The sequence below is a fragment of the Neolamprologus brichardi genome, chromosome 10 (genome assembly GCF_056152115.1).
Source record: "Neolamprologus brichardi isolate AB-2024 chromosome 10, ASM5615211v1, whole genome shotgun sequence".
In the NCBI taxonomy this organism is placed as follows: domain Eukaryota; kingdom Metazoa; phylum Chordata; class Actinopteri; order Cichliformes; family Cichlidae; genus Neolamprologus; species Neolamprologus brichardi.
The window spans coordinates 23118907-23263085 of NC_142113.1; the positions used below are offsets into that span (position 1 = coordinate 23118907).

Sequence of the window (144179 nt, forward strand, 5' to 3'; positions counted from 1 at the left end):
TCTTCTCTGTCTCCTTGAAATGCCAGAACTAACTGACAGAGAAGCAGGAGTGAAATGTCAGTTCTGTCCTCCCAGGAGTTTGAAGAATGTGATACATGTTTTTATTTAAGCAGCCATGTTTATCAAAGGGTTTTCACTGAGTCAACACCAGCCTTTCTTTCATGTTTGAGATGCAGATAGGCTAGCTGGAATTTCTGCTGCTTCATTCTCATTTTCTGTTTGCCCAGTCGACTGTCTTTGCTATTTCTCTCACTTCCCTGTGTTTTTTTTTTTCACTTGTTCCCTCCCTCACTCGCTCAGTCTTGAGCACTACCACTTCAGCTCTAATTATTCTCTCCTTTTCTGTTCCCTTGTCTTTTATTAGTCTCCCTAATTCCCTCTCTTCTTTTTCAAATTCCAAGCCATATGCTCCATCAGTGTAATCCTCTGCCCAGATATTTGATTATCAAAGCTGTCTGGCTGCAAAAGGCTCAACTCTTTACCGGCTGCTATTGAATCCATTCCTCTGCTCTCAGTAAATTGTAAATTCAGAGAGAGCAACCAGCTGACCACAATACATCAGTAGAGAAAAATACACTTGGACGTACATACAGAGATATAGGCCTTCATTTTTGAAATTAATTTTGACTGGTTGCTTCCATGAAAGAACCACACATTTATCTCTGTGACTCATTTAAACAGATGTTTGAGTTGTACATCTGTTAACTCAATTACTAATTACTAATTATTTATTATGAATTCATCACAGCAAGGTCTATTCTGAGGGCTTTTACTAGTTTTTGTAAGTGCAGTAACCACATTTCGGGCATTCCCAGTTACTGAAGACAGAACACTTTCTTTCTTTGGCTAGAATACAATGTGTGTAACCTCAATTAAACCCTTTTTTTCTCATCTCTGGCGTTCCCATCCTCTATTCTGCACAAAGCAATGCCTAAAATAGCCTACATTCACGTGTTTATCCATCCATCATTCATCCATGTACGTCTTTTTCACTCTCCCAGAGGGAGAGGAAGAAATTCATCATTGATTAACTTCCATTGCCTCGTGGAGGCAAATTATGCAATGAAAGATGCCAGTCTCACGGTATGAATATAATAATTTTTCTTTCTCCTTCTTTTTTTCTTTTTTCTTCGTTGTTGTTGTCTCATTAAGCTTGACACAACAGTCAAGCACCTGCTGACTGCACCACATATACTAATGAGTTTATTGGAGGGGTGTAATTGGAGCCATGCTAGGAGTCAGAGTTCAGTGCAACTATGCATAACCATAGTGCCAGCGGTTGTTCCCACTACTGTGAAATTAGCAAAACAGTATAAACTTCATTTCTTGGAGACAATAAAAAAAACTTTAAAACAACATATTTAAAATATTATAAGCATTTCATTGTTATATCACCTGTTGTATATTTAGATTAGCCATAACAGCTGGTGCTTTTCCCAAGTTACTGTTTACTGTCTAATACATAAAACAAGTTTTTAACTGAAATTTCTCAAGTAGATTTAATGTTTACTGAAGCCAAGCTCGTAATAATATAATATAACTGGAAAGTTATTTGTTCAAGCATCATTTTCAGCTGCTTAAGTGTGTGCGTGCGTGCGTGTGTGTGTGTGTGTCCCAATCTTTAGCTTTCAGTGTAGCAGTAGAAAGTAAGTAAACTTGAGCTTTTTGAGCCAGTAAAAGGGTATGCTTTCTAGCAGCCAATGTCAATATTGACAGTTGGGGGATGTCCTGTGGCTCAGGCGTGTAGCTTCCACAGCAGGCTGGTTTTCCAACAGTCCCTTCTTTGTGTTCCTTCCCACTGAGCTGGGAGCCACTCTTCAGCTTCTGCACATGACTGGTAAGTCTAGTTCAATTTTCTATCTCTAAAAAGTCTCAGTATTATTCCATCATTTCCGTGTGTTCCTTTGAGATTTGAGACAGATTTCCTAGTATTATATTTTTTAAAAAACAAAACCCAAGCTATATTTTTAACTTTTTTATTGAAGGATTTAACCAGATAGTTGATATTAATACAAAGTTTACATTTATCATACACTTGTTTGATTAGATTATAAACATTTTCTGTTGTTCATTCATCATTCTACAGATTTTTTTTTATTTCTGACCTGATGATGGGAAGACTGTTTAGGATCTGTGTCATATCTGCGCTGTTATTATGCTGTACGTAAGTCACTTTAATATAAAATTGCCACCTGCAAAATACACACTATTCTAGCGTGCGTCATAGTGTATGGAATATGTCTGGGATATATTAGTAATTGTATTAAGTAGCTCATACAGACATGGACACGTGCATTCCCACAAAATACTTGAATCCACATGCTAAAAGTATGCATTAGAGTACATAGGGCACAAATTTTCATTCAGCAGTGTAATAAGATTCCTATTATGGAAGCAATAAATGGTGCATAAACATCTGCTTGGCCCTGCAAATTACCATGAACTGAGCCCTATTAGGAGACTGTAAACTCCTGTAAACATGAACCTTGGGGGGTTCGAGCCTATTGCCAGAGAGACTATGAGTTGGCGCAAGTGGATGACACATTTAAAGCATGACTGAGTGCTTAATGCAACATTACAGCATTGCATCTAACTAAAAAGCTTAAGGCACAGTAACTCTGGGGGATTCTGAGCGACATGAAAATGAGACAGCCATCTTTCTACTGAGATGAAAATGATTCATGCGCCACAGTGGACAAAACCCTGCAGCTCCATGAGAGGTATCCAGTCAAGTGGAGTTAATGGAAATGTGCTTGCCAATCAGTGCTGTCTGTCTTTGCATGTGTTCATCTCTTCAGGTTAACTGTTAGTACCTTAACTGTTAACAGCTTAACACTGCAGCTGCTTTAAAATGTAGTAGAAGCCTGGCAATACATAAACAAACATTTTGTAAAACTGCAGCAAACCTTTAATGCTATCTAATTTTGCTGAGGCAAAAGGCACACTTGCACATGTCAAAAAAATTTGGTCTTTTCTAATTTAGTTCACATGCTGAGGAAAATTGCTTTTCCATGCCACAGCCAACCATTCTGCCCACTCATTAAGGCCTTCTAGTGATAAGCAGCTTCTTTCAATCACTGAGCCCAATGTGTGTTCTTGTGCCAGGGCGGTGTGATTGAAATATTTTATGTGCTTCTGAGGTTAATGAAGATCAAAGACTCATGCCTGGGCAGGATAATTAGTATGCTGTCAGAATTAAACATACTATGAATAACTGAACTATGACTCTGTCTGTCTATATAGACAAGCAATACCATTCAACCCTCAAAAAAAGTCGTCCTACAGTGTGTTAAGACTTACTTGGTGACTTAACTAATCAAGAAAATGCAAGAAAAGTTTTTCCCTTAATACCTAAAAACTGCAATTTTGAAGGTGATCCTTTAAAAATAGTGTTTTTGTGGGGGCATTTTGAAGCAAGCATCTATGTGAAGTATGACAGAATGTAACTGGTATCCCTAATATCTAAATCTAGTTGTAATATAAATAAACAGTCCAGTGAAAAAGTATTTACTCCCCTTCATGATTTCTTCTTTTTTTGCCATAGTTGTCACTCTTATGTGTTTCATATCATCAAGCAAATTTTAATATTAGACAAAGGTACAAAATAGTGGACTGGACCGAACAGGTTTGAGCTGTGAAGTGATGTGAAACACATTGTGCATTTTGATGTTGTGAGGTAAACTAAGACGAGCAGACAGAGGGTTAATAAATCTCTCGATTTCAAAAGGACTGCTATAACTTGCAGACAGTTCTTGGATTTTGACCTTAAGGGAACATGTTTTGTAGACAACCCGAATTTCTGATCTGGGCAGTAGTCAGATGGGACTACAGGTGGGACCGAGGGTGACTGGGAGTCTGAAGAAGTGGAGAAGGTGGGGAGCTGGAGGACTTATTTCCCGCTAAGCATTCCCTAATAGAGACGTTCCCAAGCCAAGGAACTAATGATGCAAATAAGTGGAAGGATGGTTTTATTCTCTGAGGTGGAATCAGAGGTGGAGAATTAATGGGACATTGTGTCAGGCTTTAAATTATGGGAGCCAGGTCTGCAAGTGATGGTTAGGCTGAATCTGGTAAAAAGCAAAAGTTTAGATGTTTGGTGGTCTGAAGGTAATGGGGGTTCTCATGGTCAGTAAATACAACAAAGAGATGCTCAGCTTGCTCCATCCAGTGTCTCCGTTCTTTGAGGACTAACTTGATGGCCAGCAGTTCATGGGCGCCAACAATGCACTGAGTGAATTTTGCCATTTTTCTGTTGAAATAAGACAACTCCTACCTCAGAATCTGAAGCGTCCACTTCCACAATGAACTGCTGAGATGGGTCTGGTTGAATAAGAACAAGGCCAAGGCAAAGAGTTTCACTGGAAGGCAACCTTTGGAGAAGTCAGTAATAGACAAGGAGGTTTTCCTTAGGTCATGGATAGAGTGGCAAAATTCAAAAAGCATTAGAGCTCTTCTCTCCATTAACATACAGCTTCTCCAGAAGGCATTGGAGGAGCTGGTGGACTTACAGTGTTCTAAGATGGACTTTAAAAATCAAATTGTCATCCAGGTAAACAAGAATAAAACAAATAAAATCACATTTCAGAAAGTCACAGAGAATTTCATTGACAAGCATTTGGAAAACAGTAGGACCATTGGCATTACCAGGTATAAGAAGTGTCACAGGTGAGTACTGAAGGCTGTTTTCCTTAATGCACAACAGATGTTATGCATTATGGAGATCCAACTTGGGAAAAAAAATTGTAGCCCACTGCAGGAGTTCAAAGGCAGATAAAAGGAGCAGTAATGGTACTTATTTTGTGCAAATCTCTGAAATCAATGCAAGGATGGAGAGTTTTCTCTTTCTTCTCGACAAAGAGGAAGCATGCGCCAAAAGGAGAAAAAGACGGATGAATACTTCTATCTACAAGAGAGTCCATGATGTACTTTTCCATTGCTTCACATTCAGAGAGTCAACTAGTGGGCAGTGAGGCTTCTGGAAGTAAATCTGTAAAACAATAAAACGGATAGTGAGGAGGGAGAAAGAAAGCTAGATCTGCAAATGGATGTAGCAAAAATGCAAAAAAAAAAAAAAAAAAAGTAGAAATCAGGAAGGGAGCGTATACTTTTTCACAGACTGTAAGTGGTATTAACTGAACAGAAAGAAAATCTGCTGCTTCATATTCCAAATACTGCATAACTCATTCCAAATATCAGTCTCAGAAAAGTTTGATTTAATCCTTCAACCTGGAAATTTTCGAGCCATTCTCTTTTTTAATCCTTTCTCCATTACACTCTTAACTCTAACTCTCATTACATTTCATCTCTCCCAAGATGTGGTGTTAAGTGGCGCTTTAGAACATGGAGAGAGAAAAAGGGAACAAATTCAAAGCCCTGACAAGAACAGCAGCAGACTCAAGGTGAAGGGAAATTTCACAAGTGCTAATGACAGGAGGCCAAAGGCTGTGACTCCAGGAAAGAAAGTCAAATCAGGAAGCAAGAGAGTGTTCATGGGACCTAGAAGTGACATCAGCTGCACTAGATTGGGAGGCATCTGCCAGCCAGTCCGTTACATCTGCCAAGACCGATACCTCAAAGACAAGTGTTCAGGGTCCAAGACGCGCCAGTGCTGCATGCCAGGTATGATAGAAATATGCATCTGCCCATATCGAAATGTTACAATAACACAAACCTCCTGCAAACTTCTTCAGATGGTCACAAACACACAGCTCATTCTTTTTTTTCTGCCAAGAAGGAATTAAAATGGATTTGCACAGTTTTTTTCAAGTCTTACTCATGAAAACGTTATTGTGGGAGTGAGGCTGTATGTGTGGGTAACACAAAACTGATGGAGAAGACATCAGTAAATGACATTTGAATAGTGCCTTTCTGCTGTAATTGGCCTTATTTCCACATGAATAGAGCATGAGTCACAGTCAGTGGATGTTAAAACATATTTTTAAAAATATCGTCTTTATGCTTGGCCTTTTAGCGTGCAGTGCTGCAGCTTTTAATATGGTGCCTATTTTGGAAGGAGAAGTATTATCTAACTTATTTCGTTTTCCCTGTCTCTGTAGTCCAAGCCTGGAGTATGCTTTGTGCCGGTCACCACAACAGAGTGAGGGCCTGTGATGCGTACGGCTGTGGAGCTTTTAACTCCCAAAGGTGACTAATCCTGATCAGATCTTTATCTCAGAGCCCTCAGAGGATTACTCATACTGCAACATGCAGACGCTGATACTGTCCCATGTCTAGTTTTGTATAGTATCCAAGCCTGATCCCTACAATGACAAAGCACATTTTTACCAAACCACTTGGAATTAATGATGAGTGAAGCTTTGTCTGGGTAGAAGGCTGACTTTCTGTAGACAAAGATGTCCAAATAACTAGTCAGACATTTTTGTTCTGGCCAGATTAAGATGACTAATTGAATCTAGCCATTTCTGATGGCAAACTAATGCCAGTCTCCACTGTCACATGTCTTTTTACAGAGGTAATGGCCTTTATAAAGCAGTGGACCTTGTATGTGATGACTATTCGATCATCAACACACCATTTTCAGGCTCTCTGGCCGGTCCAGTGAGTCGGAAAGACCCAGCTGGTTATCAGTTTGATGGAGTCAAACTTCTCAGTGATGGTAAGAGGGACAAGATGCTAGCTGCTAGCATCTTGTGCTAGCAGCTAGCACAATACCTGAAAGTTAGCAAAGCAAGGAAAATTACAGTGTTTTTAAAACTGTAGATGTGAGTCTCAATCAAAATAAACAGGACAAAGACTTTGCGGGTCTTTACCGATTCCTGTACCAGATAAAGACCGATTTCAGTAGATATTTAGCACATCATTAGGACGAATCAGTGACTGCATGAATAGCTGTACCCAAACATACGTCAAATCATCCAGTACTTGTCTAAATATTTCAGTTGGAACCAAAGTGACAGACCAGTCAAATGGCCTACCAGAATATCATTCAAAGACCCATGTTGTTAGTATGGCCATAATGGCCATAAGTATGCAAGTCTGTTTCAATTTTTAAAAAATTCAATTTAGAAGTCCCTTGAGATATTTTTATAACTGAAAATAAGCATAAACCAGGTTTAATTAAATCCTTGTAACCTTGTAGTGTTGCCTGTGAATTCCTTTAATCTACTGTATAGTTCCATGGCTAGGGCAAAGGCGAGGTTATGCTATTATGGTAGAGGCATTGCATGAGAATGAAAAGGAATGATTTAAAGGGATTAGTTAAGGTGCTGAAACGCGAGCGGAGACTGCATTGACCTCCTGGTAGCCCCTAAGATCGGGGTCTATGTGAAACCCCACTAAAGGCTGTTCATGAGTAATGACCCCCCATAAGGGCCATCATTAGAGAAAAAAAGGGAATGCATCTGTGTATGTGACTAAAATACATGTATTCCTTTGCGGTGTATACCTATTTGTATGTGTATATGTGCTCATGCGTGGTAATGTGTTTTGAGACCATCCTGAGCTGATAAGGTGCTGGAATGATGAGTAAACATCATTAGTCCTCATTCTGCCTCTCGCCTTATAATTGAACTGTATTATCAGAAGAACACATGTACTGTCAGCTCCTTTCATCTCCGGGTAAAGCACAGACATGATTAGACATCACAGAGACACATTACCTCACCGTGATGCCCACATTAATGCTGAGACACTGATCATTAAGTGCTTTTAAGATTTAATGATGTTGGTGACTTTGCTGTAGAACTACTTTTAGGTTGTTTGTTTCTAGGTTGGCAGCCGGCTTGTTTAGGTGGATGGTAAAGGCGAGAGCTAAGGTTTTTTTTAGGGTCTTGAGCCTGCATTTGTAACATTTGTAAATTCTGTAAGAGGATTTTAGCTGCACAAGTGAACTATTCATATGCCAACGATAAAGTGAATGCTAAACCCACCTTACCACAGCTATATCCTTCAGCCAAACTAGGGAAATAAGCTAACAGGGTAAAACCACAAGTTGAAAGTCTTGGAGTTTCAGGCACAAGCTTATTACCAAGCCAACCTTCTTCCATCTTGGGAATATTGCCAAAATCCACCCTTTGCTCAGTCCGAAAAACTTGTTCATGCACTCATCTCTTTTAGTTTGGATTACTACAATGCACTTTTTTTCTGGTCTTCAACTTAATCAGAATCATGTTGCAAGCTTAGTAACTAAAATGCATAACAGAGGGCACTAGTTTTATTAGAGCTACACTGGCTTCCCAATTCTACAGACTTGATTTAAAAATGCTCTGACTTTTAAAAAATCAAAAAGCCAGACTCACACTCTTATCCCCCACACCCATCTGTCAGATATCCAATACTCCTCATAGAGAAAAACTGGAAATACAGCCATTTTGCTCTCAATTTCTGGATCAGACTGCTGGAAAACACTAAGGAAGCAAACTCTACAAATAACTAGAGTTAACAAGCTCAAAATGAGGCAGTCACATTCTGACAGATACAGAGCATTTTCCTCATCAGTTTCACATGTGATTGATAGCAAGTTATAAAACAGTAAACTCAAACTCTTTGGTGTGTAGTCAATAAGCACTTTATTCAGCTGAGTTAGCTTAAGTCATTGATTTGTCTGAGCATTTTTTAAGGATGATATTAAGGGATTAATGCCCACAAAATAATTCATTTATATTTGTTTTGGTCCCATTTAGTACACTGCGTGAAGATCTTCAACATCCGTCCTTATCGTTACTCCGGCCCGGTAACTCAAGGAGAGGCCTTGGGCTATTTACTGCCACCGCAAGAACAGTTCCCTGGCATCACATCACACCTGGAGCTGCAAATGTGTGATGGTACTGATCCTTCACCCTTCATATAAACCTTTATTTCCATGTGTTATACAACTGAGGCACCGTGCGTCCTTGTCTTTTTTACGTGGTGCATGCCCCTGCATATAAAATCCCTAATGCTAATAAGAATTTATATAGACTTATTTGCTTTCCGATTTCTTACTCTATTATAGCCATAAAAAAATGTTGGTCTCTATTTTTACAATAACTTAACAAAGATGCATTGTATTGTTTTTCTTACAATAACACTTATTTAAAACACATTTCTACAAACTTGTGTTGACCAGCGTTACTATACTTGATAACTGTCTCCATTTCTCAGTTTTTACAACCATTTAATTTTTTTGTAATACTTTATATCGACTACAAACAAAAGGATGTTTTCTAAAAAGTCACGAGTCATATGTTTAACATTTTCCTTCTCCTTTTCTGTGAAAAATGTCCCATCACTCATAACCGCGACTTTATTTTTCAACAATGGAATAAATATAAAGTTTCATTTCTTCTTTTGTCTGAAGTGCTTTCTATTTCAAACCTAAAAATGAGACTGTCAAATATTTTCCCCATCTTAAAAATAGCAAGTTTATTCAACACAAACTTTATTCAATTTTTTTTAATTACCAATATCTTCCATCATATTCATCTGATATCTACAGATGGGGAGATTTTCCACATGTACAGTACTAATGTAATGAGTATGACACACCAAAAGATGGAGCTATTTTAAAACAAACCTGACACTGGACCTCAGCAGTCATCCTGGTCACATATCAGCAAAGAAATGTTGAACGTAACTGCAAGTATTCTGAGTTTGTACAAATCTAAATACTAAACAATAAACCATAGAGTGATAGTGTTGTGTTACCAGGATGGAAAAATAAATATTAACACATTTCCAGTTTACCAATCACATCATCTTATGACTAATAATCACATCGAGACACAGGATATCACATCATGTTTTAAAGTCTGATGTGTGCGTGTTAAGGCATTTCCCACTAACATATGACTCATTCAAGCATTTAAGGGTTTCTACCTTTGCATTAACAACTTGTTGGTGATTTCCAAAGAGCAGTTAAAACATGGCCTCCCCATGTTTTACAGGGGGCTCTAGATACTCACTGTTGTGCCCCTCTATTTACCTTCTCTGTACCTGCTGACAAGGATTTCATACAAAAGTGTTCAGTTTAGGTTCATAAGACCTGCTACCACTGGTTTTCAGACTAATTCTTGTGTTATTTGGCATCCCTCAGCCTTTTCTCCCCTTCCACTGAGATCATTTCTTGCGAGACCTCTGCAGACAGTAGATGTATCAAGTGAGGGCCAGATGGATTTCCCACGACCTGTGTCAGGTCTTTTATGGATTTCTTTCTTTTTTCTTTATTTCCTGTTTCCTAAATACATAACTTTCAGACACTCATGTCTAGATATTTCTAGGCCTAACACTTCAATTTTGTGTTATCTTTGGAAATTTTCGGAGATTTAACAAAAGAAATGGAAGAAAATTATGTTTTGCTAGTAACTAAGTGTCTTAAAAATACAATTTAAAACTGTTTTTTGGGGTTTTTTTTTTTTTGGTTTTTTTTTGCTAAGTTTAGTGTTATATATAGACAGCACTGGTTCATCCCAAGAGTGCCTATCTCTTTGATGATTGGCTCAAGACTTTTGCACAGCACTGTATATCTGAACGATGTCCTCTGTAGTTTGTAGTTAGCATATGAGTAGAAAAGTAAGCTCAGACTCAAGCCAACTGATTCAGACATCTGCAGCTCAGCTGTATGCACAGTGAGACAACATACACTCTTAACTGTCATTTAAATTGCATCATGGTTATTATATTACTAATGGAGAGCGGTTCATCGCAAAGAAGGCGAACATTCAAAGTTGCGACAGAAAATTGAAATAAATAGAATTACAATTTAGTGAGAAATGGGCAAAGTTCGCTCTCCTTAAGTGCTCTTGAGCACGCTGTTTTTGAGTGCTGTCATATTGATTAAAGACTAACATCTAGCTCTAAGTGTGCAGACTGAAGCCCGAGTGTTCCTGCAGACTGTGGTTTTGCTCTGAAGCTGGAGGGTTGGTCCACGAAGCGTCCCAGTTGCTCAAATGGGAGTAGGCGAGCTGGGATAGGCTGGGAGTTTGGTCGGGGCAGTCAGCGGGTCGGGACAAGGCATGAGAAAGGGGGGGAAAGGAAGAACCGATTATTAACTTCTGGCTTACGAGAGTCTGAATGTTGGACAGGAAATTTTGACGTGAGCAGCTTGACGGGGAGAAAAAAAGGCGTTTGTTCAGATCGATCCCAGCCATTCGGATGACAAAGAAGCGTCGCAGTGTAAACTTTTTCAACCGGGTGTGAACGCTCGAAAAAAAAAAACCCGACAGGGATATCTGCTTTTTTTTTTTTCAACGGATCCGTAAAAAGAAGGGGACATCATGCCACGGCGCACCGTGCAAGAAGTAACTGTTCAAGATGTCCAGAAGCGGAGGAATCCGAACAAACACTACGTAAGCCTTTTGTGTAATTACCACAGCCGTGTGATTTGCTGCGTGAAATGTGCAACAGATCGCGGATATTCCGCAGTCTCCCCCTTTGTCCTGTCGGGAAAAGTAAAAAAAAAACAAAGAGAGTGTCAAATTACAGCTGACCAAATCAGCCGAAACGGTCAAGCAGACTTTATTAGAATATGATTTCTGAAAACTTCAGGTCATGCTCAGACTATTTAAATCTGTTGGGATCTTTATTCTTAAGACTAGTAACGACCGACATCAAGATTTACGCTGTTATATTTCAGCAACCTGTGCAGTGACCCAAAGTCAAAAGCTCTTGTGTTGTTATCGTTTTTCAGATTGTTTTTGACCTAATAAAATGCTCATTTAAAAAAACGTGAGGATATCATTAAGAAGCATTCGAGTGGACCGACTCACGTGACCTATGACCCCTTTTCTCAGTGTGCATTTTTTTTAAGTGACTCCCAGAACCACATGCATGTGACCGTAGCCATTGCAGCACCTTACCACTGAAGACTGCAATGGTGGAAGAGCCCAAGAAACATAATAATATACAGTCAGCCCAGTCCCCTAACTATCCACACTGGTTAGTTGCCACTGGTAACCAGGAAGTAGGCTATGACTAACATTTATGACAGGGTTTAAAGGCTGAACCCCATGTAGCATTTATTGGTTTTAAGACTGTGTCAGATATTGTCATTTTTTTTATTATTATTTTTAAAAAAATATTTTTATTTTTTGTATAGAGAGTTGTGTGTTTCTTTTCCGGTCAACAGTTGGCGAAAGGGAGGGAAAGAAGACGAAGAACTTGGGAATAATTTTCTTTTCTTAATAACCAGACCTTGTGTGGGAGACGAGAATGTCATCAGGACAAAGCCTCTTTTTTTTCATAAACAGTAGAGCTTTTATTAGTGACTAGCGAGAGCTAAATGTGGGTGTATTTTCCTGCAATCCTGCACTTAGTATAAAGTCACACATATGACATCACTTAGTGTAGTTAGCCAGAGAAAGAGAGAGACTCGCAGCCAAGGCCTTAGCAGGTGTTTGTGTTAGTTCCGTGTACATGTTGTGTCACTGTGTGTGTGTGTGTGTACTTGTATGCATCCATATGGGTGTGCAAATTTAAACCGGGGGCTAAAGGACCAGCAGACCTTGTACCGCTGTGAGTGTTAGTGGTCAAGGGCGCAGAGTTCTTGTGGTCCTGTGTCTTCTCCATCTGTTCGTTCAGTCTCTGGTGTACTGTTATTTTATGCCTTTTCTCTCTTACACAGATCTCAAGGTTCCGGGAAATTTAAAGTCTCAGGTCTGAACATGTAGCTTGAATAGCAAAAAGCTGTGTAAGGCTTGTCTGCTCACCAGAGTTCAGTATATCCTATAGAATTTCTAACACAAAGCTCTAATTCTTAAGAGATATCTGCAAATATCTAATGGCAGAAGTTTTTCTTTGAACTTGGAACTTTAATTAGGAGGGTTAGTTATGTTTTTTGTATCAGCTCCTGTTTCCTATGAGTTGCTGCAAATTAGTTTGGATAACAAACATTTCTTAATTAGTTTTATCTGCAGCAAGGACACAACAGGATATCTTTGCACTGATTAGTTTTTCTTCTCATTGATGAGGAATTTCATTCTAGTAGTTGGTCAGACAGAACCTGAACTAGTCTTTTTGGGGAATCTTTTTTTTGTTTAATGAAGATGGCCTTGCTGCTTGTCTGTACAGCTCCCGTAGTTGATCAGTCCGTCGTAATATCGGATTCGAGTCCACCGAAAAAAAGAGAATGAGGCCTGAAAGGGTCTGGGATTGGGGCCAGCAGCATTTAGCCAAACACAGCAAGCCACAAGGGTGTTTCCGATCACCTCCCTGCCTCTCCCCTTTCATTCTTTAAAGAACCAAATCCAAATCTGCTGCTGTCCCCTAACTCTTGACATTATTTAAAGTGCATTATGATTTACTGTTTTAGATATATGTCTGATTGAAGTTGCAGCTGCACCTACACAGTTGTTCTCCTTTTTCTAACCTAGTGCTGCCCATGTTAGAAAGGTAGCACAAACTTTGTGGGTTTATTATTATTATTAATATTAGTATTTCACTCTTCTGCATGTAGACAGGACAATTATGTTTTCTACAGCAGGAAGTGATGTAACTCCACTAGGAAGTGAAATCATCTGATATCCTTGTTCTTTTCATGTGAACGGATGATGACATTGGGGGCTTTTCATTAGCGTGACTCCTGACTTCCCGCACTCAAGTCTGTCTTAGCTCCTCCCAGCTATGGCATGTGGTAGATGTGATGGAGGAAAGGAGAAGTTGGTGGTTTCGGGGTGTTTTAAGTGGAGCAATTTGCTCATAATGGATGGAAGTGTGGCATTTAAATGTCACGCCACAAGACGGAAGACTTCTGTGTAGGACGCACCTGTGTTTCCTTGTGCAAGGTTTCTCTGAAAGCCTCCTCTTTCTTTATCTCCTTGAGGTGCATTTAAGGGACCGGAGAGCAATTCTTGGGTCACTGGAGGCAGTGGGATGTGGGGAAGCATATGTTACAGTAATGAAAACCACTCAGTGACAGCTGCGTGATGCTGCCAGAGAAATGGGATGTCTGCTATATGCAGCCCTCTCTAGGATTCATAACACTCCCAAATAATGGTAGTGACTGAAGAGTGATGCCCCAAGGGCTTTAGTTTATCACAATAATAGCTGTGCATTAGTTTCAATGTTATTTTCCTTTATTTTGCTTTGCCAGGTTTACATCATCAAAGTGTCCTGGAGCGATGGCAGTACAGAAACCATTTACAGACGCTACAGCAAGTTCTTTGACCTGCAGGTGAGTGAGCCACTAACTGTGTGCGTGTGTGTCTTCATTTTTGAGTTTCTTTTAATAGTCTTAAATGTGTTCTTTCACTTTTGTCTTTTTGGGGGACTTTTTTTTTTTTTGTTTTGTGCTAGCGGACAAGTGCACAGGGCAGGAAAGGCATGGAAGCACTGTCTCAGTCATACAAGACTAGTACTCGTAGCCAGCCTCTCCCTGCTCCACCCTTATAACCCTGGTAATTATATTGTGCGAGACGAGTCGAAAAATTCCAGTGAAGTTAATAGAGGACAGTGATGAATGCGACTGTGGCACTGATGACCACAGAAATGTCTGAATCATTCTCAGACGTCATGGTGATGGTGCACGCTGCACAATGAGGGAGTCTTATTAGTATCCTAGTTTCCTTTTGTCTTCTTGAAGGTAATGGATCTGAGGGAGGTGGTGGTGGTGGTGGGGGGGTGGCCCTGGCTGCATCAGAGACCAGAACATGGACTCCAGGAAATTCAGAAAGGCAATTACTTTTAATGAGCATGTAGTCAATTTCGGAAAGGCGTACTGTCGGCCCTAATTGGATTAAATTCCTTTTAATTGATTAAGATGGTCAATGCATGGGTAATGAAGTACAGAACTATAGTGCCTCACTGAGTTTTGAGGCTGCGTTTGTAGCATTTAACATACGAATGTGAAGTATTCATGTCATTCATTTGACTTGACCCCTAGTAAAGCTGCTAATAGAACCATTATCCATTAATTTTGTCTAATCCATACCACCTTTCTGTTGTTGACACAGTATAAAAGCATGGATAAATATGAGCATAATATTACAGATAAAGTCTCAAGGCTGCTCTTTAAACATCATTTGTATTGTATAAATGACTGTATATATGTTAGTCGCATTACAGTTGTGTAATTGGTCAACTACTACACACAACAGGCAACACTTTATTTATAACTCAGACTGTATCAGATCAGTGTTTTAGAATAAGAGCGTATAAGATGTGTTATTCAGCAGGGCGTGCCATGCCATTCCGCTGTTCCCTGGTGTGATGATGGATTCCTGAGTTACTTCAGTGGTCAAGGGGATGTAGGTAAATCCTAGTAGAGACATAACAGATAATGGCTCATCTCTTGTATCTCTGTATGGTTTGGTACTAATATATAAAAGCCACATTAAGTCACCATGCAGCATTTATTCCAAGTTTTCTTTGACCAAGTTTAAACTGTACATTTTGTTTACAGCTGCATCAGGTTACATGACCTGCTGTCATGCTCCAGGTTATTGGGCTGACATTTTTTTTTTATACAAATAAAATTTAAAATAAAAAGAAAAATGAGCTGCAGAATATTTCAATTTCTCTACCATATGTTATAATTGCATTACTCTGTAATTACACCCCCAAAACACTAGTTGGTGGTGGTATTATTGGGATGCTATGTGGAGTATCTCGGTGTAATTCTCAGTGACTAAGCTAACCTTGTTGAAGTCGAATAGCTGAAATTACCACAACACAAAAAGAGAGCAGATTTGGAACAAGCTGAGTTTATACATGGTGGCAGTGCTATGAAAACAGCAGATGGTTGCCCCAGCAGATTACTCACTGCTGTGCAAGTGTCAGCATTAGCAACATTAGGAAGCCAATCAGTCCCAGCCCATCACATATTAACATGTATTGTGTTTTAAGGAAGAAAGGTCTCTGTGGGTATTAGTATGCTTTATATTGATTTCCATGATCACACGGTGTCGGTGTATTTGTATCAACTAAAGCAATCACACTAGCTGTTGTCTGCATTGCAGTGTCATGTTGCATATCTGGAGAGGTGCATGTCAAGCTGTAGGACATGTTAATTAGATTTCCTTGAAATTGAATATATCCAGTGACCAGTTGTGGCTAATCAGTTGGCTTATTCCGATCACTAGCACACTGATACATCCCCCATGTGTCTGATATATTTTTATATTATGTTATCATTTTTCTGTAATCTGTCTAACAGGTTCCTTCATAACGTCTTTCATTATGTGGCTTTGGCTTGTCTTGTAATGCAGATAATAATATATCTCTGGTCACTCCACAGCCTTAGTGTTATGCAGGAAGTGCTAGTCACCACATCCTGTCAACATAACTGCCCTAAGCAGCTGATTCTCTTTCTGCAAACACAGCAGCATGTGCTTTTTGTGTGGCTGGCACAGACTTTGTTGATTTTGCTTCACTAAGGGCTGAAACAAGATATAAAAGCAGTTTTCTCTATTATAAATATAAGTCTTTTGATGCATGCGCAAAATCAACAATATCAAGGCTGTTATTTACATATTGAAAATAAAGAACTAATCTTAGGATTAACCATGCAGCAGTAACAAAATAGCAAGTGTTTCTTGTTCCTGGCATTCTATCTTTGATCTGACAGATCAATTGCTCAGTTCTCTAAGGAAGAGAATAGCTGAGCAAGAGCCAGATGTTCTTGTCACCGAGGATATTTCTGCTACTGTTTTTTTTTTTTTTGCACCATCTAGAAATGGAGAATGTTTCTGTTTAATTAACAGCTTTTTTAAATAGATTTTTAACCGTGTTCTCATCAGACAGATTCGTCATACTCACAGTTTAAAAACATCAGCTGGGCTGTGACTTAAGCTATATTTACATTGAAAATTGTTACTCAGAGAAAATTAGAAGCCACAGAAAGCCTTTTTTTTTCACATACAGTAAACATCCTCTGTCTGGGTAACAAACACTGAGCATGTGCAAACAGTTACTCACTGAACAGACAGAGGTGTGCCTCCGACAGGAGAGAAAGGCCTTGCACTTGTGCTGTTTTTGAGATTTTTTTCCTCAGAAAAACAAGAGGGTAAAGTAGTTATCTTAGTAGTTGGCAGTTGTTCCAGAAGTGAGAGGAAGGCCAATAAATTATATTTATTCTATTTAAAATCATGAATTGACTAAATTCAGCCAATTGTAAGAAGCTTAACATTCAACCATGAAACTTAATGCTTGTGTTCAGGAATGCAAGTAAACAACTTATAATGCAGCTTAATCAAAAATAACAATGTGCTTTACGATCGTTTCTCCGCTTTTTGTAAAACATTACATTTGAAAATGTACAGATAATAACGGTTATTATGTTTTAGCATTAAACAAAACATTAAGCAAAACATCACTTAGAGTGTACTGTCTTGATCTTTGTCAGTTAGTGTGTCTGTGTGTGTCTTTGTGGAAAATATCATCCTGGATACACAATACAGTTTAGGGGCTTTTTTGTCTGTCTGTGGATACGTTTTTGTCAACATGATAGTGTCACAGCCATATAAGACACAATCTTGAAACATGACACATCTGCAGCTGAGCTCATGATCAGAGGGGGTGGGGGCACTGGGCCTGGTGTGAGCCCATCCCATGGTGGCTTCTAGTTTTTCTCTTTTTTTTCAGTGCATTCATCCTAGGAGCTTTTCAGTTTGCTTCCATGTCACAAAGAACAGTTTCCATTCTGCACACGTGTCCATCGAGCTCTACGGGCTTCCTGCATTCCCGCTCCCCTTGGATAGTGGATATATTTCTACTTTAAAGCTTAAGGGGGGGAAAAAAAGAAAACATTATTTGCTTATTCAGAGTTGCACAGCTGTCACATATTTTCCATCTGCAGTAATAAACTCAGCTTCTTGAAACGGGGGTTGGGGGGGCAGATTATTTGACTTTGTAATACGAGGTTGCCTCTTGCAGCAACAATGTAATAATTTTTGTGTACTGTAACTTTTAATGTCCTCAACAGTTCATTTGAAAGAAGTAAACTGATGACCTGAGAGAATGAGATGGCTAAAACAAAAGAAGAAAAGTTTCATAAAAATGCTGAACTGAGTGTATCAGGATTATCTTGGGTAGATGAAAATAGACTGTTTTCATGTGTATATAGTCTATATAATCTTCCGGGTTCAGCTAAATGAATGCTAACAAAGCTAGCATTGATGTTATCATATTTGTTAGCTTCATTATGTTCTTGTGCAGATTCATCATTCTTGAGAATGGGAGAGGTTTCTTTAGCAGCATGGCACAGATCTCCAGAAAGTGAAGCTTTGAAATGGGAGCTCTACTCTGAACTTTCACCCCTGGCTTCTTGTCCATGTTGTTGTCTGTGAAATCACTATCTTTGTTCAGGATTACTCATTTTTGAAAAATGGCCTATTGTTAACTGCTGAAGAGATGGCGAGCACACTTATTTTTCCCATGTCCCATGTTTTCACTTTATACATTCGAGAAACTGAGGGATCAGAAACAAACAGAGCCTCTGAAAATTGGTATTGCTGTAATTTTGAATGTTTATAAGGAATTATCTGAAATTTGTTATAATATTTTTTTAAAATGAGACACATCATGGTGAACATTACATTGATACTGCACATACCTTCTATTTTGCCCATTGCCATCTTGATGTTTTTGACAAGCAAGACGAGGATCTGAATGTGAAGCTGCATGTTCCTTGAGTCAGTCACAAGTGATAGGAAGCAGAAGTTACAATCATCCTTTATATTGCTTATGGCTGAGAGTGCTAACAGTAGCCAGAGCAGGTCGCTGGGTAAACTAAGCCATCACACATAGTTACCGCATAGTCATTACCCCAAGCATCTTTTTCTGCATTAGAGAACAAGTGTTTATCCGTTAGGATTCTTCATTCTTCATTTGCCAAGTTACTGTGTTAGCATGCTTTCCTCTAATTACTTAGTATTAATTAGTCAGTGTTAGTGCTAATTACTATAGCATAATACCGTGGTTAACTTAAATACTTAAAAAAACACGAACAGGTTAAAGAACTCCACAAATGTGGATGGTAACAGTATGTTGCCATGAGAACAGTTTCCCCACAAAGGGTTAAAAATGGTTTCAGGCTTAATTATGCAGTGAACTGAGTCAGAGAATGTCAGGACTATTGAGACAAGCAAAGAGAGCAACAATTGTTCATGGACCTTTTTCATGCTCAACAGTCTGGAGCTTCTTAGGTCTTCTTTATTTGGTTTTTGATTAAATACTGGTGAAGTGGTTTAAAGGGACATAGACTAGACAAATTACAGTCCCTTGAAACATTATGTGACTGTAAATCTGCAAGCAAATGCTGGATGAAATAACGGTGTTTAAAAGATTGCAGGATCATAATAGCCTGGGAATGTAGCATGTAGACAATGTAGAGTTCTGTTCAACTGAGACCTCAGAGCACTTGTGATGCTTGCAGCTGTTACTGGTGTGTTAGTTTACTATTAATATTATTGTTATTCTTAACAGGGAGTCTGATTTAATAGCTTAAGAGGAAGCCTGTTGCACAGTGGTCTGGATCTTGCAAGATATATTAGCATGATTGTCTGATCTGAGGGGTTTGGGTGCAGAATAAGGCATTAAGACTTTGGAGCTACAAAGTGGGGCCATTTCATGTAATGATTTACAAGTAATCAATGAAATCTTAAATGTGTCTGTGTTGTGAATGGGACGGCAGTGTAATTCTGCTAGGACTGGAGTAATGCGTTCTCTGTCTTGCTGGCTGTATTTAACTGAAATCAGTTAAATACATCAGTTAGGCACATATGCAGTGAGTGGCAATAATCAGCAAACAGGAGAAAATGGTGCGGGGTTATGGATAGGATGTTCGAGTATGTCATTGAAGAGTATTGGTCTGACCTTGGAAATATTTCTAATCTGTACCAAAAGGAACGTAAGATATGTTGTTTGAAGTCAAAGTGTAGACCAAGAGAGTCAAACTGTATTCAGTGTTTCCATTAAAGAGTTTCTTTACAGAATGTTTGCAGGATTTTTCCTTAAATTGTGGAGAATCATAATATTTTCTCAACACTTTTTATCAGGTGAAGAAGCACGTAGATTTGGTTGGGGGTATTTTAGATTTTGAAATGAACTTTTTTAAGTAAATAAATGAATACATTCATTGTATTCCAAGTGCAGTGGAACAGGCACAGAAATAAAGTGCTTAATGTAGAACTTTGGACTTGCATATGTCTATCTATACAATACTAACGCATGACTGAGATAAACTCCCTAGCACATAACTGAAAAAACCACATTTTAGAAAGTTAAAACCATATGCAGCTTTCCTCTCCTCTGCCTTAGCCTGTCATCCTCACCCCTGTCGAGGATGGATATTTGATGTTGAGTGCATGATGTAAATGGTATGTTGAAGAGATGACTTTACTCGCTCCATATGCCTTTTCTTGTTTGACTGCCTCTGATTACAGAGGAGATACAAGTCTTAGAGTAGACACAGGGACTGGGGTGTGTCTGCACTCGCAGTCAGACACATGGGAACAATTACAGTGTGTGGGGTACTGGCTCCTCTGTTTCTCTGTCTCCTTCCCTCACTCTGTCTCTTTTGTCTATGTCAGGCCGTCTTTTTGTTTATACAGTCCTACTCAAGGTGGTACTGATTCACCGACTAAGCATCTGACTATTTGTCTTGTGATGCATTTCAAGAAAGTACGGAACTCCAGTAACTTGCTTGACTCGTGTTTTCTTACTATTCCTGCTTTTGTAGATGAAAGGGATCATTTTTCAGTTCCTTTTATTCGTTTTCATCATATAAAATACAGATTTAGCTTTACTGAGTATATTAGTTAAATTGCTGTAGCACCGTATTTTGCTTTGTAATTAAGCTTGTATTTTATGAACCAGTTTTTGGATTGACCTTCTTGTGATTTCAAGTTTTAAATTAAGGAGAAAAAAAGCTATAAGAATAGGCTGAGTTTCAGTAAGGTAAATATACGACTGTTAAACTTCTTCGCTGCCACTGCTTTCTAGCCTTTTAAAAATCATGGCAAAGGAAATGTTCCACTATGTCAGCGGTGGTGCTCCTTAGCTACAGCTACAGCAACATGTGAAGTAGAGGGGGGAAAACCATACCATCTGCTCAGTACATTTATAATTATTGGCAGATCAGCATTTATTGGCCAAATTCCTTGTTAGAACTGCTGATTTGTTAAGAAAAAATCATCAGTTTCTCTTAACCACCCTCAGCTGTCCTGTGTATGTATCCTGTGTGTGTGAGAATGTAAAAACCTTACATGCTAATAAGTTTGATTAATCATCGCGTTTCAGATGGAATTGCTGGACAAATTCCCAGTGGAGGGAGGCCAGAAAGACCCTAAGCGCCGGATCATTCCATTCCTGCCAGGTAAGAGTTGAACACACAGTCCCTCAATGACCAATCACAGAAAAAAAAAGAAGTGGCACATAACTGGGCATTATTAGGAATAAATGGAGAATACATAATTTTTACAGACCATCCCAATTAAACTTACCTGATTTAAATTAGTCTAATCTTCCCTTCAAGGCTGTCTTCTGAAGGCCTTGTGATCCACTTCTAGTGCTATTTTTAGAGTCCTTCCTGGAAATCCCATCATGACCACTTATTTTGGGTGCTCTGTGACTTCATCATGGACCTCAAATGTGTGCAGACAGCAAAAATTTACTTCCATTCAGCAGTTTTCAGTTGAAAAGCCCACGTTTCCCAAACCACAGTGTATCAGGAAACCAGGGTCATGCTCGTCATTTTGTTTGACATTTCACTGGTTGTGCAGCGTGAATTTGTCCCTTTGTCGAGCTCTACTTCAATGTCCCGAGGCGTCCCGAGGGGAGAACATTTAGTCCATTAGTTTTCCATTTTTGTCCTGACGAGTCTGGTCACGCAAACCTGTGTCAGTTCCTACCGGCCCTACTCAACCAGATTTGCTTCCCTGTCACTTTCTCCATAAAATCAAAACCACATTTAAGGATCGCTGTCTTGACATACTGACGGAGATTCAGCATGCAACAAAGAGGTAAAAGTGCAAAGGCACAGAATGTGATGTCCATAAAGTGATTGAGGGATAAAGCGGCCAGAATTAAATCAACAAAGTTCTGATTTTTAAGGGCTGATTCACACAGAGCGATTTAACCACAGCTCATGTGCTTATAATACGGAAAGGTTTTTGAACTCCTGTGTCGTGTCCTTGCTGCAGTGTCATGTCCTTGTATTATGTGTGCTCCCTTTGATCCTTCAACCAAACACACTGGGCAGCAGTGACTTACTGATGATGACCTTTAAATGAACTGGAGGAAAGCCGAGTTAATCTTTTACACGTGCGCTTAGAAACCAACTAGAACAACCTGAAGGAAAGGTGTTGGGCATAAGCATATTATTTCTGCCACTAAGCAAGAATATTTTAATTCATGTACTTTTTAAGCATTGGACTGAACCACATTATCTCAGCAAATGGCCTAAAGACACATTATACCATCTATGTGAATCAGTGCTGGAGCCTTTTAGAGAAACAGACTATTTGCCAGTGTTTCATGTGTTTTTAACAAAAATCTGAATGTTATACTCCATGGTATTCATTATGATAATCCCAACTGAACTCCATCATTCTCCTGGCTGAATCATCATTGTGTGTGTGTGTGTGTGTGAGAGAGAGAGAGAACTGGCTAAAATAACTTCTTCTCTTTAGTTTTCACTATTTTTCTTTCTCAAATACAAATGGCAACAAAGTTTGTTTTGAAAAGGGGGCTTTGGGTGTACTTGACCAACTTTTGAGATCCTGCTGAAAGTAATCCTTTATGAAAGGAAGAAAATCCTTAATGTCAACCCCACCCACATCTCCCCCACCAGGCTTGGGATGTGTGGGGGTTAGGGTTTTTTTTTTTTTTTTTAAATGCCCATGCAAGTCTGGAACTCATTGAGAGAATGCTCATACAAAAACACACACGCATTCACCCCGTTTGATGAAATGTAAGTAGGAAAGGGAGGAGGGAGATTTATTTTTTTTTTTTAAAGATTGCTTTTCATACCATCCTTTTTTACATCTAAGCACCCCATACTCCATACTGATACATTAAACATCTACATTGAACTCTGAGCGTGTGCTTCCTGTTTTTATTGTCTGAATAAATTTAGTGCCACTGAGGATGGCACTAAAGTGCTGCTTCTGTGGTGCTGCTAAGGCACCACAAGTAAAGGTCTGATTGGACTCATGGACATTTGCATGGGACGTCCTCTAGGAATGCTGCTGTGAAGCTGTTTGCATGTTATGTGAAGGTTTTTATCCTGAGTGGCTGAATACATGGAGATTTAAATGAAGGACCATTACTAGCATCAGATCAGACCTCTGTCTGAGAGGGATCCCAAGCAAACAGTCTTCTGAACTGCACAGTATTCATTGACAGCCAAGGGGAAATAAACCCTAAAACATTCACTTACAAAGCAAAAGTCTGGAAAAAGGACGAGGGGCCAATCTCACAAGGTACGGAAGTGGTTTTCCCTTTCTGGTTTGGTTTGTTCAAGGCCCCAAGTTGTTTTTACTTCTTGGTATCTCTGCATCAGCAAAGTGGTTTGTCAGTAAGAGTACACACTGTAGAACTGCTTTCTTCTCTTTGACAAGCATTGACAGCATTTTTACTCTGAGGTCCGATTTTGGCCTTTGGAAGGAATATGTTAGAAGTCCAATAAATACATAACTTTTATGTATTTTTCATTTACGAAGTCAACTCTTTATCTTTAGATAGATGGTGCCATCATGGTTTTGTAGATTGGTTCATAAATGACATAAAGATAAAATGATACATTTGATGTGTTAATCCCACCATTCAGAGTCAGGTTGGCTTTTAAAAAGTTAAGATAAATTGTGGGTCTGCTAATTCAAGCTACTGAATATGGACATAGTTTTTCACAGAACTGCATAGAGTCCTTTCAAAAACATTATTTTCTCTGTTTTGTATTCTCTGTGCACTCTATTGCCTGAGGAACTATCTGCCTGACATGGCAGGAGGTGCTGCATGCGGCACAGGTCACATACAATTCAAAACCGACCCTACTTTTACTAAGTCCCGACTGAATATATGCATGTGTCAAGTAAAATCCGAATACGGTCTCGAGTACGCAGTTTTGTCACAAGATCCCAAGTCCTTTTGTGTTAAAAGTATAAGCAGCTCAAAATCTCCCCAAAAAGGCTAACTAGGTTGGTGAATGTAGTTATTAAGATGTGAGGGATTCTGAGAACAGCTTTCTTTGGGTGAGGTAACAATAACCTCTCTATGTATGGCCATCTTAGCCTGCCTTTTTTCTCCATCTAGTTCGCTCAGTTTTCCCAGGAAACAAAAGCTGTTTGATACTTTTGGTCACTACTGACTCTGAGATTTGCCAAAATGTCCACCGTGCCTCAGCCATGGCTCCAGGGTAGCAGCATTCCACCCTGCCCAAATAAGCCCTTTTCATCGGCTGCATCCATGAGCTGCCGTGCATACAAAGTGGGCAGTGTTGAGTCAGTGCTTCTCTCCTGACCCCAGAGAGCTTTGGAAAACCTTCAAGAACACTTTCTGCTTGAGGAGTGATGAGGGAAGGAGAGGAAGAAAGAGACAGAAATAGAGAAGGAGAAGTGTGTCTGAGGGTTGACTTTCAAATCTCTTTAGTTTTTCAGTGCTGTCCCAACAGCATCCCCTCGACTGCTCTGGCAAGAGCTCGCCAATGCCATAGAGATTCGGAATGTCTTCTCTAATTCTTCTTCTAGTTAATCTCATTTGTAACAGTCTCCCTTATGTAGTATGATCTTGTTGTCCTTTGCAGTGTGGTAAGATATTAAAGTCTACTGTTAATCAGACCACGCTCGTTGACACTAGATTTCACATCTTTATTTATTGTTGCGATGCATTTATCTGCAGTATGGGAAACAGTAGTAGCATAATAGTTAACAGCCTTGGTAAAAAAAACATTATGGATGCATTGCTTATTGTGCACATTTTTAAACTCCGTCCAAACACTGAACCTGTGGGATTCACCGAGAGAGATGAACACACCATTTTTAATGACTGTTGTTTTTGGCAGTAGACTAAAACTTACAACTGACCGTTGGCATTACAGCAAAAAAATTGCCAAAGTTACTAAAATTGGGTGGACAAGCTTGTGTTTATTTTGGACTTTCTCTAATCCACACAGGGTCAGAAAGAAATCTATAGGCTCAAATATATACATACATTCACTTAAATCTTTTTAAAAAGTGGTACTATTCTACAATGTCTTTTAACTTGACTAGACCAACTAATTGTTAGTGATCTTGACTGACTATAGCTTGTAGCTTGTCTATGCCAACATAAAAGGGATTTGTTTGGCAGCACTCATTGGATTGACCAATGCTCACTACAATGGGGAAAGTCCAAGGAACTCTGTGAAGATCTAAGAAGAAGTTGGGAAGTTCTAAACTGCGGATTCCAAGATCATCAGTCAAATCATTCAAACAATTATACATAAATACAAGGTATTTGGATATACAGTATTACCACTTTGCCAGGGTTGGGAAGGAGACCCAGGCTGTCTCTCTGATGAGAGGAAATTGGTTGGGATGTTTCAGAACAACTGAGGAACCACCAAGACTTCATCTTTTTAATGGTAAATGGCCTGTATTTGTATACGCTTTACTAGTCCCTAAGGACCCCAAAGCGCTTTACACATCCAGTCATCCACCCATTCACACACACATTCACACACCGGTGATGGCAGCTACATTGTAGCCACAGACGCCCTGGTGCGCACTGACAGAGGCGAGGCTGCCGGACACTGGCGCCACTGGGCCCTCTGACCACCACCAGTAGGCAACAGGTGAAGTGTCTTGCCCAAGGACACATCTGGTAATCATACCAAATCACAACAACAGTCGCCTAAAGACGCTTTAAATTGTAAGGTAAAGTTAAGGTAAAGAGCCTACAATCATCCAGAGAAAACCCCAACAATCAGACGAACCCCCCTTTACTTATTATTCCCTGATGGTTAAATTAATATCCACACAAATCAATTTTCCTTTTAACTGACATCATCCGCAGGTTGTTGTTTTTTTTTTTTTGTTTTTTTTTTATATTATAGTAAGCTTCACTGTCTTACTTTTGAGCTTCCTTTTATTGTGTTATTTATACAATATCCTGGGGGGGAGGGGGTTTCCCATTTGTTTTGTCTACCACCTGAGTCAGCTTGTAGGTTGTAGTGAGAGCAGGGATGGCTGGGTAGGGTGTGGAGGTTGTTTCTTTGAACGTTGGGTGTTGGTAGTTTTCTGTAAAATGTGCAAGATCTACTTTTTTTTGGTGTGAAGTCACCACAAATATCTACTCCAGTCAGCAGTATACACTTGTACAACCTTTTATACTTCTGTCTCACCTTGGCCCTTCCTTTCATGATTACTTCTTTTCTTGAATGCTTCAGATTCACAGAACAAAGAGAAAAGTATTAGCATAAACAGTTTTAAGCTGCGTGGGTTAAAGAAGCAGCCACTTTTTTTGTAACAATAGTGAAATGGAGCTTTTATATATGGATGGATGGATGATGTGTCAGCAAGTCTGTTTCAAAAGCAAACACCAGGACTCCTTGATGGCGGTAATATTGTAATCTGTCACCTGCATTTAGGATCTCATTACATACACAACCTTTTGCCCTGCTATGCTGTATTTTTTAATTAATATGTCTCAGTGTGTCTATTGCCAAATGAGAACAAAGAAAGTTTTTCACATGCCTTTGAATAGAAAAGAGGGCTTTTTGTAGCCATTTCTTGTTATTGTTATGGTGAACTAGCTTGCCCGTGCCTGTGGTAATGTGTGCCTAGCGATAAGAATAAGGGAGCAGTGTTTAAACTGTCAAACGGGCACTCTTTGCCTGTCCTAAATCATTTATTAACTTGGAAAGGCCAGCTATTCACCCACCTCCTTAGCCTCCTCATTGTGCTGTCACTGTTATTGATGATGCAACTGTGTTGTGTCTGCATGCTAATTCACTAACTACATTTTGGAAAAAGCCACCGTTTTCACTGTCCTTCAGTCTACCTGCAAGTTTTTCTTTTAAGTCACTACTTAAAGAAATCAATCAAGGTTTTGTTTGGGTGGGGTTTTTTTGTTTGTTTTTGTTTGTTTCGTTTTTTCAATATAGCTTTTGTGTATTTTATGAAAACTTGCTGTGCAAAAGATTCGAATTATTTATTTTTCCTAAGGTATATGAACATGTTAACTTGACATATGTAAAGGTAGGTTGCAGTATTTAAGTTCCTAAATCTGATTTTCCTTGTTTGTTCCAGGAAAGATTCTGTTTAGGAGGAGCCACATCAGGGATGTGGCAATGAAAAGGCTAAGACCTATTAATGAATACTGCAGGGTGAGTATTTGTTATGCAATTCTCGACTTATTGCTAAGCATCAACATATATATGTTATAAAATGCATTTGTCATACTGTGCATGTCATTTGTTTTTTTCCCCCCGTTTTTTTTTCATCACATTCAGGCCCACTTTTAGTCGTCCAAACACATGCTTATATTAAGTAAAGTCAAGCTTGTAGTCGAACTACAGCATTTGCATAACAGAAAGATTTATACGTTCACTTTGTTGCAGCTTTATGAATAATGCTGCTGCCCTTGCGATCTAAATTGGCACTGTGCGGTGTGTGGCATGCTAAACATCCCGGAGCAAGTCTTTGTGACCGCAGGCATCCACTCTGCCGATGTGTTCTAAAAGGTCCCCAGGTGCTCTGTTGTAGACTTTGACCTTCCTGCAAAAAGAAACACGCCAAAGGAGAATTTTTCTCAAGGGATAGATGTGTATAAGGGGGGGGAAAAGTTTCTATGTAGCTAAATGAGAAGAGAATGTCGTTACACCACACAAAATGTAGGCCTTATGACCCCCTAGAGCAAGACAATTGATGAATGTTGCCAGGGTGCAAGCATGCTGTAATGTGTGTGTGTGTGTGTGGTGTCTGTTTTGTCATTTTGAAATACCGCAGCTCATTCCATAAGTGAAAAAAAAGGATGATGCAAAACTTGTGCCTTGTCAAGCCCATTACATTGCTTTTTGCCAGAGAGATTATTATTCACTTAACCTCAAGAAAAGGAAAATCATGCAACTCTACATTCTCAAACTCCACTGCAGATGAGGTTAAACCGTATAACTGCCAACAGCTAGCAAGTAATTGCTTCATTTCAACAACAACGCAACCACCACAGCCTATATAAAATAATCATGATTGATGCTCATCTTTTTAGCCTCTGAAGTAAAGTCGAATAGCAGTTTAAAGATTTTCATCTTTCTCAGTGAGGTGCTTTTTTATGGATACATATCTACAAGGCAGATATCTTCTGGAGTTGTGGTGGTTGCCACAGGCAAAGCATTTTCCCGTTGCTGAGCTAGCTCCAGTCAGCATATCCACACAACCACGGGCTATGTTTTTGTTCAATTTTACAGGCGTGACTTGGGGCTTTAAAACATGCACGAACATTTCCTTATGTCTCTCTCTACGAAGGAAACTTTGCTTCTGACTTAGCCTGTACTCGCGCTTTTACGATTTTCAGCTGCCTTATATTTTAATTGCTTTACTTCTCTTACTCAATCAAGACCCTTGTGAAACCATTACTGAAAAAAAATTGCTTCCTAAGGTGGAACTGACTGGTCACTTCTTCACCGGTAAAAACAGCAATTCTTCAAGCCTGAGAGTAAAGCTTTTATGTATGATGAACAATGCATAGGACCGAAGGGGCTCTGTGTCATCTGGGGTTAAAGGAATGTGCAGCTGGTAGGCAACATCTTTAACCACTTATGTGAAAAATAAAGGTAGGGGAGGAAAGGGTAGAGTTGCTGGTTCATGTCTGAGGGTGTGGGTGTTTTATGGGAACGGCTGAAACAATTTCAGTGGAATTGCCACAGTCAAATTTGAAGTTGTGCAAATGTATGAAAAGCCTTAAAATATACCTGCTTAGCATTATTGGTTTAAGGATGCCTGCCTTTAAAATGTTTCAGCTTTGTTAAAGTTATGTTTAAAGACAGAATGGAAGCAGAGTGAGACTTAATGTGGTCCAGGAGTGGCTGTGGCTCAGGAGGTAGAGAAGGGCATCTAACTGGAAGGTTGATGGTCCAATCCCCAGCTGCTCCAGTCTGCATGCCCAAAGGGTCCTTGGGTAATTGCTCTTGATGTGTTCATCAGAGTGTGAATGTTAGCAACACTGACTTGCACTGAAAAGCACTAAATAAGAGTCAGTCCCTTTACCATATTGCTTTTAAATTCAAGCAATATGGTATCTGTGTTCCACACATTTGTTTGTGATTTAAAACATCCATCAGTCCTTTGGCAGTATTATACATGTCAGAGCTAAGCACTGCCAGCGAAGAAGTTATCGCAGTAGCGGCAAAAACAAGTCAAAACTTTACTGGAAGATCAAAAGTGGCATTTCATCCACCCCCACATGTAGTCAGATTGACAAGGTACAACTTTGTTGTTCTTACAGAAGAGCTGAGTCATCTCTTCTGTTGTGCAGCTGAGGCTTTGTACTGACTCATTTCAAATTTCCCTGGTTGTGAAACCTTGTTTTTCATATTGGGAAGCAAAGTTGGATGAAAGGTTGGATTAAAAAACAGAAAAAATGAGATCACTGGGAAGGTCAGATAGCTGATAAAAAACAATCACATAAAAAGACTCTGTAGAGATTTATTTAGACCTTGCTATACGTGTGGAACAGTACAAAAATCACTTATGCAGATAACATGAGCATCAAGATTTTTTTAATATATGGCCAAGATGCCCTTTATTCTAATTAAACATTCCCTATATGTATGTACATGTGAGAGGATACTATACACTGACCCACACTGCCACAGTGTATTGTACCTTGTGAGAGGTTGGTCTTGCATTTCCATTATATATTTTTCCTTGGAGAATACACACAAACACACACAGACACACACACACACACACACACACGCGCGTGCAATTACCTTAATGCTGCCTTCTATAAAGAACACCCATAAAGTCCATTTGCCATAATGTACCCTGAGCCTCCCTCTTGTCTCCTCCCTGGGGAGAATTGTAATGAGCGGTCAAGCCACATGCTCACACGTGGATGGAAATAAATCCAAGGATTGCATCCTCTGCAGCAGGCAGAGATTTTGCACTCTGACCTCAGTTACGGCTCAACATCCTGGGCTGCATGACTAAACGTTGTGTGGGTCCTCTGAAAGTCTTAACAACACAAGATTCTTTTGAAGCCTAATAGTTTTGAAGCCTAATATTTCCCATGAATCAGCAAACAGGAATGAGGACACAAATGCACATTTGCATTCTGTATGGCTTTACAGCTAAAATAATTGTACGAATTTGTCCACAGTAGTAGAAGAAGAAATAGTAGTAGTAGTAGTAGTAGTGTCTCATCTTTTCTTTAACACAAGCTGCTGGACCCATAGTCCTACATATGACAAGGAAAGCATAGTGCATGGGACAAGGACACTCTGGTTACGTCTTTGGCTTCCATTCCACATCCGTCAGTCCTGACGTTACATCAGCATGTGTCAGAGAGTCCAGGAGCTAGGCTGTGCTTCCTGGAAGGACAAAGCTGAAACACTTAGGAGTATTAAAATTAGAGGTAGAGACCAGAAGAGGAATCTTGATGGGTAGCTCTGAGCTGATCTTGCCAGCAAATGGAGGAGTTGCATATTTTCTTCATAGCTAAGAGGGATCGTCTCCACAAGGTCATTGATGGGAGTTGTTTTTTCTTCTGGTTTGCCACATCAAGCTGGTGAGGTGATTATTCGTTCTCCTGCTCCCCTTTAGAGGGTTGATTGAGAGCAAGTGGAAAACAGCCAGATAAAAAAATTAATAGCTGTGCATGAGTAATGACTAATAAAGAAAACTGAATGTGGATGTTTGTGCACGCAGGCCCTCATTCAGCTGCCAGTCTACATCTCCCAGTGCGAGGAGGTCAGAGTGTTTTTTGAGACCAGACCTGAAGACCTCAACCCACCCAAGGAGTGAGTAGCACACATGTACCCAAACACACCCTCACGTATCTCCTTAACTATTAAAAACCCTTCCTCTTGTATACAATGGTAAATCATTGTTCCACTGGCTCATGTTATGCCATGTCCTGCGAGATCTGCTGGTAATGAACATTCATTATACCCTCTAATGAATATGATTTCATACACCCGCTCAGCCTTCTGTTGGGGTTTTCTAGCAGAAACACACTTAATAGGTCCTGTTTTTAAAGCTGAGCTTGCATTTTTGCTGGAGCGGAGTGCAGACACCAGCCTCTACACAGCTGAGTCCACATGGTTTCTCGATAATCTCACTCTCAACACATTAGCGCAATATCCAGCACTAAAAGTAACGCAAACGTGTCGTTATTAAGCTTACATTTAGGGCTGTAGGGGTTATGGATGGCTGCCTTCAGCGAAACCGTAGACCCTAGAGATGTTTTATTTAATTAATTAATTTTGCTAACAGCTGCAGAAAGGCAGCGTAGTCATGTCGTCTTCGTCGAAACATCTTGACGTGTGTTGTCAGCTGTCAGGAAATCCAATAGATAAGGCCTGTGACTATATTTATGTATAAACCTATCACATCCTGATGTTTTATAAATGCCATAATGCCATTCAGGAGTAGCATGCACTGAGTGAGCAGCTGGGGGTTCACGCCCAAGGACAATTAACAGGACAAGAAGCTGTTATGAAGATTGAATGTGAAATGAGCTCCTGCAACAGCCTGCCATATTGTCATATATAATGTGGACAGATTTAATCTTCCTTTGAAGTCTGCTGTGTGCTGCCGTCAAGTACTTTACTGGGGCCAGGTCTTAGGAAGACTGCTTGATTATATTTACTTCACTCTTTTGACAAGATGAGCCACTTTCAGTATAAAATGTGATGGACGTTAGCTAAATAACTGGAATTTAAAACAGCCCTAACTTGTGTGTACTTATTCTTACTTTAAATAGTAAATTCAAGTCAATTTGTGGGGGGAAAAGATCTCTTCCAAAACTGGAATTATTACAAGGATTTGGGTGTTATTTTCCACTCTGTATGAAGAGTTTGCATTTGTGTTCTCTGATATTGGAAAACCTGGTGGTATCAAGATAGCAGACCATGGCAACTGTAAGCTGATGCCAAACAAAAAGTGTGTCTAAAAGTTTCCGAAGCCTGTCGGTGGAATATGAATCTATATTTATAAGTTATGACACCCAGTCTGCAATCTTGTTTGTTCTCACACATCCTCTGTGTTTTTTTCCCTTTTCTTACCTCGGGGAAGGTTGCCAAGGACCCATACTTCCCTACTCCTCATACAAAGCCCCAAGCATGTATCAGTAGAGATGGGGGAGAGACAGAGAGATGTGATTCCTTGAGGCAGATGAATATAGGAAGGACCTTGGTTTGTCTTTATTGAAATTGGATTACTGCTTTCTGCTAGTGCAGCCTGTTGCTTGGCTGACTGACAACAAGGCTGCTGTACAGCAACTGTAGGAGAAGATTTATCATGGCCTATAAATCTACTGCAACGAGTAAGACATGTTATACTTTCTTCTTAAGAGCAGTAGAGAGGAGAGGAAAGGAGAGGACAGGAGAACTCAATTGTAAAGAGGAAGTAGATGGTCAGTGAGTAAAAAGGAAGAAAGAAGTAAAAAAGAGGAAGTGTTGCAAGAAGAAGGCAAGGAAAAGGAAAGAAAATGCAAGGAAGATTATTATAGAAAAAAAGGACGTCATATAACCTAATCCAGAGAGAAGATTAGGCACAGGGAGGGATGGAGTGATTTTCTGTGAGCAGTTATTTACTGTAAAGTTTAGTTTGAGGTTTCAAAACGTCTTCACCTTTATTCTCTGTATGAAAACAAAGTATACACATGCAGTGTACGCGCAGATTCATCTGTTGTAGTCCATTTAGTCGGTCGCCCTGAGTATTTCTTTTCATAATACCCTAATTGGCAAGCTTGGAGGTAAACATTCACAGAGATGAGGTCTCTGCAATTAACAGTTCTATCAATCCAATAATCCTTTATGTGGCTGAGAGCATTGATGTTGATGCAGAGAAATGGACACAGAGTCGCTGCCAAGGAAAACAATCAAGGGAGATAAAGCAGTAGGTTGAGCAGACGTGGAAGATGTGAGATGGAAAAAAGGAAGGCACTGGTAGGCTATAAAGTAAGGGTGCGACGTTTAGATAATGAGGGACAAACAGAGCAAATGCTGAGCATTAGCCACCAGTGACATTTTGAGGCATCTGGCCATTGAATCAGTTCCTGACTCTTGCTGTGGAGTGATGGTCTATTTATCTGGATAATGTCTAAACCAGACACAGCAGATGCTGTATTGAATTTAACATCAGCCCGGGTTTTCGGGATCAGCTATCTCAAAGCTTTTTATTCACATTAGCCTGCGTTGCAGACATGGATCTGTTTTCTCCTGCGTGACAGTTTGTAGATCTGATGGGCAAAGATCATTTCTTTTTCCTTTTTTTTAATTCCTCCAGCAGTACACATGTTAAATGATAGTGAGATTAAATATAAATGAATAATTGGGGATGCTGTTCTATTGCTGTTGATGTTTGTTTTTAAGTTATTTAAGTGGGACCTTCATGAGTTTGTGAATTATGTTAAATATTATTGGTATGCTGGTTCCATTCCATTTTGGTATGTATGGTGTGGTCATGTAATGTTTTCTTTTCTTTAACAGGGAACCCATTGGGAAGAAGAAATCAGGTGAGATAGCTTTGATTGTGTATTTGAAATGAAAGGTAGGTTAGTTAATCATGAGAATCTTGGCTTTTCTCTGATAAACTATGTATTGAAAGGAATAAAAGCAAGTCTTCAGTAATTACCTCCGTGTCTGTGTCATATGATAGGACGTTATCTCCATCTAGTGGTCACAGGTTGAACAAACCAAAACGATGACTTTATTAGAAGACATTCCTTCTATACTGATGTTACAGTACTGGTGAACCAAGAAACAAACATTGTCCTTCTCTGTTCCTCTTTATATACACTCTGTATCCCCTCAGTTCATCTTTTATTCTTAATTTTGCATCCATGTTATCTTTTTCAGTTTTCTTCTCCATTCATTTTCCTTTCCCTCAGGGTTTGTGGAGAGAGCAACTACTTTCCTAAAGCGAGGTAGTAAACACACTGTCATGCTTGGTCGTGCTGTGTGTGTAACCCCAGTGGGTCGTTAGTGGCCTGTCCCCCCTCTCCTTCCCTGGCCTGGGCAGGTGGGATGTGGCTCTGTTGAGGCTTGGGGCTTGCATTGGTTCTGTTAATGATAAATTGTTGGTGATTGATTTTTGGAACTGGTGTGGGTCATATCTCAGCTCTATTTATATATGTTGTGTTGGGACAGGGTAGTAAAGTTATGCTCTACTATGAATGTAGTAAGCTTGGTTATGCTAACAGCAATACATTGAATCAGGGAGTTAGAAATAGAAAGTTGTTTTTTTTAATCACTAGATTTAAAGATGCATTGAAATGTAAAGGATTGAAGAAGTTGATATTATAAAGGAATCCTTTAAAATTTATACCAGTATGTTTCAGGATGCCATTGTCATTAATTAGGAAATTACAATTAATACATTTGTCATTTACATTTTAAAATATGTCTCTGTTTCAAATATATCAAATATTATTTTTAAGGCGAGCTAATTACGCTAACCGACTTAAGCTGGTTTAGCTAGTGGCGCCATAGTGTAGTGATTTACAAATTTGCCAGAGATCTTTGGTTTGATCCTGGGAGGGAAAAAAAAGGTTTGAGGTTTTGTTTGGAAAGGCATCTGGAGTAAAAAATGTGGAGCTCAAACACACAGTGACTAAGGGAATAGTTGAAAATAGCTTTTGTTAAAAATAACAAGTGTTCCTCCAGTTCTGCTTTAGAGAAATTTGCATTACTAATATTCAAATCTTTAACTGGCATAATGGAGAAATTGCAGATTAAGCAGTACTAAATTTGGCTTTAATCAGGTTATTTTCTTAGCTAGCTGCTGCTCACTGAAGGAGGCTAATGTTAACGTATTTTTAAGCTGCCCGATCAAGAAAATCTATTTTGTAATTTGTAATTACTATACATACTTAATGTTATTATTATTTTGTTATTTTAAATCTGAACTTATTGTGTGCCATAAACGCATTACTTTAGAATGTGTTTGATAGCACCTTCAGTGATTAGCATGCTGCGATTGATGCTAATGTCCCTTCATTGTGCATTTTATCAGTCAGTCAAGTTTTAGTGTGTGTATTTTTACACAACAAACGTCAATAGAAAAAGCAGAGTTGTACCTTTTTTTTAAATTTATACATTTTTTAACAGTGATTATATTGTGAGCCCTCGTTTGTTACTTTATTTTTTTAGTGATGTAGTGCTAACATTGGTGGTGGGTCTTAATGATGCTGGTTTGTTCCTATAGACATGTCACAGTCATGGTGATAAATAAATTAACCATCTACGCTTTTCAATCCATCCCCTTCACTCCCATTGTCCAGATCTTCCTTTATTTCTCTCTCAGCTCGTTGTTTCCCCTCACGCTCCTTTCCAATCACGTACACTGCCTCCTCCGTCTGGACTCTGAGGGAATCTCAGTAATGTACATAAGCCCCCTCTAACAAAAAAACTTTTTACTTAATAGCTTTTGCACAAATTGCGACCTTGGAATTATTCTTGGCATTTCATCAAAAGGCAGTTTTTTTTCCTCCCACTTAGCCTAAAATTTAATTCTGGCTGTTTTGTAAAGGCCTGCTTAAATTGGGTTTTAGTGAAGTTATTCAAAGCCCATATAAAGTCTGACATTTTAAAAGGTCATATTACATTTGGTCAATGAAATGCAAAATCTTTAAAGGTCAATACCTTAAACCCACACTGATGCAATCTTATAATTCCAAGTTCATGGACAGTGCTTTGATATCATGCACATATGAACAGAGCTCTTCAGCGAAGAACAAAAGATATTGAGTGGAGGCTTTTCTCGCATTATTGAGATTTCATTCGTGACTTCCCCAAGAAAGATCAAAAGAGATGTGCTAAACTTTTGTTATGATTTTTTTTTATTCTTCCCTTAATAGGAGACTCCTCCTCAGCAGACCCTCTTGTACTTGACCAGTATGTGGCAGTAACAGACTATGAGAAGCAGGAGAGCTCTGAGATAAGCCTGCATGTGGGGCAGGTGGTGGAGGTCATTGAGAAAAATGAGTCTGGCAAGTTTCATACAGAATTAGAACATATATTCTGTACATTTCTCTGATGTTTTCATTGTGGCAGATCGCTGCTTTCACTGTTCAGCAAACCTGTTACGTTAAGTGTTGATATGCAATTACTTGAAACATTATGGGGGTTTGTGGGATTGTTGCTACTGCTGGACTTGGTCTGTTGCCAGCTATTAAGGTTGAGTTAAATAGGTTTGCTAAAAATACTCAAGAGAAATAGCAGTTGATATATTAATAAAAAAAAATAAAAAAATATTTTAAAAACCTCAGAATATGCCAGTAATGTCATCTTGTTTTGTAAATCATAGCTATTTATTAACTTTTTAAATTAATTAATCAAATTACTAAAACAAATAGTCATTCAAATATCGGAATATCCATCGGTCCCCAACCTTTTTTGCGCCACGGACCGGTTTATGTCCGACAATATTTTTACGGACCGGCTTTTAAGGTATCACGGATAAATACAACAAAATAAAACCAGTACTGGTACCAAAAAAAAGAAGATTTATTCATAACATACAGGAAAAGACCCAGAGAAGCCAAGTTAGAGATAAAAACATTTAAAAAATAACGATAAAAACCCCGAAAACCATAAATTTCACACCTGAGCCTCAACTCTCGCGGCCGGGTACCAAACAACACCTGGGGGTTGGGGACCGCTGCCCAAGAAGATTAATAGTAATGCATAATAAAAGAATAATTGTAATACATCACATAAACTATAGGTTATGCATACTTTAAAAAAAAAAAGTGGTGCTTTTGCAACAATCCCAGCAACAAGTCAAATATCAGTCGTGCATTTTACTGATGCATATAATCCCTTAACTGAATAAGCATTGCATGAGGTGCAGTATCTTGTATATCAGTTTTGTTTTGTTTTTCCTGCCTATTTAGGGTGGTGGTTTGTGAGTTCAGAAGATGCTCAGGGCTGGGTCCCTGCCACCTGCCTTGAGGCCCAGGATGACCCTGATGACTTCAGTCTTCCAGGAGAAGAAGGTACATCAAGCTTTACATTTGGGTGCTACTGTTAAGAAATTCAAATTCAAATTTTTATTTGTCACATACACAGTCCGATATGCAGTGAAATGCTTAGACAACTGCTCGTGACCTGAAGAAAAAAGAAAAGGCTATGAATAAGATAGGAAATAAATATGAAAATAAAAAAGGGTAAATTTAACCAGGAAGGAATAAAATAAAATATAAAAATTAAGTTAAGAATGAGATAACTGTACAACACAAATTAGAATGAAGGGTAAATTTAACTGGGAAAGAATAAGATAAAATATATAAATTAAAGTTGAAAATAAAATAACTGTACAACAAAATACACAGTATAGAAATATATAAGAATGTATGAAGAAATATAAATATATATATATATATATATACACACACAATAACAGCAGCTGTACAAGTATTAACTGGAAATGAGGAATATAATGTCCAGTGTTGTGCAATCCACATTATATAGTGTCTTGTGCAGTGCAAATATGCTTAAAGTGGTTTAAGTGATGAAGTGAAAACAATGTCCAGAATGTCCAGTGTGTGTGTAAGAACTATATGTGTGGGTCAGTACTGTGTGGTGGTGTGATTGAGAGACCGTATCGCCTGCGGAAAGAAGCTCCTCCTCAGTCTCTCTGTGTTGGTCTTCAGGGAGCGGAATCGCTCAATCGCTCAAGATTCAATGTAACCACAAGGAAAGGTTTAGGGTGCAGTGCAGAAGTGCAGGATACACCACGTCAGAGGCACATCTTTTGTTACACAACGTTTAACTCCTGTAACTCACTCAGTACTCTGTTGATGGTTAAAAGTCAGTCTGACAAAATAGGTTTGCTTATTGAGTTGAAGACTGTTGCTGCTAAGACTCTGACTGTGTGTGTTTTGCATTCTAGAGAATTGGCAAAAGAAAATTCAAAAGGATCAGTAGAAAAAAAATTACAATTTCATTGCCAAAGCCCTGGTAAGGATATGCTAAAGAAAGGAATATTGTACAGTAAATGACAGGATCTCAAAATAGGGTGCTCTGCCAATATGCAAATTATAGATCTTAAAAGCCTGAGATGTATGTGGCTGGCTGCCCTATCAAAGTCTGGAGAGTTTGTTTGATTCAAACATTCACAGATTTTATTCCGTAAGAGAACAATACAAAATCAACAAACTGCATTATCAGCATTCAATTTAAAATGCCACATTAATAAGAAAGAATTTAAAACACCCCAGAGATCCCTATTAACCATTAGATGAAGGAACTATTTGTCAGTTCAAGTAAATAAAAATACCAATTATTTCCCCGTAGATCCATCAATAACGAAAGTGTTTTAGGATGAAAATATCCTCCAGATTGCATTTGTAATGTTCACTTCCTATTTTGCCCCAATTACTGTGCTGGGATGTCAGTGCCACGGAGATTCTGGTCACTGCCAAGGCATATGGGTCGTCGCAGAACTTTAGGGGATCTATTCAGCACAGGCTTTGGGCAAGGTGGAGCGCACGCCTTTCTTTTCCCCCTATAATGAATATATGCGTGTACACACACACATATAAAACTGTGTGCATGTTTGTCCGTGTGTGTGCATGAAGAAATGTTGCATGAGTGACCTCAGCATGTAAATAAATCCTCGCATGCAAAGTGAACTGCATATTTGTATATAAATGTATTTGTTATAAATAATATATATGATAAAAAAATATATATTTATTTATATATCAAATAAACAACTAGAACAATTTAACCAGCATTAATAAACACGTGATTGTTCACTGTGTGTAGTATGTAATAGTAGTAGAAATGATGTTGACAATAGACAAGGCTTTGTTTGATGTTGTAACAAGTTTGTCCTGTGTGTGCGTTTTTGTGTCTTACATTTTCACTCCACAAGATGTTGCTCAAGCCTTGCCTCACTAGATAAGTTATAACAGGTAAAACTAATGTGTGCCTATGGCAACCACAGTATCTCATCTGAAATCTCAATATTAAATTGCTGAGCAGTTTCTGTTAATCAGAAAGAAGTTCCTGTGGTTTTTGCCCTAACAAGAATCTTTGCCAACTTTGTGGGGGGAAAAAAAGGATGATAGTCTTTGTCTGGTGTTTTTTGAAGTTTTAATCAGAAGCAAAGTTCCTCATTTCCTTATGTGTTCAGTCTTAAAAAGAGAAGGTTTAATTTAAAGTCTGTTGAGGAAAAAGTTGGTCTCAAAAGGCAGCTCAACATCCAACCACCCAGTGCTTGCTTCTGCGTAAATATGTGAAGCTAGAGCTTGTTGTGCCAGTCGTTAGCAGTGGCAAAACAAGCTCCACTTTCAGCTTTGTTGGCAGTGTGTCACTGGCAACACACTTTTACTTGGAGATCACACCCATTAACCTATGTCGACTGCCAGTACTGCCATTAGAGGCGAGTGGGAATAACAAAGATGGCATTCACCCCTATTAAATCCTTTTGAACGCTTTATTTTATTTTGGACTGGTTGCATTATTACTTGAATTAATTTTTTAAAAAGGCTGTAACTTTTACTGTCATCTTTGATTCAGTTTCACATTGAGAAAATTAAAAAAAAAACAAAAAAAAAAAAACAGATAGTAAATCCAGGTAAAGGAAATCCCAGACAGTTGACTCTTTTTCAGTCACTTGGTTAAGTGACAAAATGTTTCTCCCACTGAAAACGCTACGTCCAGATGACCAGAATCAGCTCTCTGGGGATAAATACTTTAGGCCATTGTAATTGAAGTGTGTCATTATGTGCTATACGTACCCAGCCTACATTATGCGTTTATTTGTGGCACCCTAACTGTGAACTGATAACGTGTTCTGATACACGTAACAATATTTCCTTTTTCCACGTTCAGAAGAGAAGTATTCAGTGATTTACCCGTACTCGGCCAGAGACCAGGATGAGATCGACCTGGAGAAAGGCATGATTGTTGAGGTTATTCAGAAGAACTTGGAAGGCTGGTGGAAGATCAGGTAACAACAGCTACATTTTTGTTATACAGTGCAAAATGTTCAAATACTTCTTAGTACATTGTTGATAATGGTGGTAATAGGAATGAAAATGCTAATGCATGTTACTGTACAGACTGCAGGAAGGTCCACTCAGAATTTTTTGTTTTCCTCCAGCTTTATGTTCATTATATATCAGCCACTAACTGTCCATCTCTCCTCCATTTAGGTACCAAGGCCGCGAGGGCTGGGCCCCAGCGTCCTACCTGAAGAAGGCTGACGCGCAGAAGCAGTCAGCAGGCGCTCCTCCTCATGCCAGTACAAATGACCTAGATGGGCTTTCTAAACAAATCCAGCAAAACAACGCCGCTAGAGAAAACCGAGAGAATAGCCAGAAGGAAAACAGGCTCTCGGTTTTCTCTGATAACAACAAAAGCAGTAAGTGAATTTAGCAAAACAGTGCCTCTGAGATTTAGTTTTAAAATATTAAAGCAACCAAAGCATGCAAAAGCTTTGCAAAGATAAGCTTGCACACAAGTGACTAAAACCCTTTTTCTGGCAAAGCAACGATGTGCCAAATAATACAGTTTTACCTAATGACAGTCAAAATATTTATTGTGCCAGTGGAGAAAACCTGAATGGAGACGTGTAACAATTTCCCAGAACACATATTGCTAGTTTTCAGTTGGGCTGCGAGCTACTAGAGTGATTTTGTTTTGTTTTTTGCAGAAGTGGGATCAAGACACAGACCTCCTCCACGCAGAGATCTCACCATTGTAAGAATATACCCAGTGGTGATTCTGAAGATAGCTTTCAGTGGCATAATAAATAAATAAGGTTTTCACCAGTGCAACCTTTATGTGTGCCTCTCACATCCCACAGCCACGTGGTACAAACTTACCCAAGCCACCCGTCCCTCCCCAAGTTGAGGAAGAGTTCTACACCATAGCAGACTTTCAGACCACCATCCCTGATGGTATCAGCTTCCAAGCTGGAGTCAAAGTTGAGGTGGGTTAGACACGGCCCTAAAGTTTTGCTCCTCTGAATTAAGAAAAATGTTTTTTCACTAACATTTGGTTTAAACTACATTGATACATTCTAGGTGATTGAAAAGAATGCAAGTGGTTGGTGGTACATCCAGATCGATGACAAAGAAGGCTGGGCACCTGCCACTTTTATTGACAAGTACAAGAAGACCAGCAATGCCTTGCGACCCAATTTCCTCGCCCCGTTGCCCAATGAGATGGAGAAGCTGAGGCTGGAGGATGGTGGTTGTTCGAATGTTTCAGGTACAGATGACAACTGGTCCAAGCCCTTACCAGATGAGCCAAATGCAGCCTCTGAGTCCTCTACACGCCCGAAGCTCAGAGATTGGAAGTCCAATGCCAGCAAGGGGCCCTCTTTCTCTGGGCCTTTGCCCCCAGCCCCAACTGCACCTCCCGCTGAGGAGAAACCTGCTCTGCCGCCTCGAAGAGAGTCTATTAATAAGAGCTTTGAATTGGAGGTAGCAGAGAAATCGAGGCCAGATAACTCCAAACCTTTGCCTCCAAAACCCCCAGCTCCTGGGGTCATCATGCCACTGGTTACACCTAAACCTCCCCCCTTCAAATCAGACAAACCCCCAGAGGCCAAGAAAGATGAAAAGAGCAAAGCTCTTTACCTTCGAAATGAGATGGGTCTTGAATGTGGCCACAAGATCTCTGCCAAAGAGGTGAAGAAGTTTAATCTGAAACCTGTACCTAAACAGCCACCAAAACCCAAGCCAGAATCACAGGAGGAGAAAACCGAGGCACCGGGCCCAGCTGTGTTTATGAAGGCAAAGCCAGTGGTCCGACCTAAACCCGTTACAGCTGCCAAGCCAGATCCCCCAGGGGAGAACAAGGTAGACATCACCAACTTGAGAAGCAAGTTGAGACCATCTAAGCCAGCAGATGCTAGCTCAACAGAGGTGAACCATCAGAATGACGCCTCGCCAGCAATAAATAGTTCCCACACAAGTTCACCCCCTAGCTCTCCTCCAGTGAGCATCCCACCTCTGAATAACGGTAAGTATTCTAATGAGCCAAAACTTCCACCAAAACACATCAATGGTCATGGTCAGGAGAGCTCATCGCCTCTTGCAAAACCAGCAGTGCCTCCCCACAAGGAACCCCCTCAGAGACCGCCGGCCACGGTTCCAAAAAGACCACCCCCTCCAAAGAAAACTGATCCATCAAGTCCAACTGAACTTAAATCTCCACCAACTCTTAAAGAAACCCAGGACGTTCCCAAGGCTGGACCACCACAGCTCAGCAGACCACCTCCCCCAAAACCCAAAGGGTTTCAGGCACCAGCAAGCAAAGAGAAGGAAGAGCCCAAGGTGAATAAAGTCCCAATTCCTCCAAAGCCCCAGCTGAAGCCTGGGCCACCCAAGGATAGGCTTCCACCTTTACTCAAGGAGCCCAGCAAGGATGAGCTGTATCTTGCTGTGGCAGACTTTGAAGGGGATGAGCAAACATCCAGCTTCAAGGTGGGCACAGTGTTTGAGGTTCTGGAAAAAAACAGCAGTGGCTGGTGGTTCTGTAAAAACGTAGGAGAAGAAGTCGAGAGCTGGATCCCCTCGAATTACCTGAGCAAGAAACCTTAGGAAGTAAATGTGCTCGCACACATCGCCATATGAACATATAAATAACTTAATGATCTAAATGAACAAGATCTCACTAATTTCTTGCTACTTAGCCTGTTTTTTTTTTTTTTTTAATTTATAGGTACATTTTTTATTGACACATTTTGTTTTGTTTCATTTTTATACAAATATTTTACCTACCAACTGAACCAGCAATAACACATGACCTTGTTGGGTTTTGTAATGTTTACTTTTTTTATTTTATGTCAACTATATATGAAATCTTAGGTTAAAAAAAAAGTATCTTGCTTTTGCTGCCGTATGTTAGTCACCGTGTCAGTCTCGCCATTTCTCGGGCTAGAAACTAGAAGAAGCAGTAAATGTATCTACACCCTTGCCTTTTAATATATGGTGCCTCAATATTATATGCGAAGTGCTTCAGCGCTTATTAAACGGTATGCAATGGTAGACGTAGTCCTTGTTGGAGTCTTGGAGTCATTTTACTATAAAATCAAGAATCGCATTATACATCGCAAGAGTACAGAGTAGCCGTTTAAATTAACTCACTGGGGGAGTTCATTGACTACATCTGAACTTTCAAGCGCTAATAGTTGGTTATTTCTTTGCCCAGTGCTGTTTGTTACCTTGGAGATATATTAGCGTTTCCGTGTTGTATTGCTTTTATTCTGACTGCATAATTAATGTTGCAACGAATTGTAACAGATGTGCACTTTCAGTCATTTCAGCTGAAGTTTAAGGTTTGCACACACTGAAAGAAAGGGGAGAATGCCACGGTGCATTTAGTTTTCTAAGCCATTTTCAGACTGCTTTCTTTTTTTATGTTGTTGTTATCCTCACTGTAGCAAAGAGGCTATATTATCCAAACTGAGAAGGCAAGAAGGGTCTATATATCAAAGTATTTTAACATAACTGTTCTCAGAGCCATCAGTGGGATTTGCAAAATGTGAACGGCAGAGCACATCTGCCTATTTGACATAGCAGTTGAATACCTACAGTCATTTGTGCAATGATTTACAGTATTGTAAATGTACAATCTGTTCGTAACCGAAGTGTGGTGCTCAGATAACAAAGTATGACCGTTGTATAAGAATAATGTTTTACATTGACGCTTGACTGGTCTCAAGCATGGTCGGTGAAACAAATTATTTTTTATTGTACAGAAATGAGTCATATCTTAACTATTGTCACTTTTTTTTTGATGTTCAATCTATTTTATCCCCCTCTGTGCTGATCAAAGGGTTAGAAGAAGAAAGTTTCAAGAAGGTATTTGGTTGTTGATTTGGTTGATGATAGGATTTGCTCACGTATTGGGTAATTAAGAAAAAGGTTTGGGGAAACAACTGGCTGGTAATCTAACAATTGGTCCATATCTCAAGTGTTTACAAAGTACCAATTGTCTGACACTAAAAAAATAAAATCTGTTCATAGTTATGGAGATAATTAGACAAGGCTGCAAGCTGTATAACACTAATTCTGTTCTGCTTGTAGTTGCTATAATGTTATACCATCTTCCAATCATACCAAAGTATGTTACCAACTTAAAAAAAAAATCCTAAAGTGAAATTGTGGGAAAGGACAGAGAAGTACAGTAGTACAGTACAATGCAAGGCAAGTGTATAGGTGGATGGGGTTATTTCAGTATTGTAAACAGTTTACTTTTTTGCTATGTGTTTTCATTACAGTGTATCTGCTTTTGCTTTAAGTCAATAAAAGTTTTGTGATTTTTCACTTCAGATGCCCCACTGCTTCCACTCAGTGTTTAGAGTTTGATTTATTTGGGTTGTAGCTCCTTCAAAACTGCTTAAATTCTTCGTTGCACAAATTCAATGAGGTATTGGAAACATTTCTCAGAGATTTTGATCCGTGTCGACATGGTAACATCAGTGATACTTCAGATTTGTCAGCTACACATCTGTGATGTGAATCTGCCATCTCAAAATGCCATCTACTGATATGAGATCTGGTGATTGTCGAGGGATTTTCCTGTTCAAGAAACCCTCACCACTATGTGTCAGACAGTATGGATCCATGATTTTTGTGGCGTTTACACCAAGTTTTGCAGCATAATTGGGACTCCTTATAGCAGACAATATTCCTTCAATCTTCTAAATCTGTGTGAATTGTTGCCTCAGTTTTCTGTTCTCAGCTGGTGTGCTCTTCTGCTGTAACCTATTTGTTTCAAGGTTACATGTCTGAGCTACTGTTGCTCTCCTATCAGCTCAAAGGAGTCTGGCCATTCTCTCACCTCTGGCATCAGCTGGGCATTTTCTCCCAGAGTACTGCTGCTCACTGGACATTGTCCTCTGTCCACTCTGTAAACGCTAGAGATGGTTGCATGGGAGATTATATGCTACCATGTGATTGGCTAATTAAACATTTGGATTTACTAGCAATTGAACATTTGTATCCAATGAAGTGCGTGGTGAGTGTAACAAACTGCAATGTTCTCGCTTCAGTTCCTCCAGCTTTAGCACTGCTACAATGAATGACTGAATTTGCTATACTATCTAACATAAGTTACATAAAAACATCCTGTATATAGTCACACTCCTGCGTACCCACGATACTTGGTTCTTTTTAATAACCTTTCCTTGTATGTGTGTTTATATATAGAGGAGTTGACACTGGATTTTTAATCCCATAAATATTTTTTAACCAACTGTTTTTAAAAAAAAAAAAAAAAAAAAAAAAAAGATTATATCAGCTGACAGTCTTGATGCGTTTTCCAGTAGAACAGGTGGTATCATGTTACAAAGAATCTCCACAACAATCCAGCAATTATAAAATCTGCATTTATTTACAACAGTGGTTCCTTCTGAAAATTTTTATTCATACAGTCCCTCCACACAAATAATGTTATGTAAACTAAGGCAGAGAGTTAGAGATACAGAGCCAGTAAACAGTTAGAAAAGAATTGTAAATGTAAATACTTCTGATATAAGAGAGATTAAGCTGTACCTGATTGTGGACCTGATTCAGTGTAAATCTGCAGGCCAACTGCAGTTAGCTGATGCAAACTGCTCCAATAAAACCGCTCCTCACTCAAGAAATCATGATTTTCAGCTGCAAACTTGCTTTAAGTAGAAGATTAAACAGCTAGAGGCATCTTACAACAGACTGAATTGTTGCACTCCCTTAAAATGATATGAAGAACTATTGTGTAAAAACCTAAATTATTGCTATTGAATACCTAAAAATTATAAAATGGTTAAATCACTCTTAACCAAAGGCTTTTATTCACCTCCCAAAAAAAGTTAACATATATATTTTTGGGTTTAAGCTCTTCATGTTATTCTCGCTCTCAGTGCAAAGGAAGGCAAAGTTTAAGAAAAATAAACCTCTGTAAGCTTAGCAAAAACATATAATATTGCACATTGGTTAGCATTTACTGCATGTTGCATAACAATTCAAATTTAACTCCCCTCTATAACATCCTGGAGAGAGGGGAAAAAAAGAAAAGAAAAAAAAAGCAAACAGCTCTGGCTTTGTCAGTTCCCATCCAGTGTGACTGATTTCTACAGTAATGATACAACAGAAAAAATAACTGAGCAATACTGAAAAAAACCAAAAACAAACTTGTGTTCCCTTATTAGTTAACAACTAAATCTTAAAAGAAACCATAAAATTCAAATATACATTGCATTCAGCCTTATCCCTCATTTAAAAAAAAGATACAAAATCATCACATCCTTCATACCATGATTAAAAGACAAAGTAAATCAAAACTAAATAGGGGTAAGCTGTATAATGTTCTTTGAGTAAAAATAAATAAAGGCAAACTTTGGCAGCAAAGGCAAAGTAAGGCACAGAGAACATGAAATTAAGGAAAAAAAAAAAGAAAAAAAAAGAGAGATTCAGTAAATCAATACATTTCTAGAGGAGTTTTTGGTCTTATTTGAAAGATAACCTTGAAAAATTAAGGTAAGCAAGTACTCACTTACTAGGTCGTTAATATTTATAGCATTCCTTGTTATCGTGGAAAAAATGATCTCTGGCTGGGTGCTTTGGAAAAAAACAAAAAAACCTGTTGCCTAAGCATAAGGTGGTTTTTCTGAATATTTGATTATTAAAACAGATAATTTGGTATCTTCAGCTCACCCCAATAAATGGCCTTTGTATCACATTATTGAGAAATCTGAAGGATTCTTGAAAAGAAAAAGAAAGCAAACACTGTATGGGAGTAGATATTATGTTAGGGTGTCTAATGACTCACATCAGAACATGAATAAAAACATAAATATTTACTAAAACAATAAAGAAACCTAATGGAAGGATCAGTATTCTGCCATTACTGGTAAAGCAAGATGAAAAAAAAAAAAAAGAAAAAAAAAAGGCCAGCAGGCAATGGTACCAGTGGGTGTGTATACGTTAGTGGGCAGAAGATAATATTGTGTAATGTCACAGCATCTGTTCTCATGTGGTAGTCTCGTCTTGATACGGCATAAACTTGGAGACTCTGTTGGGAGAACTGGGGTTTGGAAAGTCGGAACCCTCGCTCATCCTGAAGAAAGCCTCCTGCTCCCTTTTCCTGGCATTCAGCTCATCTTCAAGAGCCTGGGAATGTAAAATGCACAAGTTTACCTCACAAAGATGTAAGCTTTTGCAATGTGAACAAAGTAGAAAACAAAGAGCACTAAAATCATGAATTATTTGATATATCAACATTCCTTTTATATGATTGGGAAAGCGGTTGTTACATTGTGTCTTGTACATTTAAGTACTTAACTACTACTTTGCTTATTGAATTGCATGGCTACAGCAAAATATGTTTTAAGAATGAGCCTGGAACCAGAAAAGTGGAGCTCAGAATGAAAACACTTCCAAAACACCCGAGCAAAAATACCGTAACCATAAATGTTTTACAATTGTTTGCATTTATTACAACTTTAGTAAGAAAAAGGGGGCATTTTTTATCTTTATCTCAATTCACACCAAGCACATTTCAGTGTGTTTTTAAAGAAAATTCCCAGTAAGCCTGCTCTTAAAAATATAGAAATTACTACGATGGTAGTATTTGGGGGGTATCTGAGCCACAAAATAGACTCCAATACATTGTGTAAGAAATTGTGAGTGGAGACAACATACCTTCCTTTTGGGCTTCTGCTGTTCCCTCCAGTCCTTCATCATATGGTTGTGTGACTCATCCAACATTTTGAGCCTCTGAGTCTCATTCTCAATCAACAGGTGACATTTTTCATTCTGCAGCAGAAAATGTGCTTGTTAAGCAATGTGGGCTAGTTATTAAGCCCATTAAGTGTCCTCTATATTCTTGAAGAAAAAAAAAAAAAAAACTACAAATAGATTTGTAATAAAAATGTTTTATTAAATTTGCCCTCATTCACCTGTAGCTGCAGCAGCTCTCTGATATTGCTTTCACACTGACCAGTCATCTCCCTCATCTGGTTCTCGTGCTTCTGCTGCTGATGCAGCCTCTCCGCCTTCTGCCGCTTCTCCTCCTGCTGAGAAAACTGGAGATCCACACATGGAGCAAGTTAATAAATAGTTAACTGAATGTGTGAATATGCAGTAAGAAAGCCCCTCTGTCTCACCAGTTTGATCCTCTCCTTGTCCTCTGCAGCACTGCCCGATGAGTTAATGCGAAGGCTCTTTTTGAACATGGTCATTCGAGTCTTTGACTCACTGCGCTGAATCTTAGGCAGTCGGCTCTTCTCCAGCTGCTGCTTAGTTTTCAGGATCTCAACCATTCGCTGATTGTAGCTCTGCATCTGTTCCTTTTCCTGCAGGAAAAAAAACAACAACACAGAATTGGTTAACTTGATTTTGTCATGTAATCGTGATTTAGGTGTTACCAAGTTGTGTGTGCAAACATATTGTGGCAAGATGATATCCACTAGTGTACCTTCTCATGCTTTTTGAGAAGCTGATGCCTCTGGAGGAAGTACTGATCTTTCATCTGCTGCTTCACTAACTGATGTTTCTCATAAAGGTTCTTCTGCTCCATGTCCCACATCGTATTTTCACGCTCTAATCAAATTTAAAAAGTTGACACTGAATGAAATCAAACGGTAACTACAGCAAGGATGGGATAAACACAAAATGAAGAAAACTAATCAAGCTGAAATTTTTACTGTGATTCTGTTTGGTTTACAGATGTTGTACCTCTGATTAGGCTTTGCTTCTTGTTAAGGCAATCCCTCTCCAGGTCTGCAATCTCTCTCTTGTTGTTGGAAATAATATTCCTCAGTGTGATGTGCAGATAGTTTTTCTGAGCTACAAAGAATTTCTCTTCCTAAACAAAGGAGAAGGAGGAGAAATTGAGGAGTGGGTGAATAATCAAACAAAAATCAGCAGTTTCATGCAGGTGCCGTTTCCCTTCAAACAATCTACACATGCCAAGTACCAGAAGCCTGCAACCAACATAACTCAACTGAAAAGCATGCCATCAGTGTTTACATCTAGTCTCTTTCCTGGTAGATGTATACTTCTATTTGCAGTGATCAAGTTGGTAAATAGTTTGATAGCAAAAGAATAGTTCTTAGATATAGCAGCCATTTACCAGGTTCATTGTTTCTGAAAAAGGAGCTTTCTCCAGTGCATTCAACATATTTTTTATGATCATGTCACAATTGTAAATGTTTCCAAAACTGAGCAACTTGCACCACCAAAACAATATAGACTGAAAAATAATACTAAATTTAAGAGTTAAAAAAAATAAATTTGTTTTAACTGAGCTGTAATTATGCATCAAAATGGCACAAATGACCTAGCATCATACCTCTGACATCTTCATTTCTTGGAAGGAAATCATCTTCTGTTTTAAGGTTTCTTTACGCTGACTTCTGGGCAGCTTATCAACAGATTGTTTTACCTAAAAAGAAAATACACTTCAGTAATTAAACCTCAGACATCAGAACTTCAGAAAAGTATACAAAAATCAACACAGCTGTGCAGTCGTTGAGGCTGAGCACTGAAAGCTTTCTTTGACTTGCCCCCTTTCTTTATGTCCTATTGTGAATCAAATGGGCTTAAATAAACGCAAGAATATGTGAACTGATTACTGCTTATTTTGCTTAGGTGCACACACACACACTTTACCTCCTTTTTCTTTAGTTTTACTTGGTCCAGGAATTTGTGATAGTCTCGTTCCTGTTCTGCTTTGATACGCCTGGTTTCTTCTTTCAGTTTAACTTTGTGTTCTTCCTCCATTTTCTCAATTGCCTGCTTCTGGTTCCTCTCCAGATTCTCCAGCTCTGTATCAGAGTGCTTCTTCTTGGTCTAGGACACACCAACAGGCGATATGCACATTATAATTTTAGCTGACAGCAAACAAGGAAAAGGTTTCTAGTTCAAAAGTTTATTGCAACTGAAACCATCCCGATTTCAGAGTGTTTTGCATATTTGTCACACTTACATGTTTCAGATTGTCAAACCAATTTTAATATTAGATAAAGATAAGCCAAGTAAATACAAAATGCAGTTTTTAAATTATTTCATTCATTTATTAAGGGAGAAAAGTTATCCAAACCTGCCTGGTCCTGTGTGAAAAAGTAAAAAAGTAATTGCCCTTTGATCTTCTTAAATCATGGATTAACTGTGATTAACCACATTTTTTGGAAAATACTCTGGAGTGACGAGACAAAAGGTTCGAGTTCCATTACACCTGGCATAAAACCAACAAAGCATTTTACATCCTACCAACAGTAAAATGTGATTATAGTGTGACGGTCTGGGGCCGTTTTGCTGCCTCAGGACTTGGAAGACTTGCTGTGGTAAACAGAACCAGAATGAATTCTGCCGTCTACCAAAACATCCTGAAGGAGCATGTGTGGCCATCTGTTTGTGACCTCAAACTGAAGCACACTTGGGTTCTGCAGCAAAACAATGATCCAAACACACCAGCAAGTCCACTTCTGAATGGCTTAGGAAAAACAAAAAGCTTGTTTTTCTTGAAGACTTTGGTGTGGTCTTGTCAAATTTCTGGCCTGAATCCGATTGAGATGCTGTGGCACGACTTTTAAAAGGAGGCTCATGCTCAAAAACCGCTAAATTACAACAATTCTGCAAAGGTAATTACTCCACAGTGCTGTAAAAGACTCACTGCTAGTTATTGGAAATGCTTGATTTTTGTTGTTGCTGCTAAGGGTGGCTCAACCAGTTATTAGGTTTAGCAAACAATTACTTTTTTCCCCACACAGGGCCATGTAGGTTTGCATTTTTCACCCTTAATAATAAAACACCTTCATTTAGAAACTTCATTTTGTGCTTTCATGTGGTATATTTGTCTACTATTTAAATTTATTTGATGACCTGAAACATTTAGGTGTGACAAAAATACATATGACCATAGAATTAATGCAACAACTGTCTGACTAAGTTTTAGCTAAAGACGAAAATGCTGTTGTTAAAGCTGTTAGAGTAATGTGACTCACATTCATCTCCTGGTCAAAACGTCTTTGTATTTGTTCCCTTTGTGTTTCCAGTTTGGCATTCAGAGCAGCCAGGGCTCGCTGCTCTTCCTTCTGCAACAGACGGAGCTCACGCAGCTCCTGCCGCCTACAAAAAAACAAATCAAATGTATGTATGTATGTATGTATATAGCTAAGGACACCTAAAATAAATGAAACTATGCCAGGTAAGATCTACTATAACTGGTAGCAAAATAACACAAGTGCTTAAATTACAGGTTAGAACTATATCACAGGTTAGATCAGGCCATGGCAGCAGAAAACTAATGAATAAGAGAGTAGAATAAATTGAGCTTACTTTATAATAAAAACAATGTTTATGCTGGCAGACCACTAACAACACTCTGAATGGTGCAAACCCAATGGAAGCAAAAGAAAATGCAATTTTTGTTGAGCACCGAGTTTCTGAAGATTATTTTCACCAAATTTAAACTAAGAATGATATCGTAATATTACTGCAGCCATAGGTGCAATATCATAGTCCCACCACTAGATGGCAGGAGTAAAACACAGGAACTCACTATGCTTCAAAGGAAGTACAGAAATCAGTTGTTTCAAATGCCAAATACAGATCACCTGAACTTTGACTTAACCAATAAGTAATTTCAGAAATTAAATTTTCCTCTCAGACCAGAGACTAAATTAGACTTTTTCCAATAACAGTTCTAATCTCAAGGGACTAAAATCCCAAAGAGCAGGATGACTTAAATAGTAAGAACTAAAACATAAAACAAAAATAAATAAATAAATCCCAATCCAGTGTTCACTGTGTCCTGAGAACACAAGAGTCCATGCCTCTCATTTAGAGCGAATGAAAAATGGCTTAGCTACCAGGGAATAATAAGATCACCCACATACCTGAGGAATCTCATCTCCTCATCCTTCTTCTCATCATCACTGATGATCTTGGAGGTGGTCACACTCACCTCCACACCGTCAACAACAAACTTTCTGGTCCGCCTCAGAGTCTTATCTGAAAAGTTCTGATAGGTAGACAAAAACACAGAAAAGCCTGGTTTTAAACTCAGAATTTAACCTTTTTTCATGTGCTTTGAGTTTAAATGCTGTTTCTTTTAGTAGTTAAAAGGTCAGTACTACCAGATTCTTTCACTTCCATAGCATAACTAGACTCTCGCAATAGACAGGTTTTCTTTTTGTGTGTGAAAAACAATTTGCAACTTTACTTGTAAAATCTGTGTGCTTATATCAACCACAATATAATTTAGTTAGAGTTGTTTTGTGATTCTTGTGTACTGTGACTGTAAGGAACTACAAACACCCCAATATCCACCCCCCCCACCCCCCAAAAAAAAAAAAATCTTCAGATCACTCACGGAAACTATTTTCATGCAAATTCCTACAAATTAACTTCAAATATTTCAAATGTGTCAAGGTTTATCTGTAGTGTAGTCTTTATCTGTTAAAGGAGAGGCTGAGTAAGTATGTATGACAGTGTGTATGTTTACATGGCACTAATATCCTGTAAGGCAGGTTCTACTGTAACAAGAAGCAAGATGCTGATCTGTTAGCATAATGGAGAGCGTCATGGAGGTAGTAACAACATCGTATACCAAATGTGGCACCATGTGACTTGACTTCTCAGCCTTCTTCAACAAGAATACTGGTTAAAGGCCTTCTTTATCCAGACTTGTGGGTCTTCACATTGTCTGAAAGGACATTTCTAGACATTCGCCCACAGAGCAGATGACCTTTTTCTTAGCCAACGAAGGTTTCTTCAAGTTTGCTCTAGCTCAAAAAGCACAAATCAGGCAGTTCAACCAAACAATGTGCGATGATGTAAACACACATTTCCTTTCAGTCAGTGCATGAGCCATAGCGTATTGTAATTGCAATGCAAAACTGTCACGGTTAACTGGAGCATGTGTAACTGAGGAGTTACGCCTTCTTTGTCCCCTGTCCAAGTCATCCTCCAGGGACAATATTTGCAAAATGATATGACAGGGTTTACTCAGAAAACACTGGGAAGTTCTGAATGTCGTCACTTCCTGGTGTATAAATAGTTCATATATAATGAAGAGGAGATGAGACCAGAGAACTAAAGAGAGCGTGAACGCAAGACAGAAGGTATGAAGACAGTAAGAGAAAATCCCAATACTCTCAAAGTTATTTGTGCTTCAATTAAAATAAATATGAATACAAAACTAAAACAAAAAGCTAATGACAGTTTTGCTTTCAATGTTACACAGTGAATAAGAAGTTATCTCAACTCTTCCTCTTGAGAGAATGATACAGATCTGCCTTGAAATAAAATTTAAAAAAAAAGAATGATTTTATTACAAAAAGTAAATCAGAATTATTTTATGTAAACAATTAAGTTTGTTTTATCTTTTAATGTAACAGGGACTTTCTTGCAGTTATGGATGTCTTGTTTGAAGTACTTGTCTTAGATGTAGGCGAGCAGTTTGGGGTTTTTTTGTACTTGTCGGCTTATTTCTGGTCTTTTCTCCATTTTGTTCGAAGAAAACAAAACATTTGGCTGAAGATTTTAAAAAAGAAAAAAAGAGTAAATATATTAGAACAGAAGGACCCTAGGAAGGTGTTCCCCACTCAGAGGGAATTATTTTGGTTTGCACAAACTGCTGTTCACCATAACAAAGCTTCCCCATGAAGCCAATACAGCTAAGCAAACACGCTCCATATGAATCTGTGCGAGGCTCCTGTCATAGCTGGCAGCTACCGGATGCTAATGTCGCACTGCTGAGTGCTGTTGAATCATTTTCTGTGTAACGGACACACTGACGATGACAATAAGTCTATGTGCTTGTGTTTTCTGGTGTGTTATTAAGCGCACATTGACACCAAGATGAAAAGATATATATATTCATCACTCTGCAGTTCAGCTGTGGCGTTTATGTTTGAGGTCATCTGTGACTGTGCTGACTCCCTGTCACTCTTCATTCACACAAAAACACAAAGAGCAAACAAACAAAAGAAAAAAAACACATGTAGCTCTCACACACACCCCATGGATTTATAAGTGCATGTGCACACTGATGTTTGCACTCATTCTCTCATGCGGAAACATAGAAATCATATTAAAAAACAAAAACAAAAAACCCAAGAAAATAATAAAAAGAAAAAAAAGCTTACAGGCAGACTCGCCTGGTAAATAATCTATAATTAAAAAAAAAAACCTGACATGTCGAACAGCCATGACTCCACGCCCAGTTAATAGGATTTTAATCATGGTCAGTCCATAAGCCTCCAGAAGCAACTCACTGACAATGGGCTGCATAGAAATTTCCACTCACAATAGTGAATGCTGAACTGTGCCCACACAAAGGCCACCACTGGTCTAGATGAACTGAAAGTGTTGCATATTTGGCTTCTCTTTCCCAACGTCTAGCTTCCCAATCGTCTCGCTTACAAGGACTGTCAGACATGGATTTGGTGATTCTTAAGCAGAGATAACCTGTCCTAAGTGGGTTTGCAAAAATATCCTTTTTCAAGCTGGTAAATCAAATAAATAGTCATTTTGGAGATGCCCCAATATGCTTTGTAACCAATTCAGTCCAAACTTGAGAAATAAATCCCAGCAAACCTCACAGTCAATAAAAAAAGTTACTTAAGTCCTCATGAATGTAAAACTTTGGGTTTCCCTAAGTGCAATGTGCGTGCAAACCTAATGGGAGACAGGCAATATTCTGTTTCGAACTCCCACACCCTAAAACAACACAATGCTGTTTCAGTTCCGCTATGAGTGCAAAGAAACACTTCTTTTTTTCCCCCCAAGAGGGGTTTTCCTACAGAGCTGCCCTCTGTACATCTTTAACACTTGAGCACTGGTTTTGCCATAAAGATATGTTCTGCAAAAACACTTTAGAGAATGAGGGATCTATCTTCTCTGACCATTCCTTTCTGGCATTTTAAAAAGTTTGAGTAAATGAATCATGTGAATTCCTTTAAGTACAGAAAGCTTTGATCTGTGTTGGCTCACCCGTGCACTAATGGATGTGTTCTCCCTGTGGACAGACAAATCCATGCTCTCAGATGCCATGCTGCCTGAATAGGACAACCGCTCAATAATCCCTCCATTGAGATAAGATGAACCAGGGTCAGCGTTTGCTCCCATTGGTTTCTTCTCAGGGGAATCCTCTATTAGGCTGCCGTTTGCTACCTGGGTGGGAGCAGAGGAGGATGCAGGCGAAGGTACAGGAATCGAAACACCACTTGAAGTTGGCAATTCTCCATTAGCTGGGATCTTGGGGACCTCTGGTTCTGTTGAACCCGTGAAGTTTATCGTACGGTCCTCAGATTCCTCACGTTCCATATCAAAGAGAGATGGTGGCTGTTCTGTCTCTGGGGTGTCTCCGGCAACCTAGAACAATGATTTTAGTATTAATACTATAAATAAATAAATTATCCAACTTCATAAATATACATGAGCAGAACAACTTTCAAAAAAATACCTTTTCCTCCTCAAGTGAGGGTGTACTCTTCCCATCCTCAATACCAGAGTCTGAGAAGGTAGTCTTGGTTGAGGACTCACTCTCAGATTTCTCAGACTCGGATTTCTCAAGGATTTCACCCATTTTGTCTCCCACCTCATCTGGATCTTTCTTATGGAGATTCTGCCGTGGCAGGGGTACAGGGCCTGCCATGGTGGAGCCTGGCTCTTCCTCTGTTGATGTATCTGGCTGGTTCAGCTTCCTGGGGAATGGTACTGGTGCAGGTGAAGAAGGTGTGGTAGGGCTTGGGGTGTCCGGGGGCTGGTCACCTTCCAAACTGGTCTGACTAGTCTGGCATGGCTCCTTGGCTGAGGACTAAAGGAACAGAGAAGTGCTGTTAGGCACTGGTGTGACAAAACATTTCATGTTCGTAAGACATTCAGTCATGGGTGGTCTCCAAAATGTTAATGTTTTCAACCTTTGCTTCTGGTCCAAACACTAATGGGGAAAAAAAAACCATTTAGGCCGTCCACCTTTTTGCTAAGGAACTTTAATCTTTGCTTTAGTATGAATGCAGTCATTCCTGTTTTATACTTGCACATTGCTACTTTTAATTATGGCTTAGCTTAGATAGCTATCTAATCTGCAATGGCGAGGTAATAATTACAGAGGTGAAAAACCTGCATAAGTCAGGACAGACTGCCAGGACCTGAGAGTTAATGGCATTATCATTGCTATTATGAAAAGTCTTGATGCGAAATAAATCAGTGTGCACTCTTTCATTTTTGCATACAGTAGTGCGTTAAATGTATTTTATTATGCAGACAAAGCTGCACTTTACAGTGTCAAAAGTATGTGAAACACCTGCAAATATGCTGCAAAACCAAAGCCCAAGACTAACAATCTTGGATAAATTATATTACTGCAGTTAGCATGTATACAGGTAAGGGAATCACATCTCAGAAGCACCCTATCAAATCAGACTAGGAAAGAATTAACTGATTATGCAGCTCAAAGAAAGCAAAAAACAAACAAACAAAAAAGCCAATCATTTAAATGATATAAATTATTTTTTTTAAAAAGAAAATTGTCATGCAACACTCTAAACATTAACCAGAAATAACGTAATGTTTATGTGCAAAAAGAAGATATTGCACAACTATGTATAACTGCACAGTCATATCTCAGACATGTGAGACAAGAATTCTACATATGTGCACATCTCTAATCAGCAGCTCTGTATCAGGAACAGTCTCTTCTCCCTCAGGTAAAAAAAAACAAAACAAAAACCTGTCTTGATGATACACAGCTTCACCAATGTCTCAGCAAACATCACTTTCTCACTTTGTGAGATATATATAGAAAAAGAGAAACTGTCTGGTTACTGCTTGTTTCGAAGTCAGCAATTTGTTACTGTATGTGTGAAAATGTTGCTGCCTGCAAATGAGAGGGAGCTTTATTTGTGCTTTCTAAAAAGAGATAATAAAATAACTAATGGTTTTCTGGTGTCATACACAGAGAAATAATAACACAAAGTAAGATTTTATGCAAACCATCTTATTCAAGTACCATGAAATGTGGACCAGTGTACTTTGGCAGCATTTTAAAGGGTGGTCACACAGTTCATTGATTACCGTACTTCCTGGACTATAAGCCGCTACTTTTTTCCTAGGTTTTGAGCCATGAGGCTTATACAAAGGTGCGGCTATTCTGTGGATTTTTCTTCCACCACTAGGGGGACTCTAACCAGAATTAGAATAAAAAAACAAGATAGATGAAAAATCAATGCAGAGAAGAATACGCTACTTTTTCTTTAGCAGATAGAACACGCACAACAAATTACCAACTGGTAATTATTTTCAAATCCTCGCCCCTTCATCATGGAAACCACACGAAGAAGTTTGTATGATGCAAGTTAGAGAGCCAACTTCACCGGAGGATGACAGTGACACGGAGAGCGAGACTGATGGAGACAGATGTGATGAAGCGCTTCTGAGCCTGTTCAACTCCGACACTGAAAAAGACGACTTCATGGGTTTCAGCGAAGATGATTAAAGTGACTTGTGGTTTCAAATACAGGAAAAATGGAGGTAAATAAATAGCGGTTATTTTCTCTTGGTTCTGTTCCGTTTTAATTAGCAAAGTTGCTGCCGTGTTAAAAGGCATTGTTCGGAAAGAATCTGTTCAGGTACATACATGTACATTTACAGTACAAGATTGTTCTGTACATGCAGTAAATATCTAATTTTTCATCATAGATATCTGCGGCTTATAGCTGGGTGCAGCTTGTATATCTTTTTTTTTTTTAATTTTTTAAAAATAGAGCGGATGCGGCTTAAATACAGGTGCGCTCTATTGTCCAGAAAGTACGGTGGTTACTTTATATAAAGATAACTGATTCATCACACCTGCTTTTAAATAATAACGTTCCTTTCAGTGATTAATGTACAACAAGGTGCATAAAGAAGACCTCCTACAGAAAGCTATTCCAAATACCTGTCCAGCTAAGACCTACACTGTTCAATTGTCTAGATGAGAGTGTTTACTGTTTAATGCTTAAAAGCTGGCAGTTTATAAATTTCCACCATTTTCCACCAATTTGCACCATCAGTATACTAGAGTCACCCAAATAAAATAAAAAAAGACCCTTGAATGCCACAACATGTACAATAAGGAAGTACAATGTAAAAGGCCATTTGTCTTCATAGAGAAAGGACAAAAATGTATGAAAACATTTGTCTGATTACAGCATTTGTAAGAGTATTTCAAGGATCCTATAAAGACCTGCTATTGCTATGTAGAAATCCCCATGTTTTTGATTAAGGGTCAGAGTATCTTGGCTGAACAATAAGCAACCTAAAATAATTTACTCCTTTAGGGATTATGAGGCAATAGCTGTTTCTACAGGCCAAAAGCAGCACCTATATTTAACCATGTGCGGGTGTGGGTGAATGCCTGTGTTCCGTCTTCTGTTCCTTTGTTTGTGCTCAGGGCAGGCAGCAAACTGCACTTTCATCCTATGTTACTGTCTAATCTCCAGTTCTTTGTGAATTCATGAATGACTTCAGTGGAATAAACCATCAATCCTTCTGCAGAAAGGCTATATTTAGCAAAATATGCTTTAAGAGGAGGTCAACGAGTCAGGACTACAAACGTGAGGCTCTGTGGTTAAGAAGAAACCTACGTGCTGGGAACACATGCAGGTAAATGCACGCCTTTTTGTCATTATGTGTGCAAGTTGCAACTTAATTACACAGTCTGGACACTGAAATTAAGGGTAATTTCCATCTCACTGTGTGGTCTGACAGGAAAATGAGAAACGTCACAGAAATGCATTTACTTGTAAAGTCAATACCACTTCTACGTCAAAATGCATCCACTTTCTGTGCCATTATTATGTTTTTAATTTAAATCACAACATTAATAAATTAACCTATAAATTAAACCAATTGAATGGAAGAGCATGGACTGCCCACTCTTGTTTTCGAAACACCAAAATAAAAAGGACAATGATAATGAACAGGTTTGGTACCACAGTAAGGTCCATGCCCTCGTCTTCCTCTCCTTCCTCTCTATTGTCTTCGATTTCCTCCATGACTTCAGCCTTGACCTCAGCCACCAGCTCTCTCAGCGGACGGTTGGTCGTCACCGATTTCACAAAAGGGTGCTGTAGATAGAAGAGACAGTTATTAAGGCTGATCAGAAATTTATTTTAGGGATAAACACTAAACACTATAAACACTACACATTTAGTTATTGCCTAAGAGTGAGGCTGACTAAAAGGCTTACAACCATGAAGCAATATTTGCACAAAACACAAGAACAGTATTTTCCACAGGTTTAAATAATTAGCAGATGACACCACTGATGAATGTTGCAGCATTCTGCAACCTCTCAACTTTCAATGATATCAATTTCTTTTCAAATAATCTGTAAAACTTTAAAATACAAAATGATGGATCAAGAGAAATAAAATTCTGGGCTTAAAAAACGATACACTAAACGGAGGTAAAAAAACGGAGGAGAAGACAAGACAACATACTTTCACTGCTGGGAAACTATCTGACACCTGCCAGTTCCTGTGCAGCATTAACAATGGGAACATCACAATACAACTCTCCACTTGAGGCAACAGTTTATTCTAACAGAATGCACCTAAAATAGCAACCCGTCTTCAACTCTACTATATCTAAAAAGAAAATGCATGTTTCCCCGTGCTTCAAGTAAGGCAATAAGAACACTGTAACAGGAATATAAAAAAGGCAAATTAAAAGTTGAGTGCTGCAAGGATAAAAAGCTGATCATCTATTATTTAGATGCTTTGCACTCCTGTGTAATTTAACTGGAACAGCTGACAAAGGGGAAAAGTCTGCAAGGGGTGCTGGACCATGAAGTGTGTAGAAGTCAGTGTGTGTTGTGAGCCCTCCACAGTTGTAGGTTCAGGAGCTTGCTTGTCCTTGAGGACAGCATTAGGCTTGAGTTTTAAGCTTCTCCAATGACAAATAACAGTCAGCTATTGCCTAATGAGATGTACACAAACGAGTGCCATTTGACTATTTGTGAGGCAAAATATGAATGCATGGATAAGTTGTATGCTTAAATGCATAGTGTCTACATTTGGATGTCATGATTTTTTCTATGTCAGCCCATTTTATGGCATCAATTGACAACATGAGCAACATAAGATAGAGTTTTAAATCTCAAACTATTGCTGCACAGCCAGCCCTTTTTGATTTAGTGATTTTTGTAAGAAGAACATCAACATGACTGATGCAGCAATGCCATTTAATTAAAGACAAACTTCAACTGAAATGGCTCCGATTTCAGCAACCACACAGCCACTTCCTCTGTAATCAGCCAACAGATTTATCTTAAAGCCATGTAAACCTGTGGCGTAAACAAGTCACATGAACAGTGTGGCAGTGGCAGTGAATGCTTCAATAATACTTCAGTTTGTCATGCTCGGTAGAGGCAGTGTTGCAATAAATCCACGTTTAAAAGTAAAAGGAGCTAAAATAAACTCAACTTCTGTTTCCACCATCTCAATTCGAAAATTGCAGAGAGAGACTTTTTGGAAATAAAATTTCAGACATGTTTTAGATTTACATTAAGCCTAAGCAAGGTGAAACATTGGAGAAAAGAGTTTTAATGTGAGAAGCACTACATTAGAAGTACTCCAATTCTGACAGAAAATAAGGCATCTTATTCTTTAACATGTTACACATCCAGCAAGGTATTTAAGGCTGGGAACTGGCAACTAGTTTCATAATCAACTCATGGTTGTTGCTTTCTAATTAAATTAGAGAACTATGAGAAATGTCCAGTTACAAATTCATGAAACCCACAGAAATATCAAAACATCTTTATATCAACTGCTTTAACTAAAATCCAAAATTTCTGATTTAAAAATGTTTCTCAAATGTTAAGAAAATCAAAAGTAACTTATAAAGCCATAAAAATGACTTGAAATAAATTCAATTATGTTAATTATCTAATCATTGTTGCTTTAGTAAAGCGCTTTATTTCATTTGAATGCCTACTGAAGATTATAAAAGATATTTTTCTCCCATTGCCATTGAAATTATGTGAGGGATGAGTATGAGTAGCTAGTAACTAAAAAAGTAGGAGTAACTAGTAGCGTCAAGCACCTACAGCAGTAAACCTCTGAGAAATCTGCTTTAAGCTGTATAATCCAATAAATTATACCAGACCTCCCATACTCCAGGTAAACACATCCTCACTGAGGCAAAACACAGGGCAAAAAGACTAAGTGTTAGCACTGGTGCCTTGTTACACAGATATAGATGTGTATCAGTGGATAAATGCACCATTTTATAGGTTTCGCATTGCTTTAGACTGAGAGAGGGGGGAGATTTGGTGCGCATGGCTTTGTATAAAGATTAAATGTGCACAATATGGACCATTAGGTGACTAGAAGAGAAACCTGCAAAAAGGTCAGGTGTACATGCACAGGAATAAAAATAAAGTGTATGCTTTTGTCCCTCCATCTTTATGGACAGTTGTAGATCTTGAATGATGGAAATTCTTTAACTAGTTATAAAATCTTCATTTTTGAAGGTGGATGTGGCAGTTAAGACCATTTTTAGGGTTAGGACTTTAAAAAGTTAAGTTAGGGGTAAGAATTTTACTGGGCAAGGTGCAATTTTGGTACTCAGCTGACTTGACTTTTATTAACCCAAATTTAGTAATTTAGGACAGATTTCTGTCTCAAAGAAGTTGTTTGCAGAATTAGAAGATTACACTTTTGTTTATGATATACTCTATTAAATTTAGACAACCAAGATTAACTCAAAGTTCAAAATGTGCTACATTGTTCTACTTCAGAAATGTTTATATGCTTTCCAGGGCAGCTCTGCCAAAAACACCATAAAAACCCTGCACATGAGAAACTATGGGAGGAGACGCTGGATTCAATATAATACTAGTCATCCAGACGGTCTCCCGGCCAGCCACACACCCACAGTGACTGATACTGTGTCATGTTTTTTTGTATACATTCCTTACAGCCGCATATGTGGGACAGACGCAGAGTAATTATGGCAAAAAAAGGGAAGAGGTTAAAAAGATGTTTATAACCAATTCTTGTTTCCTGTGAAAAGCTTAGTGACAAAGACTTTGCAAAGCTTTATTTTTATATCCCTTATTTAGTCTATCCTGCACCAGGGATATTTTTTCTGACTTTTTTTATTCACCTGTATTTTTCCACATCTGCTCACTTCACCCTGAAACCTGTAACATAAACTGATGGTAACTCCCGGCAAAGTGCCATGATGCAACATCCATCACAAAGCCTCAATCTGACCACGCCCACAAGTGCCTACAGCTGTTAGGAGGCAGCGGACATGAAAAACATCTAAAACTTGCAGCACAGCACCAAAAACTGGGCCGCGCCTGTCTCTTTCCCTCCCCACTAGAGAACACATGGAGAATTCCCTGCAGGCCTGACTAGGGTTTCCATCTTTGCCTTGCTCTAATTGGCCAAAGGTGGCAAACTCAAGTTAATCCTGGCACACCATTGGCTGAGAGCAGGAATGTAAATAGCTGGCAGCTCCTCAGCTATGGGATGCAGACAGGAAACTGTGGCTCTGAATTTTAATAGACATTGCTCTTGTTCTGTAATCCACACCCTGCTCATGGCTTTGCTCGTTCTACTGGCTCTGAAATCTAGAGTCTGATTGAAGCTTGTCTTTAGATATTTGCATTTCATTGCCACAACTTAGAATTACCATATGATGATGCCTTTAACAATCAATCAAACAGCTGCTTAGAACCATGTCTGCCCAGGATCATATGTATAGTGAAGTCTATAAAGGCATCAAATAAGCTGACGATACAAAATATGGTCAGAATCTGAATTCTGTTTCTGAGAATAATGTCGAAAACATTTTTGTAGGGTAATATTTTTTTGAGGGTAGGGTGGGGTGGGGGCATTAGCGAAGAGGCCAAAGCTTCTTATTTCTTTTGTCCTTCCCATCTAAACCTTCAAGGATAGTTTATGATAGTGTCTTTATTCAGGATCCTTTACCATTAGATTTTGGCTACTGCACATTTTCTACCTAATAATCTTTCACTTTTACACTATCAATTTCTTATAAAGCGTTTCATTTTCACCTGCATGCCTATGCCCGCCATGGAACACCAACCTGGCACAGATCACTGTGTTCAGGTCTTAAAATAGAAGATTAAACTGATCTGTGTGCGTGTGTGTGTCAGTACAAGACAAAGACAGAGTACGATGTTCCATTGTATGTCAAAGTGCAGCACTGTATAATATTCACTACTATTCAGTTACACACAGCATCAAGCCTACCTCCAACATTTGAGCTGCAGTTGGGCGAGTCTCTGGGTTTTTATCCAAACATTTCCGCAGGAAGTCATTAAATGCCTGTGACCTTGAGTAAATAAAAGAGAAAAGAAGAAGTGAAGTGAAGAAGTGAAGAAACAGTTAAAACAAAAAAATAATTTTAAGTAACATTTCCAACCATTTTAGACCATCTTTGTACGCAGCTTTGTTGTGCGGAAAAAAAAAAAAGGGAAAAAAAAAGGTCTCAGCAGGAACAATGAATCAGCGGCCCTTTCTAAATCTCCCTCTACCTGATAACTTCACTTTCCCAGTAATAAATTCACTGCTACAGCGCATTTAATCTCATTAAAGAAAAAGGTAGGAAAAAATTATAGTTTGGCACTCATTTAAGTGCAGCCTCTGCTGGAAAATGGTTGGCAGGTGGAAAAAGGGAAGGACAATTTGATGCGTGACTGTCTAGAGCAGATTACAGTATACCAAGTGTGCAAAGTACTTGGAAGTGATTGAAATTAAATGACGTGTTGAAATCTAGACAGGGAAATAAAAGTCCCCGTTGACTCCACTTGCCATTTTCTATCTTGTAGCTTATGAATCATGGAGGCAGGTTTCAAACTCCCCACTTTCTGGTTAACAAATTCCTCTTCGCAGCCTGTACATATTATGCTAGACAGTTGCAGGCCAAATGTGCAACAGCTGAATTCAGATTCTCACCATTTCTTTGGCTGCTCCAGGCTAGGAGGCTCAGACTTTGCGATCTTTAATAGCACCCTCATGGGATTGAGCTCGTGGTGTGGGGGTTCAATCTGCGCAAGCTCGATCAGAGTGATTCCCAAAGACCAGATGTCGGCCTTGTAGTCATATGGTGCATCCTTCATTGTCTCACACATGACCACCTCTGGAGCCATCCTGAGACAGATAAATAAGGTTAAACATTAAAGACTGTGGCATGCAAACTCCTCCACAAACGCACCACATGGTTCAGCACATAAATACTCTGTTTACTAAAAACATGCAGCTCCCCATGGGTTAAAAAAAGAATAAAAAAAACAAGTAAAGAATCTAAAATAACCATCAAGATGTAATTAAGTAATAACACATACATAAATGTAATTTAAATAAGATACAAATTTTGACTAAGTGTAGTCAAAAAAGTAGCATTTTAGATTTTTGGAAGTTTTTTCCCCTGATCTGATCAGAACTGTGCACAGTTATGATTTAATTGAGCTGGGATGGTGGGGATGAATGATAACCTGTTCTAGTAAATGTTTAACTGTCATATTGGTATAAAGGAAGGCTCAATGGAACAAGGTTCACTGGGAATCATTTCTAATTTGGAGGAGCACTATTCAACAAGAATGAAGAACTGTAATGAATACTGAGTGTATGCACAGTATCATTTTCTCTCAGGTATTAAGTGCTGTGAGCAGTCAAAAAGGGTTGACCCACCAATTTTAAAGTTCATAGATGATGTCTTCACAAGTGCTATGTATATGAATTATATTAAAAGTAAACATTTAATATAGTTGTTTTGCATAACAGTAATAGATTTACAGATAATGTTGCAATCAGAGACCAGGATTGTTATATGATAATATGGGATTTAGAAAAAGTAGAGTGTAATTTATATAGTCATTGAAGGCATTGAATGTAGCGTACTAAGCCAACCCCCCACCCCAGCATTGCTGACTGAAACGTTAAACTTACCAGTATGGTGTTCCAATGAAAGAATCTCTTCTTTGTAACGTTTTGGTATTTTTTGCAGACACACCAAAGTCAGCTGCATGAAAAAAAGAAAAACGAAAAGAAAAGTCACGTGATTGAGGAAAGATGTTCACTAGCATTTCACAGAAGGAGGGAATGAAACCAATTCAAAAACTTCCGGCTTTTTTTCCCCTCAAAACCACGCCCATGAGGTAGACAAATACTTTTTAGCTTGTAAAGCCATCCTGACTGTGTGATCTTGGGAGTTACAAATCCAGAAACAGTAAATTTATAGTAGTCTTATTTCCTTAAAAAAGTTGCCAGATTTCCAGATTACAGGGGTCTTGTTTTCACTTTAGTTTTTTCCTCCCGCCTGTCAGAAGGAATATCATGTGTACCATGCCGGGGTTAGAGAAGTGCTTGGCAGTAGCGCTTAGTTTTTGCACACAAGGCAGCAGGGTCACATCTTCAATTACAAACTGGCATGTTCTATTATGGGTTCTTAAATGACTTTTGGTTTTGTAGACTACAATTCAAAATCTTTGGCTTCACTGTCAAATGCATCACTTGAAACAGTCTGAACTTTTGCAGCAATGATTTCTACTTCTCAGAGACATTGAAATTAAGCAGTCCTTTTATTTTACATTGAATAAGAGTTAACACTATATTTTTGGTAAAAACAGCAAAAAACAGATTAAATAGTTGTTCATTACCTACAACAGGGCTTTCATTATGTTCTACACTTCCAAGAACTAGTGCACAATAGCAGGTTTTAGCAGGAGAACAGAAGTAATGTTAGTGGCAACCTCTATGCTTTTATCTTTTACCACTTCAATTATGCCCATTAGTCAGAGTTTATACTCATCAAATTCGAGGGTCTTAGTGTCAGAAGCTGCTTGCTGCCTCTTGAAGCCAATTTCTGAGTTTTTCCTTTGTTCCCGCTGCCGCATGTCTACTACATTAGGGTCCAAGATTAACATCACTAGTTTAGTATTCGACAAAATATGTAATATGTAATTTTCCATTACAGTGCTGAACAATGTTTTCTTTGCATAACATTTTGATAGCAAAATGAAGTAGACCATTGACTTTAGAATTTATTATGACCCAAATAATTGTTACATGAGATCACATTGACCTTTAAACGTCAAATTCTAATCAGTTGATCTCTGGGTCTAAGCCTATTTTAAAGACACGTCTCAAGGATTTCCTGATGAGAATAAAATTACAAAATTGTGATGGGAGACAGATGTAATCACTGACTCACAAGCCCTCACTGTTCACAGGTTATCATCATCATCAAAAACTGAATTGAAATCCACTGAGAACGACAAATGTGACGTTGTGTTTGAGAAAAATCTGTGTGAAGGTCATCACTGTAGCAAGTCTCTTTAAATTCTGACCAGTACTGTAGGGAGTTGTAGCGATTCTTGTGAATTGACGGACAGACGATGGATACAATAACATGGCATAACCGGATTGGCAAGTCGTATAGGCTAAAAATAATGTTTCCTTCATGATGATAGCAGGAAGGCATGATACCTCTGATCCAATATTCATTTGCTTTTGTTTTTATCGTTACCTGGATACAGCAACAGGAATTATGAGCAATTTTTTTTTTGCCATCATCAACAATTCTTGGCACTGGTCACAACTGCTGTAAATAAGTTCATAAAAGTCATTAAAGGCTTTTTTAATCCAAAAAAGAACTGCAGGAGTGCTGCATGAAGATCAGACATTTTAGCTGACCTCAAAGATAGTTTAATTGCTGTCTTGTTTGAATTAACATGTATTTAGATAAGTTTGAAGACTGTAAATGAGTCCATGTCATGACATAATGGGTTTACAGAGGCAACTCCCAATGATTATAGGCAACTGTGGTGGAGCTGGAGAAGAATGTAAGCAGGAAAGATTGTTGGCATGCAGCTTAATGAGCACAGTTTTTGACAAAAATGTGTCATATGAGTTTTTCTTTTTTTTTGTCTTAGCTCAGTAAAAATTATCCGAGAGCCAATCAGAGTAAATAAGGTAAAACATCACGCCACAAACAGTTATCTAAAGTTTCATATCTGAGGATCCTAAATGTTATGCAATCATTTAGAGCAGCGGTCCCCAACCCCCAGGCCACAAACCGGTACCGGTCCGTGAGTCATTTGGTACCGGGCCGCGAGAGTTGAGACTCGGGTGTCAAATGTATGGTTTTCAAGGTTTTTATCAGTTTTTAGCGTCATTTTGTTATCGTTTTTTTCATTAACTCTGTTTTCCTGGGTCTTTTTACGTGTGTTATGACTAAATCTTCTTTTTTTCGGTACCGGTACTAGTTTTATTTTGTTGTATTTATCCGCGACACCTTAAAGGCCGGTCCGTGAAAATATTGTCGGGCACAAACCGGTCCGTGGCGCAAAAAAGGTTGGAGACCGCTGATTTAGACAATTCAGCACTTGCTTATCTGGCACTTAGACAAAGCACTACACTAGAACACCACACTTTAATCTAAAACAAACTAGAGTATGGATCCAACTTTTGTTTTCCAGCCATAAAATTTGAAGAATGTGGGGAACGCTTCAAAAAGCCAATAAATGAATAAAAATATGCAATGTTCTCAGATCACAGTTTTCCCACACAGTGCTTCCGATTCTCTGACAGCAGCAAAGGAGGAGTGCAGGACCTCTTACTGTGCATGTTATGTGTGGCATGCATTTATGTCAAAGAAACAATGAACCTAAAGATTAGCCAAGACCCCAGAAATAACCTTCAATGAGCAATGTGAATGATACATTAATCTGGGAATTAGTCCTACAATAATTAATTTAGCAGTAAAATGCAACAGTTGCAATTCACAAATGTTTTCAAGAGATTAAAAAACTGCTCTCGAGTCAAATAAGAAAAGCAACCAATACTTTGTATTAGTCTGTACTATATTTTATGCCTGAATATCAAATAAAATCTGAGTTTTCAAAACAGTACTGCAGTTTTCTGACTGTTCATACAAATGTGGTTGCAAAAACAAAACATTATTTTGTCCACCTTGATGCCTCTATAATAAAAAAAAAAAAAGATCAATGCATTAAACGAAACACTTACCCAGTTTGATGTCACCATCAAGCATTAGGAGGATGTTACCAGCCTTCAGGTCTCTGTGGATGATCTTCAATCCATGGAGGTAGTCTAGCGCCTCCAACATCTGGCGACAAACTACCTGAATCTGTGGCTCCGTCAGCCCCCGATCCAACTCTGATATGGGCAGGAGAGGAGGAGAGGTTAGAGCAACAGAGACGGAACACTGCATCCTTGTAATTCATACAATCATGGCAAAATAAAGAGTGCAGAGCTACCGTGTGAGCTCCATGAGAAAAAAAACACTAAACCCACCATAGCAGATCAGATAGTATTACCCGATAAGTAATCCCAGATTAGAAAAACCTTCACACATCCAAGATAATCCTGCCCTGTAGACTTCGTTTCATCTCTGTCTGTGTTTGGTTAGCTGCAGATGGGGTGCAGGCAGTTACGAGGATGTGGATTACCCAGTGAAAACACCAGGGGGATTTCCCACACAGGAGGACTCCACTATGTCTGACTGTTTCAAGGCTTCAAGGTCAAATTAATAAGGCTGTAGTATGATGCTGTTTTTCAGGATTTTCTGCCTGATAAATTTGAGATTTTTAAATACATATACGGTCATGAAAGCTAAGAACTACTTTTGACTTAAAAAAAAAAAGACAAAAAAATAAAAACACTCCCTGACGTTTGGAAACCAACTGTTGTTGTAACGGAAAAAGATTTTTAAATGAAAATACAGAGACAGAATGGCCTACCTAGCATGGCGGCATCCACAGCGCCTCCAGGGCAGAACTCAATCATGATCTGGGGGGGGAAGAGAAACTGATGTTAAACTTAACCCAGGAATTATAAGTAATAAAACTGACAGCTGAAAAACTGTCAGTGAAAGTCTGTGTTTCATGAGTTTGAACTTAGCTGTTGATGAAGCTTTTAATGTGTCTGTGATAGCAGAGACATCAATATACTTTAAGATGAAGGATTTTCAGTGGCACATAAAAGCAGAAAATCTAAATTTATATCAGAAGTGTGTCCTTCCTGTTAAATTATGTCATCACTACCTGTAGAGAAAAACTGCCAAACACACATCAGTTCAGCAGTAAAGTAAAAGCAAAGGCAGATGGAGGAGGTAAAAACTGAAGACGTTTCCTAAATGGAGTCTTATTAGCCATGTTCTCAAACACACCTATTAGAAAACAATAGTAAGATTGAACTTCTTTCACAGCACATACTTCATCTATAATTATGTTTTGAACTCTTGGTACTACGAAGCATACCTGCTGTGTGATCTCTTTTTTTTTTTTTAACAATCATCAGTCTTTCTTGCTATGGCAACACTGTCAAAGCATCAGCCAGGCGCTGGACAAGGCGTGGAGTTTCAGCCCAGACAAACCCGCACAATGAATGACAAATACCAAAAGGTGAAACCACACCATTGCATGTCTGACGGTATGAAACTATGCATACCTCTGTGTACACGCGGTCACGTGAAGGCGCACATACTTTGCAGAGATTCAGAATATGAGGACTGCCATTCTTGGCATTGAACACCAGGTGGAACAATGCTCTTCTGTCACGCTGACAAACTTCATTCGTTTGGGCTCTGCCATGTGTCATCAGCGATCTTCCATTTTGCTTAGTCTGTTTAAAAGTTAGTTTCATATCAGATTTTTAGTTTTTTTTAAATAAACAGCTGACTGTCTGGCCTGTGTATGACGCATGTTTCCAGCTTTTATATCTTTGAACTAGATCGAAGTTTTACCACGTGTTTAAGTTGTTTTACAGTAGCTAAAAACCTGTTTTAAGATTCCACTATTTGATCAACAAAGAAGAAACGGAAATCTACGGAAGCGTAGAGCTGCCACCCAGGCAAAAGAAAAATACAAGTGTATCACGTTATAACGTGAAAAGTTTATTGTTCTAACAAGATACTTTTCCCGTTTGTACAATATACTATCATGTTTGTACAATATACCTTTCACATTTGAACATAATATCACATTAGAACATAATATCACGTTATTACAATATACATAATTATCACGTTCGTACAATATAATATTTATATTGTACAAACGTGATAATTATGTATATTGTAATAACGTGATATTATGTTGTTCAAACGTGAAAAGTATATTGTACAAACAGGATAGTATATTGTACAAACGGGAAAAGTATCTTGTTAGAACAATAAACTTTTCACGTTATAACGTGATACACTTGTATTTTTCTTTTGCCTGGGTGGCAGCTCTACGCTTCCGTAGAAATCTAACATAGGTCAGGTTTAGCATTTTATTCTTCAAGTAAGAAGATTATTAAGGAAATAGTTTCGCACACACTTCAAAAATTAACATTTCCTGTTGATATGCATCCTTCCACCATTATGATCTGAAAAAGTTAAATAAGAACAGAATGTATTATTTTAAAATGTGTACCAACTGATGTGCAGTTTCTTCCCATCAATATTATCAGTATATATACACACTCTGAAAATATTTTGTTTATTTTGCATATTCTCAACACTACAGAGGGTGGTTAATCACACCTTTTATTACAAACCACATCCTTGTTCCTGCTCACCACTGCCCATTTTTTTCACTTCTGTTTAAAAACCACTCTCCAAGTTAAACGAACTGCACTTTAGTGGTAGCACAAAGCGCTGGCCAAACTAAACAGCTAGTACATTACTCGGCTGTGACAGAAGCAACTGGTTTGTGTAGTCATCAGTGTGCCTGCAGCAAAGATTTGTTCTCGCTGCGTGAAAGAATCTTGGATGACGTGTGATGCTGTGGGTAAAGAATGCGCTCCAACTGGTCAAGCTGCATGATATTCATAACCACTGTGGGCTGAACACACACGTACACTCAGTGTCCCTGTGTATCTGAGTCAGAGTGAGACTTAAAAAAAAACAAAAACTAAACAATAAGCCAGTGTATTTCATCCCCTGTTTAGAGATATATCTCACATTTTACTCTAAAGGGGTGATTTTTTATCTTCAAGTGTTAGGTTGTTAGGTGTTCTTCATTTGGACAATTTATGAGTGCCTTTTTCTTCCGAGTACAGCTGGACGCAACTTGACAAAGTCTACAAACCCCTAAAAGCTTTAAAATAAATGGAGCAGGCTTAGCTGACACCGCAGTGTTCCTCCAGTTCGCCACTCTGTACCTTCACAGTGATTTCTTACCTCAATTTAACAGACGGCAAAGGAAAGTAAAAGGCTATTTGCCAGCAAAAAAAATGTTATACAATCAAGGATAACTAAACCTTAAAAAACGCAGACAAGGTGGTGTAAAAAAAAACAAAAAAACAAAAAAAACAACTTTCTTTGTCAAACAGTACAGCGCTTGACTAGAGTAATGCACTTACAATTTCTCACTGTATCTAGGACTAGGTACTGTTGACCTATTTAAGATTATATATAATATTACAAATTCAATATAATCCAGGCCTACAGACTGTGGGTGAAACTTGATTCCCTCAACCTAGCCATAAGCTTGTCTTAATGGGCAAAACTTGTAGTGGCATTTAGGCTGCACCCGGTCCACACACAAAAAAAAGACTTGACCCATTACCCACTTTAAGCCTACCTCATGAGTTTCTGACCACTGACACATTTGACAGTGCCAAGTTACACATGCCTTAAGTAACACAGATTTTTGTAGTATTAGACCGTTTAGAGATAGAGCGCTCATTAGGAGGGAAAAAAAGAAAAAGAAAATTTGCATAGCTAACTATGACTAATACTAAGGGATAATGTACTTTTACATGCTAAATATATGAAATATTCTCTTAGCTATCTGTTTAAATCCTCTCTTCTCCTGCGTCTTTCTTTGCCTCTCCCTGTTTGTTCTTCTCAGTGCTGACATCAGCAGTCCCATCTCCACGTTAAAGGCCCCGTTTTTCTCACGCTGTGGGCCAGGCTGCCTTGCTAACCTCCAGACCAGATTGGAACAAACAGCCTCTCACTGTCTTCTCTCTTTGTGGTAGAAAGCAGAGCTGGTGGGTCGTCACTGGAATGCACTGACTTATACTGCCCAGTCCACCCAATTGGAGGTAACCAAGGCCTGACCACCAGTAACTACTGGGCTAATTGTTGCACTTACAGCAATGAGGTGTAGAAACTTTTCCAGATTGTGCTCTTGTAAAGACGAATTACAGACAACCAGTTGTCACTTTAGTGACAATCTTTAACACAGATACTTCACATACATTTTAAAAACATTTTCAATACTTTTAAGACACTGAGTGTAATTATGTGTTAGACAGAGAAACACATTAGTTACTGGAGACAGCTCAGAATTCACATGACAAACAAGGCCTGTTACTCTGAAGCCACAAAACACAGGAAACATGTGGTCTGAAAGTAACAGGCAGAGAGGTTTGTACATTTAACTTATCAAGCTAACCTAACGGTTGCACAGGGTCCAGCTTTGACTCATGGGCAATGTTCAACCCCCTCCACATTTTATTTAGGTCAACTACTAAATTCATTGTTGGTTTAATGCATGTATGCAATAAAGCATAATTACATTGTGAATTAGCAATTTTTAGTACATTAATTCTTTATTAAAACATGAGTTTGGTTTTGTTGCGTTACACCTCTGGTAAAGTTTTGACTGATCAGCAGTTCATTAAGTGTTAACTTAAATTTTAATAGCTTACGAGTCCTGTCATGCTTGATTTAAGGCTTACAATTCTAATGCTTAATAATTAACTGATAACTAACAGAAAAGTCACAAACATGCCAAACTAAACATCTACATTTTGCACTTCTAGTAACCGCAATAATCTTTATCTTTAGCTTTAACACTGCCTTGTAATTCTTCAAATATTTAAAATCATGCCCCGACGTGAGGTCACCATTTGTCTTGGCCAGATAGAGTGGGAGATTACAGAGGGAGTTGAAAAGTTTACACTGACCCAGTGTGTGTGTGAGAAGAAAAAAAATGATTCAAGAGCAGGGGAAAATAGCTGAGATTAATCCTCATTCTTGTAGTATCATCAGGGTCATTTCTGATGCATTATGTCAGCCAGGGGTTCTTCTGTCATTCCTATTTAGGCAATAGACTCTTCTTATCACTATTTGTACAACAAATCTTGCATATGGAGGAGAAATATACTCAAGATAAAACTGTTGCAATAAAAACAGTTGTCACAGAGTGAAACGGAACATCCCACGAGCCATTCAACATGCACAGTGAAAATATTTGTTTTGACCCTCTTCACTGACTGTTGAGGTTTGTGTGTCATGGCTTTTTTGGGTCCTGGTTATGAGTGGTTTTGAGAGGAAGACAACTGAAGTTCCTTTAGTGCATTATGCACCAATCTAATTTCAGCCTAAAATCATTGAAAAAGGTCTAATTTATTTAATTGCTTTGTTTTGTTTTTCTCCATCCAGATCATGTTAAAATGTGTAAAGATAGTGTGTCAGTGTTTGTGGTTAACCTCTTTGACAATGTTCAGCCAAAGAAAAATAAAACAAAGAGCCAGAAGGCAGCAAGTCTGTGGTTTTTAACTTGAGTCTGATTTGCTCATTCAGATTTCAGCATTACCTACCCAGAGTTTATTCTCATAATAGAAAGCGTCAAGCAGCTTGACAATGTAGTGGTGGTCACATTTAGCCAAGATGTCAATCTCGACTATGTAATCTTCCAACTCTTCCTCAGATTTGGTCTCGATCACTTTGGCAGCAGCCAAAACTCCTGTCTCCTTGTTTCTGGCCTGTGAAAGGAAAACAGATCAATGTTAAATGAAACATGCATGAGTAATGGCAGACCTTTTTCAATTCATTTTACTCCCATTTTTGTGCTCAAAGACTTTCAAAGCAAAATTAACCAACCCTGTGAATTTAAGTGTTTCAGGTCTCCAGAGAGACCAATTTTTATCATTTAGTTATACAGAAAACATCAACAGTGCGGAAGGTTATTGCCAACATTTAATTTTTCATGGCCCATATAACAGGGAAAAATAAATAAATACACAGTATGACCAATGTTAAGATTAAGGGCCACATTTACAGTTCAAAGGCCCCCTTTTTGTTTGAAAATCTACAGTTGGTGATTAACTAAAGAGGTGCAGTGTCATGGGGTAGTCAGAGGTATTTTTCCAGCTAGCCATAATTAATACAAAATGTGTTGGTAGGTGATTCTCTAAATTTTCCACAGTACTTAAAATCATACAAATGTGAATTTTGCAACGTGCAATTTACAGTAAAATGTGCTAGGGGCACGTCTCATTTTGAGCCTCATGTGACTGTGATAGCTTCCCGTAAGAGTGGTAATTTATTTGGAATGTCAGGCAGTGAAATTATCAAAATGAGCTCATAATTGACAAAGATGGATGGCTCAAAGCTCGGAGCTCGGTGCTAAAGCATTAGCTCCGTCCTTAAATGAGTCCCTCAATGCGTTCTCACTCTGAGTTTCTAGAGACAGAACAATGCCTGAGATTAGGCACAGAATTACAGTTTCCAGAGAGAAACACATGTGTAAAACCTGAGCATACACTATATCATCTTACTCACTACCTTGTCAGGTCTGCTCATTTTTGGAAAAACTAATTTGCTCTGCTCTTGGTAGACTGCATGAATAATCTTTTTAAATGAACTAGCTGCATTTATAAATTAGTACATAACTTTCCACTCCAATCAATGCACTGGGGAATCATGGTAACGTGCCCTGCATAGTTTATCTGGCACCAAGAGTCTCAAGTCTTAGTTTGTTCAAAAGAGATAACTTTGATCACAATCTGTGCTGGGCTTTATTGTCCATGCTCTAGCCAAACGGAAGAAGACACTCCAAGATCCACAAGACAGCAATTAAAATGCTGACTAACATTTACAGGCAAAACTGGAAAGGAAGCTCCACACCCTCCCCTGAGCAACTGAAGAGTCAGAGGAACTGAAAAGAAGAAAATGCCACTTTAGCCAAACCCATCACACGCATAGACAAAGAATTCCTCATCACTCTGAGAGGTAAAGCGAAGAAAATAAAGCAACAAAACATTCAAACTGCAGAGTGACTCAAACAGCATCAAACACATGACGCTCTCTCGTGTATGAGGCAGGCTTTTTTCAATGTGTTTCTACAGTCAGAAGTAAATATTCACTCCAGTCATTGTTAGTGTTCAACTGGAGACAAATGAAGACTTAAAGTGGAGTCGACAACAAATAGCTAAAGGCGGGGTCATCTGCCACACCTCATTTAAACCTGCCCTAAAAAATATCAATTCAATTTCTTTGCTGTAAAAATCTAATATCTAGGAAGTGATGGTTTCATCACGATCATGAATGTTGTCTGATTAATATGGTCAATGCATGTGCATATAATGAGCACAAGTGTTTCATTTTATGACTAAATAAGGAAAAAACTAAGAAAAAGAAACAACTGCCTATTCTGGTGAAATCTGGACCCTGTTGTGGTCTACATCCACCCAGTGGCCTGCAGAAACAGACTATATTAAGTCTGGTATCTGAATCCTTCATGGTTTACAGAGGCTGTGGGAAAACATCTGAACAAACACATGAGGTTCACAGCGACACATCCTCATCGCAGTATGTCTTGGACTATGCGCGTTTACCTAACAGAGCTCCGGAGAAGTTAAACTTTCCCCAGCAGATTAACCTAAAGTGTGACTCAACAGGATGTGATCTCTTGCCATCAAACAATCAGTCTGTTAACAAGTCTCAACAGTAAACACAGACACCAAACCCTCGCAACTGCTTTGCTAACATTACAGCTTTCTGCAATAGCGCTGTATCAGCTTCAACAAAGTCACCATCTGGGGTCAGATTTCCAAAGAAATGCATGTTTTGACAAGCTAACAATTCCAACTACATGTCTGTGGAAAACACACATCTGACAAACACAGTCAACACTGTGTGGGTAACCTTAATTTTAGTACAACCGATTTTTTTTTTAAGTTCTTAACTTCCTTGTACAAAATGAAACTCTCCAGACACTTAAGAAATTCTCATTTAGTACAATTCTTCCTTGTCAGACCTGCCTTCCTTGTTAAGTAAAAGGTAACTTGAATTCCAGAAGGCTTATTGGAGTTCTAGTTACTAGTAGAGTGTAAAGTAAAATGATTCAGAGAAAGGTTAAACTTACACACTCCTTAAGCATTTTTCTAATCTATTTACAAACTAATGTAAACAAATCAGTTAGGTTTCCCTTTTACCTATACCAGTGTGGACATGAAACACAACACCTGTTTCACTTTTGCGTGAAAGAAGCAGCACTAAAAACTATCAGTAATCATAGCTAGCGTCCAACTATTACCCATGTTGGGATATTTAAAATTCCAATATTTCCTTTTTCAGATATTTGCAACTTCCCTGTTGGCAACACAAATGGAATATGTGTTTGGAATATCCCGACACACAACAATATCGCAAACACGACAACAGGGTAGACAAGAACAGTCGGGCAAAGCATAACCGAGTGAGCAAATAGCTAAACATGACAAATGTTAGGGGAGTCGGTGGAGTTTATGTGTTTGAAAGAAAAAGAATACAAATATTGACCAATACATTGAAACATTTAATTTTTAATTCAAATATCCATATCAATCGTTTAATTAAAAAAGAAAAAAAAAAATCATACATCAGACAGACTCTACTCAGAAAGGCCTGTCTCTCATGCACACATGCGGGCATGCACGCACGCACATACACACCCCTTTACATCTCAGTGGGAGCAAGGCAGAGGAATGTGCCTCTGGGCTTCAGCTGGTTGGGGGTAGACTCAATGGGCAGACTGAGAGAAGTGAGTGTCCTGCAGTTATGTGGTCCTTTTTGTGTGGAGTGAGGAATGCATTACGTCAATGAGGATCCTCAAGCATGGTATATAAACACAAACGTGTTTATATATGCACCTTACCATCTGTATACATTCCACTAAAAGGAACAAACATCAAATCTCACAAAGGACAAGCTGAATTTCTGGAAACTAGCACCACATCAGTGCACAAGTATACGCAGTCATATGTGCACGTTTTGGTGTATAAATGGTAGTGTGCTTATTGCACCCAACTAAAAAATTGAAAATGTTTTCCACCACATCGCCCCATACAAGAAGGATTGTACCTTTTTTTTTTGCACTTTATGCAACAAATATGACAACATTTATAACTTGTAACAGTTTTCCAACTTGCAACTCCTACACAACTCATCTGTTATAGAGCAGATGACACACACACTGATATCAGCTGGCCCAGGGGCCACCTACAGCATTCTTAACATGTTCACTCATGACATAACTAAAGTTCCTCCACTTTTTAAAAAGCATACTCGAGCACCAGATGTTAAAGTTGAATAGGGAAAAATATCACGCTTTATTGAAAACATTAACATCTAATTTATTACATGACGACGACACACCCACAACCCCTTAAGGAGAAGAAATATAGTCAACTTAATACTGTAGCCGTTGCCATCCCACGAGACAACACTGTTTTAAACCCAATGACTCTTTACTTCCTCTGACTCTACTCCAGAGGAGAACAAATGTCTTAGGCTTTGTTTTGGTCTGGTTTCCATGGTTTCTACCTAAAGAACTTGTTTCTTCTCTGTCCTCATGGTTCAAAGCTCTCTGTCCGTTTTACCATTTGCTCTTGTGGCATTTAAACAGACAGCCTAAGCATTTGTTCACTTTGAATTTTGTAAATTCTGAAAATATCTGATTAAACCAGACATCAACTAACAGACTACATAATGCTGAGTTATTAACCTGGACCACAGACTTATAATTTGGGCTGTTGGGCAATTAAATACTGCCATTATTTAATCTGCAGATTAATTTGGTCTATTAAAAACCAAAAAGTTGCCAAAAAATATTTTGTTTACTCCAACATTGCATAACTCAAAGATTGCAACAGAGTTACCATTTGTGAGCCTGTTGCTATCAAATTCTTAGCATTCAGATTAGAAAAATTATTATTTCCCTATCAAAATAGTTTCTGGCAACCTTTAGAGCAATAATATCTCAGACTGTGAAAACAAAACATTTCTTCTGCATCTTTTCATTTTCTTTATGCTTTTTTAATCAATCATACACCAGCCTACTATCAGAGTGCCTCTGTACCTATCTTTCTGAAGGTGATTTAAGTCTCTCATATGGTTTTCAGTCTACTTAATGTAACACATGTGCAATAAACCCAGGCCATCCTCCTCACTTTGTACGCAAAGTTGTAAATATAAAATGTGTCTGCCAAACCTGCCTGACTTAGTTTCCCCATACTACTTTCTGAAGCTCCTGCTAGACAAAAGAATTAAAAAGGGGCAAGGACAGATGTTACTGTCCTGTGTGTCCACCTCCACACATACTGTAGGTACTGATAGACTAAGTAAACATAAACATACAAAAGCACACACTTCCAGTCTCCTGTGTTTGTGTGGCAGTCTTTTCAAAGTTAATCAGGACTGGAAGCAATATTGTTAAATATCCTGTGTTGACTAAAGTATTAATGATTAATGTGGATGTTTTGATTCAAAAGCACATGCCTGGATAATACAGCAGCTAAAACCCTAATCTCAACCTTAAAAATAAACTTAGATTAACTTTTTCCTCATTTTTAAAATGTATCTTTGTTATTGTTAAGAACATAAAAAAACTAATTAAGTGACATGTCAAGGGACCAGGTGACCTTATGTGACTGATTACACAGAGAACTTTCTCTGGGGTCACTCACCTACAGGCTGAACAGGCATTAAACACATACAGCTCCCTTCAGGAGAATGTGTGCACGGTAGACCTTTGTCCCTTTATAAACCTGTGAACCGCCTCGCCCCTACAGGCCCTTCCCACATGTCTGCCAGCAAGAATGTGGTCCTTAGCTCACATATATAACTCACACCTCTTATTGAGAAGCAAAGTATGGCACAAGCAGGACATGTTAAACAGCTACATGTAGGATGTTGACTTATTTATCTCTTGTTCTGTGATGGCTGTCTCAAGTGCCAAGTGGAACATTTGAGTATTTCTGGTTAGTCAGGCAACAGTGTCAAAATCAAAGGTGTCATTACTGCTGGGGATGCCTTTGACTCACTTTTTGTAGTCCTAATTTCCTTTTTATTGCCTCTGCCACCTTCACATTTCCAGTATGAATCAGAAAGCAAATGCTTCTAAAGTGGGCTTGACACTCACTTAAAGGTGGGAAAGAAATGAGCTGATCAAAATAATTAAAGCTCGTCTGAGTCACCTTTTGCTATTGTTTGCGCACAGCAATTAGACCTTACAGGAAGTAGAAGTGACTGAAAAGTGCATTTGCCTGGATTCATCCACCCAGTCAAGTCACCAGCTCTCCTATCGTCTTGGTAGAGGTTGTTGTTCGCAGCTTTTGAGAAGGGCCCGAGCCACTATCTTGGAGCCCCCCCATCCCCAAGCTCCCTACACTTTAGGCCAAACTGACAAGCCACTACGGAGTAATGGATTGTGGCTTTTTTTTGTGATAAAAAATAGAAAATACTGATTGGGCGTAAAGGTCAACAGTATAAATGGTTTATGTGGAAGTATGTTACCCAGTAAAGTATGAAAACTAATGTAGTCATCATCTTTTATTTACTGGATATGATGCATTCATGTGACATAGTAAAAATGTTCTTCCAAAAAAAGGCACAAGGAAGCATACCTATAACTCTCACATGACATATTTTTAACAGGAAAGGAAATTACTAATTTGCCACTGCTACTGTTTATTAGGTTTTTTAAGTTCCAAGAAAGTAAAGATGAATGATAAAACGGCTTCAGTGTGGTTGTCACTGCTCCTAAGAGCAGGGCTTCTCTGGGTCTAATCTCAAGAAGAAAGTAAAGTAAGTAAAATAAGTTTACTCATTTTACAGCAGAGAAGAAGAAAAGTGACTAAAATGTTTCAAGGCTGCGTAGCCAGTGCTTACCTTTCACCTAGACATGTGAATGGCTCTGCAAACCCAATCATTATGGCTAACCCCTACCTTAAAAAAAATAGATTAAAGACATGAATGTAGCTATGGCTCTATTGTGAAATACCAGAAGCTCTTACAGCGAAACGCATCAGTGAAGAACAAAGATTGTTTGACATATTTTCTTCTATCAACGCCAGAGCATGACTCTTCCTCCTCTATCAAAACCACTGACTGTAAAGACGGCACAAATGTATGAATTTACAGACTACTGGGCAAAGGATACCTGACTGGAGCAAATTTGTACAAAAACTGCTTAACAATGAAGCAATGAGCCTTTTCGGGATGTGAAAGTTGTGATCAACATTGCAACATGCCCCAAATTCAACCCGAAGTCACAAAAACAAAGCAGGTCAGGGAGGCAGGAAGTTATAACATACAATACCACAGACAGCCTTGGAAGAAAACCTGTAACACTTAATTCTTTAATCAGTGATACACAGGCCTTCAAACCTTGACTTTCATGACAAAGGAGTCAAACTTCCTGAGTGCAGACTAGAAGAAGCAAGCACCACACTGGAGGGTTTATACGGTCTTATTTAAAGCACACCACAAAACCAAGCTCGGGCAAGTACTGCATGATTACCAGATTAATCAGAAAAAGTGTACAAGTGACACATGAGACATTATGGTTTGATGTTAAATTTCCAAAATGTAGAAAATCTGATATAACTGAAAATTCTACATCTTTCATTTTCTCGATTGCTAATGCTGTCCGAGTATGAACTCACACATATCAGAAATTATCATGTAGATCATTAACCTCAGACCTACAACTAGAAACACAGATCAAGGCTTTTGTAAATGCCGATGACAATGTCATGACGAGGATAACAGGGACTCCAACCATTCTGAGCCCACACCCATCCAGCTGGGCTCTTATCAGTCACCGTGGGCCCAGCTGCTCCCTGAGATTAGACCCAGGGAAACCCTGCTCTCGGGAGCAGTGACGACAGTGCCACTGAAGTCTTTTTAAACATTCATCTTGGAGCCATTCTTGATAACTGTGAGCATTTCATATGAACCTTGCGGCTTTCCTTCACAAAAAGGAAGTTGCAACCTTTGCCCCCTCCTACTCACCATGTGAGTTTCTCTTTGACTTCACAGTAGACGGTAATCGTATTTTAAGTGATTTTCTGCAAGTCTTACAAAAACACTACATAGAAGAGAAATGTCTTGTTTTATGCCTTTAACCAGTCCAGGATTTCCCACAACATTTTGGCCCGGTGTATGACCACATTTCTCCAACCTAATGTGCATAAATAGAGTTTTTTGAAAGTTTTAAAGATGATCAGATCCGTTACATTAAGTACTGTGGCCTAAACACTTGGCCGACTACTGTACTCGTTTCGTTTTTGCCATAGCTGAGGCCACCTACACACTTTCTACTACACAACATCCAGGCTGAACCCACTGTCAGACCAACAGGGACAAGATTCACTGCGCTTTTCATCCCACAAAGGGAATTTGACAGCGCGTAACCTTAAAGCCTGTGTGTGTCTATGGAAACACTTCACTAGCAGCAGCAGGCTAGTGTGCTCAGTGGCACGTGGCTCATTAATTAGTGAGAAGGGCTATACAACTCAATTGTTTCATGCCTCACTTGCAGCCACAACACCTTCATACACAAGCGCAGGACTCCTTCCAACAAGTGCAAACACGCACAGAGAGACAGAGCAAAGACATCATCCTTTGACACACTGGAGCTGCAGGAAGTGGAATATGAGACTTGATTAGTCAGTGATGGTTTTAAAAAAAAAGAAAAAAGCCTACAGGGAGACAGAAGTGCCACAGTGTTGTGGGTGTTTGTATTACATTGCGAAACAAACCAGCATGTAAACGACTGATAACAAGCATCAAAATGCAATTTAGCATAACTAGCGCTAATAAAATTTAACTGCAATTTGAATCTAAACGTAGCACTGATTGCACACAGATTTTTTTTTTGTGGTCAAAACTGACTTACTGACAAGTAAAATGTGCTCTAAGGTTAAAGATATGTTTGGCCCTCGAGTGATAAATGCAGTGTTAGAAACATCGGCTTTCCATTTAGCTGCTCTATAATCCCATTTAACTGCTGCTGGACAGTGATACTTTAACCTCATTAACAGAGCACCAGAAGGTGTAAACAACAGCATGTTTGAGTACATGTTTGCATCTGCAGTGTCCTGTGATACTCAGACTCATTAACAAAATGAATATTCTGCATTTAGGTAATTTATGCATCAAAGTATCAACCAACACAAGTGCACGCTTAAAGAAAAAAAGTACTTATAGCACTTGGATGACACATATTTGCACAATATTTTGACCCTCAATCTCCAGCAATAAAAAGGTTAGAAACACAGGCTTAAGTTTTATGGATGGTCATATTTTTTTCCTAGCAGCCTTTCAATAATGGAAAAGTACAGTTTCACCTACAGGGAAGAATATATTCGATAACTGGGGGAGTATATTGCATTTTATGAGATCCTTCTTTCACACTGTTCCTGGGTTACAGCCACGCACACACATAGATTGATTTGTCCTTAACACTACCCTTAAGCCTGGGAGTTGTTATTCTCCTGCTGGTGACATTAACCTTTGGAGAATCAGCCTGTGTGGAGCACTCGGTACTCTCTAGCAAAACTGCACAATTACACAAATCTGTCCTCAATCTCAAAGACCGAAACAAAAAAGAAGCTCTACAAGCAGCAGTGTCCGACACATGAAATTTATACTTTCTTCTCCTGCTGCCCATTGCACATCAACAACCATCTTTTTTGTGACTCCTGCCCTCCCCCAAACAGTTTGACAAGTAGAACGATCTCACAAGTGACAGGACACAGAGCCTCCTTCCCTCACGCCTGCTCTATCAAATACTTCTAACATCTGAAAGCATGTACAATTCACCACACAAGGCCTTTCCCTCCCACAGATGGGCCAATTATTCTGAGGTTTGGGAGCTGCGAGAGGAAGCCGTCTCCTGATGCAGTCCCACAGTTTCCTCTCTTGGCCATCGTCTGCTCTTGCTCTGCCTCCCTCCACTCCATCTGACAGCTGCAGGTGTGGAGCTGTCCTCCTCCAACCAACTGAAGGAGGAGAAACAGGAACCCAGCCAAATATAGTGGGGAAGGGACATTACATTTTGTAAGCTTGCCAGTTATCTAAGTAGCACTTAATCACACTAGATGTACCAGCCACTTTCATTTGGCTTTAGCTTTAAACACTTTGGAGCTGAAGTGGACTGTGTGTACTTCTGCACTGAGAAACCTGAGTAATCCTTAAAACCTGAGTAATAAACAGCAGCTTATTAGAGGTTTCTTCAGATTCAAAGAACCTTGTACTGGGTCCCTGCCTTAGCATCTCAGGAAGAAAACTCAAAGCACTGTGCGTTTTCATAGTATGCTTCACTGTTAAGATAAATTATGCAACTTCACTTCTAGCTATAACTTGATCGCCATGTTACTATTTTCTTTTCATTAAATTGCATCCGTGGCAATAGCTTTGCTGGAATAGTGAGCTTTATGGTGCTCTTCACACCCATTTCCCCATTACATGTATGTAAACTTTCCAGTAAAAACAAAAAAAAAGAAAAGTCTAAACAAGGTGGGGTCCTCTGAAAAGACTGCGCTCTCTGTTCAGTGCAGAATTCTGCTTAAAGCATCACTTCTTCCACTGAGGCCCCTGATGTGTCAAAGACCTTCACTGTGCTCCACTGGGCTGTGTAGACACAGAAGGCCTGTGCCCCGCGTTGCAGAGGGCAGTGAATGTCTTACAGAGCCAGATTAAATATCTCCACTGAGTCAAAGTGCTGATGGTGGTGGTGCTGCTGGTGGTGCTAAGGTGCTTTCACTGTCCCTGCAGGCTGACTCAACAGTGGTGTCACATCATGGCATTTTTCTAAATCCTCCACATGGCATACATAATTTCAACTGCATTCACACAAGTTCTGAGAGGTCAGACCTGAGAGAGAAAAGAAGAGAGGAGCCACACAGAAGTAGTAGTCGCCCATGCTGATTCTAAAGATTTAGCAAAACTTTCACACGACAGCCAAAGTTAAAAATGTAATGACTGCATGGGTCTGTTTAACATAGGAACTCTTGACCAGCAACATAGTTCAGATATCTGTCATATTAGAGCAATGCTGGGATGGTTCAGCACCCACAGGTGAATGGAACTAGTCCACACCCAAAGGATGCAAGGCTTTAAAGTGTGTGACAGGTGGGGGAAAAATACACAGAAACACCCATTTGAAATGAAACTAGTATAAAGTATATATTAGGTCGTTTACTACATTTTGTCAGAGTAAACTTAAGTAACTTTTTGATATTCAAGGAAGTTTTCATAAGCACAAACAGGCATCAAACGGGCAACTCATCAACATTTCGAGAGGACTACTTCATTTGAGGACGAATGGGGTTCTTGGGGTTCTACAGCATTGTCAGACAACAGGTGCCTCGTGTCTTTTGAGAATACACTTACCTTGTAGACCTTTCCAAAAGCACCGTCGCCCAGCTCGCCAATAATTTCCCAAATGTCATTGGGATTGACGTCCCGGTTAACGTGCTCGTACTGTTTGGCTTTCTTTTTCATATCCATGGTGGGTAGACGAAATAGTTTACTGAATCTACCGAACGCCATTATTAACAATGTACTAACTTCAACTTTAAAAAGAAAAAAATATATTTAAAAAAAAAAAAAAAAACTGTCAACAGTCTTGAGCACGAGAGCACTAGGCACGCAGAATCGTGCAGTCCGCTAAAAAGAAAGTCTTATCTACCAATTGACAGCGTCACTTTCAGCGTCCTTGAGAGAAGAAAAAGAGAACTGGGCTGGTTCACAAAAAAAGAAGAAAAAGTTAATCTATTCCGTCCATTTCACCCCGTGGGCTCTGTGGGGCTCTGACGTGGAAACTTAGCGTAATCCAATTAACAGGCTGTGGTTAAGTGCTGGGCGCGCGGTGACCACCTGCTGCTACGAAGACACGATGGAATTGCTGCTCGCCTGTCTGGCTGGGCAACTTGTTGATTCAAAATAGCCCCACCTCGTTTCTGAACAGCGCTCGCGCTGCCGACATGGAAATGTAGGAAATGTAGTTCCTTGGGTAGAACGAGTCGGTTGATATACAGCGTCGAGGCGGTAAAACAGGACTTCATGTCCGGGTTGATGCTCGGCGTGCTCTCTGACAGCGGCGGCGTCTCCTTCAACTTCAACAGCTGTGCTGTATACCAAAGTATAACCCCTGTAAGAACATATAGACTGCATGCATGAAGTTAGGACTCCATTATATACAGATTTTGTCTTCTCGTTCTTCTGTTTAGGTGTTCTGTTTGCTTTTTAAAAATATATCATTAAAGGGCAAAAAAGAAAACAAATTTGGGTGATTTTTTTATTACAGCTCGTCTACATTTTTTTAAATCTCATTAATCAATATTAAAAAGAAAATGCACTGGTTTCTTCTTACTTTCGTTTGTATTTCCTTTTAAGCTGCATGCTGGTTAAACTTCACTCAACTGAAAAAGCAAGGCCACACCGCCCTCTAGTGGGAAAGTCATTGTTTTTCTGCGTAGTATGTGGGGAATTTGACGTCAGGAGATGTGCAAATGAAGAAAATGATGGACATATTATCAAGGTGACTTGTCGTCAATCCTGATATTTGTATAAATAAGTAATTATATAAGTGGTGTCCGTGGGGCCCTTTCTCAAAAGAAAAATAATGTAATTTATAATTATTTCAACCTCTAATTCACTGCTATTAGCTCATTTTCTCTGAAGATCCTATCACATGACACATTTTCCATGACTTCGCACTATCGTGTGAAAGAGAATGTTTACAACATGGTAGTGTGAACTGTTATAATGTAAGCTTGGAGACGGTGGCACTGATAAAAAGAGAAGAGGTGGACTTGGGGGTGGCAATCAAATCACTCATAATCAAGATCTGATTGTGAATTGTGCGGTCACTATTGCAATCAGTCTGACACACAGCCAGCTGTCCACATCAAACAGATTATATGGGAGGTTATCTATGTTCCTGAAAATGACCTTCCATGACAACTGAGCAAGATCGTTTTAAAGATTATTGTATGAGTATTGTAAAATTTCTTTGACTGTTGAAATATCGGTGAGAAATAAAACAAGTAATATATATAAAAACGTGTAAACATACATGGAAATGCAATATTTAAGGCAAAAACAGAGTGTGTATAATTCTAACAAGCTTAAAAGTCAGTATTTTATTCATGAGCTCTCTTAGCCAGACTTTCTACTAATTTCTTTAAATGGTCTTCAGGATTAGTTCTCCATGCTTCTTGCAGGACATTCAAAGCTCTTCCTTGGATATTGGCTCTCTTCTGCTCTGTTCTCTGTCCCACACAGCTTCAATAATGTTCAGGCTTTGGGGAGACCAATCCATGACTGATGTGTGTACCATTGTGTGTTTTTCCATCCATGTATGCTTTTACTGCAATGGCAGTGCGTTTGGAATCGTGTTGAAAAATTAAACCTCTCTTGAAACCTAGTCATCTTCTTTTTTATTTGCATGGCTAGAGGCATAAGGAGAATACATTTTTGGACAACTCAATTGATTTAACTTCTATTCTTAGAAAGCCAGCTTGCATCTTCTTCTTTCAGCGGCTCCCTTTAGGGGTTGCCACAGCAGATCATCTGCCTCTATCTCGCCCTGTCCCATCCTCTTCTGTCACACCAACCCTCTGAATGTCCTAGAAAACCAGCTTGTATATTACAAGAAAATGTGTCTTATACTTAAAAGTATAAGAGCTAAATCACCAGTTCTGAATAAATCAGCTTGTTTCACACAGTAGAAACAAGCTGTAGTAGTATGTAATGACTTATGAAGTGAAAAAGACCAGTGCACTGTCTTACTGGGGCACAAATGATATTTTCCTGCTATGGCAAATGAAAATGACAGTTGCAGATACCTCAAAATCCTTACTGTTGTGTGTCATGTGTTCCACTTTTGACTGTATTTAAAACATGTAAGGCACAAAAGAACAACTGTAATATCTCCATCGTAAGATGCAATAAAGCTTACTGCTGGATCATGCTGGAGCTTACTTTTAATACCAAACCTTATATTGTGCTGCAAAGTCCATTTTACACATTGGGAACATATAAAAGCAGAACAGTCACACCTCAGTATCAATTTAGTAGCTTGTTTGTGGCTATTACAGATTTTTTTTAAAGATGACAAAAGCAAGATAGAAGTGTCTTGGCTGACAGATCTTTTACTTGTCTGTTACTGTTATTTAAGCGCTGCCCTAATACAGTCAGTATGACCTCCACTATGCGCTATGCAATATGCTTATCTGGCAACCTGTGTGTGAAAAAAACCCCTGCAAGAAATATAATGAATGCTGTCTTTTATCACATTTGGCAGATCAAAGGTACTCAGAAGGCTCAGTTTTAATTTGCTTCCATAAGGGTTTAACTCATTAGTCAGCATTAAAAGTTTTTGCATAATTATTCAAACTGTCTATCAACCAAAATGTGACTCTATTCATTCTATAAAAGGCCTGTGTAATTATAAAAAAAATAATACATCTTATTCTGTAAAATATTTTTGATTAATCATCTGGTTGGTAATAAATGTCATTACAAAGAGAATACATGCTTATAACATCAGAATCACAATATGGTTTACTCAGGTGATCTCATACTCGTGTCTTCCAGGTTTTTTTTTTTTTCTGTCATTACTTGAAGAAATAAAGAATGTCCACTGAGACTCTTGCTGTCTCTCTATCAACGTTCTCGGTGAGCAGCTTGAAATATTTCAGCATCCAGGATGTCAGCGCTCCAGGGCAGAGCAGTCAAAGGCTGTGAACACCAAGTCCTATGAAAACAAAACACACCATGGGACACCGGTGAGGGAGGTGTGAACGTTTTAGCAGTGACTTGTTTTTCACTTGGTAAATAATGTTTGTATATGCTTTATGTAAGCCACAGCACAAGGTTACCTTTCTCTCTAATGTAAGTGAATTTACTCTGACCCTTCTCTGAGGCATTGTGGCCTCGCCTAGATGGGCAGATCAGTCATGTCAGGACACCAATAGCAGACCCAGATGGGTCTGACATCACAGATCAGGTGAGTGGGATCAAACGCTCGCAGAGCACAGAAGGTTATTCATAATCTGCATCATAAACCCTGCTTAATCCTGCGAAATCACCAAGTGAGTGACCCAGTAAACAGCAGTTAGTTTGAATGCATCTCATCACTGTTAGCCTGTTTTCAGTTTATGAAACCATATCAGGTGCATGGGTGAGTTAAAACGCAGCTCAGTGACTACATATTCAATAAAAATCTGGTTTAATCAGACCTATACATTTGATCTTAACTATGAATTGTAATTTACTTTATGACGTTTCTAGAGTTTCCTGGCACAAATGCACTACACCACACTTAAGTCCCACAAGATGGGATGTTAATATCTGATATATGATTGAGTATGGCACAGTTTACACTTATTTAGACAGCTTGTCTTGTCTTACCCCGTGGCATCTCTCTGACATGATGATGAAGAGCTGTCGCATAGTGACACCCAGCTTCCTTACGTCTCTGGTGTAAGCACAGCGGCGCTGTCGCAGGCCCTCCACCATTTGGAGGTAGGTGCTCATTTTGTACATCACACAACCATTCTGTCATGAGTAACAATTAGTGTCCCTGCGCATGATTTACTGCAGCTAAAGTTTGCAGTCAAAATACCACATAAGTGAGCGTCAAAAATGCAGGGACGGCCAGATTACTCAAAACAATGCGTGTAGATCATCGACAGAAAGGAGAGCGCAGAAAACATTTTCTTTTCGGAATGTTATGTGGCAAAAATCATGCCATTTTATTATTCTTTTAATAATAAAGACATACTTACATGAACATCAATGTAGAGATTTGGCATGTGTGCCATGCAGTAACTCTGGATGAAAAGAATGAAAGCTATCAAGTCTCACAGATTTTACAACTTTTCCTGACTTTCCATGATTTCTTTGAAATCATGTTTCTCATGTCACTAAAGCCAGCTGAAATAATATACAATTATTTATGTAAAGTACAAAATCTTTATTATTTACAAGTTTTTAAACAGTTAGAATAGTTATAAAATACCACTTAAGTGTAAAGTAAAATAAAAAATTACCAAGCTGACTTACAGTCTCTGGGTCCCATTTCAAGTCTGCTGCCCACTGGGTGAGGTCCCGGGCCATGCTCAGCACCTTAGTATAGCATGTTGGAGGGTAGAAAGGGTAGCTCAATATCAGTGGCATCAAACATGAGATAAACAACACGTGTTTAAAGATCGCCATGACTCACTGACACCTAGTGTACCAGCAGAGCTTTGCTTTGGTTGTGTGATCAACGCTCACATGGAGCCACGTATGCATCTGGATGGATTTTAACACACCCTTTGTTTACTCCAAAATAACTGTGAAGGAATGACAGGGGAAGATCCTTTGTGATGCAATAACGCAGATTTGCATGCATTGTGTGCATTTGAGTTCAGCATCGATTCTCCTAATGGATACAAATTTAAAATAAACTAAAAGATACAACTTTGAAGTTGTATCTGCATTACTGCTCAGTAGCTAGAAAATATTTTTTTTATTGTTATATATGAATCTTTAGAAACAGTGTTTTTTTTTTTTCACTGACAGTGATAACTGTTAGGAAATGAACTACAGATTCTGATTATGTGTAGCATTTGGTAAGTGTTCTCTCCACCACAGATGATACATTTTCATACACTTTTTTATGTCAATAATTTTTATTTGTATGATACATAAAAACTGTGAAGCTAACTGCACACTCTGAATTTTCCAACTCAGCATAGAGTACTTTTCGCATTAAATTGGCGCATGTCTTAGTCTATATATATATGTTTTTAATATCTTCTATGCAGGAGGAGAGGAGTCCAGATAGTTTAGATGTTGAATATCCCAATGAAGGCATTGAATTAGTTTTCCATTAATGGCTGGAGCATCAGCTTCACAATGATTTTTACTAATTGCATCATCATAACTAAACTAAAATACCAAATAAACAAATGAATAAGTAAAGAAGCAACAGAACAAACTCAAAAAAGCGACTGTTTATGAATATGGGAACAAGTGGTTGTTAATGTCACGTGTGGTCTTACCAAATAGCTTCACTGCAGCAACTATCAATTTTCAAAATATAAAGCAGATGAGTTGTACACTTTTTTAAAGCTGGCATATAAGAGTTACTTAGCCTAGCCTTGCCAACTACCCTTGCTCTATAAAGTTTAACTGCTGTTAGGCAACAATCTCACTTTTATCCATTAGATGGGGCTAATTTCACAGACTTGTAGGCTCTATAGTTTCTGCATAAAAGTTCTGCAAAAAAAAAAAAAAAAAAATCACCACTCCTCTATTCAAATCTGTATCCAGTATAAATGGGCATAACAATGACAGCTTCCCTTTTGCAAATAAAAATCTCCCATTTTCACAAAACTGAGAAAACAGGGACGCATTTTATGACCTGAGGCATGTTATGTAGCTTGACTTCATCTCTGCCCAGGTGTGATCTGAGCCTGCCGTTATTCATCACATCTAAAAAACATGTAAACTTCCCAATGCTGCCAAATGCCCAATAAGGGACCGGCCTGGTTTTGAATGATATCTGCTCCCACTTCATAGCGTGGGGCGATCTTGTCAGTAAGATGGATGACCAACTCTGAGCGTCTTAGCATGACGGGCATAAAGAGGAAATGCAATGTAAGCATGTCTTGCATGCCCCAGTCCCACTACTCAGCCATTCTCCTCTCGACCTTGGCTTGCTCAATTAGCAGTGGGAGGCAGGAAATAGTGCAGTCCTGACTATGGATGGATGTGTTTTACAGTTAGTAGTTAATGGCTGCAAATGTTAATATATAATCAGTGGCTGCACTAAAGAACTATGGCCAAAAGGAAATCCAACTGCATTGCAGTAAGCAACATACTTCACATATTTAATGAAGATCATCATCTACATCATCATGTATAGGTAAGGATGTAGGTCTCTGCATAACTATATATTATAAAATGTGGAAAGACTGTCACTACCTATGTGTCTGTTCTCACAGGTAGGCAATAAGAAAACTTATAACGCTTTTGACTATTCAAGAATATGAACTCTGTATTCATAGCTGGCATGAAACAATACAATAAAGTACACTAAGATCTGCACAGACTCAGAATGGAACACTAGAGGGACATTATACATGGAGAATTATGGACGCTAATTACTATTTCCATATAATTTTAAAAGCTATTATGGTGCAGCAGTCTCAGCTGGACTATAAAGAGACTTTCACCTGGGGCACCTGGTGGAAACAGTTCTGGTGCCAAGAAGTGGTTACAACTTCTTGTCAACTCAGTATGAACACTGACTCCATGGTGGCAACTATAGGGAAACAAGCAATATGAGGCAATTTCAAGGTGATGGTCTATACAGTAAGAGAAGATCAGCATTGGGTGATTTTTAATAGCTGAGGGGGGGCGGGGGCTGAATAGGAAATCAGATTTTTCTCAATGTGGAAATTCACTACAGAAGTATTAATGAGTAAAGATTCGTGGAAAAAAGGGAAACCTCAGCCCCCGCTACAGCAGCCCACGAAACGTGCCTCTCTCAAGACGCACGCGGGTGGCCAGCTCTTGAACAGGAGGTCAGCCGCTCATCAGTGTAAGCAGCCCAGTAGCAGCAACCCCCCCGCTAAAATATCTGTTTCGTCGGCTCTGTCGTCTGTCCTGTTGTCCTCCAGAAGCACAGCGCAGGATTTCGCATTGTCGGCACATCCCGCAAGTCACGTCTTCCCGTGTGGTACCATTTGTTTCCCGTGGCAGATGTCCCGGTGCGTCGTCGTCCGAACACGGGACTACAAGTGATGCTTTGAGCAACACTGTTGCTCTTCACCTCTCTGCAGCAAAGCGGACTCGAAATGGTCCTATGCTCAACTAAGGTAGGTAGGTGCCCACGGCTGTCCTGCATGGAAGCGTGGGGATACTTTATATTCAGCGCATGCTTTCCTATTTGATCAGATAAGGGCTCTCGGCACAATGTCCTCTGCGGGGTGCTCAGCACTGCGGCTTCCCGCACTACTTTTTTGAATATTTCACATTTACCCAAGAGGGACATTCACCTTCGCGGTGGTGACCTTATCACGCAGTCTCAGGATGACATTCATTAACGGGCTTCCCCAAAGGACTGCATGCAGGCAGTTTACCTACATATCACATTTTAGACCCTCGTTCTTCCTGAAGATACTGACAGGCACTAAAGCGTGACATTAAAGGATTTAATGGAAAACCACTGAAATATGATACGATGTGTTAGGAAATTATCATGCCATTTAATCACTTCAAGTCACTTCTTTGCAACTCATAATTGCATTGTGCATAACTGTTCTGTAAAAACTGATTTTTTCTTTTCTTTTCTTTGTGGAAAAAAAAATAGAGAGAGAAACTTTTGAAATCTCCTGTCCTAAAAAGGCATCTGAATGGATTCCATTCACAGTACATAACACCACCCTAAATCAAGCCTGCAGCTTTTTTGCTCTTAATGGAAAAAACCTTACCCTTCATCACACTTGCACTGTTCTGTGGGATGTGCTTATGATTAAAATATATAAATTCAATTATTGATAAATGATGGGGAAAGTAAAGGAGGAAGGAATGAAGGGGTAGGAAGTGGAAAAGAGATCTGGATATGTAAGAAATGCAAATAGCAGTTATTTTTTTACCTCTTTCACTAACTAAGTAAATTTCCTAACCAAGCCTCAGTGAGTTGTTTATGTACTGCTGCTATTAAAGTTTGTTTATTGATATCTTTAAAGTCTGCTGCTTCTTCCCCCCCCCCCCCCCCCCCCTCCCTCTCTGTCCCGCCTTCTCTCACTCCGATGGTGGTGTCATGTTTGCCTGGCATCCTGCACAGGTTAGACTCTCAGTCATCAGAGGGTCAGAGGCAGAGGCACATCATCCACCCGTCTCCTGGCTTGGACGAGCTGCCCGTCTGCCTGCAGTCGCCTGAACAGCAGCGAAGACAGACAGGGAACGTACGCTGTAGTTGTGCTGCCTGTGTGTGTGTGTTTGTGTGTGTTTATGTGTGCGTGTCAGCACTTCAGTGCCTTCAGTGTTTTCCCAAGTCCTTCAGTCTCTGTGGACGCGTGTATGGATCCAGTGATGTGTGGTTGTGTCGAGGTGGGCAGTTAAGAGGAAGACGGGACCTATTCAAGTCAGCAAAACGCAATCGAGCACGTGAGGCTGTCTGTGTGTATGTGTGTGTGTTTGGGGCCAGTTGTTGACCAGGCTATGAGTGAGTCTCAGAGGGAGAGCTGTTCGGTGCTGAGTTGAGTTGAGCACAACAGGAAAAATCCACAAGAGAAGCAACCATGGGGCTTGGACAGTCCAGCAAGGCTCCAGTCACAGAAGACACAGATGAGGGTGAGTATTAAACCTTTAAAATAGTTCTTGTTTCACTTCTTTTCTACTTTTAGTGTCTTTACTTTGAGATTAACATCTAAACGAAACCAAAGACAGCAGAGGATGGGAGCAGGATTCACCACCACTGAGTGATTGCCCTAACCTGTCTTTTCTTCAGCTTTTTTTTTTGATGTGCAAAGATGTTTCCATCCTCTTTCCAAGATTAAGAGCACTTACAGTTAATGCATAGAAGTGTAATATGCTGATTAGGTCTGCCGCCACTCCTCATCAGTAAGGAAAAAGAGGAATACCTCTTGATATACAACTGTTTAGCTTTAATATGACCACAATAGTGTATATTTTTTTGCAAATATTCTTATAGTTAGGCGAACAGGAGAGAAAAACAAAAGCTGTTTACTGAATGCCAAAGACATTCATCAAATCTCATCTGTTTTTTTCTTTAATTCTTTATTCTTTACATCTATCATTATCGATCACCCAAGTCTTGCATGGTTAAGAATTGTTTTTCTTTTTCAGGCTGGTTGCAGTCAAGGGAGCCTTTGATAGGACTAGTACTTTAACTCGGGAAGCTCCTGGTTTGAATAAATTTTCTTTTTCTTTGTGTCCTGAGTAGATAATAGTCTGTGATGTTATTGATCTGAGTCAGTCTCGGAAATTAATTCCACTCTGGCTGAACCCCAAGGCCTTCAAAAAAGTCTGTGTTACATGAGTCAGTAATTTAGTCAGAAGTGGAGTGGTTTTTCCAGGTTTTCTTACATTCTTCTCTATATCCAGTATATCAGGTGATGTGATACATTTGTGTCTTTTTATAAAGTTGCAGACTAAGGCTGCATTTAGCCAAAGGTTTAAGCCAGGGCAAGATGCTACTCTACTCTCCTAAGTATCATTAGAATTTTAGAAACATAGCTGTTATGTGACCAACCAGAGTCCGGTTTTTCACTCTGGCCCACACTCTCTAATGAAATCTGTTGTTTTCTCTTTTTCAATCGAGGCAACCTTTATCAAAGATCAAGTAATTATTCATGGTTAACCCTGATGCTTAGTCATCTCGTGTGCTATTCTGGAAATGTCATTCATATTGGAGCTCCTCTGAACTCTCGAGTTAATGCCATAGTGTACCTTCTTTGACACTTCTCTTTCTCACAAATAAAGCGTGGGTGATTTCACTGAAAGAGGATGAATATAAAACACATTGTTGAGAAACATTGTTTTGATTTTTTTAATAGCCCTGCATCCTCGAAAAAAAAGCAACCCGTCACTGATGAAAGTCCCGTGAGCGACAGGAAGAGATAGGTGTCCCTTACTTTACTGTTGTATCCCCTCATTGCTCTATACTGTCTAGATTACCCAAGATACCTGAAACCCAGTGTAATTAGGGGAACAAGGGGGATATTAAAGAAGGTGAGGAAAGATTATTGGAGAAAGAGACAGAAAAGTGAGCGACTGCTCCACATACAATGGGTCAAGTTGGGTTTTTTTGGGTTTTTTTTTTTTGTTGCATGGCTTAAAGGTAGGGCAAGCGCGACTTCCAATATTATTTGACCTCCTAACCTGCCAAGAATCTCCACTTCGAATCTTTTCTTTTGACAATTGTCGGTGGTCTGCATGTTAATAATGTGCTCGCTGCTTTGAGTAGCAATAAAGATGCAAATTGAAGTGTCGCTTCATGCTTCAGAAGCGTCAAAGGTCGCTGTGAGGTGATACCAGTCGCAAACCAGTTTGTTTGTAAAGTGAACATTTATAAATGGTCATATTTCAAAATCTTAGACTATCATTGTGTGTCAGATAAAAAAAATTATGTGTTGATTCTCTATACATTACACCTGTATATAAAGAGATAAATGATTTCTCGTTTATTCTGTTGTTAGCCTTAAGGGAGCTAACAGTAGTTTGGAGCTTCTAACACCGCCAACAAATATCAGGCCCAAGGCTTCCTGTTGTGTCTGTTGGCACTGTTTGCACATGCAGCTAATTTACATTTAAAAACCTATTAAAAAACGAAATAGTTGCTAGATAACAGCCGATGGTTTCAAAAGTGCACTTAAATAGATGCAATCTGTTGTTTCCTCTCAGTTCATGCAGCTAAAGCCTGGTCAAACACGATTGGTCAGTGCAGCCCAGACTGCAAACGGAAACCAGAAACCTTCCACTTATCTACAGGTTATTTATACTCACATGCAGAGATTTATGGAGATTAGTAACTGACACAAATGAATGTGAGATTGCGCGCTTAATCGAAATACGCAGCTATGCAAACATAGATATATTTCAGTTTGTGCCATTTTCATGTGCATCCCCTTTCTTTTTCCCCACTCAACCGCAAATGCATTTAAAGCAATAGTAAGAAAACGTAGAAAAAAATAGACATAAACTAAACCCAAACATTTTTTAAATGCATTTTTTGCTCATTGATAAATCCGACCCTGTAATCAATTTATCTGTGGAATAATCTGTTTTCTGTGCTGGCGTCAGTGCATATTTTCTAGCTTACACTCAACCCATATTAGGTGATTTACACAGAGGTGTGTGCATGAAGGTGAACTCTGTCAAGACACGTTTATCTCCCCTGGGGAATGATGGGTGTACTTCATGTGTCCCTTATGACACGTGCACGCGCTTCCTTGTGCAATCCGGAGACTCTAGTATATTGATGAGTCCTGTTTACACCTTCCCATACTTTAGTGAGATTAGAGCAGACTGACCAGCTGATTCTGTTTCAGTTGTCAGAGCAACTGTTCTAGAAAAGGATGATATTTGAAATGTTCCCAGCCTGGGCACACTCGGGCCGAGTAAGAAAGAGTACGTAGCAGTCGTGCTGAGAGTGTGAGAGACTGTGCGAGGCTCAAACTGACCAAGCGTGATTATTTCAATCAAAACTGATAAGCACATGTCAGTCAGATTCAAATTGACTAGCAGATGAGTGCCAGAGTCAGTCACATGACTTCCTCAGCTAGTTTAAGTCATGGAAACGCTGTCAATTTGCCAATTCCACTCATATGCAGACTTGAATCATTACATGCTCTGTTACTCACGTGTCCATCACATTAAACCATTCAAAGCACTGCTAGTAAATTATGAGTCTCCCCCTTGCTCTCACAGCCTCTCTTTCTGTGTCTGCCTTTGTCTCTCTCGCTCAATCTCTTGCTCTCTCTGTAGTTTGTTTGCTTCCAACCACAATCACAACTGTCTTTCTAAATAAAAAAAAAAAAACTAAACAAAAAACATAAGCTCAGCAGAAAAAAATGACTATGTTTACTAAAAGTGTGGCTCTATATGCTGAGTTTACGCAAGTGCATCAGTATATCGGCTGCTACAAGCATGCATGTGCATCACAAAGCAGACCTCATATGGAATAGGTTGTGTAAACACTCCAGTGCCGATAGTGTGAGACGAGGATGTGCCAGATATACGTGACTAACAGAGCATAACATTAACTGTCACATCCAATACATCTAGTGACTGCAGGCTGAGTGAGTGCGTGCGCGCACGGTACACTGCTGCAAAAGAGGCAGGTAATGTTTTAGGTCAGCGCTATATGTCAAAAAGCAAACGTGTTTTTGATAATGATTGTGAATGCAGCCGATAATTCACGCGCGCGTGCCTCTTCCCTCTGTCTGTGTGTGAGTGTGTGACCACGCTCGCGCGCAGACAGATGAGTGGAAAGAGTGGGCAGCAGCTGTTCCATCCTCGGGGAAACAGCGGAGAGGGAAAACCTTCTGTCCTGGTTGTCATGACAGCAAGAAACAAACACCCCCATCCGGTTCCAATTGGCGATAAATGTTGCTGATAAATGGAAACTGAGATATGGAGTTAAGCTGCGGTTCAGGTTGCGTCTGTCTTTGTGTGTGGGTGAGACACAGGGAGCGAGGGAAGGATGCAAAAGCTGGCAGCAAAGAAGCAGAGCTACTGAAATGCTTAGGTTGTCTGAAATGGGTGTTTAGGAACAGACATCATATCAGACATCTTTGTGGCTGAAGGTTATTTCATTTCTCTGTCACATTAGAAACCTGCGACTTCTGGTTGCCCGGGAGACCTCCATCTGTTTCAGCATGACTGGTGCATTGTTCTAAAATGAGCTTAAAGCAAACCTCACAGTGAACCTACTGTAACTGGTGTGACACATGCAGGTTTTTGCATTTATAATACATCAGTGACCTAGTTTTAAAGGATGCACACTTGTAATTTCACTTCCTAAAGGTTTGTATCTGCCCCTAAGTTATTTGCAAGTAGTTCACTTTTAGTCCTCATGAAGCTTTCTCAAGCACAGTTCTTATCACGTTTACTAGCCCACCTATCAAGAAAACAACAAAACAGAAATGCTTTAGAAATCTGCCAAAAACATGCTTTGATAATTTTTTTTTATAAAACAGCAAATTTAGAAAATTCTGGATAACTACAAATATATTTTAGTATTAAAAATAACATTTAATTTAAGAGTGTTCGCATACTTGTGGCTTAACCTTTACAGAAAATTAAAAAAAAGTTAATACTGTAAATTTAGGGTATAAACCTTACAGGTTGTGATCCAATGACTTTCAAGAACACAGCTCTGTAACCGAGGATACAATGTCATGCCACGGATTCATTTTGATGGTGAATGAGTAAAAACAACACATCAAAAAAACAAATCTATAACACCATCTTGTTACAGTTACATACATAATATTTTAGGTCTGAATTTCTGTTTTAGTTTTGTGTTGATTCTAAGAAACTGTTTTTTTTTCTCCTTGCTTATGCCAACAGTTAATTTCGACCATTTCCAGATCTTAAGGGCAATAGGAAAAGGGAGCTTCGGAAAGGTAAGTTTCTTTTCATAAGAAATTGAAATATAAACCCAGATTAGCTGGAAACAACAGTAAAACACACACACACACACACACACACACACACACACACACACACACACACACACACACACCTTGATCTGTCTTTGTTTTGTTTTCTTGCAATTTCTGCACACTTGCACTTTATGTTGTCCTGTGTTGATTGTCTGTTATATGTACCACCATGGTCTTGGAGGAACGTCTCGCTTCACTGTGTACTGTACCACTGCACATGGTTGAAATGACAATAAAGCCACTTGACTTGACTTGACTCAACTTGACAATACACACTTCCAGAAGACTGGTGTTGCTTAAGATGTCGCCCAGCAAATAATTTGAGAGAATACTGCAACAACAAATATATAAGGGAACTATAAAACTATCAATTTTATGGTTGAATTATTGAAATGTAAAAAATCAGTCACAAAATTAAAAAAAAAAAGTTATTACATATAAAACTAAGTTTGTGTTTGTTGTGACAGCATGCAGGCAAACCTCTCAGGTCGTTCCTAAGTTCCATGTAATCCTAGAGCTGCAGCCACTGATTAGTGTCATGGCTTATTAATTTGCTAATTTTCTACATTATTCACTGTGAAATTAATGGCCATTTTAATTCCCTAAAGCCAAAGTAGATGGATGTTTTTTGACCAATAGTCCATCCAGTTTACCGTCAGATTATCTGATAGAATCTGCACAATGTAGAGGCTGAAATGAGGAAAATTTGATGTTTTGCTTACAAACTGATAATACAACTAATAATGAATTCTCAGTATGGCCCCCGTTTTTCTTTCAGCAAATCAACCACTTGTTTGAGTTCTGCATGATTTAATTTCCTCTAAGCACAGAGCACAGCATGTTGTCGTAAATAAAACCACACCCCGAGACGTGGTAAAAGTTTTAACAGCAGCACCATGTTAAGCCAAGTGCCGCATAGTAATTCACATCAGCACCTACAGTACATGTAAGCACATATAGAGATGCAGGCACTCCCATGCACATGCATACACACAACAGAGACCCACACAATATCGACACTGTGTCCAGTGACAGATAAGCAGTCTAATCACAGTAGATGGCAAGCTGTTCAATGGGAGGAGTGATGTGATCAGGGTTTGGCTGATTAACTGTGCCAGCTGGTCCGCAGATCGCTCTCTTAGCAGCAATCACTGGTTTATTGACGCTTGTAGCTCAGACAAACATGACTACAAAAAAGTCTAGTGTTATTACAACTCTACATGTTAATAAAAATGCATGTGTTTCCCTGTTTGAGTCGTCATATACCGTCTGTATGCATTTGATACACAAACAGCAGCTTTTCACATCGTAATGGGTTGTTATATTCTGCTGTTTCTTTTTGCTGGATCATATAATTAATGCTATTTATTTGAGAAAACTGACTGCATTCCCCACTGACACACACTAGCAATTCTAATGAGTGCTAACCTGATGTTTCCCATCTCTAAAATGCTAAATATGCTGGTGTGAAAAGTTAAACATCTTAAGCGGGGATTAAATTCTTAATCACTGGCTTAAAGACAAATCTTTTCCTCCCGAACTTTCCATCCAACCTTTTTCGGTAGACTGTGTTTCTGGTTATTGCAGGAGTGTTTCAAATGGTCCACCTCTTCCTTTGTCGGTGGAAAAATAAGTTTTGTATGGATGAATGATGGAAACATAAGTCATAATGTAAATTTGTTAGTATGAGTATTTTTAAAACAGAATGCTGTTTTTTTGATTCATATCACAAATAATGAATTAATAATCAATCGGGACACAATGTGTCATAGCAATGAGGAATTTACCTTACGCCATGTTGTCACATGTGATCTTGTCACTTAAGGTCTGCATTGTGCAGAAGAAAGATACCAAGAAGATGTATGCCATGAAGTACATGAACAAGTTAAAATGCGTGGAGCGGAACGAAGTGAGGAACGTCCTCAAAGAACTCCAGATCATGCAGAACCTTGAACATCCTTTCCTGGTCAACTTTTGGTAAGTCATCATGCTGTAATAAGTGCAGTTGTGGTCAGAGGTTTGCATGCACTCATTATGGGCAATGTCATTGTAATTAGCATGCATCAGCATACATCCTTAATGACTTTGAACAATAAGAATTGGGCGCACAAGTTTTGGATTTTGGATTTTCTCTAAGTCACATCGATACACTTTGCTTAAATCTTTTAGTACGTGATGTTTAAGGTTCTGCAGTGTCTTTTAACTTGTCAGGGCCGATTACAACTGGTAGTTGCTCTTTGCTAACATAAAAAGGATTTGTTTGATAGCACTCATTGGATTGACCAATGCACAGAACAATGACAATGTCCAAGGAACTCAGTGAAGATCTATCTGTATTTTATATTTAATCAAGTTGGGAAGGTATTTTAACTGGAGCCTTTTCCAAATGAGTGCAGATGCGTGTTTCAACAGGACAATGATCTCAAATACACAAGTGGATAAAGCATTCTTACATTAAGCTTACAGACTTTTTCCAAATCTCCGACCTGAACCCTGTTGAAAATTTGGGAATTATACTTAAAGCTGAGTCCATGCCAGGAACCTGAGCAGTTTAAATGAACTCTACTAATTCTGAAAGAATAGTGGTCAAATATCCAGGCAGGTTGAAGGCTACCAAAACATCTAGTCAGGATGCAACATTTTCAAGGCGATTTAACCAAATAAGAGTGGAGGTGCATGTATATATTTTGAGCCTGTATACATACTTTTGATCCAATGTGGATAACAGAAATGATTTCAAACTCGTGCATCCAATTCGTCCTGCTTAAAATCGGTAAAGATGCATGCTGTACAATCATTCCACCCTGGTAGAAGAACATTTCAAAGGCATCATTACATTCATGCCCATGATTAGTGGATATAAACTTCTGTAAACAACTGTATTTAGATGTTCGGTTTGATCTTTCTTTCATTCTGTATGTGTGTCTGATAGATTCATGAATGAATGAATGAGCAATCTTCCCAGGGTCATTTCTGTCAGAGATTTTGGGGACTCTGACAGAAATGTGTTTTTTTTTTAATTCCAGCTCAGAGTGTATTGAATTTAGCACTAAGTGACTTTAGCAGAATACTGCTGAATTCATTAAATATGTACACAAAAGGCTGCTGTGAAATTATGAATGCTTTCCATTTCAGCAGCTGATCTCAAAGGCTTGTGTTTCACACTGGTTATTGCCATCAGCTATAAATGTCCCGTTGTTGGTTTAGTAATGCATTCTTTCTCACTCATTTATTTTATATGGTGACTGGATCCTATCAAATCAGTAAATGCGCAGACCCAATGAAAGAGCGTCATCAATTAAACAAAACAACAAAAACAAACCCTTTTTACACAGTCTTGGAGTGAGCCTGCAGATTCATCCAGAAAGCTGTTGACCACTGAAGAACAGCAAATGTATCTCCTCTCTTGGCAGCTTCCCACTTGCCTCACTGCATCTCGGTTTGAGGAAATCTTTTATTCGACAACTGTACAAGCTCATTCAAACTGGGAATGCTAATCTAGGATGACTCATCAGGTACCTTTAACCAGCCATTCGTCATAATTTGAAAGCTAGAGTTTATTGAGCACCAAGAACCGTACTGAAGATGCCTGATAAGTATAGCTTGTTAAGTTTTCTTCTGAAAGGCGTCATTAATTCTTGATAAGCACTCCCACACTGCAACGTTTGAAAGGAAGCCACCCTGGTCTTCTGTCAAGCTGAGAGGCAGAAAGATGTCTTTCCAAAGACGAAGAAAAACAGCAACAACACTCACAGTCTGTTTTTTAAAGATTAAAACATAGTTGTTTGTTCAGTTCTGTTACAATGATAGTGATGATTATTATTATTATCATTTCCTCTTACATATTTTTTTGATTTTAAGGTATGTCCTTCTGAACACTTGTGAGGTATCAGGTATTTTGTTTTCTACTCTTTATCCATTGTGTCACTTTTATATAATTGATTACTAGTTTGGCAAAATTAATGCTATTTATTACCTATATAATGGAAATAAAACCTACTTTGGTGAGAATGAATAACTAGTCATTTAAGCACATTTTTTCAAAAAAGGAGAGGAGGAGAGGATAGATGGACACATGAAAACACAGAAAAAGAAAAGAAGACACAAGGCAGAGTGCAGTGCAGTCTGTGCAGTGTACGGACTCATCAGACAAACAATACCAGTGCTTGCTTTCTTGCTTGATTGCATGCTGTGTTGGATGAAAAAAAAAATTGGAAGTTAATGCTGTTGGCAGTGTAAGCCCCTCAGGGTGGGGGTGATATCCTCTAGAGATGTGCTTGGGTCAGCGCTATGCCCACTCTCTTTCTCTCCCTCTCTCCCTCCCTCTCTCTCTCTCTCTTTCATGTTGAGTTGGCATAAGTTATGATTGTCCTGAGGTAAGTGCTCAAGGTCAGAGAGAGGGAGAGATTACCTGCAAGCGTATGAACTGCACTGAGCCAGTTAGATGCAGAAAGCTGCCTCCTGGCTGTCCTCTCCTCTTCCTCTTTTCAGTCACCTCTTACGTGTCTTGTCTCACCTCTCCTATTTCACTCCCTCACCACCTGCTATACTTCCTTTATGCTTCTCTTGCTGCCACTGCACTTGTGACTGGGCATTGCCTCAGAATGTCTGGAAACTGGGCAGCCAAACAGCAATGCATTTGAGAGACAGGAGTGAAAACAAAGCTATTTATGCCATGTTATGCATTTAAAATGTAAAAAGTATTGGTTTTGATCGCACCACAAACAGTAAAGCAGCCAGTTGGGCATGAAAATCGTACATTGTGGTGTCAACCACTCGTTGGCATTACAATCCTTTGACTAAAAGGGAAGGGATACTGTACAGTCATGCTGCGAGAGACACAGAGAGGCTGCAAGTTTCAGCTTTTAGGCTTGCTGCCTGTTTAACTGTGGATTTAGCATTCGATGTGTTTGTTGATGAGGGTATAACACAGAGGAAGAACTTTTTTCAAACAGCTTGTTTGTTGCTTAGTGTATTGGAAGTGTTGAGCACTGGTTGCGCACTCGTTTTCTTTGTGAGCAACACTAGCCTCAAGCAGAGAAAGTCAGTCACGCAGTAATTTTGACTGTTGTGGACTTACTTTAGTACTTCAGAAGTCTCCATAATGACATCTAGGGCTGATCCAATCTCCCCGCAATAATACTGGTATCATTTTTTACAAATTTAATAAAAATGTCATATCGCTGTATCATTGCTATAGCAATGCTAATTCGCACAACAATGAGACGAGCCCAGGCATGTCTGAGAGCCAGAGCGGCCTCTGATGGCAGTTTAGTTGCTAAGAAGGGAGCTACTTCAACAACCTCCAGCAAACCACATTATGCTGCAAAATATGCAAGAAAATTGTTCCAGCTACAGGTGCAAACAACAAACTTGTTTCACCACTTGAGGCAAGAACACACACTAATGAGTACAGTCAGCCTACGAAGGAGGAGATACTAGCACTAGTTATACTCCATATGACAGAAAGGGCAAACAGTAGGTGGAAAATTCTGCTGTAGTTACGTGGTGGAAAAACAAGGCTTCAGGCAGCTGGTTAAAAAGCTCAACCTAAAATGTAACATCCCAGGCATAGATAATATTTTTCAGTTTTATTAAATGACAATATCGTGCAGACTCCTGAAGAGTTACAAGGTTAGGTTACTGTACTTTAGTTATTGAAGTGTTTGTCGGTGATGTTACAATTACTTAAAATTTCCAGGGAAACAGGCTAGGCCCTAGGCTGTGTCACTGGAGATAATGTTGTTGTTTCTCCTGCTGGCACCTCGTTTCAATTACGAACTGTGTCAACAGTGACAGAAGCTCATAGGAAAGAAGAAATGAAAATGCCCTTCATTTACTTACACTTAAACCTGTAAGTTGCCTGCATCAATAAAATGTTATTACAAATTTAATACCTTGATATAAAGTTTGACCTCTAATTGACATTGCTAAATTCTGGAACCAATACCTTCATGATATAACATGCCAATTATAAAAAAAAATAGTTGTATAACAGTCAAAGGCAGAAAGAAATAAGTACATTAGCAAAAGTCTGAGACATTGTGAAGTAAAAGCTTCATTTGCTTTAGGGAATCCCTCTTTTGCATTATGTAATCTTACTAATGCACTAGATTTCTATGCAGAAAAAGGCATCATTCATCATTTCTCATTCATGTGCATCTTTGTTCTCAGAAGCCACGATGTCCTCCCACAAACACACACATAAAAAGGCAAAAAAGAGGACTATTCGTCTAAGAATCCTTATATAAAAGGTTCCGCAAACCAGACACATTGTATTCTGCAGAACTACAGTCTGCTTAGAAACAGGATGCATTTTAGAAGATTGGCACGACCAAAGAAAAGCCCAGCTCCAGACTCGAATATCACGATTACTGTAATGAGGCCTTCTTGAACGTCAGGTACAAACAGTACCCTCGTGTATCTGCGAAATTTGTGTGTAAAATCCTCAATTTACTTTTAACACTGCAGCCATCGCTGAATGCTTGAAGGCAACATGTCAGCATGTCAATTATTTGGTCTTCAGTCAAGGTGACCTGAATCAGAAAATATCGGTTGCTGATTCCCTGAAGACGCAAGCACACAAGTAGGAAAACCTGCTGATAAAAAAATGCAAAAAAAGTAATTTATCATTTGCTAAATTATTGAAGTAGTATTTCTTATTGCTTGTTTAAGTGTAATAGTTTATATGTGTGAGGGCAAGAATTTAGCAATGCACTTCTTTTTTTTGTATGTGCTGAAGGAGCATTAGACGCAGACTGATGGAAGCTGTCAGTCACAGGGAGGTGTTGGAAGATTGGGTGGGAGGAAGGTCGGAAGGCTGTTGGCATCGATCCGGCATGTCACAGTCTGAGCGGTTGACTGTCTCTGCCCATTTCAAACAAGGTGTGGTGGTCAGATTAGGCGTGTGTGCATCTGTATAGTATTTATGTCTGATCACTATAATTGCATTACTCTGTGGTGAACAACAAAGTCCTGATTAGGCATTTTATCACTGAGATTCACTGGTGTGGTTGTTATGCTGCGGGAATTCAATAGATAAATGTTAATGAGCAAAAATCACTCAGCAGTTTAGAGGGAGTTTTAGTTCATTAACTTCACAAAAGGTGTATGGAAGATGGATTACCGCAAAGACCAAAAGTCTGTCGTAAGTGCTTCAATATTAAATTTAGTGTTAGAAATACAAGTGAGGCAGTGGCTATATTATTTTCCTTTTATTATTTAAGAATGTACTAGATGAGAGTTTCATTCAATACCGTATAGAAATTCAATTCAGTTTTATTTATATGGCTCTGATTCAACACAAAAGTCATCTCAGGGCGCTTTATATTGTGATGAAAATATAAGGCCTTTGGAAACTGCAGCATATTCAGTATTATTTCATTAGCTGTGTAGCCTTACATGTCATAACTGTTACCTTTGACAGAGTCCTTTTGTAAGGACACGTTACCATTAGGTTGTGAGCCCCTGTGGTTTCTTCCATTACTAAAATGGCCTGGGGTGTCTTTGCTTCTAAAAGCTCCATGGCGGATGCTCTCCCATTGACCGGCTGCCTGGAAGCCACCAAAGGGGTCACATTGAAATGCATGTGCAGCACAGTAGAGATAGGCACAGAAAGAAAGAATATTATGGAGGTGGGAGCGGTTAAAATACAAGCTGAGGAAACAGAGAGAGCTAGCGCGCCACGGAGACACCAGGGTCGATGCCAGGAAAGCGAATGAAAAGTTTTTCACAGTTTCAACGTAATGCACAGGTGCTAATCTGCAGCCTGATGACTCTTGGCTTCTGTCAGCCCACAACTGTGGTTGAAGCATCAACAGCGTTATTTGCGTGTGGATGTCTGTTCTTTCTGCAGGTGCAAAGGCAAATGGAGACGGGACTCCCATTACTGACTGGCTGATTATTTTCCATTTCATTCTTGTACAGCTTTTCATCTTCATGCCATTATGTTGTTTATGTCATCCATTATTAACGAGATTTGTGAAACTTTATCTGTCTAGCTGCTATTAATCTAGGATACAACAAAAAATGTGTTCAGAAAAGAAAAAGCAAACTACTACAGCTGTGATTGGACTACCACTTTTAAAAACAAGGTTATTTAGAAGGGGGGGGGGGTTTCTCTAAGTTGTTAGGATTGTTTTCGTTTACATACAGTGATCAGCGCAATGCACAGTTTTAACATGAGACAGCGTCAGTGGTAACTCAGGTAGCTTCTGTGACCCAGACTCTACCTGTGGCAAACAACATAATCAGTGCCATTTCTAATTCATTTTGACAGCAGTGGCAGCAGGTCACTAAAGACTTCATTCATATTCAACTGCCTTCCAAGTACCAGCTCCCCATGGTCAGAGAGCGACTGAGAGGGAGAGCACATTCACAGGCACCGTTTCTTTCTTTCTTTTTGAAGAGACAGTGCTGAACTAGCTGAATTATAGAGCTGTATTAGTACTAAGTCAGTCATCTCCAGATCGATGTTGATTATTATCAACTATCATTAAAAAAAACAAAACTTAATGCACTCTAATCGCAGCGCAAAAACCACAACCATAAAAACAGATAGGTCTGTGTGAGTGTACGATGGTTTGTCTCTTTTATGTGGAAGTCTTTGGCAAGTCAGTCACTCCTCCATTTCCACCCCACACCCCCATCCCCACCCCCCAATTATGGCTAAGCCCTTTCAGTTTTTACCACCTTGTCTCTTTGACGGAAATCCTAGTGGGACTGGAAAACATGGAAACCTCAGCCAAGCGTGAGAGTTGGTTTTCTACTCGATTAAACTGGTTTCACGGACGGCTCTAGAGTGATATCGATTAACTTGATGGCCTGGCTGCCCTGAAGCCAACACAAAGTTGTGAACTCATCAAGTAGTTGAACAAGTAATACATTGAACTTTCATATTAACGTATGTGTTATTACAATACATGGTTATACTGACCATTGATAATCTACCAACCAACTGAACCCATCCCTCAAAAAACTCTTGTATTTCTTTTTCCTTTAACAAATGACAAGAACATTTAAATCCTGTAATGCAGGTAAAGTGAGAGCGCCATCCACAGTTTGATTTTGAAACATTTAAAAAATGCATTTATGCTCACACACTGCTTTATTAGATACACCTTATTCCTTCTGTTACCTGCTTTAAGTCTTCATGGCCTCGATTCTGGAAGGTGCCGGTAACATTACTGCAGATTTTTAGCTGCACATCCATGATGCAAATCTCCTGCTCTACCACATCCCAAAGGTTCTCTGCTGGGTTGAGATCTGGTGACTGATGCCGTATGAGTACAGTGAACTCATTGTAATGTTCAATATCCAGTTTGAGATGATTTGAGCTTTGAAAAATGGTGCATTGTACTGCTAGACGCAACAGAAGATTAGCACACTGTGGTCATAAATGGAGGCACATGTTCAGCAACAATACTCAGGTAGGCTGTGGTGTTTAAATGATGCTCAGTTGCTAGTAAGGGGACTAAGCATTTATCCCCCACACCATAACCCCAACGCCAACATCCTGAATACAAGATACAAGGCAGCATGGATCAATGCTCTCATTTTGTTTTTATGCCAAATTCTGACACTTCTGTTCAAATGTTGAAGCAGAAACTAAGAATGACCAGAATATGCAACATTATTCTAATTTTCAGTTGTCCAGTTTTCCTTTGATGAGTAGTTATTTGAGTTATTGTTGCCTTCCTATCACCTCACTGCAATCTCATCCAGAGAACTATGCTCATTGGATATTTTCTCTATTTTTGGACCATTCTCTGTAAAACCCACAGATGGTTTTTCATGAAAATTCCAGTAGATCAGCAATTTCTGAAATACCCAGACTGGCCCATCTGGCACCAACAACCATGCCACATTCAAAGTTGCTTAAGTCACCTTTCTTCCCCATTTGGATGTTTGCTTTGAACTTTTGCAGGTGATCTTGACCATATCTGCATGCTTAAATGCATTTAGTATCTGGCATGTAATTGGTAATTAATGAACTAATTGGATGTATAATTAATTAAATGCAAAGAATAGGAATGTTCAATATTTGTGACCCTTTTTTCTCATATTTGTTTTTCAGTCTATTAAAATATACCTAAATCGACACAAACAGAAATCCATAAGATTGGCTCATGATATCTCTAGTATACATGACATAAAATAAATAATTATTAAATAGTTAGTAGTAATGAATAAATTAGCAAGAAGCACATTTAATTCAGATGTAAAGATCAATTCCCCTGTCATAAAAAAAGTTGCTGAACTTAGCATATTAGAAGAAATCATCTCATTGTATACATATTAAACAAGTAACTCCTTTTCTTGTTTTGTGGCCAAGAAAAAAGAGCAATTAATGTTCCGTTTGTGTCTCCTAAATACTTGTGACAGAGTCTCGTTGTATTCTTTACCTCCTTAAATTGGCTCAGTTAGAGTTATTTACACTCCATGTGCGTGTGAAAGAAAGAGAAAAACACTAAGGTAGAATAAGAGAGAAGGGATGAGAGACACAGGAGACAGCAAGAGAGCAAATGAGAAGCAAAGACAGTCAATCAATTAGTAGATGGAGTAAAAATAGAGTCCATCCGACAAACACTAAAAGTTGTCTGGCTCACACTTTAAACCAAAAAAGCCCTATTTTTCCCATCTTGGTTTGGAGTCCTTGGCAAGGTTTTTTTGCAACTATCAGATTTTCAGTCATCAGTATTTCACACATTTTCAGCATCGCATTTAAAAATTTGCATACTTGTTCCTGCTATTTAACTCCTTACAGTTTATTTTTCTATAATTCTTCTGTAATTGAGGTACGCAGTAACAGGATAGCACCTAGACTGGCATATCCAAATGTGTGGTTCATTAGTTCTTCACATATCTTTGTACACAGAACTAGAGTAATATAATTAGCTAGAACATTTTTACTCTCCATGAACACAGTTGGAGTTGTGTCATCCGAAAAAACTACAAATCCTGCATCAAAGTCAAGCAATGCAGAGAGTGTGGCGTTAATATGATGCGGGTTTGATGTGTGTCTCTTCCTTCTGTGCCAGACTCAAGCATCATATCGTTTTCCAACTCACTCTTCCTTTCTTTCATCTTTATGCACACACACAAGCATACATGCCAAACCACTCTGAGACTCTAGTTATATCTGCAGCAGCTGAAACTTTTCTTTTCCAGAATAAAATCTTGGTAGACTCCCGTTAAAGGTCCTCTTTTCTGAATACATTTTTTATTCTCATTGTCCCAACACAGCTATGTTTTGTACAATGCGTCATTATTCATTATGACCAGTTTTATTCTTCATCGCAACCTGAACTCTGTTAGACAAGCTTCTCCGTAATTTCTTTAAGACATCATTCTTTAGAGTTTTTGAAGGACCTTCTAAGTACTTCTTTGACGTTTGGGTGCCTTTTGTTCTATTCTGTGCCGGATGACCCCCCACATTATTGAGGTCCAGGCTCTAGGGAGACCAATCCATGACTGATTGCATTCCATTGTGTGTTTTTCCATCCAGCTATGCTTTTACTACATTGGCAATTTGTTTGACATTGTTGTTATGCAAAAATGAAAAATGAAGCTGTTAACAAAGAGATACTTTCCAGATGACATTATTGTTGGATTAAAATCGGATGCGTTTCTACCTTCGTAGTTCCATCAGTCTTAAAACTATGACAGAGAATCCACTGTGTTTTACAGATGGCTTTAAACACTCGCTGTTGTACCTCTTGCCAATTTCAAATATAGGGTTTTCACTCCATAAGAACTGTTGCACTGATTTTCACTAAAATCCTTCTGTAATATGACATGCTTCAGCCTTTCCTACATCTACACACACTGAGACTTTTTGATGAGGCTTTGGTGAATTCTTGAGGTCCTGTGTCACTTCTTCGCTGGATTTATGTTTTTATTCATAAGGATATGACTTCCAGATTCTGTTCATCTGCTGTAGATTTATTTTGGCTTGACACATTTTTAAGGATATGTTGCACACCATACTGAGATATGACAGGTTTTTGGCATAGATCTCTTTTGGAATCACCTTGTTGGTGCAAAAATACCATATTTTGCCTGATTCAATGTAGTTGACTTTTGGGTAAATAGGATATCCTAAAGAGAGTCAGAAATAGGATTATCTTTAGGATAAATATTTATTGTTGCATATAAATATATGCATCTCCAGGATGTCCATGCCACAGATAGTATTTCCAAACTCGGAGGCTGCGGCAATCAGATGTTGAGTGGTCTCAGCATTATCTGAGCCGTAGTAGACAGTTTGGAGTCAGCTTAATCAATCTCCATCCATCCAGTTCAGAAAAGCTTCACCTTCAGGGTGTTCACCAATACAGCCAAAAAAAGACATCCTTGGTCATTACACTTTGACTTTTAGCCAAGATGATCCTTTTCCGCCAGCAATAACAGAAATACTCTTTTCAAAGATGCAACAATTTCAGCTGTAGGCTGTTTGCATCCAATTAAATCCACATTTCAATCGAGTGTAGCAGCAGATCTGATATTTTATGCAAGATATGAACGTGGAAATGTAGGACACTGTGTTGCCAACTGTATGCAGAACAAAACCCTAGGCGAGCTTTGAAAAAAAAAAAAAGCAGGCAGCTGCGATTTTTTTATACAATTTTTGCATAAATTAGTCGTGGGTGAGAAACTAATTAAGTCATTGTTTAAATGGAGTGAACAAAAAGTGCATCCCCGGTGAGAAGCTCAGCATGTAAAATCAATTATTTGTGCAACAGCTACTCAAAGTGCAACGCAGCGGACTTCTCGCTGAGACAGGCTGGCTGTGCATGCTGGAGCTTCAGGGATGAGCAGACTGATGACCGCAGTCACACTCAGCGCATTCTTCACAGATTGACACCAATACAGGACTATATATAGGCAAATATTAACTACCGTGTACTGTAAAAACTGTAAAAACTATGCAAAATTGAGCCCACGGAAAATTTAAGAGGAAACAAGAATAGTTAGCAAGCTATTCATTATACAATGACATGTGGAGACAACTAAGAAGGCACATTTTTTATCCTTGCCATACAAGTATAAGGATGATAGTGGCTCACATTATATTTTTAAATCAAGTGATGATGTACTTAAGTATATCTCAGGTGTATTTATATATAATTTGAAGGCTTTGTGCAGCACTTTGGTCTTTATAAACGGAAGAAGATGGATGGATGGATGGAATGATGGAATAATATTTATTAAGACTGACTAGTTGTCTCACATGCCTCCTGTGTAGCCACCTCTGTGGGATTTTCTCATTTCTCTGAGCCTTAAAAGTGTCATAACGAGTAAAGCTTTGTCAAATGACTCCAAAGCAGGACCTAGACCAAAGCATTCAGTTTACAGAAAGATTAGGGAACTGATCAGGGAACCATCCTAAACGTCACCTGAGAGCAGCGAAAAGGGGGAAAGGCAAGAGAGAGGAAGGGAGAGAACAAAAAACCCCAACCCTGACAGAAGGTTAATAAACTTTGCCACAGGCGTCACATAGACAGCATTTTCTGCAATGTGAAAGACTGTGATGAGTGTTTTTCTTTAGGCCTGGACTTAGAGGAGCACTTGTCCTCGGAGAGTATGCAAGGCTTCCGAGGTTGTTTTTAATAGAGATCATGTTGTTAAAACCCCGAAAGGTTTTGCTGAACTCTTTGTTCTTGTCAAACTTTTTATACTAAGGTGTTACACACTATCTTTAAAAGGTTGATTTGCCTGAGGTGCACAAACCTGGCATGAGTTCAATTTGCGCTTGTTATCTTATTTTTTTGCTGATGGGTTTATCACCCCTTGATTCCCTAGTTCTTTTCCCTCCTCCTCTTAAACGTCTCCTCAGTTTTTATTTCTTTCTCCAGTTTTCTTCACCATTTCCCTGACTCTTTGTTACCATGTCACTCTTCTTTGTAACTTATCTTTCTTTATAGGTATTCCTTCCAAGATGAGGAGGACATGTTTATGGTGGTGGATCTGCTTCTGGGCGGAGATCTGCGCTACCACCTCCAGCAGAATGTGCACTTCTCAGAGAGCACTGTCAAACTCTACATCTGTGAATTGGCTCTGGCTCTGGGATATCTCCGCACCAAGCGCATCATACACAGGTAAGAGGTGTTTCTATAAACTGACATTTTTATAACTCAATACATAGGTTTTTTTTGTAATAACCTTTAATGATACAGTTAAGGGTTTGTTGCCCTCTGTCTCTTTAAAAATAACAGGACAGAAATAGTCTTCAGCACGTGTCCTCCTTATGCTTCTCTGCCTCATTTTTCACCAGAGCTTGGGCATTGCGTACTCCTCTTTTCTCCTTGGCTGTTTTCATCCACATAGTTTTCTAATACTGCTCCACCACAGGGCAAGGTCAAGATGTCTTGACATTAAGGTCATCCCTGACACAACAGTTTACCCTCTGCCAGAGACTACGGCCATTATCAAATGCGTCAGTTCCATCTATGTTGCTGTGTTGATGCCTTACTTAATTTTCAAAATGCAAGTTAAGTGCTTTTCAGGCAGAAATATCTGCTGTTATGGCAAAACCACAACTCAGAGAGCCAATAAGAGTGTGCCTACTGCCAAATGTTATTATTTTAAGTTGCTGAATAACTCAAAGTGCATGAGATGTTCCATTATTGGCTAAGGTTTGCTGCCAAAATACATTAAGTACATTGAGTGTGCAAAATGACTGCCTTACTCGTGACATAGTAACAGACAACAATACAGCAACCCTGTATCATACAAAGAACTCTCTTCATTTACCCGGTTTATGCTTTACAGGATAGTTTTTGTACATTTTATGAATTAGTAGTCCATGAAAATTAGCTATCACTAATGATGTTCACTGAAGCAATGTAATGTCTGTATTCAGAACACCACTTATTGGTTAACTGAGTTCAAAGTGTGAACAGTGATTCCCACTGACTCAGGCCTCTGTTTAGTGTTTCTGTCCTGAGAACAAGCTGTCTTCCAAAGCGGACCTTAAGGAAGGCAGCCAGACCCACTGTCTACACCAGATTGATGGAAAAATTTCCAATATAAAAACGGTTTTGATGATGGCTCAGCAGAATAAATCATCTTTTACCATTTTTCATTCATTGATTTTAGAGGGCACGACAGGTTTTAGAGTGCGTGTCGATGGGCACACTTGATGAAATCCAAACACTACTGATTGACAGCAAAAACAGTTGATAAAATGCTTTCTGTGTACATTGGTCTTTAAAATTACTCCTCCACTCTGATGTCTGAGCAAAGACACAAACATAGGAAAAAGACCTTCTCAGATCATGACTAATAGGAAACATCACTGTAACAGAGAACACTAATTTATCAACACCCCCAGATAACAAATTACACCATTTAACGTTAAGCAGGCTACTTGCTCTTGTCCACGCTCTTAAACCTCCACAGGAAAGAGAGGAGGAGAAATAAGTGGGACGGATTAATAATTTGCTTATTCATTCAGCCCATTGAGGGGTATGAATATTTAAATTATGTTTTCTATTTCAGTCCTGGAGAGGACAGACTTGCCAGTTGATGCGCAGGTGTTGGGGGCGTTTGTTTAGATGGAATCAACATCTTTTCAATCTGCATTCATTAGCTTCAAATAGGAAGAGGAGCTGAAAGTAACTCTCGGCTCATCTGTATGGAAATTGAATATATAATTTCCTCACTCAGACGTGGACGTGCTGACTTGGGTTCGCCGAGCGAATGCTTTTCAGTGGACGTTTGTGTGTGTATGCACCTGTCTATATGGGTATAAATACGAGACATACAGATTCTCTTTCCGTTGGTCTTTAATGATTTTGATGATAATTAGGGGAGCAATGATGATAATGACATTAATCGCATGCAACACGATCACATGTTAATTATGTCATTTACAAGTTTGATCATGCCAGAGGTAAAATACGCATGGCATTAGCTTCTTCCATATGATGGCTGGATATCAGCATACGGTACTGATGCTTCTACACACACACACACACACACACACACACACCTACACACACACACACACACGCACACACACACACACACACACACACACACACACACATGTGTATTTATATCGTTGTGGGGACATCTCATTGACATAATGCTTTCCCTAGCTGCTTACCCTAACCCTAACCATCAAAAATGAATGCCTAACCCTGACCCTTACCCTAAAACTAACCATAACCTAATTGTAACCCTGACACTAAAACCACATTTTGAGTCTCAAAAATGCCTTCAAACTCGTGGGGTCCCCACGAGGGCTGTTTGTCCCCACAAGTATAGTAAACTACCAATTTTTGGTCCCCAGGAAGATGTTAATACCTGTACACACACACACACACACACACATACATACACAAACCCCTTTACTATTATATATATTATTTAAGTTATTAGTTGGTAGAACATTAAAATTTCTCGGATTGTGTCTAGTTTGAGTTTGTGTTGCAGCTCGTATGAGCAAATATATTGCATGTTGTTGGGTCTGTCTAGCACAGACCCACGCTGGAACGAGACAATTCTTGTCTGTGTGTATGTATAGATGTGTGTGTGACCCTGTGAAGACTCCCCAAAGCTGGTGCTAGGAGTCCAGCAGTCCACCTAAACAAAGGGCTCTTATACTTAAATAGATACAGAGTAGGTGTCCTCCTATACCATAAATCAGCAAGAGAAGGTACGACCTCTCTCATGACTTTAAGATGTGTCTGTATGCCAGAGTGGGAGGCACTCCGAGTCTTTGCAGACTGCTAAGGATCAGACTTCTATCATTATGCAATCGATTATAAAAAGCATATATGAGTATATATTTCTAAGCATAAATGACAATCCAACAATATAAACCTAACATATTTATGTTTGTTTTTTGAATCCGCAGCCAGTCAGATGCTTTCCAGATTGTAATGCATGGTGGATGAATATCTGACAGTACTTTTATGTATTCATAATTCCATCCGTTTTGAAAAGATCTCCAACACTACTTGCTGAAAGACAGAGCCGACACCGTTTTACTGTTCCACTCGCTGTTAGACTTCTCTCCTGACCTCCTCTGTTATTATTACACTAATAATAATCACTAGTGAACCAAAATTTTCTAATTTGGATTCATGACTCCATATGATCTTCAGTCCAGTTCCTGTGTAATTTGGCATACCTCACTCTTTACTTCCTCTTTCCCTTCCTCAAGAATGGCTTCTTGACAGCCGCCCTTCCACTGACAACGTTTCTGATGAACCTTTGATGAACAGTAGATGGATAAAGAGCCAATGCATCTCTCAGGTCCCGTGTCAGATCTCTGCTGTGGTATTTTACTGCTTTTTTCTTAAGATCTTAAGACCATAAATAGGCCTGGCAATTTGCCTTCCACTTGTTTTCTTACATTTTTTGAGGACAAACCGCACACACTGTTTATGATGCTAGCTCCTCGGGGATCACTTTGTTACAAAAATACAATGTGATCCCTGTAAAACGATGTTATCTTGGGCATTTTTCAAACTCAACTAAAGAAATGAGAAGAAATTATATGTTTTTTTACATCAGGCTACTAGAAATGAAGATACCATTTAAAATGAGTTATTTGCTAAGATGTCCGCTATGTGGAGTATGTATAGTTTGGACCTTTTTTTATGCTTGAATGATTCATAGGTCAGTGTTAAGTGGCTTAACAAGCAACAAAAATACATTCCCTCGCTTTGAAAGACCTTCATAACTAGAGAACTATTGATCAAGAATTACAAGAAATTACAAGAAAGTCTGATTCCTTAGAAGCTTAATAATGACATTATATTGATAACTAAATAATGGGAGGTGGCTGGAGGCTTTTGCATAGTGTATGTAGGTTTTGGTGTGGTTTGAGATCAGGGTAAATGTCTTTTATGCAGTTATGTCCCAGTTATATTCTGGGTACAGTAATAACGAGACAACAATGGCAACATCAGCAGACATATCTATGTAATTTTCAATAATGAGTCCTTGCACGGTATAGTTTGCCGCTATATGGAAACATGAACAGTCCCATGGGAACATTCAATCTTAGCAACAGTCTTTCAGCTCATCCTGTAAGGAGGGAAATTAGTTCAGTGTCATCAAGGGACAATAGAGCAACCTCTGAGCATGAAACACAAAGTGGAAATATGTTTAATGGAAAATAATATTACCTTAAAATAGACTTTGTAAGTTTGGTATTGCATATGCTATTACAGTACAGAGGTACAGGTGTTGAACAGGTTTTTAAACATGGAGCCATAAAACAGATTTGTACAATAAAACGAAGATGACACAGCTTATTCAAGTATGAGTGCTTTAAATTTCATTTGTCAGATATACCAATTCTACATTCTAGATGGTCAGATCTTGCACTACTACATCACATCCTTTAGACATTAAACTGAAGCGGGAACTGTACCCAACTACCGGATACTTTTTACTTCTATCTTTTACTCATTTATTTTGTTTTTAGTTCAGTATCACAGGTGTTAGTCAAAGGTCATCTTTATAAAGCAATTAAGGGTATTTTTGCAGTTAAACAACAAAAACTCTCTACACACCTAGGCTTGTTGGAATATGTGTGTATCCATACTATGACTAGTTCAAAAGCACATATATAGTATATATATAGTGCTTAACGTGTTTATTAAGTCACCTGTCATAAAAACAAGCAAGCAAAAATATTTTTGAAATATGTTCCAAAAATGATTTAAAGCAAAAACTTATTCAATTTAAATTTTTATGCCATACTTTTTGCACTAAATAATGGGATTTACTAGTCTATAGGCTTTATGGGCCATTAATATTTCTCATTTTCTGGTTCTCCTATATCTTGTAAACCTAATTGCTTACTGTTTAACATAAATCTCGGTGGGAAGTCTGAATTATTTACATTAGACTGAGTCTCAATTATATGACATCTTCAGAGACTTGACAAATCCTTCCAAACAAGTGGAAAGATAAATGGCAAGAATGCGGTGGGGGATGTGTGTGTATTTGTTTGTCCGTGTGTGTGTGTGTGTGTGTTCTGTGGTTGTTTACCTCATCCCATCCTCTTTGACGTCAACAACAATTATCTGTGGATCCTCGGGTGCATTTCAGTGTTTCTTGGAATCCTCATAATGGAAAAACGTACATGTTGTCAACCAGTCTATGCTCTTAACGAGTCAATATGTTGCAGTCAGGAAACAGACTACCCATTAAAGTCGTTAAAGGATTAATCGTTTGGCTTTTTTTAAAATGCCTTTTAGGACTCCCCTAAGTTAAAGCTTCAGTTAGGAATTATAACATATAAAGTCTGATTTTTTTTAAAGTGCATTTATTGGGCTTTTAGCCTTTATTGTGTTAGGATAGTGGAGAGAAGACAGGAAAGCCCACAAGGGAAAGCATGCAGGCCAGATTCAAACCAGGCCTCTGCTTTAACACTATGGGTCACCTACTCAACTCAGTAAGTTAAACCTGAGCTACATGCAAGTTTAGTAAATAGTTACTTGACATTCAAATGAGGCATTAAGTTCAAAGGTTCTTCAGATGCTCCTTTATTTTGAAAGGGTCCCCACATGGGGCAGAACCACATGTTTGATTTGACAGAGATTTGGGATCGGCACTAGGCTTACACTTGCTTGTGACCCCTTGAAGCTGGGTTTGTGTCTCATCTCAGTCTCACCTGAGGGACTTTTTGTGTGTTAACCACTACAACGTGGAGCCACAGCTGTGCTAAATCCAAAGTTGCTGAAAATTACAAGTAGTGCATGAAAACAAGCACTTATATGATAGAACTTTAATAATATGTTATAGCACTGATTGCTGCTGCAGTGCATGCAATTATGGATTCTTTTATTAAAGTTGTCTTCATTTGCTATCTGCACTGCTTTTTTTTAATGCACTGAGAGATAGCAATGTGACGAACTCTGACTGAGTGAGACTGGTAGTGCAGTACATTCATCTTAAGCAACTGTAGTTGATGTCCTCTTTTCCATTTCCATCATCTTACAGCATCCGAATGGTGAAGCGTCACAAGGACACTGTTCACTTTTCTATTAAGCTTACTACAAAACTCAGTCTGTCACACCTAATCCCATCTCCTCATTTCAAGGCAAAAGTCTAAATTGCATATACTTGCATCATCAGATAGGCGTGGAGCTTTTGATCAGATTCCCTAATGGCAGCCAGACTGATATAGAATGTGATGATTTATTAGCTAAGCTTGAGCCAGAACCCCACCAGGGTACCAGCTAGCTGCATTTTGAGTTTGCTGCTCACCACAATGGCAACGAGGTGCTGGACATTGGCTTAGACAATGCGCGGTTTATTAAAGGATGAAAAGGAGGGTTTGTATTCAGGCCAGCATGTGTTTGCTGCTATGCCAATTGGCCAGGATGGCAGCAGAGGTTCATGGACTCAGTTAAAGGGGTATATTGGAGTGATTTTTGGACTGTAGTCAGTTGGTCACCACCACATTTTTTTCATCAGCCACTTCAGTTGCCCATTGTGTCCTCATGATAGCTACAGTGCACTAGAGTGCTGGGGGGACTCTAATTGTTTTGGAGAAAGATCCAAACTACAATAATGGTACATTTTGTTTGACCAAGTCCCTTTTTAACTTGCAATAAGATTAACATTTTATGACATGAAATATTTTTGCTCCTTCTAATCTGGGAGGAACACCTTTCTTTCAGACAATCTGTGCAAGGGGAAGGAGCATCTCCCACTTGCTGTGCAGCATGCTGGAGGACTGTGCTCTTAGTGAAAATGGTGGAAAAAACTAAATTTTCAAAAGTGTGGCTATACTTAAATATAATCAGTGCTGACATTACAACAAGAAATCTGCACGTACATTACATCCTGCAATGCATGTATGGAAAACTTCATACAGGTATGTACCTTGGCTCCATCTGATGCTTTCATGGATATGCCTGGTAAAGCTGTAAGGACCATTAATATACAGATGATTTCTGTCATTCATATAGATAACTTTAAAGTTAACAATACAGTGCTCTAAGACTAATAATACAAAGTAACCAGTAATACAAAGTCTAATTGCTTTAATATAAACAATTTCTTATTAAAAGGCCTTGACAAATATTAAATTGGTTGTACATTGTTATTATGTTGTATTGTTTCCTGTGGGATAGACCTTTTTTCTTGTCCAAAAAGTATTTTGAAAAGTTTCAAACTAAACTAGAGATGCAATGATCGACCAGGCAGGAATTGATATTGGCAGATTTTTAAGCATTCTTGGCCCTGACCCGCTGGTTAGCCTCATGTATAACCAGTTGCTAGCTGGTCGCTTTCATGCATGCACAACATCCACACAGTGCTGCAGTTAAGTAGACACAAACACACACACACACACACTTGTAGCCACATGCTATGTTGTTAGCGTGAAAGCTCTTCCCTCTGAGTTAAGATGAAAGTTGGCCAAAGTGGGAGATTGTAAGAACAAACTTAATCAGATACTTAAATTGCTTTCATTCAGCTGAACACAAACATTTGAAAGAAGCCAACAAAGGTTAAGTGGCTAACACTATCCAGAACTTAGAGTCAGCCACCAGCCAGCAGCCTCAGAAACAGCCTCAGTATGAGCATAAGCATAGGTAACTATCAGACCAAGTGACATGAGACATCTTCTGGACCTAAAAACTAAGTCAAAAGAGTCAAAAGATACTGAAAGAACTGACAGATCCCATTGTTTGCTTTTGCCTCTGTGTGGAAACTAACCAGTCTATTTATTGACATTACTATTTCTTATTAAATGAACTGACGCATACTGATACCCAGCTGTTGCAGCAGCAACCCTATTTCAGCTAAAGAGGCTCTGCTTTTGCAAGCTCTGATCTCTTCCCCTCATCTCCTCTTTGAGCCTTTCTCTCACATGTATACATACATGCAGTACTCTCTACCTTTCCCTCATAATCTCTTTCATTATTGCTGCCTTTTTTCACCTCTTGTGCCATTTCCTCTTCCCACTTCCTAATGTATTTCTTATCCATGCTCTACTCTTGTACATCCTCGTTCTTAGTTTTTTCTTGTGTACGGTCTCTTTCTTCCTCAGAGGGAGTGGCACAAACATAGCTGTGCTTCAAATAATTTATTTGCTCTTTCCGCCCTCTTCTCCTCAAGAGACCTTTTGCTAAGCTGCCGAAAGGGAATATGATCTTAATTCACCTATCTGCTTAAGTGAAGGTGAAAGGAAGTGGGTCTTCTTGTGCTCTAAAAAAAAGGAGAAAAAATAGTAAATGGTATGCATGGTTGCAGACAAAGTCATTACTCTTACTCTCCATCAGCTGTTTGAGATGGGAAGCATTTGTCAGGTCTTCAAGTGAAGTATCCTTTATTCATGGAGCGTGTTAATGTTTTATTTCCCAGCAGATGAAGAAAAAGAAAAAAAACAGGAGGGAGGGAAGAGAGGGAGAGAGAAATTATATGCTCATATTTCATAAATGGAGATTAAAGTGCCAGCTGGTACTAGCTTTCCTCATTTCCACCACCACCAAAAAAAAAAAAAAAAAGCAACTCAAAAACAACAACAACAAAAAAACGGTAAATTGAGCGTTATCTTTGTTGAAAATCTCCTTCAGCTCAGCCTCAGCTCACAGTAGCAGATTAAAGGATGGGAGGAGGTTTGTGCTGTGAACACGATAGACTGTTTACAAGCAAGTCTGTTCCAAAAAGATCACTAATTGGCTGCTTGTGTATTTAATTCACAAGTGTTCTGTAGAATTAAAAAAAAAAATAGAAGGAGGAAGGAGAAAGCAGCACATTCAGGAAATCCGAGGCAGACTGAGAGACAAGAAGAAGGTGATGAAAGATAAAGAAAAGAGGCAGAGAGAGAGAAAAAGATGACATTTTATTTCTTTTGCAACAATCTCTGAATGTTTCTGACTCTGGGAATTATTCATCACCAGTAATTGTGATGCGAGTTTTTAGCGCTGACTGGCTGCTTCACGTGTCTGCTTCTCGTGTCTGCTCGCCGCTCTCCCAGAGTCCGGGAACTCGTCAAGGCCAACTTTGTTAACCGGGTCACAGTCGGCATTTATTGTTGAATAAAGAATGAACGTCTCTCTTCTCAACTGTTGGTGCACGCAAAATATTGTTTACACATGTGGATAAACTAGAGGACAGAGACACACACACACACGCACACCTGTCTCTTTCTCGCACTTGTCAGTGCTGCTTGCCGTTAACAGGAAGACGAAAGGGTGGATGAGAGATGCAGCAGTTTGTTGGATTGGAGCAGTTAGTCTCTGTGGATCAAGTTGGGCTTTCAATTCACGTTCAAAGGCAGCGGCTGTCTGACTCGCTCTTCAGTGGCTGGTGGGCGTGGGTGCTGAGAACTGAGGGATTCTGACACTGTGTGAATCTGTGGTCGCGTGCATTTTTCTGCACACAAACTGTGCATAGCTGTGTTCATGTGTGTATTGCTTGTTGGGAGAGTGTGGGATGTAGCTGAGCTGAGGGCTTTCTGGGGCTTCCAGAGCTCCTCCACTCTCTTTTGTGACAGAGGGGGAGCGGCACGAGCTCATACAGCTCCCCGCTTTTATTCCAGAGGGGAGAAGCTACTAAAGCGGCCGAGCCATGAAAGAGCCTGTGATTAAACTGCCAGCAGAAAACTAGTACCGCCAATTTCACCGTAGAAGCTATGAATCGCTTTCTTTTTAACGTGGAAAACAGCAAGATTAAAGGATTCATATCAACAAATTTTGCATTTTGTTCAAAGATTTAACAAAAAACTAAAAGGAAAAGTCATGATGCCACATTAAATGGACTAACCGACTGTTAAATAATCAAGAAGATAATGGTCAAGTTAAATTGTAATAATGTATTTGCTATGTGGCTTTAAATGTTTGATTTGGCTTCATTCTTTAGATCTTCCTGCAAATTAACAATCCAATAAATACAACAATGAAGTCATAGTCACAGGATGTGCGTGTGGGCTAATTTTAGACCAACTGCTTAGTGTTTTTGTCATCGCATGTGGCAGATTGTTTGCCACTTTTACTGCAACATGTCAGAACAAGAATGGCTTTCTTCCCCTAAAATCCCCCCAGGAGCCCTTACTGCTTCACAGTTCACATGTAAGCAGGTGTGCTTCTGTCTTGTTGGTTTCGGCATGTGTATTATTACATGTGCTTTTTTAATGGTCTGACCTGTGTGTGTGGGTGTGAGTGTGCGCACAAGCCTCTGTTCTCAGGTGTGTTGGCCTGGTCGAGTATCAGCGTGGTGTCGTATGACCAGGTACAGGGCTCAGTTACTCCTCTGCCTCTCATAGCATGCTGTAATGAGGCCATTAGATCCTGCTAATAGCTTGTAGGGTCAGTCAACTGAGAGAAAAGCTAAGGGGATCAGCTTTCACTGAGCTTCTCTGGCCCTTCATCAAATTCCTCACTCAGAGGAGCCCAAAATTTTGGTCACTTTTTCTATTTCACACTTTATCCCTTTAATCCTACTTGTTTAATTTGCTCTTTGTTCCTTTCTTACTTCATTTTCCCCTAGCTTCCTATATTTCTTCCTATTTCTTATTCATATCACACTCTCTCATTCGTCCTTTGCTTCATTTTCTCTGTTTATCCATACAGAATATCAATGATTTATGCATTCTGTGTTTTCTTAAATCGCCACTATTCCCGCTGTTTCTCCCAATTTAATGCTCTAGCTCTTTAATTGCATGCCTCAGGATTTTTTTTTTTTTAGCTTTTTTGACTTAAACACTCTTTTAGTGTGGCTATTAGACCTCAAACTATTTCTTTCTTTTATCCCCTCTATTTAAATTTGTGTACAGGACCTTAGATATAAACTTAATATCTCTGTGCAGAGCATCACAGCTGTCAAATTATATATAAACTGTCATGATACATGCTTTACTTTTTACTTTTGGCTGAGAGAATTTATTTTAAAAAACACCTTGTTCATCTAAGCAACAATTCTGCAGTACTCCAGCAGTGACAAACAATGGCTGATGATTACAAGTTGTTATCTCACAGTTTAGTGGTTGTCAGTGCAAGAACGAAATATATTAGTTTTTTTCCCTGCAATTTCCATTATAGAAAGGAAAGGAAACAAGTATAGCTCTTTCATCCCTTTTGCTCTGGGTTAAGGTGTAACTTAACCAAGCAGTCCAATCGTCACACAGTCCTTTTTAGCACTAATAGGTGCTGCATTGCAGTTATCCTGGCTAATGCACACCTGACAAACAGCTAGCTGAAATGACCGGGTGAGATGTCTCATGTCCTCTGCAATGAAATTGGATTTTAGACCATAGTGACCAGATACCTCACATCCAGATCACTGGAAACTAAATAATGGGAATTATTTTTCAAAATCCCAAGAATACTGAATGGGCTTCCACTACTCCAACTGTGATTATGTGGTCATAAAAACAAGGTAAACGGCAGAGTAAACATTCTCTGATTTAGTGCTGAGTCAAAGAAAAAAAAAACCCTGTGAATACTAACACTGCTTTTTTCCCTAGACAACATTAGTGCAGAGCCGTCTGACCTACTTTTGATTATGTGTGATTGAATTTATGTCAGCTGCTGTGAAAGAAAACTAGCATTTAATTCATAGGTTTTTCAACTGAATGCAAATTAGAATTGGTCAATGGGTTTTTTAATCCCTGGGTTTATAAAAATATTGGCACTTCTTTTGCAAAAGCACTTTTATAAAGGGTTCGGCCCAACCAGTGTGTGGGACAATATTTTAAACAAGAATATGTTATGTTATTAGCTTAGTTCCCTTTAGCTTGTCTAAAACTGTGACTTGAAGGTGAGTTGAAGAGTTTTAAGTAATCAGCAGAAATCCTTGTAATTGCAACTGTAGCTGGATGGATGGATGGATGGATGGATGGATGGATGTTAGTTACATATGTATATTCACTCTCTGGACCATTCATTATAGGCTTGACACCTTCCTATTTCACCTTCAGAACTGCCTTAATTCTTCGTGGCACAGATTCAACAATGCTGGAAACATTCCTCAGATGTCGTTGTCCGTATTGACATGACAGCATCACACAGTTGCTGCACATTTGTGTGCTGCACAAGGCAAATCTCCTGTTCCTGCACATTCCAGTGAGCTGCTGGATTGAGATCTGGTGTCTGTGGAGGTCATTTGAGTGTTCACGAAACCAGTTTGAGATGAGCCTAATGATTGTTACTAAGGGTCCCAAAGTACGCCAAAAAAAGTTGCTGTGTGGGAAAATCCCAGTAGATCAGCAGTTTCTGAAATACCTGACCAGTCCATCTGATACAAAACCCATGCCACATTCAAAACAACTTAAATCACCTTTCTTCTCTTGACCGTATTTAAATGCCTAAATACATTGGGTTGTTGCCATGTGATTGACTGATTAGATATTTGCATTCTGCTATTTTCCACTGCTGATGTGCAACTTGTTGCAGCATTCTATGGATCATGGGAGTTTTTGAAAATACAATGGGAATATTTTCAAGTCAAAACTTGCTGTTTGCTTGCTCATTTATGTCGACTGCCAAAAGACAAAGTCATTCGTGGTCATCATGGTCATCACCTCTATCTCAGCAGCTCGGCTTTTACCATGCACCAACTCCTAATGAGACTTGCCGCTTTGCTTTATCTCTTAAGCCAGGTGTGTCGGCCCCTGCTGCTTCCCGTGGCATCACAATGACAGCTTGGCCTTTAGCGGTAAAAGATGCTCCCTTGTTCTCACTTGCAGTGTGCTTTTTTAGCGGCGACACATGCCCCTCCTCTCCCCCTCAGTGCCAGCCTTTGAGGCAAATGTCAGCTAATTAAGGGTTACATGGTCGACCTTTCTTACCCCCGCCTGGGCCTGTGCCACTCGATCTGCCAGAGAGCCAAGTCTAATGCTACAGGTTCTCCTTGTCTCCAAGAGTGTTCAACACACACAGACACATATGCACACAAAGCCACACAGAGAGCCCAGGTCAGTGTGGCCTTTGATATGCTAAGTCCTGCTGTGCTCCTATATGCAAAAGACATAATTAGATGAGACACCCACTAACAGTGAGGATGCGCAACCCAATATGTGTAAGGTATTATTCAAACACTGATAAAACTTCATTTAGCATGGACTGTGGGCTCTGAATATTGAATATCATTGCTCCAGTTCAAAGCATTTTAGAGCAGTGGTGATATGTTCCAGAGACAAGAGAACAGAGTGAAGCTGAGAACACAATGTACCCTTCCAGTCTTTGAATCCAGTCTGCAGCCACACCGGCACATCAGTCTCACACAGGGAGGATGGTAATTAGCAGAATATGACACTGTGCGCCACTTTTAAGTTTGTGCTTTTGTGTGTGCCCGAAGAGTTTTAGGTTTCAGTGTGTTTGCTAGAAGGCACCAAGGTGAAAAGGTGAAATGCAAAGAAGTGTGTAAGCACATTATAGGAGTGGTCTCAGTGGAGCAGACAGTGTCATGGTATGGAAAAGACAGATGACGGTGTCAAATACAGATAAATGAAAACAAGGAAAAGTGGAGAATAACGATGCTTTGAACTTTAAAAATGGCCAGGAGGGAAATCATTGGACACTGAACTGTTCTTTGAAGTTGCTGATTGTCATCGGGGATCTTGGTATTGTTGCAGATGCCTTTGTCACTCTAACAGTTTGGGAAACAGCAGTCAGTGTTTCTCTGTTCAAATTAATTTCCACCCTGACAGTTAACTTCCTGTAGTTCTATGGTTCCTTTTTTTTAGTACACGTTACTTAGTCCTCTTGTTTTCAATGAAGAGGAGAGAAGAACACACTATATTAAAAACATAAAACTAAAACTAAAATCTCCTAGCAAAAATAATCTGTGTGATAAATGAATATTTTTTTCCAGTTAAAAAATAAAATAATATGATAAATAATAAAATAAATAAAATGTCTGAACTAAAGTAACGAAATTGAAACTTTCACTGGAAGCAGATTCTTTCTTTTTTTGTGCTTTATTTTATTTTTTGCTGATTAAATAATCTTATAAATGCTTTGAATACCTCATAAGAGTAGAACGGGGCTATTTATATTTAAATTACAATTTAGATCTAATTCCACAAACATATATTGCTTCAGCAGGACAGTGAGGTGTTACTGTGGTGCTTCTTGATGATAAACACCCACCAGCCACTGTTAATTACACCTGTTAAGCTGCTTATTAACACAAATGTCTCATCGCTTGGCAGCAATTAAGTTTATCTGGGCATATAGAAATGTTTAAGACGACCTGTTGAGGTTCAAAGCGGGCATCAGAATCGGGAAGAAAGGGGATTTAAGTGACTTTGAACACGGCATGTTTGTTGGTATTAGACAGGCTGGTGTTTTCCCACACAACCTTCTATAGTGTGTACAGAGAATATCTGAAAAAGAGAAAATATCCAGCGAACCACAGTTCTCTAACTGAAAATGCCTTGTTGATTCCAGAAGTCAGAGGAGATTGGCTAGACTGCTTCAAGCTAACAGGAAGGCTCAAATAGCCACTTGTTAAACCAAGGTATGAAGAATCTGTGAGCACACAGGTCAAACCTTGTAGCAGTTGGACAAGAGCACACCGAGCGTCACTCCTGTCAACTAAGAAAATAATTCTGAGGTCACAGTTCACATAGGATCACCAGAATTGGACAATAGGTGATTGGAAAAAGGGTGAGGAGTCTGAGTCTCGTCATCAGATCTCAATTCAGTATGCTATCTTGGATGGGAGGTTTGCCTCATGGATGTCATGAAAAAAAAATGTGGTAGAAAATAGGAGAAAAACAAGCACATGGTGCAGAGAAGCTGTGACTTTTGAAAGGGTCTTGGTCCACACCTGCCACTCTTCTCAGGTTTCAGGTTTCTGCTCCCACAGTTTAACCTGATGCCCCCCGTTCTCTCATAAATAGTTACGATTCATTTGTGTTCATCACACAGCGAATGTAAGAGATCACCATTTTAAAGTTTCCTTATTAAATATTGTTTTTTGCTTAAGTGAAATGATTCAAAAGAATTGCATGCCAGTCAGCTGTACATTCGCCTCCTTTTTTAAGCAGATATAAGGCCTTTTTAGGATAAAGAAGAGAAGAATTAAGTAATTAATATGAGTAATCTCAGCTCCTTGGCAGAGATGACAGTGCCACCTACAGAAACTCAAACGTCACCAGCAGCAAATAAGACATCAGAGTACCACCCACGCTGTTTTGTTCACAGGTGAACTGCGGGAATTGCGATGCATACCAGAGCCTTGTGCGCTTATCACAGTGGATGACGCAACACACCAACGTTTCAGATTTCACAGATTACTACCTTAAAGAAGACGTTATCACACAATTCCCCTGACTGCACTAAAATGACAACAGCTTCAAAGTTATAGCCTTAATGGATAAAATGTTTAATGTGAATGTGAAAGCGTTCTTATAATTGTGATTTTGATGCATTTGAAACTCGCAAGCTTTCATTCTCCTGATTGGATCTCGAGCATCATAGTCATTTTCTAAGGTGTCTGTTCAACAAGTAATCAGCACTTTGATCCACTGTTTATTTAAGAAACACTGTTTTTTTTTTAATCATTTTGATTATTTTGGGGTTTGCAAATCCCAATCATGCTTCTTCTACAAATTGTGCTGCATATCTGCACAATCACTTTGTGATTTACAAACACAAATCTGATTCCGATTTGTGATATTCGAAGATTAATTTTACTGTATTCTCTGTGTCCCTTTTCAGAGACATCAAACCTGACAACATACTACTAGATGAACATGGTAAGATGCCCTGTTTCTTTATATTTTTTTATTAATTAATTAATTTCAGTGTCAGTGAATGAAATTTCCATCAAAAAGACTCACCGTTAAAAATTCAACACTTCAACTGCATCCAGTGTTGGGAAGGTTACTTTTAAAATGTATTTCATTACAGAATACAGAATACATGTCCCAAAATGTATTCTGTAACGTATTCCGTTACGTTACTCAATGAGAGTAACGTATTCTGAATACTTTGGATTACTTAATATATTATCATGCTGTTTACAACTACATGAATGTACTATTGCTGTGATTTATTACTGTTACTGAAGGTCCGCGGCTCCGAACCGTAGTAAAGGGACCTCTGGCTAATACGGTGGGTTCTGTGTGGGGCTCGTAGCTGAAAACTAGCTTTACTTTGTTGTCTGGGTCAACTTTGCTAGCGAGAGACAGAGAGAGGCGTTGAAAGGCTGCTCCAACGGAACTTATTGTTTTTTGGAGGAAAACACGAACACGGTGTACAGTCGAGTCTTAATAGCTTACTTACAACTGGGCTCGTCAGGCACTCTTCTTGGCTGCAGTGGTTATTATTATATTTACATGCTTCCAGCTCCCGTTTTTGCTCGATGACAGCTCGTACTCGTACCCTCCCTCGCTCACAGACACATAACGGTATGGCAGTCCATTCTCCCTGCAGCACGGACTACACTGCCTATGATGCTACATTCTTTAGAGCTATACCTGTAGCATTCTGCCTATTAGCTTAGCACAACAACAACAAAAAGGCCTCTCTCACCCAGGAAACACGCAGAGAGAGAGCGTCACCCTGTAACCATGGCAACCGTAACGCTACCACCTGGAACAACAGAACGTAGCTGTCAAACAAAACCCAAACAGGCCTGACCCGCCACAATATGAAACAGGAAAGTACCGCCGTGTAATCCATTTATTTCAACAAAGTAACTGTATTCTAAATACCACCTTTTTAAACGGTAACTGTAACGGAATACAGTTACTCATATTTTGTAATTTAAATACGTAACGGCGGTACATGTATTCCGTTACTCCCCAACACTGACTGCATCTAACTAAGAATTTCACCCAACCTCTAACCTCTGGGTTGCACAATTGCACAGATCAAAGTAGCTGCAATGCACAGAGACAGCTTTCACATTTACTGACTCCATAGTCTTGCAACACAAAGCAGCACAAAGCGGGAAAATGTCTCTTACCAGAGAAGGCCTGCACAAGTGAAATCTTATGTTTTGTCCAAACTGTCAGTTTGAGTTGGCTGAAGCTGTGTGACATTTAAGCTAAGCTTTTTTTCTTTCTCTCTGAACCATGGGATGAAATAAAATGGAGTGATGTAACGGGGAGTGGAAAACAAGGTTATTTTCATCATGTCTTCTCCATGTGCGAAAAGAGAAACTTACTTAGAATTCTTGTGTGTGTGTCAGAAGGATGGAATTATTGATAGAGTTTCATAACAGGTTTTAGCGTCAGCTCTCGATTCAGTAAGTAGACAACGTTTTATTATTCTGTATTCTTCACTGTGAAGAAAAGAATGGGAATTGTTCTTATGTAAGAACGGCAAAAATAAGCTTGAATTCCAAATTTTGTTATACGAGGGAAGACTCAATCATGACACTATGACACACAGTCGCTTAAAGTTCAGGGATTTAATCTAGAAGCATAAGTAGATAGCTGCGAAAGAGTCCGGAGACAACATTTCAAATGCAGCATCGTCCAGGTGGATGTTTTTGTGAGGTATATTCTTGGCAAATGGATTGCATAGTTTTGGATTGTGAGAACAGGTCCCACTAAAGGATATCGGGCTCTGGTGCCACCTTAGTGGATTTTTTCATTTGACACTTTGGTCAGATAATTAACCTGCTGGAGGCCAGTTTGTTGGGCTCTGGTAGTGCTCCTCCAGTTCCTCGTACAAAAAAGCAGATTCTGATCCTGCTGCTGGGTTGATGGTAAATGGCCTGTATTTGTATAGCGCTTTACTAGTCCCTAAGGACCCCAAAGCGCTTTACACATTCACACACAGGTGATGGCAAGCTACCACAGCCGCCCTGGGGCGCACTGACAGAGGCGAGGCTGCCGGACATTGGCGCCACCGGGCCCTCTGACCACCACCAGTAGGCAACGGGCGAAGTGTCTTGCCCAAGGACACAATGACCGAGACTGTCGGAGCCAGGGCTCAAACCGGCAACCTTCCAATTACAAGACAAACTGCCAACTCTGGAGCCACGATCACACGATGGCATTTGCGGCCCTGTCCAGCTCTCTATGTTTGAAAGCACCTATCTTTGTATCTCCACCACTTTTTTAAATGTCCTTAGAGACACAACAAACCTTCTTGTGAAGAATGTGATGGGTGTGCAATTTTGAAAGATTTGGACTATCTGTGCAACCTGAACGGGCTACAGTTACCACTCGTACACAAGTAAAAACATGGCATTATTAACAAAAAACACTCTTATTTATGCATTAATTATATTTTTATTATTATATCATATTTATTTGCACTTGTCTTTTAAGGTCATGCTAGTTTGTTTGTCATATTCTTGTTTTCTCTGTTTCACCGTGTAACAGGACTGTAAATGCATCAATTGCTCTGCAGTAGGTTTTAAATCTAACTTAACAGGAACACGACTTTAAGGTGTTTTTGTTGGTTATCATTATAGCAAAGGCTGTCTAGCAGTGCACTGCTGATATTTAAATCAGTGCATAACTAATTCACTAACTAGACTGGAGAATTATTTCCTTTGTTTTAAAAAGCCGCCTCACATCAAAGTGTCCGTTTTGTTCATATACTGCAGTGTAGTGCACACATGCACAGACACACACACCCCTAAACTCCTTAGATATCAGAGGGCATGGGGCAGCTGCTCAAGAGAGCCAAGGGGATATGTGGGATGGCAGCCCTGCTGTCACAACAGGCAGACAAAGAAAGACAGACAGAGAAAGAGCGCGAGGCGAGGATACGACACAAAGGAGGAAAGTGATGAACACACATTTCTGAAAAGATTTATCAAAGGAGAAAAAATACAACAGACAGGCAGAGATGCATAAGGAAAGAACAGAGATAAAAGCGAAAAGCAGAGAGAAAGTGCATTTGAGGGAGGGGAGAAAAAAAGGCAGCATTGACAGCTCCTGCCTAATTTCCACAGGACAACAGACGTTCACTTGTGGTTCCTGTCTGTATGTGTGTGTGTCCTTTAAAACTCACTAAGCACTTCTCTCCTCGTCATGCATTCTGCCCACACTCTTGTTTTTTTTCCCTGTGTAGACCTTTAGTTTACCTCTTCACTGAAGTCTAAAACAGCATGAGGTGTCAGAGGGGGGTAGCAAGCTGTTTGCTTCTGCATTTTGAAAGCTGGAATTGACCTGTGCTCCTGTATCCCTCTGGGAGCTGCTTCATATAGAGAAAAACAATTTACTCGTGCAGTTGTGACGTTGCTTTGTTAAACAGCATAGCGCTTAGGATGCCGAGTGAAGCTCCAGGAGGGCCAGGTCTATTTTATCCTCTGTGAGATTATATGCACCTTTCCTACGAAAACGAACACACAGCACATTAAAAGAATATTGTGATTGAAACCACAGGTCTCTTCTCCACTACCAAACAAACACTGATAATTGCATCTGCATACGTGTGGCACGTCATCTGACTCATAAAAGGTAGCATGCGATCGTTCTGTTTTAGAGAAAGCAGGGAGCTTTCAAGCTAACACACACCTGCAAGCTAAAATAGCAATGACTTCCACATGTGTGTCAACTAGCAATCTTCACGGCATGAAAAACTATCACTGTGCTTGAAATTGGAGTTCTGGAATACTGGCTTTTACCTTAATGAGGAAGATTAATGATTAGTATGCTCGAGGTTACTTTAACAGTCTCTACATGTGTTGAGTGAAGGCAAAGCATGTCTTCATTATTTCACCATTATGATTTGACAGCTCAAGTGCTTCTTGTTCATTGTGGTATTATGTGGCATAAATCAGATTGCACAACAGCGTTTTAGGCACACAGGGATTTGAAAGGTGGAACCCGTGGCACCTGATTGCAGAGTTTACACACACTCTGGTGAGACAACCCGACACCAATGTCACAAACAAAGATTATTACACTAGCGAGATACTGACTGAGAAAAGCCCGGGATGGCTTATTTCAGCAGACTTCAATCCACGGTCTTTGTTTTGGCATTACCTCAACAACAGCTCACAGATCAAAAAGATTATGAATATTAACACATTAGTTCCAAATATTTCTGATGCAGAACAAAATCCTTTTTGGCTCAAATGCTTTCAGTGTAATAATATTAATATAAAAAAGACTGAAATGAGGCACCGGTGCTGATTTAGTTGAAGTTCTAGTTTTATTAGGAAAAAAGAGAGAGATGCACCGTGTAATGCTGGTTAAATAACACTTAAGAATAAACTGTAGGGGTAGTTTTCTTTCAGTCCTCAGATGGGCATTGCAACTGAAAACAGTCATTGCTTAAAAGTGTATTAATGAAGAAACCTCTGGTTGCTTACATCTCACATGTAGTGCACAATTTGACAAACTTTTTGGGAAAAATTCAGACTTTATGCTGTATGGCCCTGCAGTAAGTGTTAATACACATAACTGTGGCTACAAAAATGGATCCAAGAAATTGATTTGGGTGCATGTTGTGAGGTATTGGTAATGAAAGCCATACTAAAAATAGAAGAGCTATGCAGCAGCTGGATATGGCCTAAGCAAACCTTGACAGTTGTTGTGGTAATCCCATAAAACACATTAGATAACTAAGCCACCAGGCCTCCTGCTGAACCATTGTTCAGTGGCCACTTAAACACTCACAAGCAGGGACAGTGGGAATGGTACTTTAAAATAAAAAGAATCACCCAGGGATCCACTTAAGCTTAACTCATAATGCACCCTACGAGTCAAGAGCCGCTACTTTATTAAATCCATCCACTGTAACTGGCAAGTATTCCATGGATGCCCAACTGTTGTGACGCACCTCTTATGAGGTATTCGAAGCAATTCATTAAAATCCTGCCGCTTAACACGATCAACAATAGGGAGTTGATTGGTGGTTTGAGAAAAAAAAGGTACTCATACAAATACAAATACACACTCCACTGTTAAATCAATGTATACTACATTGTATACCACTTATTCATCCCAATCATTAAATTCGGCAGTTCCAACCACTTTCATGGCCACAGGTGTATAAGATCAACTACGGAGGCATGCAGACGGCTTCTACAAATATTTGTGAAAGAATGGGTCGCTCTCAGGAGCATGGTACCGTGATATGATGCCACCTGTGCAACAAGTCCAGTCATGAAATTTCCTTGCTGCTAAATATTCCACAGTCAGCGGTTAGTGGTATTATAGCAGTGAGTGAGAGCAACAGCAACTCAGCCACGAAGTGTTAGGCCACATAAAATCATGGAGAAAGTCAGCGGATGCTGAGGGACACAGAGGCCACCAGCTTTCTGCAGAGTCAATCACTAAAGACCTTCGAACTTCGTATACTTTTCAAATTAACTCACTCACTCATCATGGAATTGGTTTCCATGTCTGAGCAGCTGCATCCAAGCCTTACAACATCAAGCGCAATGCAAAAAAGTCTAATGCAGCAGTGTAAAGCAATTTGCCACTGGACTCTAGGGCAGTGGAGACGTGTTTTCTGGAGTGACAAATCATGCTTTTCCTTCTGGAAGCCTAATGGACGAGTCTGGGTTTGGCAACTGCCAGGGGAAGGGTAATTGTTTGACTGCACGGTGCCAAGTGTAAAGTTTGGTGGAGGGGTGATTATGGTGTAGGGTTGTTTTTTAGGAGTTGGGCTCACTCCAGTTTGGGGATGGTCCCTTCTTGTTCCAACATGGCTGTGCACCAGTGCACAAAGCAAGGTTCAAGTCTGACCTTTGGGATGAATCAGAGCGGAGACTGCAGGCCAGGCCTTCTCACCATCATCAATTTATGACTGATATTAAACCCTATGGATTGAGAACAAGATGTCAATCAAGTTCAAATGCATGTGAAGGCAGACGAGTGAATACTTGGCAATATAGTGTATGTGAAGTGGGGTAAGCTGAGCTCTTTGAGGTTCCTGGGCTTTTCTATATCACAGAGAACTTGTCATTGTCATCACATTTCTCCATTGTTGGAAACAAAGCTCAGAAAAGACTGTAGTTAAGACAGGAAATGTACAAAGCGAAAGTCCTTCGCCAAGTTATTGTAAACTTCTGCAGGAGAAGGATCTAAATCCCCAAACAAGCTAGAAGGCTCTGCATCTTTTGATTAATGCTATTAACACAGTAATATCGGTGAGGTGTCTGCATAGTGCCAAAACGAAGTCATCCACAGCCTGTTCACCCTGCTGCCACCATCGTCCCTGTTGATCGAGAAGTTTCTGCTAATTCTTTCCTCAGGCTATGAGACTGAGCTGAATTCATTCTCCACATTTCATCACTTATAATATGTTTTAATTTTTATAATTATTATTAATTTGTAAAATCTGCTTTTTTTTCTTGTTATTAGCAAAAATGGAGTACTCTGCAATTTCGTTACCTCCTTATGAAGCACAATAATTGCTAAAAGGAATCTTCAATCTTGAGAAATTAACAATTAATAATACAAATAATGCAAAAACCATTAGCCTAAAAGCATGTGCTACCGGTCCTCAGAGACTTAACTCAGCCGAGGCAATGAAAACCCCGGTTCTCAATGAGCTGGTCTGAGATTGACAGTTTGCTTAAAGTCTATTCAAGACAATTTTGTCCTAGCAGTGCAGCATTTTGAGGACAGCTGTCTTTTTCTTCTCACTCCTGCGGTCTAAATTTCCTGTCTAAATCTGTCTCCTGTAAAGCAAAAACAGATGAAAACATAGAGAGATAATTTCTAACTGCTGATCTATTTTAGGTATACGGGGGTCTTGGACTTTTCCAAGCTGTGCTGGGGTGAGAGGTGTGGTCCACCATGGACAGTTTGCCTGTCCACCACAGGGTTAACAGAGAGACACATACAACCACAAACACTCACATTCATACCCACAGCCAAATTAGGGACACCACTTGCCCTAACATGCAGACTTACAGAACAGCCACAACCGTCCTCAAGCTTCAAATCAGGAACCTTCTTTCTGGGAGGTGACGGTGCTAACCACTGTGGTACTCACAGGAAAAAAGGCGGAAACACAAAGAAAAACAATAAAGCCTTACTCATACTAAAGCATCATTTGAGTGTCAACTGCTGTTTAAGCTCTGCTACACAGCTGTCACAGTGATCCAACTTCATTAACAGAGCTCCTTTGATAATAACAGAAAACCAAATATTCTTCCATGTGCTTTTGAAAAGTCACACACCAGTACCTGAAAATACTTCAGACTGCAAAAAAGCAGCAAAAGAAATGGGAATTAATAGAAAAATACATTTTAAACTTCTTGGTTTTATAACACACTATATCAGTATCTCTGTGCATGGCAAACCCTGCAGTATGTGTTATATTGCAATGCAATCTGACACAGGTCAGTTGTCAAGAATGAGACACGGTCATTTGAGGTAACAAAATCTCTCTGTTCTTTAGGGCACGTCCATCTAACAGACTTCAACATCGCAGCCATTGTAAAAGACGACCTCAAAGCAACATCCATTGCTGGAACCAAACCATACATGGGTAAGAAAATGACATTTTGACAAGAAAAGGCTACTGGAACTGAAACGGTTTGAAACTCTGCCCTTTAATCCTAAGAAATCAACACAATAAATCTTCCTCAGCTTTCGGTGAAGTGGGCTTCCACCGCTGGATGTTCCAAAGGCTGCTTCAATTTTCAGTTAGAAAAAGAATTGTGCAAATGCTGTTGCAGGCTCGGCTCTGAGATTGAGGCGGTAGTTTTAAAAAGAACAAAAACTCTTTTGTTTAAAAAATATTTAAATTATACTTTCATAAAATATTTAAATACACATGATAAAGAGATGAAAGATGGATAGTTCACAGAGCTTCACTGAGTGAATTTACATCTGTCACTTTAATAAATTATTAATAAAAGCTACATCCAATAAATAAAACTTTATTTTAAGGTGAACTTTGGATGTTAAAGTTACATATGTAGTTTCTGATGGGCCTAAAAAACAACAAAAAATATTTGTAGTTAATATATATGTAAACATATATGTAGTGCATTATTGAGTCTTTATTGCATACTGTAAGAATCATACAATAAAATTAAATAAAGGACTTGCTTTCACTTGTTTCCAGCACATCTTCAGTTTTGTCCTTATCATGAGTCTTAAATCAGGCTTATGTGGATTCAGCTCCAAAGAGATCAGATTACATCTGAGGTTGAATAGGATTTGAGGCCAGTATGAATGATGACCATGTGTTTGGATGTGTTTGTGTGCATGCTTAAAGGGGGCATGTGAACTGTGAGCTTTTTTGTTTTCTTTTTCCCTTATAAATTGTGCATTCAGGTTAGAAAATGACCTTGGAACAATGTGCGACCAGATTCCAGGTGAATTCTCTACGGTATAATAGATAATTCATGGCTGCTCTGGGGAAAAAAAGAACCCTTCCTCCCCTTCTCTAAGAACCTTTAGTAGATAAGCTACACTTTTTCCGTTTCAGCAAGAAGGCAGAGCAAACCTAAAGGAGAAGTGGGGGATTTGTGTGAGAGCCTGCATGTTTCTGAGTATAGTTCCTCACAGTCCTGTGTGTAATATAGATAAAGATCCGCAGAAACGGTAAGAGATTAGCCACAGAAGGCTTTTCTACTGACTATTTAAAATCACAGATGACTAGATGATTCGCTTCCACAGAAGAATAAAAAAAACTGTTTTATTTGTTTAATTGGTTGTTTTTCTTAATCTGTTATTCATTACAGAGATAATCTGATATAATATAGTTCAAAGAGCATGTCAATATATTTATTTTACCCCTGGGAACAAGAATGAAATTGATGCTTTCCATCACTGAACCCTAAAAGAAATATTCAACAGAAAATGACTTAATCTCTTTTGTGCACAAGCAACCAAGGCACCGTGTACTAGACAGCTTAAATGACATGTACAGATGTTATGCCTGTGGGTATGTTGATACAGATGCTACGCCTGTTTTAAATTAGTCTTTAATTAAGTAACCTAACCCAAACCCTCTGAGAAAAAAGACCAGGAATCATTATTTTATCTGCAAGATAATATTGACCTAAAGATTGGTAATTGTGTAAAAAAAAAAAAAGTAACAAATAAATACATCCAAGTATATAATTTACTGAACTCATTATTATTATTAAAGAAAAAGTAGAGAAAGAAAGAAAGAAAAAAAGGAAGTGTTGAAAAAGATACAGGTACAACATAATGATAACATTTGAGATGATGACACTTACGTTACCTCACTTGACCACTGTTTGAGATTGACTACAAAGGTGCTACCAGGCAAAGAACTGTTAGCCTAGCAAGAGTGAAATACCTCCAAAGTGCTGACTTCACTGTTAGCTTCCTCTAATGCTGTGTTAGTGCTCTTACTAGCTATCTCTTAAAAGGGGGCAATTCGGCACATGCTCATTAGGGTTCTCTCGCTACCTGTGAAAGAAATGCAAAGTTACTTTGTTTTGTATTTGTTAAAATAATATTATCATATACATACATATAAATATTAAAAAGGTAAGTAAGTAAATTGTACTGCCACTTTTAAATACATGTATAAATATGTTTTCCAGTATATATGTTCTTAAGTATATAGGCTAAAAAAGATTTGCATTATATTTTCTTAATTATTAGATGCTACTACAATAAACTGATTACTTTCAAAGTCACTTCTGTTTGAGTAGGTTAAAATGACTTGTTTTTTATTGTTACTGTTACCCTGAACTGCTGTTACCGTTTTACCCACCAAGTAGGCTGTTGTAGCACTCTGACTTCTTGCATTAAAATGAATAGTCTTTGAACAAAAGGTGCTCTGTGTCTTCTAAACACATTGACCCTACGATCCAACGTCAGAATCTCGACTCATCACGTGAATCAGGCTCCGATCCGACACCTCAAACAGCTGGGCAACGAGAAGCTCAAAACAAGAGCCCATAGCAGAATAGGCTGTTTGGCATTGGCAGAGAAGATTTGGGACAAACGGTTTTCATGGTCGTAACTCTGCTGGTCAACCCAGAAATGCATTATTTAAGGCAGGGGTGGGCAACTCCAGGCCTCAAGGGCCAGTGTCCTGCAGGTTTTAGACATTTCCTTGATCTAACGCAGCTGATTTAAATGGCTAAATGACCTCCTCAACATGTCTTGAAGTTCTCCAGAGGCCTGGCAATGAGCTAATCATTTGATTCAGCTGTATTGACCCAGGGTAATATCTAAAACCTGCAGGACACCGGCCCTTGAGGCTTGGAGTTCCCCACCCCTAGAAAAGGGGAAATAAACAGGCTTTCCAATGGTAGAAGATTTATTGCCAATAAGCATTGTCACAGCAATGAAAATGATCAACCAAATCTTTTTTGTGCTAAGTTTATTTATCAAACAATTCAAGTACAGATGAAAAAAAATGCTACAATATCCCTGGCCTCCCCCTATTTCATGTCTGGAGGAATCCTACAGTTAAAATAAACCCATCCAAACAGCCCGAGAGAAGGGAATGAAAAAACATTAATAACACAAGATGTCATAAAGTGTTATAATGCATTATTTATGTTGTACAATATTTTTTTGTCCATCAGCGCCTGAGCTCTTTCAGTCCTTTGAGGGGTCCCACCCCGGCTACTCCTTCTCTGTCGACTGGTGGTCACTGGGGATTACGGCCTATGAGCTACTAAGAGGACAGGTAATTTAGACACATACGGAGTACACCACAATGTCTACATCACAGATTACTTCTGTGCGGTCTGACACACTTAGCTGCATTCAATAATGCATAGGACGCTGAGTGCTAGAAAAATCCTGTTAGTAGGAGTTTAGACAGCCTCTACAAAACAAAAGGAAGATGAAGTTATAATTGAATCTTATGTTTAAGCTGACCTTACTGGGATAGATGTTTAATCGTTTAGTCGTGGTGCGAGACCACTCGCTGCAGCAGAGTGAGAAAATCGAATCCGAGTTATTCAGAGAGCCATATAATTGGAATTGATTTGCAAAATGATATTTATTTATCTTGTGCACTTCCCACCTGGAGAGTTTAGTTCTGATGTCATGGAAGCAAACACAGGACATGATCTTTTTCCTCGGTCCTCCTACTCCATTAGGCTGAGTATTATTGGAGCAGTGTGTTTATTGTGGACTCAAATCCAACTGCAGCTGCATAATTTCTTCTCATATTTTAGGAGGATTACATAAACTACAGTAACCTCCCTCTGCACTGACAAGGATTCTAAGTCTTTGAAACTTATGGGAAACTGTCATGAACTTTTACTGAAATTTTCTCTTCTCACACATCTATTTATCTTTAACTGTTCAAAGTTATTAGATCTTGTCAATGTTATGGATTTTCTGGGACTTGACACCTCTTTTTAGTAAGGTCTCACTATTCCCAGGAGGCCTGAAAGGGTCAGGTATGATGGAGTCTTTTTTAGAACACTATGACCCGACCGTCTTCTGTTTGGTGTCATCAGTTTGTCTCTGTAGAGGCTTCAAGGACAGTCCAGGTGCTTCTTGACAGTGTAGAAACTCGCTCTGTTCTCTTATCTGGAGCACTGGAACAGGAGGGGGTATAGGAAAACACCCTTTGGAAGGATAAACTGCCTTCCTTCCTTCATACCAGCTGCAACATATGTGCTTCTATCGCTTCTTCTCGATATGAAGTGTGTCCATGATAAGTGCATCTATATTTTATACTTCATATTTGAGTCATCTGTAAGATTATTTCTGCATGAGGAAAATCGGTTCTCACAATATTTCCATAACAATCAATTTCCACTCCCCTCTATATAAAAAAAGCATTCTGTCCTCTTTCTGACCTTAGAGCTGCGTCTTCACTCTGGCTGTAATATCTTCTTTCTAACCCTTCCATTACCTTCTCTGAATTTTTTGTCCTTTATCTGACCTCAAAAAGTGACATATTCTTGCTGCCTTCATCATCCCACAAAGCTGTGTCCTCTGCATTTACAACCATCACTTATTCAGCAGATTATTAATACCTAGAAATGACATAGCGTGACATAGCTTCACTTCTGTAGTCTTTGGGTAGTTCCTTTAGTTATCTCCCCTACTTTCTTTTATTCCTCTCTCTGCACATCACCTTTACCAAGACAATATATTTTCACCTCTTCCCTCTGTCTCCTCTGGGTTTTAACACGTTTTTCATTTGACTGACACGTTCGAACATCATCCATAAGGCAAAAGTCAGTTTCTGGGTGTTGAAAACTGGTCTGTTGGATGTGACAAATTATTTGCCTTTTATCTACTTTCAGGTATCTTTTCAACTTCCATTCTCTCCCTTAAACTCCTGCCACTTCTTAATTATAATATATTACTCATAATATTGTAATAATTTAACTTTCCCCCTGGGTTTGACCATTGGTTGAATGCTGAGAGTGCTAAATAGTAGGGGTGCAACGATACACAAAATTCACGGTTCGGTTCGGTTCGATACTTTGGTGTCACGGTTCGATATTTTTTCGATACACAAAAAAATGTTCATGCCTTTTTATTAATTTGTCATTTATTAAATTTTCACGGCACATTCTGCACCACCTCTCTGTGCGTTCATCATTTGTTTGAAGCCAGCTCACCTCCTGCAACCACTTTTCCGAGAATACGCGCTTCTTTTGTGGTTCGGACTCCTGACATTTCTTTGGAGGTGGAGGAACACCAAAGTAATTGCTTAAAGGAGCTTCTTCGGCATCTTTAAGAGTTCTAAACAAATGTCTGTCCTCCTCCTGAAAATCTTATGTATGCAAACACGCGTTGCAACTTCTTATCTTGTGCGCGTTTTTTATTTTGACAGCGAATGCGCACCACTTATGTGCAGCCCTGGTTATTTAGCTCGTCATATTGCAGCCACAGAAATTCTTTTTGTCCATGAAACCATAAAGCTGCATTTTCTCTTTGCCTTATAGTCTGATTTGTCATAACTTTTCCGTTTTGTGGTAAGCTTTTCTTTGGCTGTCACGTCTTCACCCTGACCTGTCTTATTTGGCTCAGCAGAACTAAAATATATATCCTGCTGCTTTTACACACGCACTCGATAACACTCAGCGATTCTCTGCGATCAACCTCTCACAAGTTTAAGCTTGCTGCGGGAGATTTCACTTGTCATGTTTGCATAGTAAGCTAACGATTGATAAGACGATGTCAGAGGAATTGGTGCGCAAATTATCATCACTCACCAATCAGTGCTGTCGCTCTCTATACACAGTTCGCGCGATTGCAAAGTGAAAACAAAAAACAAGCGCAAATTCAAACGCGATTTCAATATGTCACATATTGACAGTGGCTCACCGATGCCAATGACATAATTACCCAGCTACATTTCCGAAAGAATGCAAAAGCATTGACATATATTTTTCCTTCGTACGATAGCCCGACGAGCAGAGCAGGGCAGCCCGACTGGAAAAATCGCTAGCCCCAGGACGTCGGGCTAGCGATTTTGCGAGCCCTGTATCTGATTGAGGAATCACTCATCTTTGGAAAAGAGAGTTTATTACAGAGAAATGTCTCTTTCCAAAATAAAAGCTTTACTATACGCTTCTTCTGGGCTATATTCTCAGCAGCATATTAAACATATCAGGTCCCCATAAGGAGAATCATGTGCTAACGGCTGTCTAAATGACTCGGGTAAAGTTTGTATGCGTCCTTGTTGTTTTTGTCTGCTTCCACTTGTCTTTGCACTAGGATGCTATCGGGTAAATATGCAGTCATATTCGTTGTGTTCCCACTAGTGCTGTCAGCCTTAATCTGAAATGAGGTTAACGCCACAACACGGCAAATCTCCGTTAACGAGCTACCGCGGATTGCCCCGTGTGTGGGGCTGGACAGCGTCAACACATTAACGAGCTAACTGCGCTAACACACTAGTTCCCACTCATGTAATTGAGCATTGCGTGGCACATCTGACATACTGTTTTACTTTAGTCCATGACACGCTTACCTTCAGGGTCATACATCACATGAAGACCAAAATAGTTCCAGACGCCAGATCTGAATGAGGGTGGGGGAGGTTCAATTTGCCATGTTGCAACAAGCTTAACTTCTGTCTAGCTAGCTTGCCCTGCGCTCAGTGAATCTGTGTTCGACTACTCCGCCTAGGCTGCACTGTCGAGCGCAGAGCCACTGAGCGCTCAACACAGACAGCACCGTCAGAAGGAAAGTTGATAAAATAAATTAAAAATGCTGTATTGTTCGATACATATGCGTACCGAACCGAAAGCACTGTATCGAACGGTTCAATATCGATACGAGTATCGTTGCACCCCTACTAAATAGGTCACAGTTACTTAGCCTGTATTTCTCCAGCCTCAATTTTTTGCTAACTAGTAGCTGAGCAGTAGTAAATTTTGAAGACTGACACAGAAACCTTAGCACTGCAGCCAGTGCATTTAATAAAAAAAAAAATGCAGATTTTTCTTTGAAAGCACATAGCCTCCGGTTCCAGTTTGTATTTCACCTTTTACAGCTTATGCAAAGTACAGGTGATCACAGCAATCAGCTGGGGACCAAAGCAATCACAAGGAAGTTTTTGCCAATCAGTTTGGCAATACACATTTTTCCCCCGTGACGGTGGTTGCGAGGAGGTCACTGGTCTCGAGGCCTCTGTGACTGGAGCTTTAGCAATTGATTTCCCAGTGACAGTCTCAGGTTGCCATGTCAGTCACACCATATCCCCTCACCTGTCTTTTGCTCTACTTTCCTTATTTCAGAGGCCATATGTGATGAAATCTAGCACACCAGCCAATGAGATCCTGCAAACATTTCACAAGGTCCATCCTAGTTACCCAGCAGCCTGGTCTTTGGAGATGAAGTCTCTTCTCAGAAAGGTAAACAAGCAGCAAATGCATAATAAACAGCAACATAAACAAATTATATTGTTCAGATATTGTTTGTTTTTCCTGGTACTCTTATTGTCAGTGGGTGTCTTTGCTATTTTGTATGACATACGCTATTTTGAATTTTTCTCCAGTGTGGGAAATCTTTGTCTCCTCTGGGAAGACCATTATCCATATCTGACACCAGCACACTGAGGCTACAGAATCTTAATTAGGAGGTCACTTTCATTGTTACAGCCTCACTTGAATGCAGCACAACTTTAGAATTATAATTGAGTAGAATCAGTATTCAAACATTTAAATTAGTGATGTAGGTGAATGACAGTGTTGTTTGCGGTTACTTGCATACATAAATCAATAAGGTACTATTCCAGAACAAATGCTAAAGCTGAAAACGTAGAGAGACACAGAAAAACAGACACAGGGAAGCTTATACTTCAGTATGTGTGAATAAACACTAAATACCAGCCTAAAATTAGAATAGTCTACGTGTTATTCAGTATGTCATTCAGCTGTCAAGCGTGTCTTCGTCTTGTTGTAATGCTTAAAAGATGCACGGCTGTTGTAGGATTTGGCTTTTATCTTGGCAGCGATCCACTGCAGTCAAACTGTTGCATTGGTTCGTGCTCAGACTCCTCGAAGCTCATTGGCATTCCAGTTGCATGTGTATATGTGTATGAGGGAGTGAGCAGGAGAGTATAGAGAGAGACGAAAGAGATGTAAAGAATGTGAAAATGCCAGGGAAGAATTTCAGGCCCACTAATTTGTCCTTCATCTTTTATCCTTCACAACCCACTGCGTTATCCCATCACCATTAGCTTTCTATATGACTTTCATTTTTTTCCTCCTCCTTTTGTTTCCTCCCTCTTTCTCAAGCTCCCTCCGCTTGTCCCTTCTCCAGTACTTCCAACCCCCTTTGTCCCTGTATCCTCATTCTCAGACACATCCTTAAAGGCAAACATGTGCTCATGTCTCAGTGGGACTCTGCTCCTAACTTTTCAGCCATGCCTCCCCGTGGACAGTTGTTCTTACTTTAATCCTTTTGTCGCTTTCAGTTGCTGTGCTTAGATGTCCAGAAACGCATTTCCTGTCTAGCAGAGCTACAGGATCTGGACTACATGTCAGACGTCAACTGGGATGCTGTGCTCAGCAAGCAGGTCCCTCCAGGTTTTATTCCAAATGTGAGTATCAGACATAAACTCAGCACTGTGACAGTGTAGTGCGCAGCAAAATGCTCACATCTGAATGTTTATTTTTCTGCTGTATTACATTTAAATGACACAA

At 39.2% G+C, this 144179-nt stretch overlaps 5 protein-coding genes across 8 annotated transcripts in view; 3 read left to right on the top strand and 2 right to left on the bottom strand.

Annotated features, from left to right (window-relative positions):
- The first annotated feature begins 1781 nt into the window (after positions 1 to 1781).
- On the top strand, positions 1782 to 9234 carry LOC102797419 (leukocyte cell-derived chemotaxin-2). Its single transcript, XM_087846898.1, has 6 exons — positions 1782 to 1837; positions 2087 to 2160; positions 5314 to 5619; positions 6057 to 6144; positions 6471 to 6616; positions 8643 to 9234. The coding sequence occupies exons 2-6, from the start codon at positions 2109 to 2111 to the stop codon at positions 8807 to 8809; spliced, it is 759 nt and encodes a 252-aa protein (XP_087703024.1). The 5' UTR covers positions 1782 to 1837; positions 2087 to 2108; the 3' UTR covers positions 8810 to 9234.
- Positions 9235 to 10812: 1578 nt separating this feature from the next.
- sh3pxd2b (SH3 and PX domains 2B) lies at positions 10813 to 44369 on the top strand. Of its 4 annotated transcripts, XM_087847419.1 has the most exons (15): positions 10813 to 11285; positions 14027 to 14107; positions 21172 to 21247; positions 27159 to 27235; positions 30777 to 30868; positions 33563 to 33588; positions 33964 to 33999; positions 35932 to 36063; positions 36970 to 37071; positions 38416 to 38556; positions 39917 to 40034; positions 40240 to 40448; positions 40740 to 40786; positions 40893 to 41018; positions 41113 to 44369. In XM_087847419.1, the coding sequence occupies exons 1-15, from the start codon at positions 11214 to 11216 to the stop codon at positions 42634 to 42636; spliced, it is 2859 nt and encodes a 952-aa protein (XP_087703545.1). In that variant the 5' UTR covers positions 10813 to 11213; the 3' UTR covers positions 42637 to 44369. The 4 variants fall into 4 exon arrangements, with proteins under 4 accessions (XP_087703545.1, XP_035761181.1, XP_087703546.1 ...); XM_035905288.2 differs by lacking the exon at positions 38416 to 38556; XM_087847420.1 differs by lacking the exon at positions 33964 to 33999 and having other exon boundaries at positions 38473 to 38556.
- A 2580-nt stretch (positions 44370 to 46949) lies between these two features.
- Positions 46950 to 84953, bottom strand: stk10 (serine/threonine kinase 10). The gene is made up of 20 exons (XM_035905349.2): positions 84457 to 84953; positions 73614 to 73778; positions 68816 to 68864; positions 68082 to 68231; positions 65001 to 65073; positions 64008 to 64202; positions 63303 to 63384; positions 59004 to 59138; positions 55493 to 55846; positions 55021 to 55401; positions 51921 to 52045; positions 51027 to 51150; positions 49693 to 49872; positions 49373 to 49465; positions 48757 to 48886; positions 48497 to 48621; positions 48186 to 48374; positions 47979 to 48104; positions 47722 to 47835; positions 46950 to 47190 (listed from the first exon to the last, which is right to left on the bottom strand). Exons 1-20 carry the CDS (start codon positions 84613 to 84615, stop codon positions 47050 to 47052), a joined length of 3090 nt encoding a protein of 1029 aa, XP_035761242.1. The 5' UTR covers positions 84616 to 84953; the 3' UTR covers positions 46950 to 47049.
- A 2828-nt stretch (positions 84954 to 87781) lies between these two features.
- Positions 87782 to 89289, bottom strand: LOC102785459 (cytokine-like protein 1). Its single transcript, XM_006784994.1, has 4 exons — positions 89137 to 89289; positions 88860 to 88904; positions 88483 to 88629; positions 87782 to 87826 (listed from the first exon to the last, which is right to left on the bottom strand). Exons 1-4 carry the CDS (start codon positions 89287 to 89289, stop codon positions 87782 to 87784), a joined length of 390 nt encoding a protein of 129 aa, XP_006785057.1.
- Positions 89290 to 91625: 2336 nt separating this feature from the next.
- The window catches only part of stk32a (serine/threonine kinase 32A), a 67274-nt gene continuing 14720 nt past the window's right edge, over positions 91626 to 144179 (top strand). Inside the window, exons 1-10 of the mRNA XM_087847421.1 lie at positions 91626 to 91940; positions 92912 to 93420; positions 98164 to 98219; positions 100084 to 100235; positions 112184 to 112357; positions 127904 to 127941; positions 135512 to 135601; positions 138636 to 138739; positions 142770 to 142886; positions 143951 to 144076. Coding sequence (XP_087703547.1) covers positions 93369 to 93420; positions 98164 to 98219; positions 100084 to 100235; positions 112184 to 112357; positions 127904 to 127941; positions 135512 to 135601; positions 138636 to 138739; positions 142770 to 142886; positions 143951 to 144076 — 909 coding nt within the window. The 5' untranslated portion in view covers positions 91626 to 91940; positions 92912 to 93368. The remainder of the gene's footprint in view (positions 91941 to 92911; positions 93421 to 98163; positions 98220 to 100083; positions 100236 to 112183; positions 112358 to 127903; positions 127942 to 135511; positions 135602 to 138635; positions 138740 to 142769; positions 142887 to 143950; positions 144077 to 144179) is intronic.

Bases quoted from the DNA above. Each gene is read 5' to 3' on its own strand.
- LOC102797419 (XM_087846898.1), top strand. From the start codon at position 2,109: ATGATGGGAAGACTGTTTAGGATCTGTGTCATATCTGCGCTGTTATTA. The intron at 2,161-5,313 runs GTACGTAAGTCA...ATCTCTCCCAAG, and splicing joins ATCTGCGCTGTTATTATGCT to ATGTGGTGTTAAGTGGCGCT. The intron at 6,145-6,470 runs GTGACTAATCCT...GTCTTTTTACAG, and splicing joins GGAGCTTTTAACTCCCAAAG to AGGTAATGGCCTTTATAAAG.
- sh3pxd2b (XM_087847419.1), top strand. From the start codon at position 11,214: ATGCCACGGCGCACCGTGCAAGAAGTAACTGTTCAAGATGTCCAGAAG. The intron at 38,557-39,916 runs GTGGAGCGCACG...TTCCACGTTCAG, and splicing joins CAGCACAGGCTTTGGGCAAG to AAGAGAAGTATTCAGTGATT. The intron at 41,019-41,112 runs GTGGGTTAGACA...GATACATTCTAG, and splicing joins AAGCTGGAGTCAAAGTTGAG to GTGATTGAAAAGAATGCAAG.
- stk10 (XM_035905349.2), bottom strand. From the start codon at position 84,615: ATGGCGTTCGGTAGATTCAGTAAACTATTTCGTCTACCCACCATGGAT. The intron at 63,385-64,007 runs GTGAGAATCTGA...TATTTACTCAAG, and splicing joins CTGGAGCAGCCAAAGAAATG to GTCACAGGCATTTAATGACT. The intron at 49,466-49,692 runs GTAAAGTGTGTG...TTTTCTTTTTAG, and splicing joins TAAAACTAAAGAAAAAGGAG to GTAAAACAATCTGTTGATAA.
- LOC102785459 (XM_006784994.1), bottom strand. From the start codon at position 89,289: ATGGCGATCTTTAAACACGTGTTGTTTATCTCATGTTTGATGCCACTG. The intron at 88,905-89,136 runs GTAAGTCAGCTT...CTTTTCATCCAG, and splicing joins TGAAATGGGACCCAGAGACT to AGTTACTGCATGGCACACAT. The intron at 87,827-88,482 runs GTAAGACAAGAC...TTGTTTTCATAG, and splicing joins TGTCAGAGAGATGCCACGGG to GACTTGGTGTTCACAGCCTT.